The sequence below is a fragment of the Vidua chalybeata genome, chromosome 21 (genome assembly GCF_026979565.1).
Source record: "Vidua chalybeata isolate OUT-0048 chromosome 21, bVidCha1 merged haplotype, whole genome shotgun sequence".
NCBI classification, from domain to species: domain Eukaryota; kingdom Metazoa; phylum Chordata; class Aves; order Passeriformes; family Viduidae; genus Vidua; species Vidua chalybeata.
Window position 1 is genome coordinate 4,273,066 of NC_071550.1, and position 142,741 is coordinate 4,415,806.

General features: G+C 44.9%; 2 protein-coding genes and 1 long non-coding RNA gene across 6 annotated transcripts in view; 2 read left to right on the top strand and 1 right to left on the bottom strand.

Moving 5' to 3' along the window:
• Window positions 1-371: 371 nt before the first annotated feature.
• Window positions 372-46,868, bottom strand: NTNG2 (netrin G2). Of its 2 annotated transcripts, XM_053962379.1 has the most exons (14): window positions 46,652-46,868; window positions 43,016-44,115; window positions 25,452-26,095; window positions 14,467-14,639; window positions 12,782-12,808; window positions 10,785-10,943; window positions 8,616-8,684; window positions 6,685-6,759; window positions 5,654-5,704; window positions 4,913-4,978; window positions 4,377-4,451; window positions 2,675-2,842; window positions 1,742-1,876; window positions 372-1,418 (listed from the first exon to the last, which is right to left on the bottom strand). In XM_053962379.1, exons 2-14 carry the CDS (start codon window positions 43,226-43,228, stop codon window positions 1,195-1,197), a joined length of 2,079 nt encoding a protein of 692 aa, XP_053818354.1. In that variant the 5' UTR covers window positions 43,229-44,115; window positions 46,652-46,868; the 3' UTR covers window positions 372-1,194. The 2 variants fall into 2 exon arrangements, with proteins under 2 accessions (XP_053818354.1, XP_053818353.1); XM_053962378.1 differs by lacking the exons at window positions 4,377-4,451; window positions 4,913-4,978; window positions 5,654-5,704; ... (1 more) ...; window positions 8,616-8,684; window positions 10,785-10,943.
• LOC128798652 (uncharacterized) lies at window positions 18,460-21,584 on the top strand. Its single transcript, XR_008434497.1, has 3 exons — window positions 18,460-18,578; window positions 19,403-19,578; window positions 21,184-21,584. It is a non-coding gene; the product is annotated as an uncharacterized LOC128798652 (long non-coding RNA).
• Window positions 46,869-75,255: 28,387 nt separating the features above from the next.
• MED27 (mediator complex subunit 27) overlaps window positions 75,256-142,741 on the top strand; it is an 83,358-nt gene continuing 15,872 nt past the window's right edge. For 2 of the 3 annotated variants that reach the window (XM_053962319.1, XM_053962320.1), the window contains exons 1-5: window positions 75,256-75,492; window positions 77,979-78,123; window positions 108,014-108,144; window positions 132,112-132,205; window positions 142,212-142,319. In XM_053962319.1, coding sequence (XP_053818294.1) covers window positions 75,287-75,492; window positions 77,979-78,123; window positions 108,014-108,144; window positions 132,112-132,205; window positions 142,212-142,319 — 684 coding nt within the window. In that variant the 5' untranslated portion in view covers window positions 75,256-75,286. The remainder of the gene's footprint in view (window positions 75,493-77,978; window positions 78,124-108,013; window positions 108,145-132,111; window positions 132,206-142,211; window positions 142,320-142,741) is intronic. The other variant, XM_053962321.1, reaches the window with a different exon arrangement.

The following is a 142,741-nucleotide window of genomic DNA, read 5'->3' on the forward strand; positions in this document are numbered from 1 at the left end:
GCTGGAGGGGGCTGCAGTGGGGTTGGGACAGCTGAAATCCCAGTGGAGAAGCATCCCTGCACTAGCCAGCCTTTTCCTGCTGCAGGCTCATTTGGAAATGGCCTTTTCACACAAGACCAGTGCTTAATATATCACTCAGACTTTGCTCATTGTCTACAGTTAGTAGTCTAACCTAGGCTCAGCAAAGTAATTAGGAGAAATAATTAACAGCTCTCAGTGATGAGGCAACCTCTCTCTCCCTCCCCTCTCCCTCACCATGTGGTGCACCTTGGTAGTGACTCAGAAAACACAAGAGGACATTATGAATCCAAAAATAAGTCTTTACCTGTAATTAACTGTGCACACAAAAAGGAAAACGTGGTGATCAAGCAGCCATTAATAGTTGCTTTACTGGAGGAGGATACACCAGAATCAAATGCTCATGGTAAAATGTCCCTTTAGGTCGTGGTTCTGTTATAACATTTAATCCAAACAAAAATAAGTCTCTACCAAAAGAAGTATTTGACCCGTACACCATACGGACATGTGTGGATAAGACACTGCACTCCTCACGTTCCAAATGCCTCACGGCCCCTGTGTTCTCTGTAAGTGCAAGAAAACAAAACCCAGCCATGAAAATACAAAATCAATGCAGCAACTACAGTCGTAGGCAACAGTATGTGCGTGGCCAGGCCAGGCCCGTGGTGGGATGTGGGACTACGCAGCAGGGATGGACCAGAGTCCCCTCTCCCCTCCCTCCTGTCCCCTGCCTGCTGTGTGCTGGGGCTCCTGCAGTTGTCACGACAGGCTCTTCCAAACCAGGACGCTAAGAGGAGGGAAAAATAAAAAACAACACCCCAGCCTATACCAAAGTAAATAAAGTAATCATAAAAAAAAACATCCCTCGGATCGCGGCACTGTCTGCCCGGAGCCCCGGCGGCCCCGGGCCGCGCCGTGCGGAGCGGGACAGTCCCTGCGCGCCCCGCACGGGCTGCACGGTCCCCGTGTCACCGCGCGGGGACACCGGGCCGGCCCCGCGGGCAGGAGCCAGCGCCGGGCTCCCTGCGTACCTCTCTGCTTGGAAAGTGGACCGAAAGACGTTGTGCAAGTCCTTAGCGTGAAGGAAGGCGGAGGAGGCGGTGGGGACGGCCACCCGACACCTCGGTGTCCCCAGGTCCCTCGGGTGACGCCCCGGGCTGGGCTCCCTGTGCAGCCTCAGAGCTCCAGCCAGCCTCGCAGCTGCAGGGCGAGCACCCCCAGGGCCACGGCGGCCAGGCTGCCGCCGGCAGCGGGAGCACCGTCACAGTCCTTTTTGTCCACTTCACACCTGGACTGCTGGCACAGGACGCCCTTGAAGCCCACGGGGCAGATGCAGCGCTGGTTCTGGTAGCAGGTGCCGCCGTTCTGGCACAGCAGGAGCTCGTCATCGCAGACATTGGCTGCAGGGTGACAGGGAGAGGTGCAGGCGTTACCCTGCGGTGTTGAACCCCTTGGCTGCTGCAGGAACTAGATTTTAGCTCCTAGGGCTTAAATCCTCCCGCCCTCCCAGCGCTAGAGCAGTTCCAAGGCCAGCAGAATGCAGTGGAGGAGTGCAAACTCCGTGGCCAAAGCTATAAAGTAATTTTAGATCTGGGAGGAATGGCCGGAATCTGCTCACCCTGCACCCCGAGCGTCATGGGGCACCCAAGCCAACAATGCTGGAGATCCTGCTCCTGTTTGGAGGCATCTCCCAGCTCCCCTGGCCCTGCAGCCGGGTACTCACGGAAGCAGCCCTGTCTCCAGTAGTAGTTGGGCAGGCAGTCGTCGCACTTGGGCCCCGTGGCTCCTTCCCTGCACTCACAGTAGCCGGTCTCGTTGCAGCGGTCGTGCATGGAGCCGATCTGGTTGCAGTTACATTCTGCCCAAAGACAGGGAGGTCAGAGCCTGTCCTGCCTGGGGTTCTGTGCCAGCAGGTCCCTGAGGGAGGGGCTGGGGCTTTGGAGAGGTCTGGAGATGTGCTGTGGAACAGAGCTTAGAGACCAAGGGGCTGGGAGGACACGTTGGCCTAAGAGGCCCCAACAGTGCAAAGAGCCACGGGTGCAAAGGCCACCCCTCTTTGGAGCTGAGCCCTTCCTGGCTGAGCGAGGCATCTGAATTCCATCAGAAAGATTTTTTACTGTGAGGGTGGGGAGGTGCTGGCACAGTTTGCCCAGAGCAGCTGTGGCTGCCCCTGGATCCCTGGAAGAGTCCAAGGCCAGGTTGGACAGGGCTTGGAGCAGCCTGGGCTAGTGGAAGGTGCCCCTGCCCATGCCAGGGCGTGGAACTAGACAGTTTTCAACCCAAACCGTGATTCTAACTTTTAGGCTTTGTTTTCAGGGAAGAGATGCCTTGGCAGGCTGCAGAGACCGTACCAGCTGCCATCCTTGCTGAGCATGCAGGTGGGCAGAGAGGGGCTGAATGCAGCCCACTCACAGAGCGAGGACCTGCTGGGGCCGTGCTCACCTGTGCAGACACTCTGTGCTCACCTATGCAGACATTCCCTGTGCTCACCTATGCAGACATCCTCCATGATCACCTACACAGACACTCTCCCTGCTCACCTGTGCAGCCATTCTGTTCCCACCCATGCAGACACTCTGTGCTCACCCATGCAGACACTCTGTGCTCACCCATGCAGACACTCTGTTCCCACCCATGCAGCCACTCTCCTGCTCACCTATGCAGACATTCTCGTCGTCCAGCTCGGCGGAGCTGTTGCGGTAGAAGCCCAGGCGGCAGTGCTGGCAGTGCTGGCCCCGCGTGTTGTGCTTGCAGCTCACGCAGGTCACCACGTTCAGGAAGTCGATGTAGCTGCAGCGGTTGGAGTGGCCGTAGCACTCGCAGTCTGTGGAGGAGAGGAGGGGACAGCTGGGGACATGGGGATGAAGCGCCTTCCCTCGTGCTGGGAGGGGGAGAGGAGCCACTGTGGAGGAGGGTCCTGCCGGAGGGAATGCCGTGGCCACTGCCAGAGCAGGGCTGGGGTGTGCTGGGCAGGAGGAGTGCACACAGTTCTCCACCAGCATGGGGAGATCGGGCTGGAAATCATCACTCAGAGAGAAAAGCAGGGTCAGGGTCCCTGTAATCTTGAGGTGTGGACAGGCAGGAGCCAGCCCCTTGCAATCCCAGGATGATTTCTTTCAGAAACTGCATAATTATGGGAGCAGGCAGTGGAGGGGAGCCAGATGTTAATTACAGAGCTGCCTTGTTAATGAGCAGAGCCTGGGTTTGGCCCTGGGGAGGCTGCAGGACCTGTGAGGAGCCCTGGCAAAGGCTCTGCCTCGCTGGGGAACAGAGGGGACTGGCCCGTGGGATGGGGCTGGCAGAGGGTGCTCTACTGGAGATGGAGCTGCTGCGTGTCCAGCTAAAACCTCACAGCCTCTCCTTCTCCCCTCTGTATCCCTCCTCAGCCCTTTCCTGTTGTATCTTTCTGTTGTGAAGAGTGCTGGCTCTCAGGTTAAATGTTTAAAATAAGCCTATGCAAGGTGTGGCTTGTGTGGGATCCTTCAACAGCTGGTGGACAGGTTTGAACCAGGGTTTCCTGGCACAGCACAGCCTGCAAAGGCTGCTGGTGGGGTGGGAGATGCCACCATCACTTGGCCAAGTGCTCCCATCCCCAGGGCTGACCTCTCTCAGCTGTGGGCACCTGTTAGAAAACAATCTGTGGGTGAATTTGTAGTCAGGGGGATTGGATTTTGTGCTTCTTGTGTTTGCTTTTTGTTAGCATGACTTGGGATGGTGAGAACCTTGCAGTGTCAGATCCAGGTGCTAGATCTTACCGGGAGTTTATAGATATGTGAGTTTATATAATGAGATGTGCAACTCAGGAGAAAAGGAGGTGACTTGTGGCCCAGCTGGCCTGGTCACGAGGTTCCCAGCCAGCAAGGGCAGGGGATAACATGAGCAGAAACAGTCTCAGCCAGGTCTGAGCTTTCAGAGCCTTGGAGAGAGGTTTGGAACTGGGGCTTTGTTCCAAGCAGAACATTAAACATTGAAGGATGGCGGAGGGATGGCAGGGAAGGCTGTGGGCTGGCATGCACATGCAACTGCAGGAGGAGATGTGATGAATGACATGATGACCAGGGAAAAAGGAGCAGGGCTGAGGTTTCCCCATGGTTCACAGCTGCCTGAGGAGGATCACTCTTGTGATCTCTGTGAAGTAACTTCTGCTTCATCAAGTGATATCCAAAGAATTTCAGCTCAAATAGTGCCTGCTGCAATTCCCAGGTGTTGTTTCAGACTAGGGAAGCACTACTGCACACAGCCAACAGCTAACCACGACTCAGACAGACCCTCCCCACCTTCTCCATGTCTGAGTCTGCAGGACCACATTACCTGAGTGAGGTCAGGGAGCCCTGGAGCACCTCCCTCCCTCCGCTTACCTTTGTATGTTTCAATGGGAGCCACTGGGCCAGCGTTTGGTTTGAGCCGGATGAGTTTTGAGCTCTTTGAGGATGCTTGAGAAAAATCAGAGAACGGCTTTTTCTCACTGCTTAGCACCACCCCGTGTCCTCCCGTGCCACGAGAGCAATGCCGAGCCAAGAGCACCGTGCTGGCAGCACTGGCATCTATTTCTGCAGCAGACACCTGGTAGCTGCTACATTTCTCCTCTTCCCCTCCCCTCCTCAAAGTCTGATGCATGAAACACTCAATGCACAAATAACTCGATGCACAACGCTGCTGCAGGGCTGGGAGCAGCTACTCACACGTGCCCCCTTTGTGGGTGCTTGGTGACGTGGTTTGGGACGAGGATCTACAACTTAACAAAACCATTTTCTACTGGCCACGGAGGTCAGGCCAGCTGGCACCCAAAAATCCGCGATGAGGAGTGCCTCGAAGGTGGCATCTGGCAGGGGTTGCTACAGGGACCTGCAGAGCAGGAGCTGCTCCAGCCTGGCCCTTCCCCAGCAGCACGTACCTGTCTTTTTCTTGTGCTTCTTGCCTGCAGAGTGTGCTGTGCGCCCTGGTTTGCTCTTCAGAGCCGCTACGCCAGAGGATAGAACAGGTCTGAGAGCTGTGCTGGGGAGGGGGCTCCCAGGGCCATGTTTCCCGTGTTTCCTCAGGCTAAAGGGCTGTCCCAGCTGGAACGGGGCTCCCTGGGGGTTGTGCTGCCAGCCAGACCCACACAGAATGCCCCAGCACTGGGGGTAAAGGCCACCAAGCCTGGGGAGGTTTTGCGCTCTGTCGAGCCCGGTGAGGTTGAGCAGCACTGAGGTGCCACGGGGTGTTTGGAACTGGGTTCTGGACCCATTGGATTTTTCGTGGAGCTCATGCCCTTGCAAGTGCTGCTCAGGGAGGCCCTGGGTGGGCATTGCCAGCTCCAGCCACCTGTCTCGGTCACATCCTCACAGTGACAGTGGTGGCAGGAGGTGGCCCTGCTCCCCATGGGCTCAGCCATGGTCAGGGTGCTCCTGCTCCAACACCATCCCTGAAGCTGCTGTGGTACCAGGGCCCTGCTGGTCTCCATGGCTTTCCTTGGCCCCAAACGTCCCAAAAAAGACCTCCCTGGGGCTGGATGAGCAGAGCTGAAGCTGAGCTGGACCCTCTGAGTAGGAGATTGTACAATGGGGGGCGTGCTGAGGACAGCTGGGTGTCCTGGCCTGTGGCCCTGAGGGAGAAACCTGCCCTGTCCCAGCCTGGGGGACAGGCCTGGCCTTACCTCGCATGTTCTCGGGAGGCTCTGGTGGCTTCGGCTTCTGTCCAAGTGCTGCTGTGTTTGGTGGGTCATCACAGGTGGCATCAGAGAGAACATCAGATTTAAAACAGAACCCCCCTGGTTTGCTTAACAGGGTGGCAAAGGGACACTGGAAGCTCTAGGCAGGTGTCTAGGCTGGGCCACTGCAGCTGTATCTGGTTGAGGATGTGCTGAAGCAGGAAGGAGAGACAAAGTCTCCTCAAAGTTAGCATCTGTAAGTGTGAAGAGAAGCAGGAAAAATATTCCTAAGGGGAAGCGTTGGATGGCTGAGTGTTGGCACGTGGTCCTGACACTGCCCAGGCACAGAGAGAAGCCAGATCTGCAGAGCACTGTCAGGGCTGTCAGCACTCCTGGCCCCTTGGTGTAGCTTAGCCCTTGTTACTGCAGCAAAAGCAGCTCTGCCTCTCTGTGAGGCCAGACAGGCCCAGGGTGCCGTGATCTGCACAGGAGGGATGCTAAAGTCTACGCTGGAGTGAGCTACAGGAAACTCGGGTGGGAAATGGGAGCTGAGCACCAGGGCAGCTACCAAAGCGTGTGTGTGGTGGGAACCCTGAGGAGGAGAAGCTTCAGCCTCAACAGGCAGAGAGAAACCTCCCAAGGCTCCCACCTGGAGCACCTCAGGCAGTCACGGGGGAGACTGAGCGAGGAAATGCACTAGAAGGATCTGTGCTCTAAACGACACAGGCCTATCCACTCACAGGGAGATTCTGCTCTACAAACAGGCTCCGGCCTCGGGACATGACAGGATTTCCATGATCCTCTCCGTTCACACCACAGCAACAATCCCTTCTACCACTCACCATCCTCATCTTTCGTGTACAGGACTGAACCCCGAGGCTCAACCCAGCTGCGTGTGGGGCACAGACAAGCCCTGAGCTCTTTGCTGGGCAGGAGGAGGAGAGAGGCATGGAAAACACAGATGCAGAGCTAAAAACTAAAGTATTCTCTGAGCTGGTTCTTGCTGGCAGGACCCAGCTCAGCCCTGTGGCTCCTACCTTGTGCTCCTGGGCCAGCCTTGGCCGGGGGAGAGCCCACCTGAAGTGGGGCAGCCGCTGACAAGCCGGGGTAGTCTTGCAGTGATCAAAGGGAAAATTGTGTTACTGGGGGAGCTGGCATCCCACAAAAAGCCCTGCAGCATTCCCACAGGGAGTCAGAGCCCCAGATCCAACACCCAGCCCTGTGCCACGGGGGTCTTTAGGCAGCAGAACTGTGAGGGGCAGTGTGTGCTGAGCTGCCCTGTGTTCACATCTGAGCCACTGCCCTGCACCCCTCTGCTTCAAAGTAACGGCTGAGGAACAGCACACACACCTGGGATGGAGGCACCAAGCCCTGGTTTCCAATCCCAGCTTCCACGCCCTCCTTCAGGCTCTGCTGTTCCCTCAGAAATACAAATCAAAGAATTTCCAACCACCGCAGAGAAGTTGAACCAGCAAGAAATTTTATAGCTCACTTGTTTGGTTTCCCAGCAAACCCTCACCCCCACTGGCTCCATCCCCCTCCCCTGCTTCTCAATATTGGTAACAATCTTCAGGTTTGCTAGAAAACAAACCAGGGACTAAAAATTTTAAAAGCCATATTATTAATTTCAAGCTCCAGTTGGGTAACATAAGGAGGAGGAGGGAAAAAAAAAATCTCTTGATTCTTGCCAAGTTTCAAAGGACAAACCCGAGTAGGAGAGAAATGTGATTTCCCAGCTTCATCAAGGGGATGATAAACAATACCGAATAAAAAAGAAAAAAAAAAGATTATTTTTTTAATGACAAGCTCTAAGAGAAGGTGATAGACATTGTCCTTTTCAGCTGGAAAGTGGAAACCAATTGATATTAATACGGTGTTAAAGAGAATATGAAAAAAACCCTGTGCAAATTGGCAAGGGTTTAATTAGAGTCACAATAAAAAACAGCCCTGGAGGCATTTTGCTTTTTAGTCATTCACATACACCTCCACTCAATCGCATTTACAGAGCCAAGAAAATTATTAATGCTCATTATCCTGAGAACCTTTCCCTTTGTAGCTCTGGGCCATAAAGGACAGTTTTACAGTTTGGGAGGGGGAGAGAGACACATTTTGCCCCAGACCCACTTCATAAAAATGGGTGGCTCTGATGGATATTGCTGCTCTTGGTGGCCTTCTGAGGAAGTGGAATAAATTGAACCAAGAAGTCACATTTCATAGCAAAAACCACTGGGGCAAACAGCACTGGAGGAGTGGGGGAGCAGCCTGGAAAAGTCCTTCTCAGGGATCCCTTTCCTGCAGGACCTCCCCAAAGCCAGGCTGTCCATGCTCAATTTCTGCTGGAGTTTGTGACCACCCAGCAGGGCTCAGGCTGGTCCTGTTTTTTCCCAGAGGTGAAGTGGCATTGCTGAGACTGCCACGAACCAGAGGGAAGAAAATTGAAGTAGGAAAAGAAAAAATTAAAATGGTAAAGTTTGGGTTTTTTTGGTGTGGTGTTTTTTTTTTTTTCTTATTGGAACATGGGGAAAAAATGTAACAAATGGCAAGGAAGAAGTTGACAGGCTTCAAGGAAGGCTTTGAAATAACACAACTGCAGAAGGCAAAGGAGAATAGCACTTAATTCATCTTCCTAAGGGTAACTGTGATTTCTCTTCCTTCTACCCACTTTGGCAGGTTCCAGTGCCTTCAGACCCCATGCCTTGCCCATGAACTCATCCCTCTCTCCCCTCTCACCGCATGACTGGGCGCACAAAGCATCCTACGAGCACGACCACAGCTCCACCTTGACCACGAAAACACCACGAGCAGCCAAAGGAAGCAGATGTCTAGCAGCTCCATGCATCCCAGAGACAACCCAAATCTAATCTACTCCTCTAGCCTACGTGCCACGCTGCTTCTGCCGAGCTGCTACCCACTGGTGTGCGGAGGCACCGAGGAGAAGGGAAAAACACGTCGGGCTGCCTTTAAATACCTGATTTTTTCTGTGTTTCTGTCATGGGCACAGAGGCAGCAAACTCAGAGGCTGGTCTGGTGATGCTTGCTTATGGTGGGAAGCAGAAATTCAGAGGGCAGAAGACAATTAGAGGATGAAACAGTGTAGGGATGGGGCAGAGCTCTGGCAGGACTGGTTTAAATGTCTGGCTTTAAAGCAAGGAGGGATTTTAAAGCTTCTATAATTCAGAAGGGGGGGTACAACAGAGTATCTCTCTTTGGGATTCTGACCCTGCTTGGGGGCCACCTCCTGCAAATGTGTCCTGCCAGGAGTTCAGGGGGTCACCTCTTTCACAAAGTGTTTCCCTCGAGGCCCAGGTGAATTAGATCTGCAGAACCTTGGGAATGTCATGGTTTTACAGAAATACTTTCTGTTTTGCATGGAGGAGGAGGAGGAAGAACATCTCTGGCCAAAAGCAGATCAGAATTAAGCTGTGCCTTGATTTCCTATTGCTGGTCAAGGACACACAGTGGACCTTTGGCATCAAACCCCTCATGCTGCCCAGGTAAGAGCAGGTCCTTGAGCTGCTGGCTGCCCTCTTCTGTGGAGCAGCCCCTCCAGGGACTGTCACCACTCCCAAGCACACTGTCCTGGGGTGGCACCTGGCTCTGCAGAAGCACAGATGGGGATCTGGACGGGGGTGAGGAGCTCACAGCTCAGGCCTGGCTGTATCAAGCCACAACCTGGCAGCTGGACTGCAATTTATTAATTTTGTCCCTTACCATCAGTTAATGAAAGCATTAGGAGAACATTTTCTCTGCCCAGGAAGCAGGTTTTGGAGAAGGAATAAACCCTGTGATGTCTCTCAGGTCCCTCAGAGCAGCCTGGCAGGAGAGGTTACCCCCAGCACCCCAACTCCCCAGAGACACCGTCCTTGCCTGTGCCAGAGGTGCCACAGAGGCAGAGCACTGCAAATCATACAAGAGACACACCAAGCAGCTACCCACACGAACACAGCAAAAAAAAACCAAAAAAAACCACAGCCCTAAAATGTCACTACAGATGAGCATGGATAAAAATCAGATCAGCCCAAGTGTACTGTGTGGATGCAGATGAGATCACCTGGCCCTGCTGGGGCCGTGGGGATGGGCTGAGCTCCATGCTGGGTGTAGATGAACCTCCTCCTGCACAGGTGCAGCATGGATCTGGGTAAGGAGCTCTTTCTAACAGAGCTGAGCCTTGCACTCTTTTTCCAGGGTCACTCCAACTCCATGGAAGCTGGACCTGAACCCTCGGCTCCCTGATTAACTCCTCAAGCAGGGTACTTCCATGAATATATCTATATTTGCATAAACATGCAATCAAGCTTCCTCATCCCTTTGACTGGCTTCTGGCAGCTCCCCCAGACAGACTGTTACTAACATGCTGTGGGTGTAAAACGTCCTCCTGGGAAATATCAGGCCCTGAAAGCATGGCAAAGGGAGGAATGCGTGTCTAATTCCCCCATGAACAGCTTAAAAAAATGTCCTGCTGTTAAGTTTTATCTGCTCATTTCCAAAAGACAAGGAGAAACGCTGTCTCCTTGTTCACAGGGGGAGGGAAGGAGGAACCCCCAGGAAAAGGACAAAAGTTTTCCTCCACTGGGTGATTTCAGAAATTAGGAATGGATGTTTCTGGCACGTGTGTGAGCTCCAGCCCTGCACGCTCCCCGGCTGCTTGGACAGCAGCCACCTGGGGAATGCTGGAATTCTGCAATAGGAAAACTGCACCTGCAGTACCTCCATGAGTTTGGCCACAGGGATTTGGTGCAGGATTGGGACAACCAGCAAGGACACAGCAAAACCTGTGGGCTGCTCTGAGTCTGGTGGCAAGTGGTGGGAGGTCAGGGATAGAGCAGGATGGGGTACAATTCCCCTCTCCTCACAGAGAAATACGTGGTTTAAATTTATTATGGATCTAAAAACTCTTCATTGCCTTCCTGCCCTGCTTGTCATGGAGCTGTGACAGCATCTCTGGCAGCTGTGCCAGAGACAACAGCAAACCAGGGCTGCCTGGTGAGCTGAAAGTGAGCCAAGTCAGGGTGATTTTTATCCATGTCCCTTTATCATCCTACAGAGCAGAGATCCACGGCTACCAACACAGCAGCTGAAAGAGGAGCCTGGGAGCAGAGTCCTGGCTCCTGAGCGGGGCAGGGAGCACGGCACCCACCTGGCTGGGTGGTGGTGGCTGGTACAGGGGTGCTGCTGGCGGTTGTGGTGGTTGTGGTGGTGGTTGAGGTGGTGGTTGAGGTGATGGTGGTGGTTTTGGCAGTGGTGGTTTTTGCAGTGGTGGTTTTTGCGGTGTTTACTCGCTGCGGTCGCTCGTACGCTGACAAGCAAAGAGAAGAGTTGGGAGGGGAGGCACTTACTGGGGGGGTGGTGGGTTTCCATGCCAGCCTGCACACCCATGAGGCTGCTGCTGCTGGGCTGAACTGGTGACTGATTTCTCAGCGTGGTCACAACTGGGGCACCGGCAGGATTAAGGCTCCATGAGGCTGCCCGCAGCGAGGGCGTGTGTGTGTGTGTGTGAGCAGGGGCTGCAGGCTGGGGCTGTATCAGCTTACTCTGCTGGTGCAGATATTGGCTTAAATACTTACGGCTCGATCATAAACTAATTGCCAATTAGGCTGAAAAGTGGAGATGAAGGCACGTCTGGGCAGGGATGGGGTGAAGAGTGGGCAGGAGGTGCCAAGGAGCCCCCAGGCCAAGCTGTGCTCCCACTGCCCGGTGCCCACGTGCCCAGTTGGGCTCCATGCCCTGCTGCCACCCCTCCCCAAATTACCTGGCACCATCAAAGCCAATCAGGACCATTGGCACCCTTGTTTCCAGTGGCACCCTTCAAATTTCAGGATGGCTGGGGGTCAGCAGAGCCCCCGTGGAGCTGGGCAGGAGCGATCCCACCCCACTGCTCCCCACAACAACCCCGACTAAAATAACACTGGGACACAAATTCCTGCTTAACTTACACCTGCTGCCCTCCTGTCCTTGTTTGTCCCACTGCTTCACGCAGATTATCGTGCTTAATTTCATAATAGCCCTGAGCTAGTTTAAATACTTAATTTAGGTCACTTCTAGTCTCCTATGTGGGTTAAATAATCTCTCCTTAACTGGCCTTGGACATAAATCCCTCCTGTCGTCCTCCTGCACATCACTCCCAGCACCCTCCCGGCTTCCAGGGAAACAAAAGTACTGCTGAGGATGCCAAGCTTTGTAAATGGGAGGGGAAAAAGTTATCAAAATGGTTTTGAAGACAATGGTGAAGAATATTTTGAACTGTTTAAACATTTTTTTTTAATCCTAAATTACTTAAGGGAGACCTTTAATTTTTATTTGAAAATTTCAAGCAATTAACTACTAAAAATCTAAATATGCTTCATTTACCCGGAAAACCTGTCCTTCACTTTTCTATTAGGTGCATTTTTCTTAATTGCATTTGCATTTCCCTGAAACGATTCCTCCTCCAATCCTTCCCACTTGTCTGCAAACCAAAGAACTCATTATTCATTCAGCTCCCTGATTTGTTCCTTCTGGAGGGGCACTCTGCACAACAGCATTCAAACCCAGGCTTCTGCTCACCCAAAACTCCAGGCTCTTTGATATCAAACTACCTCCAGCTTTGTTAAATAAGGAGCCCTCTCCTGCCATCAATCTTGCAGCAGAAATCCCCGCTGAGCTCTGCTTTTGCTGCTGACACCTCACAGACATTTGTTCATATGCATACACGTGTACATACAGATGTACACACACTCTATATGCTTTTTTATTGATAGCCCAAGGTGACCCACACTGGGTTCTACACCAAATAATTCACACCCAGCTCCTTCTCAGAGCAGAATTCTGCAGTACTGGGGGGCTAAGGGGGGGAGTTCACAGCGAGCACTGGTGATTTTGAAGAGTCTTTTTTTATTTCCTTTCCGGCTGCCGTACTAACGAACCTCATGGGGGGAAACCGTGCCAGAGGAAGAGGCAAAATGAGGCTGCTGAAGTCAGAGGAAGAAAATATGAGACTCTTTGACAGGACAGAAAATGAGGCACAATTAGGGAAGACTTATTGCCTGGAAAATGATAATGGATAGAAAATAACCATATTTTTTTTCCTAGTGACATCCACAAAGGATCATGCACCGAGGTGTTAAATGCCAGCATTTCAGTCAGGGTTTTACTTACTGCCAAAGGCTGAGCCTGCAGCTGCACCTGGAAAAAACAAGAGGAAGCCCAGTCACTGGAAGCAGGACACCATCAGAAGATCACACAGACACACAACATGGGACTGAACAGCAGCTAATTAGTGGGGGCTTGCTCACAGGCACATCAGTTTGCTGCTACAGCTTAAAAGCTGCTTTTGTCAAAGCACAGAAACAGCCACACAACACTGTCTGGGCTCCTGGCATCTCAAGCCTTTCACCTGGGGAAGGAAAACCAGCGTGGTCCTTGCTAATGGTTTTTTTCTGTTAATCACTTCCTTGGGCTGCTGTGACAGCCCAGCAGAGGACCAGCACATAGGAGCACTGGGCTAAGGACAAGCTGTAGGGTCTGAACAATCACAGAATCACAGAATGAGCTAGGCTGGGAAAGACCTTTAAGATCATCTAGTCCAACCTATGAGCTAACACCTCCTCATCAACTAAACCATGGCACTGAGTGCCATGTCCAGTCTGTTTTTAAACACGTCCATGGGCCTCCCTGCTGTGGGGGTGAATCATGGAAAGTCTCAGCTCTGTGTGAATACAAAGCACAGTGATGGAAGAGGCAGGACTACCAAGAGCAGAGGGCTTCAGAGAGCTGCCTCTGGGGCAGAGGAAGAGGATGTTGATGTGGGGAGGAGGAAGCAGCAGAGAGAGTTGGGGTGGGGAGGAGGAAGAAGACTGAATGACAGATAGGAAGAAAGATGAATGGGAGAAGGAAGAGCAGAGGAAAAAGAGAAATAGGAAGAGACACAAGGAATGGAGGGGAGGGAAAGAGAGAGAACAGCATGTCTGTCCCTGTCAACACCAGAAACTCTCCCAGGCTCCTTTGAAGCAATGCAGCCGCTTGGTGGGAGCTGACAAGCTCGTTCCCTTTCAAAGAACCTGCTCGTCTACCAGCCCTGGCACACACAAAACATTCCCGTCACGGCCTTCGGAGCCTGAATTTCAGCTTTGATCATCTTAAAGCACATAAATCTTTCAAAAAAATTGGGGGGAGGGAGAGAAAAGATTCTCTTTGGTAATGCTCAAAGCTGCTGCTTGAAAGGCTCGAGTGGCTACTGTGGCTTCGTGACATTTAAACAAGTTTGCTAATGTGGAGTGGACAGGAGCCCAGGAGGAACCTGCCCATCTGTGGTGTCTCCTGCCCCAGTTCCCTGCTCGGAGCGTGGTGGGAATGCATCCTGCATCTCGCCTGCGCGCCGCCGCCGTCACAGCCGTGTTCCAGCAGCACGTGGAGGAGGCCGGGGCTGTGCACGGGGATATCAGCAAGCACAGACAGGATCCAGAGAGCAGCCAGCACTCCTGCAGCTGAGCAGAGCCAGCCCAGAGCCCGTGGGCTGCTGGGCAGCCAGAGCCCTGCCGTGCTGAATAATGCCTTTGTCAAAGGACAATAACTGGCATTGCCCCGAAGCCGTGGTTATATCTTAGCCTGAGGTCATCATCCCCGTTTTTGACCATCATTTAGAGTCACCACTCCTCTGCCAGCAGCCAGCACATCACCTCTGCATCCACCAGATCCTCTTCCATTTCTCTGTGTACCAAGACATGGTAAGAACCCATTTCCCTTTGGGAAGCTGAGCATCCTGCACTGATTCAAGGACAAGATGAGCACTTGCTCCCATCTGTGGGTGCCCAGGGCAGGGCTGGCTCCCTGCAGTTACTTACATGCATTGGGGGACCCGTTGGGGAGAGGCAGGTAGGACCCTGCTCGCCAGGACCTGGAGCGAAAGTTCTTCTTGCACTTGCCACAGTCCTGGCCCGTGGTGTTGTGCTCACACTCACACTGGAGGCTGCCCTCTTTGAAGGTGCACAGGTTGGCATGGAGGTTGCATTTACACCTGGAGGAAGAAGACAGGGAAGAGCTGTCAGGTGTTACCGCTGCTCCTCCTTGCCTCCAGTGTAGTGCTGCAAATGTGCTGAGGCCAGGCTGGTCAGCCCTTCCCTGCTCCTCCTGCAGGTTTTTCTCACTGGACTCAGCAGTTTTCCCCAGCTGCTGGGGTTCAATGTCCACCTCCTCACCCAGGGCAGATCTGCAGCCTCTCGTCCAAGATGAGACACTTCACTCCCACTATCTGACTGAGGAGCACAGACTGTTTAATGGCAAGTCAACATCTGCAGCTGAGACACCAGGAAGGAGTCACTCACACATCAGGCTGTTACAGGCATCTGGGAAATTACCTCAGATGGAGGCTTGGACTTGGAGGCAGTCTCTGGCTTTGGATGGAGGAGCTGGGCTAACCCTGGTGGCACTCAGCCCTTGCCCCCTGTGCACTGTGCCAAAACCAGCAGCATTTTCTCCCGTGGAGTGAGGCTGCCCAGCACAAACCCTCTTCCCTACGTGCAGCACAGCCCCAGCCTGCTGTGACCAAAATAACACAGACAACAAGCCACCACCAGAATCCACCGGCTAGTCCCCGCCTCATCAGAGAAGGCAACAACTAAAAACGCTATTCAGCAATTTGCAGACATTAAGAAACTTTTAATGAGCTGTAGTGCAGTATGCAGGGAATAATTATCTCTGTGCACAATAATTCCTGTTGCTCAGACTCTGGAGGTGACTTGTGCAGAGCTCAGAGCCTGAGCCCATAACTCACATGTGGCTCTGGTGACTCCTGGGCCTGAGCTGAGGCCATCAGACAGAGACTTTGGGGACCAAAACATCTCATTTCATTCCAGACAGCCGATCCCTAGCAGAGCCTGATGGCTTTCCCTGCTTTGTGCAATAATTTACACTCTCAGAAGCAGAAGCATTAGAAAACAGTAATGCTGTGCCTTCTGTGCAGGAGTGGAGATGTCTGATGGGGCAGAGCTTCCTTTTACAGGGCTCAGGAGATGCAGAGCCAAGGGAATGAAACAGAGGGAACATGGCCTGCCTGCTGCTCCTTGTGCTCTGTCTGCACTGGGACAAACAGCCTGGATTAGGCTGGCAGCTGGGAGTCTGGGTGCTGGTGCTGCTCATGCCCCTGCTCCTGGTGCCTCTCCCCTCTCCCTTGGAGCCCCCAGAGAAGCTCCCCAGGCACCTGCCTGACCCGCTGAGGCCGCCTTTGCCGTGCTCTCCTCACGCATGGCTGGATAAGCTGACCTCATGTGTGGTTTCTTTTTTTCCTCTCCCTCCCCTCCCTGTCCTTAATTCTAGCAAACCCCGCTCAGAGGCTAAGCATAAGCTGGATGAACAATCTCTCCCCGTCTTACAGCCCTGCCCTGTGTCTGACCAAGCAGAGGAGGGAATTTTGCAGCCTCTAAAAGGGAGGAAAGAAGAAAACTCTGCCCAGGGAGCAGAGGCAGACGCAGCCAGCACGCTCCACTTTGCGAGCGAGGGCTGGAGATGCCGCGTCACGGCTGAAAGCACCGACAGCCTCCGAGCACTGCAGCCCTGGGACTGAGCCACCAGTCCCACATCCAGGGCAAGGAAGTGCCTTTGGCTGCTGCCTACAGCCAGGGGGGATGCTGGATTTCAGCTGCTGCAGGTCCCCTTTGGCTCTGGGGAGGAAGGGTTTCGGCTGAGCTGTGGCAGAGGCGCTGCCCAGCCCGGGGTGCTGCGGAGCCTGGCTCTGAATTATTCAGCGTCCACACAGCGTGGCCTCCTTCTCTCACTTTAAAATGAGCAGACAGAGCAAAGCAGGCAAAGAGAGTGGGTTAAAGCGGGTTAAAGCAGGTCAAAGCCTCACCACTGCTGCTCTGGGTCCTGCCTGAGCAGAGCAAGAGCTCCGGGAGCTGCAGCTCTCCTCCCTCCTGCTCCGATGGGGGCAAGGGGATGGGGCAGCTCCAGGGCACGGCCTCAGCACCCAGCCTAGGGGGGTTTGGGAGCCCCAGGGGAGTGGGTGCAAGGATGGAAGGGACTGTCACACCCCTTGTTTTCCCTGAAGTTTGGGATGAGGTGGAGGGTGGTGCTTGGCTCCAGTGTTTGACCCTGTGAGTCAGGGACCAGTCACAGTGGGGACACCAGCCCTGGGTGGCCACCACCTGATCCCCGAGGTGGCCTGAGGCAGCCTCGACCGACCCCCTCCACGTGTGGCACATCCTTGCTCCTGGCAGGAGCCAAGCAGACATTTTGGGGTGCTTCTGGCTCCCAGTGCAGGAGGGTGAGACCTGTTCACCATTAATTTGGCTCCAGCTACAAATCCTCCGCCCCACAGAGGGGCCTGGCCTTGCTGAGGCACGGGTGTGTGCAGGAGGCAGATCCTCCACACACACTGCTCCCTTGCTGCTGGGGAGGGCTGGGAGCCCAGCACCAGCTCCTGGGACAGCCCAGCTGCCTCCTGCCCAGTGGGATGGGGACAGGGAGGGATGTCCCCCAGCCAGGTGTGATAGAGCACTGCTTTTCCCAGGGGAGAAGAGCACTTCCTAATTGGTGCAAACTTCCTAATTGGTGTAAACTTCCTAATTGGTGTAAACAAGGAAAATTAAGTCAAGAGGAAACAGAAGCAGGTGCTCACCTTGCCTGCCTGTGCCTGGGTCACTGATTTTTCTCACTGCTAGGCCCTTTGCCACTGTGCAAAAGTTTTGTTATCCGAAGGATCAATTTTACCAGGGAATTGCTTTCTGAATTCGACCTTTGAGGATCATCAATCTAAGCAGGGAACTGTGACCCCAGCAGGCTGACCCCGCAGCACAGCACTTTTCAGCCCAATCAATCAGGCTGCATTATTTAATGGTGAGCAGCTGAGCACCCTCAGCCAGCCCCGTTTTGGGCAGAGGCTTCTGCATCCTGGCCTTCCTGCAGCTCAGGCTCAGTGGATCAGCTTCAACCCTTTCCTCAGGCTCCTGTGCCTCCTCCTCTGGGCCCACAGCCCAAGGACACGCCGATGGTCTGTGCCTGCCTTTCCCCAGCCAAGACTCAGCTGGTGGAGACTGGAGTAAATGGCATTAGCCCAGTCCCCTGGGTGGGAGCTGCTCCTCCTGCTCGCTCTGCTCATCCTCCTCGGCGCCCAGCCATGGCAGGAAGGAGAGGATGAAGGGAAAGGTTAGGAGCTACTTAGCAATGAGGCTTAAAAATCAGCAGCGGGGCAGACACCTGCTCTGTGTCCTGCAGAAGGGAGCTGTGGCCCTGCTCCAGCCCCAGGGCTGCTCCAGCAAAGTGCTGGTTGCAATATGGTCTCTCTGGCTCTGGAGGAGATCTGGGAGTGTTTCTCCTCTCTGGCTCGTGGGTCAAGGCTGTGCTGACTGTGCTGTTTCTCAGTGGGCATTCAGAGGCTGTGTAGGGTCGGCAGTGGTGGGGAGCAGGACCCGCAGCACCCTCAGGCACCAGGGACACCCACCCTGCACCAGGCTGGCAGGAGGTCACAGCACTGCACTTGGCAATCAACAAAAACTGGCTCGCACTGTGCCCAGCAGGAGGGGTCGCAGCAATGTGTCCCCCAGGATGTTCCAGCTTGCACAAAGGGGTATTTATGGGTTTATTTTAGTGTAGGACATCCAGCTTTCCTCAGAGTGGTGCACTGTGGTTCTGATGCTGCCAATGCCTCCACCAGGGAACATCACGGAGCTTGGAACACCAAGGAAAGTTTACAGGAAAGTGTCATTTTTTTTTCCTTTCTTCTTTTCTTTGTGTGTGTGTGTTTTTTTTGTTTGTTTGTTTGTTTGTTTTTGTTTTTTGGTTTTTTTTTTTTTTTTTTTTTTTTTTGGTTGTGGGTTTTTTTTTTTTTTTCAGCCATAAAGAACACTTTTCTGCAATTCTCCATGTCAGCATCCTGGAGGTCACAGCAGTGAGCTGCTGGAGAGGTGTCTGGTGCCAAGCCCACGTGTGAGGGAAGGAGATGGCCACACACAGGAAGGGGGTGAGTGCAGCAAACCTGCAGCAAACCTCCCTCTGTGCTGGGAGTGGGAAAACAGCCTCTTTCCCTGAGCTTTCATTAATAATGACTTTTGAAGTAATTTTAAAAAGCCATCCCAGCCCTTTGTTTTCCTTCCAAGGATTCTCATTTGTTTTAAAAATCCCTTTTCTGCCCTCAACCCCACTTGCAGAGCAGGGAAGTGAGGCAGAGAAAGGCAAAGAGCATCTCCTCATCCCTCTCCCTTCCTGCAGGGATGGGGCAGCTTTGGGGTGCTGCACCCCCTGAGGCCCGATGCAGGAGGAACTGCTGGGTGGGGACCTAGAGAGCTGCTCCATCTCCTCGTGCCTCTTGCCCAGCGCCCATGAGACAGCACTGACTGCCCTGAGCTCCTTAAAAAAGCCCGGACATGGAGCAGCAGAAGGCCACCACCTCCCCTGCACGCTCCTCTCCACGAGGATGCTCTGCATGGCCATAGGGATGCTCTGGAGAGCTGGTCCCATCCTGCTGGGTTCCGAGCCATCACTCTCCTGCCTTTCCCCTCCTGGGCTCGTCTTTGCCGCCCTGCTCCCTTTCTGCTGCTGCTGGTGGCGGGGAGAGGCAGCTCGGGAGAGCCGCTAATGACTGCCGGCCGGAGGAAGGCTTCTCAGAGCTTTCCCCTGAATTGTTTGCTCTCACTGTAATTGATGAGCCTTTAATGAGTCTCACGGGACGATGTGTTTGAAGGGAGCTCTTTCCTCGCCGTCCCCAAGGAAAAGGATGTTTCAACTGATCTGGGCTCTCGGGGAAACATGAATAACTCTTCCCCATCTCTCTATTGTCATCCCCAGCGCTGCTCGCAGCACGCTCCGCTCCGGCAGCTGCCTGGCCATCACTTACCCACTTCTACCTGCTCCTTTGCAACTGTTTTGGCAGCTCAGCAAAAGCAGGGAGCAAATCTTTTGGGCAAAGCATAACGGGTGCTGAGCTTGGATTGTTTCTGGCCCATCTGTGCGTGTGGAAGCAGGTAAATATAGCTGCTAATGGCTGGGCCATGGAGGAAGCACAGTCCCTTTGTGGAGAGCATTTATATCAGGGTTTGCCTTGCTGGGAGGTCGCTCTGGCAGGGGTTTGCTGTTGCCAGTCCTGGAGCAGGGCTCAAGGGATGAAGAAGGCAATGGTGGCTCATCCCAGGAGCAGGGCTGGGAGCTTCCCCAAGCCTGTGTCCACAGGCTGAAGGAGAGGGAAAGCCATTTTAACGTGTTGTTTTTTTCAGCTTGAACCAGGGTGAGAAGCTTCTGGCTTTCACTACTTTGTGCAGAGCCAAAGAACTGAAAAAAACCCTGAGTTAGGTCAGAGGGTTGTGAGTGGGGTGTTTTCCTTGTGGGTTTTTACTTTTGGTTGTGTGGTAGGGACGGGTGAGTCCTCCCAGCAGGAAGGAACCCTCCTCGCTGCCCTCCGAAATGATTTGAGGTTTGGGTTACAAATATGAGACAGTTTAAAAGATGCCAAAGTGGAGAGCACGCTAGCTGGCTGCTCCCATCCGAGAGGCTATTTATTTTAAATAAGTTGACACTCACCAGCTGTCAAGATCCTGCTGACTGGTGGAACATTATTTATATTCAAAGCTGTCTTAAAAAGCAAACACAAAACCAAACTTCCCCATTAGGGGGTCGGCCAGCAGAAGGGAGGAAGGGTGAAGAGGACATCACGTGGATATGTGAACATAAATATTTGCAGAGTAATGTGTATAAATGCTCTTGGTTTTTCTCCTGGAATGCAATAATGCCTGCAATTGAGTTCATTGGCCAAATTGAATTTGGGCTCCTGTAGAAGTCTCTTTATATTAAGTGCTTTAACATACATCACCTTCTCAGTCTATCGATGAAATTCTATTATCCGCTCAGAGCCGGACACAGCTCGGCAACAAAATCGGAGGGGGAATAAAACCCTTCACAAACCGAAGCCAGGAGCAGGTAATAGGACCTTGGGCATCTGTCTCTGGCTATCGACAAAGTGTCAGCAGTGCCTGGGGGAGGGAGGAGCTCTCCGGGTTTCTCGCTCACTCCCTCCCTCCCGCTCAGAGTTTCCTCCCCACCTTGCTGCAGTGGGAGTAGAAACCTTTGCAGGACTCCAGCAAACAGTTGCTGCACATTAACTTAATTTAACTATATGACCAAGAGCAAGGTTTTGCTCAAACTCAAGTTAATTCCAGCCTGGAGGAATGCCAGGGAAGCTCAGCCATCCAGCTCTGGGGGCTGCCCAGCATGGAGGCGAGGACGGGCCGAGGAACACGGCGCTCTGCTGGCACAGACTTGGCTGTCCTTGACACGAGGATGCTGCTGCCTCCTGGGACCCGAGTTCTGTCTGCCAGGAGCTGCAGGGGAAGGAGCAGGGACGGGCACAGGCGGTGCTTGTCCTGGTTTTTGTGGTCATCCCAAAGCTGCCAAGTGTGGGCAGCAGCTGGCTGAGGGCAGCGGGGGCGTTGGGCTTGTTCTTGGGGGATGTTTGGGTGAGCCCGTGGCTATTTTGGAGTGATGCCCCAGCACTGGGACTGGGCAAGCTCAGCTGGGGAAGCCCCTGCTCTCACAGATCAGTCACCCCAGGTCCTGCCTGTTCCCCTTTGGTGCAGGTCCCACCCTGCTCCGCAGGGAGAGATGTTCACCAGCCACCGCACAGAATCTGAGACCCTCAACACGAGACTCTTCCACAGACCAAAGCTTTTCTCCAATTTAAAGACAGCTTTGCTGGAGAAGTCAAGATCAGTTGGAAGGTCTCCCACAACAGAGCCAGAAGAAGGAATGTCCATCCAGGGCAAAGCAGCTCAGGGGCAGCGGGGATGTGCTTTGTGCTGGCACCCCTGGTTCGAGCTGAGCTACAGCCACAGGGGAAGTGCACTGAGCTGCCTTCATTGAGACAAGGAGGCAGTGACCAGGAATTCATTCATCTTTAGCAGCAATGCAGCATCAGTCATCTCCACATCTCAAAACTCACCACAAATGCAGAAAAATACATCCCCTGCATGTGGGTACCACTGACCATTTCCAGCTCCTTTTATTGCAGGAGGTGCTTTTGGGGGTGGCCTTGGTCCTCCAGGTCTGGAGTGCCTGATCCTGGCTGTTGGCACCAGGATAACAGGCTGGCCAAAGCTGTTCTGCTCCACCAGCACAAACTCTCCAAGTCATGTGGAGAGAAAATCCTCCTGGAGAGCATCCATGCATGAGACTGCACTGAGAATGCACCAGGGAAAGGAGCAGGGGAGTGCAAAGGGTCTTTCCCTTCAATTTTTTAGCGTAAGGAAAGCCTAAGAAGAGCAATTGGTGAAGTGAGGAAAGGAAATGCCACTTCAAAACTAGAAACCTCGTCTTGTTGGTGCCTCTTTGGCCTGAGCACAGCCCGAGAGGAGGCTCTGTTCCATGGAGCTGCTCAGTGATGAGGGATGTTCCCTTCTCCTGCCTTCCTCCAGGGACTGCTCATCACCAGCAGGATGGACAGACAGACAGACAATGCATGCACTGGGACAGGGCAGGACAGAGGGGAGAAATCCTAATAACCAGCCTAAAATTGATTCACTTCTGCTCAATCTGATTTCTCCTAACTGGATCCACATGTCCTGGCCACGGCACATTAACTTCAATTACAGCTTATTAATGTCTCCGTGATGGAGCGTGCCCTGCTGAGCACGGCAGTGACTGACGTTCTGAGGGGGAGGAAATTACTCCAGAGAGACCCAGTGTGCAATGGGAGCAGAACCAGTGGCTCTCTCCACAGCCCTGTCAGCCAGGGAAAGCTCATTCACCCGTGCCTGAGCTCACTGCTGCACCGAGGAGAAAATTAAGCAGTGAATAGAGAGATCTGTGGGGAAAAGTCCTTCCACTTCCCTTCCCCACCCTGCCTGGCACACACACAACACACAGACCAAGGGCTTGCTTGTGTCTATTCCTGTCCTGACCCTTCTGCATCTCCAGTTACTCTGCAGATCAATAGGGACAGGATGGAAGAAGAAAGGAGGGGAAAAAATAAGAAAAGAAAAAGATACCAAGAAGACAGAGAGTAAAAATAAACTGTCAGCCATGAACAGAGAGATGGACCTGGCTGAGGCTGTGGGAGGAGGAGATGCAGAGGAGACCCTGAGGGAGCAGCCCACTGTCCCAACACCCAGGAATGAAGCAGTGGCCCCCAGGATTCACCAGATCCTCTGGCCTCCAGGACAAGAGAAGGCAGAAAACTCTTTCCCCTTGTTCCCCATATCCTTTGTTCTCTTCCTGCTTTCCCCAAAAGCTCTGGGAGATCGTGGTGAGGGGTTTTCCTTGGTGTGAAGCTGAGGCATGAAGGATGGGGGCCAGGAGTACGTGGACTGAGGGGATCACAGAAAGCTCTCTGAACCCACCAGGTAAGGCTGCAGCACAAGAAACCGCCTGGGCTCCCGGTCTGCTCTGAGGGCAGGGTGTTTTGCTCTTCCCTTGACCATGAACCCCAGCTGGAAATGAGCTGCCAAGTGCCTCATCACCCTGAGGGCGCTGCCAAAATCCCGGTGTGGTACAGGGACACAGGCAATGCCACACACTGAGGGCACACACTGTGGCCAGGCACAGCTCCTTCAGCCTCTCGGGGCTGCTCACTCTGCTCTCCAGGTGGAATTTTCTGGCTGCGTTTTGCCCTTGACGCCTCATTTCTTCACAATCACCTTCCCTCTTGTTTCCTTGCCTCCTGTAGTGGATCCCTAACACCACCCCAGTTTTATCTAGGCACTTTCCTGCTGTTCCTCCACCATGTCCTGGAAGAGGCAGTGTGTGTCCATCCCCATCCCTGCCCACCCTTCCTCCCCCCTTCTCTGCACCGTGCTCCTGTCAGGCTCACATTGATTTCTCCTCTCTTCCTCTCAATAACCCATCCCTTGTTGAGCCATACACTAGATTTAATTTGGTTTTAGTCCCTGCACTGTAACTGGCTTTGCTTACAGCTGGAATTAGATTGCTTTTCAGTGCAAAAACCAGCTTGCTGGGACTGGAATAATCACAGGAGCACAGTTAATTCACAGGGAGCTTCTCCATCTTACACACCACTTATCCACAGCTCCTCAGCTGCTCACCTTCCCTGCCCTGAACCCATGGGGGATGGAAAAGTCAGCACAGGACAGGCACTGACCTCTTCCCCGTCCAGGATGAGTGTCCCTCTCTCCTGGGAGCCAGCCCAGCAAGCTGGAGCAGTGCAAAGCTGCATCTTACTGTAGCTCAGAACTCGGAGTTTGGGCTGATAAAAGCAGATTTCAGCGTTTTCCCTGTTCCCGGCCAAGGAAAAGCCCTGTCCTGCCGGCGGCGCTGCAGGATGCGCTCAGGGTGTGCTCAGGAGGATGCGGTCGGGCAGTTTTTGGGGAGCGGAGCCAGGAGCGGAGCGGCGGAGCCGGAGCCGCTGCGCTGCAGCAGCCGCGGGCAGGCGGCCACGCCGGCACCGCGCCAGCGCCGGGAGAGGCCGGCAGGGATCAGCCAACAAACCCCAACCTGTCTCGTCTTGGCCCCGGCTAAAAAGCAGCATTGCAGCGTCCACGGGGCGTTCGCAGCCCGGCCATCCCCGCCTCCAGCTGCCCTCGGGGTGGCTGTGGAATTTTGGATGTCTCGTAGAGGTTGTGACTCCTCCAGCCCTGGGTGTGTTTGAAAGGGCTTTTCCTCGCCTTCCCTAGCTGCCTCTTTTCACAGAATTTTTAGGGATTTTCTGTCTTGAACCAACCTCTGTTACTATTAAATGGTATTAAATTTGGCCAGTGAATTCAAAAGCTGATGGGGGGCTGGGGAGGGGGGAGGAGGACAACTGAGAGCAAGGAGCTGGTTTGGGGAGACTCCCACCAGCAGGGCCTCAAGTCCAAAGTACTGAAGCAACAAATCCTGCCCAAGGCAGGCAGGAAAGGTAAGTGGCTCAGAGGAGGAAGGTGTTCATGGGACACCAAGGGTATTTTAACCCAAAATGCCCCCAAACCAGTTGAGTGCTACAGCTGCTCATCCCAGACAGGCACCACACCGTGAGAAAGACCCTCACTGCTGCCTCCTGCCTGCCCTGGCGGGTGGAAAGGGCTCTCCCATCCCTCACTGCAGCTTCCTTCCCCTTGGAGCCTGTTCAAAGCCAGCCTCGGTGGCACCTGCAAACATTTCTACTTGCAAGTCTCAGAAGCAAACCGTTTGGAACCGATACAAACGGCTCCTCTGTCGCTGTGGTGATGCTTGTTAGCATGGGGTGGGTGATGGGGAGATTTTTCCCCTCTCGCCTGTAAGTCTCGCACAAGCTGGATGGGAAATCAGCCATCTCGGCACTTTTCCACCTTACTTTGCTTTTTCAGTTGATGTCATAATGTAACATATGGCATCGTATAGAGAGCTGAAAAACAAAACCCAGGAGAAACAATCCCCCTCCTGCTTCCTCTGCCCCAGATGTGTCAGGGGATTTACCCTTACCCGAAAATCCATCTGCCAGGGCTGGGGCTGCTCAGGGTGTGCAGGACTGACTGGGGATGACCTACCCTGCTTGTACTGGCAGGGAGCTGGAGTTCAGTGGGGTGAGCTTCATTCCACGCCCCATATCTGCCAGCATCACCCCTGAGACATCTGGGCAAAGGCTGGCTGTGTTTGCACAGCCGGGACAGGGGACTGGAGGGAGCTCAGACCCTGAGTGCCCGTCCAAGCCGTGTCCCAGCTCCCCCAGCAGCAGCTGCGGGAGGACACAGCCTTGGAGGTGCCCCAGCCATTCCCTGCAAGGACACATCTGCTGCCCTGCCTGAGGAGAAGGGGTGTGAGAGGGAGAAATGGTTATCTCTTGGTCGGCAGAAACGCTGATGGCTCAGTTTTCCAGCAAGAACCCTCTTCTCATCCCTCCGAGCAGAGACGCCCAAAGAAACCCAGCAGCCGTTACCTGCCGGTGACTTCGATGTTGGAGACGGCGTAGAAGTACTTGTACAAGTTCTCCCTCTGCACGTAGGTGCCCCCCAGGGCGGGCCTCAGCAGCCTCATGCGCAGGTCGGTCACGGTGAAGAAGTCCTTGAGCCCTTTGGCGCTCTCCAGCCGGGTGTACAAGTTGTCCATGTTCTTGAGGTCGGGGCCAGCGAAGATGGCGAAGCGGTCCCGCACCTCAAAGCGGACGGTCTTCTCTTTTTTGGAGCCCGCCCAGCGGGAATACTCCTCGGTGCAGAGGACCCTGTTGGCACTGGTGGTGGAGAGGTCCCGGACCCTCCGTGCTGGCATGCTGAAGGCCTCCATGCAGTCGTCTGCGTAATACTGGTACGGGTGCCAAGTCCTCCCGTTGTCCAGAGACTTCTCCAGCATCATGATGGTGGGGCGCCCGTACTCGAAGGTGATCACGATGTCATCGGTGAGCTCGATGCTCTTGTTCCAGGACAGGGTGATGTTGGCCAGCAGCGGCTCCGGGTACCGGCGCCACGTCACGCTCTGCCAGTAGGTTGCCAGCCCCTCGTCCTCGCTGTCGAACATCAGCTTGGGCGGGTGGGCCAGGTCGGGGTTGGAGGCGTCGCACTCGTCGCTGCACAGGTACGGGTTCTCCTGGAACAACAACAACGGTCACCAGAGGGGAAAGCAAAGCCTGGGCACGGCGTGGGCACGCGGGTTGGGCTGCTTGTGTCAAGCCTTAAGTGCTGGGCTGAGCTGGAGGGTGCCGGGGGCCTGGCTCTGGAGGACGCTGTTTCTGAGAGCGAATTTAAGGCAGAAAGATGCGGCTTTGCCTCAGCTGTAAGAACGGCTGAGCTGTTTCCTTTGAAAGGCCCTTTGGGAAAGGGCTTTTCAATTTGGCACGGGGCGATTTTCATAGAAAGCTCCTTCCCTGAGATGGTCTCTGAGAAACCTGGGTTAAGCTTGGCTGATTTACAAGCCTACAGTAGAAAGCTGTGCTCATCCCTGCTGCCTTGGAGGAACTGAATGGCTAAAACCCTCCAAGCACACCCCTGCCTCCCATGGCTCCTGATTCAGAAAAGGCTGGGACACACCATCCCCCCAGTGCCTCTGAGCACAGCTAGAGGAGAGAAACCCAATTTCTCCAGCTCCAAGCTGGGACAGAAGTGAGCAGTAGCAGAGAGAGCAGAGATTTATGCTCCTGCCCAGAGGGAATGGGGTGGGAAGGCTGGCTCATCCCATCCAGGTGACAGTCTCCACTGCCTCCAGGCCTGAGCAGTGGGAGAGAACATCCAGCCATCCCGTTCTGCCCACAGGTGCCAGTGCACAGCCAGGCTGGTGTGTTTTGCAGGGACAGAAGATCTCTTTAACCTCCACTCCCACACGTGCTGAGCTGCTCTAGGACACAGTGTCAAGGTCACACACCACATGTTGAAGTTTTAGGGGTGGGCAGCTGTGCCAAGGATTTTATTGCTCACTCATATGTTTGTTGAAGCCCAGCATCACTGCCCTGCAGCCTCTGCCTGCAGGAGTGAGCATGTGGGTCACCCCTGCCTTGGGGATGGGGTAGGGCTGTGTTCTACTGGGTACAGACCACAAAAAACTCTGCAACACACTGCAAATCTTTTTTTTGCATATGAAGCATCTCTTTGCTGTCACTTTGCCTCCCTTTCAGAATCAAAATCCAAAGGACTGGGGAGGGAGAGGGACTGGTATGACAGCGGGCTCTGCTGCTGTGGGACCCTGCTCAGGAAGGCAGAGGCACCTGGCAGAGGAGGAGGAGGAGGAGGAGGTGATAAAGCAGCTGGAGCTGCTCAGAGCTGCTGGCTGGAGGTGAGGAGGCTGCTGGGGTGTGAGGTCTGGCTCTCCTGAGCACAGCAGCTTTCAAGGTAAGGCCGAGCTGGGTGCTGTGCTTTGGTTTGTGGGTGCCCTGTGTGTGGTTGGGAGCCATGGGGAGGTGCTGTGTGTGATCAGAGTGTTCCTGCCTGGCCTGGGGGTTTCCTGCAGTGCAAGGGCTGTGCCAGGGTGTGGGGAGCTGATACTGGTACCTGGAGGCTCCAAAAAATGAGCTGCAGGGCTGGATCTGAGCAGGTTGGGTGTGTCTGTGGCTGCTGCAGGTGTGGGAAGAGGCCGCTCCTGTGTCCATGGCTGGCTTTGACCCAGGGAACTGCTGGAGTCTGAGTGCCTGTGAGCTGCTTTTAGGGTGCCCTGGGCACACCCAGACACAGCAGAGGAGGGGATCTGGCTGGTACAAGAGGATGCTCTCGGCTGCAAAGTGGGGCTGTGCTTTGAACCTGGAAACCTCTGAGTAACACAACGTGCTTTGGAAAATCTGGGCTTTGCCACCTCCAGCCAGGCAACCAAGAGTCTTGGAAACTACTTAGAGCTTCTCCACTCCATGTCTGTAAAATGGGCCTTTGGTGCCTCCTCAGAGCTCAGAGATGTGAACTGAAGGCAAGAAACTGTTTGCAAAGTCAGTGGAGGCCACAGCACCCAGGAGCCCTGAAAAACTCCTGAGGACACAAATAATTCTGTGTCTGCAGCAGCATGTGAGCAGCACAGTGTAAATAAGGCAGGAGGCTGCTCTGTCAGCACGGGGAAAACAAAGCAGTGAGTGGCTGCTCTGTAGGTGAGAGCCAGGCTCCTGTGCAGGGGAGGCAGCCCTGGGGACACGAGGGGACTCCTGTAAATACAGCACACGTTGTGTTTGTGTTGGTGTGCACGAGGCTGCCAGGGAAAGCAGCACAGGATAAAACAGGTCAAAACTCAAACTGTTTTCAACCCAGTCTTGCTCTGACACAGCCCTGCCTGGCAGTGAGGCTGCAAATGCTGTGCTGGGGTTTGTTCCTCTGTCACAGCCTTGGCCTGGGCCACGTGTGGCTTTTGCCACCTCTGTGTGTGCTGGAAGGAAGGGCTGGGGCTGGAGCTGCTGAGCCCACCCTGCAGCAGGGAGGTTACTCACAAAAGCGTGCTTGGGTTGATGTTTTAAAATCAAATAGCTGGGTTATTTGTTTGTTTGTTTGTTTGTAGCTGTGATAACTGAACAAGGCAAATCAGTGGAGTGTTCAGGCTTGCTTGGGTGGGTGAGGTCGAGGGGTGAGGGCACCCCACAACCCCCTCCAAGAGGGGGAGATGCCAGCTGGGCTGTGCTGGGGCTCTGAGCCACGCTGGGGGGCCCTCTCCTGCCACAACAAGCTGTTCTGGAGTAGGGATTAAAAAACCCTGAGATATTGACATATTTAATACGCTCCCCTGACTTGTCACGTTCAGAGGAATTGTTTACCTCTGCTAATGAGACACAGCTTCCTGCTGGGGGATGGAGCTGCCTCTCAGCACAGCTTTGCAGTGGTGGCTGAGGGAAAAGGCAGAAAAATCCCCCTCAGCTGAAGTGCTGGGGGCTCTGAGTGTGCTTCCTGTGCTGAGGCAACATATTGTGTTGCAGTATGGTCCTCCTGTCAATGTGGCCATACAGATGGCTTAATATGACAGTCCTGAAAAGACCATCCCAGAGGTCCATTCCTGCCACTTGTCTGAAGGAGGGTGCAGCAGGTGGAAAACTGGCTTGGGATGGCAGCAGGAAACTCTCTGACAAACCTGCCCTGCTGCTCAGTGGCTCTGTCTGAGCAGAGTCAGTGTCTCCGAGCTCTCTCCATGAGCCTTCCTTCCCTTGTGTGCAGCAGGCACAGCCCTTGAGCTGTGTGAGATGAATCTCACTGAGTATTTATTTGCCACTTGAGCTGTCCCCAGCATGGCCACAGTGGCCGCCTCCAGGGCTGCGGATGATGCTCCTGTCAATGCTTTCTCTGGAGTGGCCAAATTAAACAAACAAAGGGCTCTGTGATGAAACCACGAGAAGGAAACATTACCCAGACAAAAGGCTGGCCAGGATGGGAGGCGGGACAGATTTCCCTGGAGCAGTGAGGGAAGCAACCGAGTCTGATCAAGCATGATCCCCCTCCCCATGTCCCGTCTGGAGGAACAGGGCTGGCCAGGCACGTCCCTGGCAGGGTCAGGAGCAGGGAGAAGAGGAGTGAAAGCCCTTCCTGTCTGCCATATGCTCATCCCAAGGAATGGAGGTGCACGATCCCTGCTGGCTCCCGTGTATCCCAACCTGGCAGCGTGCTCAGTTCAGCAGGCAGCACCCCCAGAGATCTCTTTAACCACCCTGATGCTCTGGTGGGGGGGCAAATGGCTCAAGAGGTGCGTGGTTGTAACAGGGCAAACACAAAAATAACCTCCAAGTGACAAGGTGGGGGAGAGCCTCAAAAGCCACCGAGTGAGTCACATCACTACAGCTTCCTCTGCTAAAATGAAGTGTTCCTTTTTGGGGTTAGGTTTATTGAATTGTCCTTCCTCTGTGGGATGCTGGATGCCTTTTCTGCTGGGGGGGGGGAGTGGTTTGGAGTCAGCCAGGAGGGCAGGGGGGAGCGGAAACAGATGGCCACATTTTGGCTGCTCCCTTGGTCCTGGTCAGATCAGATATAGCACTATTGAAACAATTCCAGGTATTATTTTTGAATCTGGTTTCCTCCTCCAAGCCGTGTGTCCTCCAAAGAATCTGTCCAAAGTCTTGAGATATTTAAGTCTTCAATCTAAAAGTCAGGATGCATTAGCCAGGCAAACTTGGTCTCAGTGAGCTTAAAATAAACCAGTTCACTTTGAGTCTCATGCTATTAAATCAGTCGTGAGTGTCCTCACAGCAACTAGACATTGCAGGTTTCAGGCTCTCCAGCTCTTCTGGTTGTGTACTTTTTGGGGTTTTTGCAGCCTTGCTTAGCCCCAGCTCAGTCCAAAAGGGCAAATCTCCAGGGGACAAACTGTGAGAGCCTCGTTGAGGACACGGTGTCCTAAAAAATGGCATCATGGTAAGGTTGTGCCTCTGTGAGCCAAATCATGGAATGGTTTGGGTCGGAAGGGACCATTAAAGGTCATCTAGTCCAACCCCCTGCCATGGGCAAGGACAGCTTGAGCTAGGTCAGGCTGCTCAAAGCCCCATCCAACCTGACCTTGAACGTTTCCACAGATGAGACATCCATCACCTTTGAGGTTTTACCATGCCAGTATTTTATCACACTCTTTATAAAAGCTTTCTTCCCTACAGCTAATCTGAATCTGCTCTCTTTTAGTTTGAAGCCCTTATCCCTTGTCCTAACACTACAACAAGAGCCCTCCCCATCTTTCCTGTAGACCCTCTTCAGATGCTGGGGCTCTGAATCCTCCTTGCTGCTCTCAGTGCTCCATCCCCAGCCTGGAGTGATGCTGGGGGTTGCCCTGATCCAGGTGCCCTCAGGAGGTTCCCATGAGCCCAGTCCTTGAGCTGCAAATGTGTCCCAGCCCCGGTGCCTGCTGACCCAGCCCTTGGGTTTTGCCTCCTCTTGGTGCCTGGAGTCAGTTCTGGGTAGAAATGCTGCAAAAGGGACTTTCTGAAGGTGACAGCAGAGACTTGCTCCTTGAGGAGGAGGATTTCTTAAGAAACAAGATATTGGTCTGACAAAGCAGGATGACAGGAAACCAGCCACAACAAAAGGCCTCAGCTTTAAAAAGCCCAGATGTTTTTTAGGGCTCTTAATGAGCACAAAAGTTGTCTTTTTTTTTTTTTTTTTTTCTAGCAGATTATACCATTTTTAAGCCTCATAGCATAAAATTATATATTTTTGTAGGTGCAATTGCTTGATTAATCATTAGGCTGTTGAATATTTTAAACAAACTAGACATCTGTTGTGAATGGTGAAAGCTGCACAGAAATAAGATTGCAGCTTTTAGATCTCCATGCCAAAGAGAAGCTGGAAAGCAATTGCAACCACAAGCTGGACAGTGAAGAAAAATAATAATAATAATATTAAAGGGAAAAAAACCCAACAAGATTTGAGCAAGGAAAAATGAGTAGATGATGTTTGTACTGCTCAGCCAAGGATTCTCAATCACAGCTCACACCTGATATGATTTATTTAATGGTGTCTTGAGAACTGTCCTGGGCTTCCTTTGCTTTTGGGGATCTCTTCTGGTTATGGAATTGTGTTTAAGCCAAGGCCTCTGCCAAAACCCAGAGCAGCCCGGGACCAGTTGTTTTTAATTACAGTCTGCTAATAAGAGTAATGACAAGGTCTCATCAATTTGGATGAGTTTTGGAAAACAAAACTTTGTACTTTTTTTCAGTTGGAGGTGGGGAGTGGGAATCCTTGGTGCATTATAGGAAGATTTTTATTTAAGGGGAAAAAGTTAAAAGCATGTCTTCAGCACAAAGGTCAGTGCTGCTGTGTGGGTTTCTCCTGGGTACTTTCTTCTGGAGTGTTTTTTTCCCTCTAAGAACTGGCTCCCAAACCCAACCTCAGAGACCTCTCAGACCTTGGGTGTCTCCAGGCTCTCCTGCAAGTTCTGGCACTAGTTGGGACTGGGGGCTGTTTGATAGACCCCCAAAGAGTCTGCAGAGCCAGGAAAAGCAGGTGACAGCACAGGAACCTCCGTCCCTCTTTCTTGTGACCAAGGAAACCTTGGTCTGAACCTCCACCTCCACCCAGGAGGGGACAATTCCCTCTGTAGCCCCCACCCCATCCAGCTGTGATGTTTAAGGAGCTCTCAGGAGCATCCCAAGGCCCTTCTGCTTCCCTTGGGACACCCAAGGCCCATCTGCTTCCCTCAGGACACCTACGATGCTGCCTTTGAACTTCTGCTCAAAGGGCAGCAGAGGAGGTTTGCAAAGTCCCCGCGTTTCCTCGTGCTGCAACTGAGTCCTGAAATTGGTATCAAATTTCCTCCAAATCCTGCAAGAAACAAAGGGATCAGCAAAATCCCCATGTGCAGCTGATCCCTCCTGCCCTGCTCATGTCCCCGCTGTGGAGCGGTGCCACCGCAGGTGTCCTGCAGCCTCCCCTCCCCTGTCTGTCACAGGGAGGGCTGGTGGCCGTGGGACATGGGGGTCCCCAAGCTGCAGAGGGGACCACGGCCAGCCCACTCCATCCCTGCCTGTCCTGTGGATGTTCTGGAACACATTCCTCCCAAAGTTTTCTTTTCCCCTCTCCCCTCCCCTGTCCAGCACCACGTTGGATCCATTGGCTCCACAGGCTGCGGGGTGGAGCTGAAATGACCTTCCCAGCACGTTTCCTTTCCTGATTTACACTCGGCTGAGTGCCCCCAGCTCACGCTGAGATTGAGCTGCGGGGCTTCACTTCCCTTCCATCCCCTGCCCCGGCTTTCCTCACTGCCAGGGCTCCTCAGGGATCTCCGTTCCCTGCTGGCAGGGCTGTGGGTTTGCTCTGGTGCCGGTCAGCACAGGGAAATCACCCGCTGAGCAGGGAAGGTGCCTGACCCAGCTCCAGTGCCAACCGCCCTTAACCTCCCCAGTGGCACAGAGTTCAGCCTATTTTCTGCAACACAAATTTCTGACAAGGGTCACCCTGAGTGATGTGTGTTTTGGGAGACTTCCTTGGCTTTTCTTCCAAGAATCACTCCAGGACGTGATGCTGCTTCCCAAACAGAATTGCATTTACCCAGGAGAAAACACGCGCTCGTCCTAATGACATTTCAGGGTGTTTTCACTCTTGCTGCTCCTGATCTGAGGGTTCAACTGCTCTATCTGGATTTATGACAAGACAAGGTGATTTTATGACCAAAAAATAACATTTGTGAGTAATTAAATCTCATGCTTTAGGGCATAAACCGTAACCTGCCAGTGGCCAAGGTGGGAATCTAAGAGAGCTGGAAGTACTCTCTGACAATTAATTTTCACTCTACTCATGGGCTGGGAGGGATCAGAGGGGTGAAACAACTGTAATTAATTTACAGCGATTATTTCCAACAGCTGGCAAGTGGCATAACTCACTGCAGAGAGGACTGGGAGCACGGAGAGGGATCAGGAGAAATATGAGACCCCTCTTGTGCCAAAGAGCCCCACAAATCCCCTTCCCTGTGAGCCCAGGTGAAGGTCTGTGCCCTCCTCTGAGGAACATGGGAGGACATTGGGATCTGCCTGGCCAGGTCCACTCTTTTTGCACTGATTTCCCTGTCCCCCCAGGTGGGCCATGGGCTTTCCCCAGTGCACAGCTGTGACTTGAACCTGGAGAACATCTCAGGAACAGCTTTGGGATGAAGGGAGAGGTCCCAAATGGGCCCAGCACCACAGCATTGGACTGTGGAGACTCTGGGGAGTCTTTCTTCAAGATGCTATGTTTTCTGCTTTTTTTGTTGTTGTTTTTAAAATACCTCTTTGGCCAAGCTTTATATTTTAGATAAGACAGGAGCTGTCTCCTAAGGTAGAAGATGCAGTTTTCCCATGGGCTGCCTGAGCAGCTGCAGCCCAAGAACCACCTGGGAATGCTCCAGCAAAGCCTTCATCTGCACATCCTCCAGGCATCACTCTCCTCTTCCCAGAGCCCCTCCAAAGGGGCGTTTTGAGGTGGCCCATGTGGGTTGGAAGGTTCTGGCAAGGCACCCGGGTGTTGGTGAGGGATTATTTTGCAGCTTCACCTCTGCAGGGGAAGGGTGGGATGGGATGGGATGGGATGGGATGGGATGGGATGGGATGGGATGGGATGGGATGGGATGGGATGGGATGGGATAGGGTTTGAAGCTCAGGGAGGGCTGGTGAGGTGTTTTGCCCAGTCACGTGTCCTTCCCCTGCCCCCTCCCTCCCCCAGCCATCTGCAAGGGGCTCTTATTAAGGCAGAGACAGCAAAAGGGGAGAAAACCATCCTCACTAACAAGCTGTTTGCTGTTTATGAGCAGGTAAAGGCAGAGCTGGAATGAATTATTAATAGGGTGGAAATGGGGTCCCTCCACAGATCTGCTGCTAATTCTGGCTCAGCCGAATGTCACACCCTCCATCTCCTCCCCGAACGTGGTTTGGGGGATTGATTGCTCCTCCGCTTCCTTCCCCTTCCTGCCGGATCGAGGCTGTCCGAGCACAAGGTCACCCCTGGCCGGGGCGTTAGGACAGGCTTTGCCTGCGTGCGGGGTTCGGGAGAGCGTGAGTCAGCAGAACCAGCCCCGCTGGCTCCGGGTGAGACACCGGGGCGCACTCAGCGAGACATTTTGCTGGTTTGCCTCTTCCCTTTGGCCTGAAGCAGATACTCATTCACCGAGCAGCGCCGCTCGTTCAAGGCTCTCGGGCTCCCTTGGGCCCGTCTCTCCGCCAGAGAAGAGATTCAAGCCCTACTCGTGGCTGCTCTTCCCCTTCCCCCTCCAGCCTGCTCTGAATTCGAGAAGCATCTCGTTCGTATTTCATCCAGGCTCAGCACTGTGCCCTTCTCTCCACCAGCCCTGGGGAGACATCATCATGCCAGACAGGGTGGGTTGGTGGCAGGGCAATGTCCTGTCTCCAGATGGGAAAATTGAGGCAGGGAGGGAATTCAGGAGCAAGTCCGGGCTTCACAAGGCATTGAGAGCTTCACCTTTCTGAGGACTGAGCTCCCCCAGGCACCTGCAGCAGGGCAAAGTAGTGGCTCCCTCACCCAACCTTAACGTGAGGCTCAGGGAAATCTCTGCTCTCATCCCACGTCTGAGCTGGTCTTTGCACTGTGAATGACACAACCTCCGCAAAAGGGTGACATCCAGGCAGGAAGCACCCTTTCCACAAAGGGAGGATCCAGAGGGAGATGCAGCTTGTCATGCACAGGGGCTGACCCAAAGTCACCTGTCCACCCTGGCGACGCAGCCGGCACCGCTCCTGCCCCGACACAAATCCCCTCACGCCCACTCTGGCTGAGCCAGAAACAGAAAATCTGGTTACACGAGGAATTTCAAACTCCAGCCTGAAACCAGCCCAGCCCATGGGTGACCTCTCCAAGAAGGGCCCCAAGCATGCTGTCTGCTGAGTGGCCTGGAAGCAGCACTTCCATTTCCAAAGCCCAGGGAGGGTCTGGCAGCAGGTCTGGATCCCCTGCCCAGCACCCCGTCGATTTGGGGGCGGCACAAGGGTTAACGCCCGGAAAATTCCACTCCTAAGCAGATAATCTCATCTGTGCTGGGTGTACACACACATCACCCACAGCAGCCCGGCCTCCCGTGGAATCATTTTTGAGCAGCTCTTTCTTTGTGAACTGCTAATCCCCCGGTGAGCTGCTCTAACCCCATCCCTCCCGCCGCCCTGGGCTCACCTCCACCCCCACCTCCCTGCTGGGGCTGCACCCCTCAACCTCCCCCTTTGCCAGTGGGGGCTGTGGGGTGACCTGGAGCCCGGGATCATAGGCTGGGATCAGATAAACCAGACATCCCTCAGCTGGCAGCCGTGGGCATGCGTTCAAAAAGCGGCAGATTAATCCCATTGACTGCTTTTTAGCTTGTCTCCAAACTCAGACTTTCTGTACCGTGGACTTGCAAGCTTTGCTCTTCCCAGGGCACTTCCCTGAAGCTTGTTTACAAATTAAGCTGCTTGGATTCCGCCCCATCCCTTCCCTGCCGGATTATTTAGCCCTTGCATCTTGTTACAGAGATGTATTTGTGTCCGCAGCCCCTAGCAGCAGGAGCACAGCAGCAGTGACCTGTGTGCAGGGCTGCGAGTGCATTATTGATTCAGGACTAAGAAATTGCTTAGGAAGTAGGAAAAGTGTCCTGCTCTCTAAAAGCTTGTGCGCCTTGTAAGCTCAATACATGCAGCCTTTGCAGAGAGGCTCGCTACGCCGCTATTAATAATTTATTCTGTAAGAGAGGCCCTGATAGTTTGAATGGGGGAGGGCAGGACGCAGAGCCCGGAGGTGGGAAAGGGGAGGGAGTGGAGGCTCTGCTGTGCCTCTCAAATGGAGGTGCAGATGTTGCCAGAGCCTCTGTGGAGGGGGCACAGCTGGGTGATGGGTAGCCCTGTACCCACGCCAGCCTGTGATCAGGGCTCCTGTGTCTGTCTGCTGCATCAAAGGCTCTGCCTTTGCTGTTGTGGGAAAAGCATTTGGCTGCTTTACGCTCTGTGTCAGGGGAACAATTCAGCAGGTGCCTGTCGGGGGTTTGGATTGAGTTGTGTCAGCCCAAATCGTGTCCTGGCTGTCCCTGAGACCCCGACAGTGATCCTCTCCTTAGACAGGGCTCCCCAAACCTCCTGACTGGCAGCACTACAGAGCTGAAGCAGCTGACTCAGCCAGCAGATGGGGAGTTACAAACCCTTTGGCTGGAGTAGAAACCAGTTGAATCTGCGCTAATTCTCCCTTTGAGACGTGGAGGTGTCGAGGCAGGACTGGACACGGTGGTGGCAGCGTCCCCGTGGAGCTCAGCACCAGGGCCCCACTGCTCTGGGGTCTGCAGCATCTTGGCAGAGGCTGGAGTGGTGGCACCGTGCTGGAGCTGCTCCACGCAGGGGAGCAGAGGGAAAGCTGCTCCCGAGAGGCCCCTGCATGGGTGGGAGCCAGCGGGGATGAGACCCAGCCCGGCGACTCTGCAGCACTGAGCTCCTGGGCCAGCAGCCCCCTGTGGCTGGAGCCTGCCCGGGGACAGCTGACCAATGCAGAAACCCAGCCCTGAGCCAAAAGGCAGAGGTTCCCCCCAGCCTGGCTGCAGGTGGCACTGAGCAGATGTGCAGAGGCACCGGTGCCAAACGGGGCAGGGCAGTGGAGCAGGGCAGGAGCGGGGTCAGTGCTGCAATTGTCCCCTCTGGGTGTGCTGGTGGCCCTGCCTGGGAGAGGGAGGGCGAGTGGGAACCTCATGGGACATGTCTGAGGCTGCAGGGAATGGCTCATCTACCTGGGGTGAAGGCTGGAAGTCCAAATTGCTGTTTGCCAGGGCTTTGCAGGCAGTAGCTTCTCCCCAAAGGCATCTCCAGAATGGTCACCCAGCTGTGCTCTGTGGTTTGGGGAGGAAAAAGCCTCTTTGGGGTTTTCCAACACAGAAACCTGCGCTCTGTGTTGAGCTGCCTGAGTAACTAGGTCAGCCAAAGCTCCACAGCTCAAAAGGCTGATGGTAAAAGGGTGGTTTGGGATCTGAAACTAAGATCTGAAACTTAGAACTGGACTTTCACTCGGGGAAACCACAGCATGGTAGGATAGCACTTGTTCCCACTCAGGCAGGATTTTCTGTAGGGAGAAATCCTTTTAAAGTTTATTGGAAAATCATATCTATGCTATAGAATACAATGCAGATTTTAAAATAAATAAATAGGAAGGATTTCCCTGAATACCTTTGGCTTCAAAATTTGCCTGTGGAAAGCTGTGGTACCTGGAACTGCTCTATGAGTATAAGGGCTGCTGTAAGAACTGCTCTCCCAGCTCTGGCCACACTTGCCAGCAAGTCTTCAGTCCATTCTCTTCTGTTTTTCCCATCTGGACACTGTTCCCTTTGAAGAGCAAAGCTTTTCTTAAGAGTAGTTTACTCTTCCTGAATACTTCTAGGTAGGAGAAAACTTTCTGCTCACTGTACCAATTAAATCTACTTGACAGCTTCATTTTTATCACTGTGTCTTTTCCATCAGCAGTTGGAAATGATCCTTGTTAGGGGAGTAGCATCCCCACTTTACAACAAGATGAATCCCGAACTGGGCATTTAAGGAAATTGTTACAGGCTGTTGAGGGAAAATCCCGTTTGCTCAGCACTCTCTAATTTGAAGCTGAATTGTATTCTCTCATTTTTTTTCTGTGAAGCCTTTCCTTTTAAAACATCAGGATCCTGCTGCACTCTGAAGTAGCCTCAGTGGCAGGAGAAGAGCAGTGTGTAATTTGCTGAGCAGCTGATAATGTACAACCCAAGGGTCTGGCCCCAAGGGCAAGGAGCCACTGATCCTGACTTCAAACAATGTCCTCTGCAGCAACCCTGATGCTGAGGAGTGATTAAGGGTGGGAACAGAACCAAAAGGCTCCAGCTCTTTCTCCCACACTCAAAAGCAGTGCCACGACGGGTGCAAGGGGTGGATTGGGAGATCTTCCTCTGGGTGGAAATGGCAGCAAGTTGTCTTTTCCAGGCTTTCCTCAAAGGAGAGGGGAGCATTTTCCAGGTGTTAATTTAAGGGACTGGAGGCTTCCAGGGGGAAGAGGGGCTGTTAGCACTTTGCAGCTGTGAAAAGGAAGTCACATCTTTCCATCCCTACAGCCCTGCCAGGGGTGTACAGGTGATCTGACAGCACAGAGTGAATTTCTTGTGCTGCTGAATGTTGGCATAAAGGCAAAGTGATCATCCCCAGGGCCATACAGGCTCCACGATGAAGGGCAAAGGGGAGTTCCAACTCCCTCTGCTACAACCAAGGATGGGTTTGCCACCAGCAGTGGGTAGTGCTGATTTATTCAAGGAGGAGGGAGAATATCCGCTTTTCTTGGAAAGGATTTTCCATTGGACTTGTATACAGGCTCTGCTTAGCCCAAGGGGTGTTCTTGAACCCTAGGGCAGTCAAAAGGCTGAGAATAGCTTGTGCTTTGCCCCCTGGTTCTACTCAAAACAAGACAGAACTCTGGTGGGCTGGGAAAGGGCAGTGGGTCTCTGCTCAGGGTACCAAAAGGGATGAATCCATCCTTTAACCACCACAACATGCTGCACCCTTAAAAATGCTTTTGGAAGAGCATTGCTGAAGCAATTCTTTTTTCCTTCTTACTTTAAAAACTTTGGCTTTTCCCTTCTTATTTTAAAAACTTTTGGCTTTTAATCATCCCTAAATCCACAATCCCTTGTTTGCACCTAAACAGGTGTACAAAGATACAGATGAGAAGAGTTGTATGAAATGGGCTAAAAATGCAGGGAAAGGGGTTTCTTAGCCCAAAGGTTTGTCTGCTTTTTCCAATTTTAGCACCCAGTCCACAGGAGAAACAGTCCTTTAGTACAAGACTTATAACCACATGTCATTCAGAAAAGTTTAGCTAAGAATTAAACTAAACATCCAATTTGGCTGCATGTGTAATGAATAAATAAAGCCTTTTCCTTTCATGTACCCGTGCCAAAGTCAACAAGCTCTATTAGCTGATGAAACAATGCTGACGCCAAATAAAAATACCCCTGACCCATCAATATGGGCTGAGAGCTCGGCCCTGAATCAAAGAGTGTTGTCAGAACAAGAAATACTGTCTTGACACCTCTGAGGGGGAGAAAAAACTCCCATTCCTGCAGCAAGGTGGGTTCCCTGTGCTCTCACTGGGATGTCAAGGAGCAGCAAAACCATCCCATAATGACCGTCTGTTATGGACACCTCTCTTTGTTTCTGCTGGAATGATTTGGAAACCCCTTGAGCTGCAAGGAGCTGGGGCTGGGCTTTGGTGTTTGCTTGCTCCCCACTGCACGTCCCGTTGGTGAATTCCCCACAAAACCTGAGGGATTTTCATCCTGTGTGCAAAACGCTGATGCTTGAAAAGGAAACTCCCAAAGGTCCCTGCTCGGTACCAAAGAAATGCTTCAGCATCTCAGAGCCTCTCAACACCTGGGAGCAGCCTGCCAGCTGCGCCACCCTCCTCCTCCTCCTGCCCACGAGGGTGGGAAGGTGAAGGAACACCACATCTCCCCCCTGCCCCATGGGGATGTGCAGCGGGGCCATTTCCCAGCTGGGCCTGCCCTGCAAACCCCTCTCCTTTGAAATCCACGTCCAGCTGCTCTGTGCCATGCCCTGCCTGTGATCTTTGAGGTCTCACCCCTCCCTCGACATCCTTGGTTTAAAAGATCTGTTCCCTATTAGTTTACAGTCACACTTTCCGTTTCATTCAGGCTTTTATTTACTTATCCATCTGTCTTCCTGCTCCCACCATTCCCCCTGCCCTGCCAGGAGGCAAAGTACAATTCATTTTTCAGGTGACCCTGCCAGGAAGGCATTGCCATGAATAAGAACAGGTTCAGAAACTGTGGAAAAAGCAAACCCCTTGACTTTAATAAGCAGCAAAACGCTTCCCAATCAGAAGGAAGCAGCCAGATGTGACCAGAATTGCTATAAACCACAAAGGACAGTCCTCCAAACAATTCCTGCCATCTCTTGAAGCCTCCTCGTGCAGAAGTCTTGTGAGCAGTGCTGGAGCTGTGGCAGGGCAGTGTGTGACCCCGTGGGCTGTGCAGCCTCGCAGGACATGCTCGCTGTCTGACAAGGTCCTGAGTGCCACCAGGACCCTGCTCCTGGCCTGCCCTGCACGGGGATATGGTGCAGCTCATCCCTGTCTGGCTGCCTTGAGCACGGAGGGGTGTTTGTGTGTCTTTAGTTTTGATTGCAGCTGTCTGAGCAGGGCAGGAGCCCCGCTGGGCTGCGCTTAATTCTGAGTAACGCGAGTTTAACTGCACGGACAGTCCCCTGCTGTTTTGAAAGACACCTAAGAAAGCAATACAGTCACCGTAAGAACTTCTCTGCTGGAAAGCCAGGCTCCTATGAGAACCCACCTGTTACAAGGAAATAATTAAAAACCTGAAGAGAAAGGATAACAGGACACCAAAAGGCACCTGAGCAGGTTGGCAGCGAGGAGCTGCCCTGGGTTTGTGTGCGCTGCTGGCCCTCCCCTCCCCGGGGCTCGGAGGCTGTAACGATCCGTGGGCAAAGACATCGATTTTTGCCCAGCACTTCCTTAGTGCAGGGGGAGCAGAACTCGGCTCACATCCTCTGCGGGCCCCGCTCCCTCTCCCTGCACGTCGATAGGTGTCAAGTCACCGCCCAGCACCGGCGATGGAAGGGCCATTTCTTGCTGAGCCCACTTTCCACTGACCATAAGGGGATGCTCAGCAGTAAGTGGCCACGTGCCGTTCTCGGTGACAGAGGCAGTGAAAATGTTCCTTGGTGGCCTCCCAGCCCACACCACTCCAGTCCTAAGGCTGGACTGGAGCCTGGGTCTCTCCTGCAGCCACCCCCTACTCTGTGCACTGGGTGCTGGGTGGGCTCCTTGCTCACCTCAGCCTGGCTGCTCCTCCTCTGCTTCATTTTTATAACTCTTTAGTCCTCTGGAGAGAACAGCACTGAGCTAAGATGGGGGGGGAAAGGGCCATGAATACAGGGGTATTTCACAAACCCATCCCCAAAAAAATCTAAAAGATACCTTGCAGTTTATTATTCCTGTTCTTAGCTCGATTCTTCACCAGGGAATTGCTCAGGGACATTGCCGTGAGTGCTGCTTTCTGTTTTGGGAGGCAAGAGCCGGGCCAGGCTGGGGTGAGGCAGGGACAGGAAGGCAAATCCATGTTTTGCATTTGTGTAGCTCTCATTCACGGCTGTACACGGTGTTTGCAAGTGTTACAGCACATGGCAGGCGTACGCTACAAGGAAATACTGCTGGTGCCCAGAATAGAAAGATTTCAGCTCAGTATTGACTGAATCAAGAGATGCAGGGAGCTGATTGCAGTTTGTGTCTTTTGCTTCCTTGGAGGTCAGTGGAGCTGAAGTCTGGAGCATCCTTAACCAGAGAGGGATTGCAAAGAGCTGCAGTGAGTGTAGTGGGAAGCAATCTGGCGTTCTCCTTTTAATCCTCCTGCAGTCAGTCAGATAAATGGAAATATAGACTGACCCATCAATAGTTAACGGTTTTATTTGCAACCTTGGACTTAATCTTTCTTTTCAAACGATCTTTTAAAAGGAAAAGCTGCTACTTATCTGGAATTAGTGGAAATGTCTTCCCTGGTACTAATGAGAGCCCTCAGGCTGGAGGGAACTGGGTAACTACTGGCAGCATGTTCTGATGATCATAAATGTTTGGCCCCCTCTTGGTGTCACAGGAGCATTTTTCTCTTGGATTTTCAAGAGGTGCCCTGACTGGCTGGGCCCAGAGTGGCAAACTGAGGCATGGGGTAGCACTGGCAATAGAAAATGGGACTCCCTGCACTGATTTGGAGGGAGAACTCCCCTTCTCATTATAATAAAAGAATAACATATTCTTTCAGAAGACACTCCTTGTGTCCGTGGAAACTCAGCCCAGTGGAAACCCTGCCAGCATGGGCTGGCTTGGTGTCTGTCCCTTAAATGTGTGCCTGCACCACTCCCGGGGGACCTTTGGGAGGGGGCATTACTGTTTTGCTCTTTGCTTTGACCCCTGAACTCTTTAACAATGTAAAGCCTTGTGAATTATAAATCAAATGTTCCTGCTGAGCTTTGTGGTGCACGGAATGAAATGCAATGATTAATATTTAAGAGAAAATAAGTTAAAGATTTTAACTACAAGGGCAAATGTCTGTCCACAGAGCCCTTTCATGTGGAGGCTTGAAGAGAGGGAGAAGCACATTTTCAGGAGCTTTAGTGAAGTTTGTGGCTGTCAGACCAACCACCAGAGCTGTGGGTGGGCAGGGGCCAAGCTCCCCTGCCCTGCCCTTCATGACGCCTCGAACTGGGACCATCTGCCCACATCCTATAAAATCCCAGCAGTGCTGGAGCAGCCTTTCGGGATGGGACTGGCGAGCACACCCCACACTTAAGAAGTAGAGGAGCAGCTCAGGTTGTGTGCTTGCAGGGGCAGAGCTTTTCCAAAATCCAGGACTTGCTCAGCCCTCCCTGGCTCCTCCTCGCCCTCCCCTCAGCATGCCAGCCCCCATCCCTGCTGCAGGACTGGCACAGCCCCGGGATGGGCAGGGTGCTCTCTCCCTGCTCTGCACACTGACAGCTCCAGGCAGCGGCCACCGCGGCCACCCTGCCCCAGAATGTCCTTCCAGTGGCACCTGGGCTGGACACTGCCTCCAGCCACCAGCAGAGCCTGTTCTAAGCCAGCAAATAAAGGGGGAAACACTTACATGGGTGCAGAACCTCTCCGGAGGGTCCCCACAAGTGATTCCTGCCGGGTCCACCCGCACGGTCACGTAATCCTTCATCCGCATGGCCTTGGGCTGGCAAGCGTAAAACTCCCATGACGGGCCATCGTCCGTGGTCACCCAGGACTTGCAAATGTCATACTGTCCCATGGCCAGGGGGACGCAGTGCACGAGGAGAGCAGCCAGGTAGAGCATGGCAGCTGCGGCCAAGCGCGGGATCCCTGGGCGAGGGCAGTGCCGAGAGTCCCGAGGAAGGCAGCTACTGGGCTAGGGGTGGCTCTCGGGATCAGCATGGAAACTCCTCATCTAAAAATGCTCCAGTCGAAGGAGATCCAGACAGTAACAGGGATGATCCCACTCTGCACGCTGTATCTGGACGTGGAAAGTTCCTCCTGGCACAGAAGCCAACTTTGCAATTCACTTGATTGGGAAAGTTTTGGCCAGAGTTGCTGATCAGTGGTCAAAAATCTTCCTTAACCTCATTTTTTCCCCTTTTTATTGTACGAAAGGTCTTCCAAATCAGCATGAAAATATCTAGAGGTGACTCCAGTCAATCAATACAAAGATCAAGTTCTGAGTTGCTGATGAAATTTGATAGGAGTAAATTGGAGAGGCCGTGAGATGGTGCTGGATCAGGTTTTCCTCAACCTTCTGGTCTGCTCCAAATGCGTCGCTGTGGGAAGTGCCTTAAACTGTGTCTGCCTTAATAATTGGGGTGTTAGAACATTAGCACATAAAATAAATAGAGCATCTGGTCATCAGTACAACTCTGACAAGAGAGACTGCTTGGAGCTAAAATTCCTTTTTCCCAAAGGACAGTTGTTTCAGCGTGAGCAGGCCGGGTGCCCAGATCCGTGGTGGTCCCAGCAGGTGCTGGGTGGTCACTGGGGTGGCTGGGGCAGGGCTGGCCTTGGCTTCTCCCGCCGAGTCCTGTGCTGGCGGCGAGGATTCCTGTCCAATTCTGCCTTTTGGCAACGGAGCAGCAAGTTCCCAAAGCCTTCAGCTGCAATCCATGGGGCTACCTGAGATCTCCTCTCTCTTTCATGGCCAGGGCAAAGGCAGAGCTCATCAGCACGAGGGACCTGCAAGAAATTGGAAGACAGATTAGGTGGGAGCAAGGGGGGACAGTTGGAGCAAAAAAAGCCAGGGGTCCCTCAGGAGGCAGAGCCCTCAGCTGGGCTTGCCAAGCCACCAGACAGGTTTTTGTAACAGGGAGATATACAACTTTAATAAAAAGCAATCCATAGTAAGATGCTTATGGCTTTTCTGCTGTCTGGGAGAAGGGAAGGAGCGCTGCCCAATTTAAGGTATCTGCTTTGCAACAGCAGCTGGACAACAGGAGCTCTAATGGGTCTTCAAATAATATCAAGAAGAAGCTATGGGTCATTAGAAGATGGGGAATATGCAGACAGAGAAGGGACAGACAGACAAATTGATAGTCCTAAAAAGATAAGCAAATAAATAAGACAGCTGGGGAGACAGATACATTGTCCAGCATCCCTACATATGATTTATCTGAACAATAACATTTAATAAAAAACAATTTAAAGTCCTAATAACATTTAGGTTCACCTAATACAAAGAGCAATGACCTTCCCAGTATTCATTTCAGGTTAGAACAACATTTCTGCAATTTTGTTGTCTTTCCAGTAGAGCTATAAAAATTGTAAGTAATTACAAAACAAAATGACAAAGAACCGAAGCAGGGAGGGGGAAGAAGTCAAACCCTCTCTCAGTATTAGACTCAGGAGGGAGATCTCGTCTGAGAATGTGGGAGGCACATATCCAGAACAGAAATTTACCTTTGGATAATTCCCTTTCTATTTCTTTCCCCAACTTTTCTTTCACAATTGAGGCATATCTGCTTCAACAGCATGCTTAGCATTTCCTTCCTCATGAAGCTCAGTTACTAAAGCTCAGAAACTCCAGGTTAACAGATGCATTGATCCGTGTTCAGGGGCTTCACACCGCTCTGCTACCATCTCCCTTTCCCCCCTTTTTGCTTGAAAGATTGCTGATTGAGATGAATGAGTTCAGAAAAGGGAAGCTGTCCCTCATGCTTCATTGCCAGCTCTCAACGAAGAGCCTGTTATAGCTGCGTTGGACCTGAATAAACTCCCAGAAAAAGAATAGACTGGCTGCTATTTTTATATTATGAGTAAATGTAGTAAAAATAATAAGCCAGTGTGACACAGTGTTTATAAGTCCTACTTACATCAGAGCTGTCTTTTCAGTTATAACAAGTCAGTTCCTAATTATTACATCAAACTGGTCACTGCCAAGTGCCTGATAACAGCGGAGAGTGAGAGACTCTGGTATTGTGTAGAAAACAAGCAGGGTAGTTTTAATGAGGACTCCAGTGCTGTTAAGTTTATGGATCTATTTTCACAGCCTCAACAATTACATCTTGCACTTGAATGGCTGTCAGGGAAAAACCCAGGTAGAAAGGATCTATAATATCTATTAGTGTCTTGTTATGCCGGCTAAATGTCACAGACTCCCAGGGAAGTGAAAATTTGCTGGAAAAAATGTATTTTCTGTCAGTCCATTAGCCAGGCAAGCAGGTTTGGGGTGAGGTCTGCGGCTCAACACCCACTTAGCCAGTCCAGTCCCTTTGCAGAAATAGTTGGAGTGTTGCTCTGGAATGAGCCAACATACTGCAAACGGGGCAGAGAGGCTCCCCAAATTAAAGGTTTCACCCTGCTTGATTTAGTTTAGTTCTTAGAAAATAAATCTTCACCTGATATTATTAAGAAACTGCAGTTCATGGGAACAAATAGAATCAATGCTCTTTGTTCTCTTTGAAGAGTACTCAGCACTCACTGGGGACTGATAGCCGGAGTATTAAAAACACAAAATTAGATTGTGTCTTGACTTAGCTGGCTCCGGGTTTTTTTCTTATTATTGGATTAACACCCTATTGAAATAAAGGGACAACGCTGAGCAACAACTGAGCTGCTCTCGGATTAAGAGCAGAAAGTAAACTCAATGAAGGAGTTTTTCATTTTCTCTCAGAAGTGTTGCTCTCGCCATGAACTCTCCGCTCTCCCCCCGCGCTCACGGAGCGGGAGTTGTTCTCTTTCCCACGCTGAGCATCCCTTCCCCGCGCCCTGGCCAGCGAGGCTGGGGACACGGCGGGGGGACGGGAGCCCGAACCCCGCGATAGCGCTGCGCGGCTCCCAGCTGAAAACCTGGAAATCCCGCTCGCATCCCGCCGCTCTCCCTGATGGATTCGCGGTTCCCGGCAAAACCCGATGCCGCTCCCGCTCCGCCCCATCCTCCCCGCTTTCTTTTACACTAAAAGACTTTGGGGGGGGGGGGGGGGGGCTGCACGGGCTGGGGAGGGAATCGGCGGAGCGGGGGGAGCCGGCGCCTTGGGCTGGGGGAAGCCCCCCGGCTTCCCAAACTCCGAAGCGGGAAGATAAACCCCATCCCGCGGCGGGGAGACGGGGATGTTCCGGGGAGGGGGACAGAGAGCGGGACACCCCAGGAAAGCGTGGGAAGAACTCGGGAGGCGCGGGGGGACACGCAGCGTTCGGGGCTGGGGCAGATGCCGGCGCTGCCCGCCCCCCCCTCCGCCGCCGCTTTCCCCCCATCCCCGGCGCTGCGCGTCCTTACCGGGAGGGAGCTCTGCGGCGCGGGGCTCCCGGCGGAGCAGCGAACTTCGGGGCCGGGGGAACCCCCAAAACACACCCCCCAGCCCTGCCCTGCCCTGCCCTGCCCTGCCCAGCCCAGCCCTGCCCTGCCCAGCGCGGCGGGCAGGCGCTGCGCCGCCGGCCCCCAAGGGCAGATGGCCGGGGGAGCTTTGTGCAATCCCGGCTCCCCTCGCAAGTTAATGCCGAGGCTGAAATCCCTTTTGCTCTCACTTTCAATCACAATCGGAGCTTTTATCTCCGTGCCTGATCCCGGCTGCGTAACTTCCTCTGTGCAGCTTTAGCACACACCATCCCACCGGCGGCAATGGGCTTCTTAAAGGTGCAGGAGGAAATGCAGGGGGGGAGGAGGAGGAGGGAGGGAAAACCACCCGAGGAAGAGGAGGCTGCGAGCGGGAGCCTTCAGCCCCGGCGGCCCCGCGGCTCCCGGTGCAGCATCCACGCCGTCCCGCTGCCCCCGGTTGGATAGCCGGGAATGCCGCTCCTCGGGGCTTCTCTTTTATTTTTTTTTTCCTTTAAGAGCTTAAAAAAAAAAAATTAAATCATGAGCTCATGTTTGCTCGAGAGAGAGAGAGGCAAAAAAAATTTTCTAGTCACGAGGGTTTCCCCACACGTGTAAGTCCTCGCTTGGTGTGCCCTGAATATTTTGGGGAGGCTTCTGCTGGTGAAGATGCTGTAAATGAGGCTGCGTGCGTGTGTGTTGGGGGAAGAGGGGGTGGTTGGAATTAATAGGATAAACAAAGCAGGAACTCGGAGATGGGGAAATCAGATGGCTGGGAAATGCTTGATACTGGTGGGAATGTGCTGTGAGATTTAACCAAGCCAGGTTTTGCTTTGGAGAGGTGGGGGATGGACATGCTGGACTGTAAGGTGTGACAGCACCTTCCAGCACGGGGCTGGAGAAGCAGCTGGGGTTGCTTAGGTCAACTCTGTTGTGTCCATGCTGAGGGGCAGAGGAGACTCCAGCTGTGGAAAAGGTGGATGAAACTGTGGCAGGTAAAGGTCCAAGTTTTCCCTGCACCAGGCAGCTGCTGAAGACAGAACTCCTGAGCAGCGACAGGTTTTTGACACATGGATAAATGACAGTTCATGGATAAACGACAGTTCATTTATGGGGAGGAAATCCAAAGAATCACCACTGCCTCCTATGTGTACAACCACCAAAAAATGCCTGCTCCTTCCTAACCAAGAATTCAATAATTTCTAACTCAGAAAATGCATTGTCCGTCTTACACGTGGTTTCAACCTCATGCTCTCAGTGTTTTGTTATATGGTTTCCTTTGACCCACTGCCCTGAGGTCTCTGGGTGGCCTCTCCCATACAAGAGTCCCTGGAAAACACACGACTCATCCTGCAACCAGACAGAGGTGATTTAGAGCTCTTCTGGGAAACGTTTCCCATATTCTGGAGCATAAGTGAGATTTATGAAATGCTGGCATTGTGTCTTGACTGTGGCCCAGCCTAAACGCGACGCTGATGCACAGGGTGGTCTTTACCTGCAAGGATATCTTTGATTCTGGCTCATTTTCCAGTCCAGGACACGGTCTGATACTTTCGACATGGTAACTTCTTCTGTAAACACTTATTTTACAGCAGCAGTATAGCTTAAGTGAGAAGCACTGGCTGGGAATCCAGAGCTGGCTAATATTCCTGGATTTCACTTTGTGCCTTTAGGTCTGCTCTGTAGTAATGACTCCCCTGGAAATTCCCCACGTCTCACTTATTACTTCTTTATTAGTTATTATGGTACAGTAACAGGATAAAACGGAGTTGGTATTTCATTTTCATTCTCTCTAATAGCCACGGCAAAGACCAAGTGGTGTGCTGATTATTGACATCAGAGTTAAGTGATATGCACGCATCATTAGGTTTCAATTGGAAAGAATAACAGCACAGTGTGAGCTGTCACACTTCTAAACTCCGTGGCATTTAAGGAAAAACCAAAGTCGTTTTTCACAGCCCTGCTAGCTCAAAAGATCACAAGCTGGCAATAATACTTGTACACACACAGGTAAAAGGCGCTAGCTCCAGGCAAAGCACCGGAATTAACCAATGAGCTCAACCCCCCGGAGAGGCTGGCAACAGCTGTGGGGCTTGTCCAAGGTTACACCGCGATTCTGGAGATCCTTGGAGGATGGGAAATCACCCAGCTCCTCGCAGGTCTGGCTCCCAAGGTCCTGATGTGGGAAGGAGAGGGATTGTGCGTGGCACTCACAGACGCGGGAGCCCGAAGGAAGCGGCAAAGCAGCGGCAGTGCCGCTGTCACAGGCTGGAGGCGATGGGGCAAGAGTTGGAGCCATTGTTTCATTTTAGACCATTTGCATTCTTTCACCCAAGCACGTTTTGCAAACACTTAAAGTTGGGTATAGTTTTCTTCTGGACGGAATTTCTTTGGGGAGGAAAAATGGATGTGTTTTTCCTTGAGGGGACATCTCTGCTCCTTCCCTCGTGCCGAGCGCTGCCTCCTCGCACGAGGAGAATGCAGTTGAAAATCAATGGGTCTGCATGGAGATTTAATTACTCCAGCACAGGCAAGGGTGGAGAATAAGGTCCTTAATATTTAATACAGCCTCTGCTCCCAGAGGGATCCCAAGGGCTCAAGGGCCAAATGTAAGCCCATTAAAATCAGGTGTAATTCCACTGACATATGTGGGCTGGTACCTGTTTATACCAGGGCTATATCTGGCTTCCTAAATGGCAAATGGTGCTTTTGACATGCGTGGAAGAAGAGGGAAGTGTTTTCCTGACTTGGGATAATAGAGGATCCACTGGAACAACAGAAGGTAAACGTGACACCTGGCACTCAGCTGAGCTGAGTACGCTGAGAGCGACACAAGATCACTGCCAGAATAATAACCAGGCTTATAAAGGATATTTCATTTGAGGATACCTATTGCTGTATCCCCTATAACAGCAATACATTCTTTTTATGCTCCTTATCTAGCAGTGTGCAGCCAAGGATATCAAAGTGCCTCCTGCAAGTGAGTAAGCATTTTACCAGGTGGGAACACACGGCTTGGAAATGTGCTCCGAGCCCAGGAGCAGGTGAGAGACCCCTTTGTGAGGGGTGATATCTGCCAAGCACAGCTCTACCCAAACCTTGTTCCAGCTTTCTCCAGCCCACCAGGACCTCTGGGGAAAAGTTTGCCAGGAAAAGGGAGGAAGTGTCTTAAAGGTGCTTTTGTTTGGGATGTTACAGATGATGGAGGCAAAGGCTGCTTGAACCTTGCACTTCCAGGGGGGATTTGTCTCATCTCACCGCCCTTGTACTGCCCTTTTGTTCTCAGCAAGCTGAATGTGAAGAAAGCTCCCAGCTTGATCAGGATGGGAAGGTTTGTGCTTCCCAGCTCTTCGTGCTTGGTGCAAAGACAAAATCACGGAGTTTTAGAAGGCAGAGAGGCATAATATTTTGTAGTTAGGAGAAATGCTAGAAAACCCACACAAAGCCTGAGAAACTGAGCTCTGGCACACGCAGGCCAGGAGGGTGGGTGGGGGACATTTATTTCCTGGTGGGTGGGGGAACATTTATTTCCTGGTCCTCCTGCCCAGGCTGCCCTGGCCTCGGGGCAGACCCTGCCCTGCTCCAAGGCACACACAGACCCGGGGAGGAGGAGGGGGAAGAGCCGAATGCTTCAGTCCCTGGAGTACTCCACATTTTTCTTCCTTTGTGAAAGCTACTGGGGAAATGGCAGAGAGCATCTGCTCTGGGAGGGGAGGCTTCCCCGGCTGCCTCCTCCCACCCTCCCGCACAAGACCTCGGGATGCATTTTCTGCAGCTCAGCCGCTTTCGCAGGGCCCTGAGTGAATTTTGCCCTCCCTGATTAGATAACCAAAGGAGCAGTGACTGTACTCTCCAGAGAGAAGATGCTGTCTCTTCCCTGCCAGAAGGACAGCTGGAGGGAGGGTGGGATTTTCAGCATGCAAGCACTTAGCCAGATCAAGGAAATGGGATGCAAAGCATTTGAGGCTAAGAAAGGTTGTTGTGCAGGGAAACATGAGGCTGCTGTTCTGTTCGGGAGATAACGCTTCTCAAAACGCTCCTGCGTGCCAAACTGCAAGCCTTGACTACAGCAGGTCATTGCCTCTTTAAGGAAAACAAGCATGACAAGTCAGAAAAAAACCCATCACTGTCTGAGCTGAAAAACTTTGATCATTTAAATATTATTGATGCGCATTAACCCCAGCAGAGATGGGCTGGGTGATGGGAAGTGCTTCACCTTGACACAGGGAAAATATGTTGCTTTCTGCTGCCTTGTCTTTTGTTTCATATATCAAATAGGAGCCAAGCCAAGCGAATCAGCTCAGGAAGCATTTCAGATGTATTTGATTTTTTGGGGAAGGTAGAGCTTTCTTCATCTTTACCAGCTGTGGGGGTGTAAGCATGGATAAAAACAGGAGGACTGTTTAAAGGAGGGATCTATAATTAACAACCCCTCAGAAGGGGAACTTTCCTTTTAACTTACTATTAAAGTGGAAGTGTTTGGAGAATATACAGTTTTGGCGCTGGGGATCTCCTCTGTATCCTTGGCTGAGCCCTGTGAATTCCTCTAATTCCTGCCTCAGAGAGTGTCTGGCTTTAAAACAACTCCTGCTACCCCTTGGAGGACTCACCTCAATCCCTGGGTGGATTCCCTGCTCAAGGAGGGCAGCAGAGGGAGAGGAGCTCTCTTCCCAGGGCAGGGCTGTGTTCCCCCAGCAGCCCAGAGCCCTGTCCTGGGAGGAGATTCCTTCCACAAAAGCTTTTTCACCTGAGGAAGGAATGTGTCACTTCTAATGGAGCTGACAGCAGCAGGGAGGGGTTTCAGATTAGTGGCTGAAGAACACACTTGTAATGAGTGAAGTAATTGAATAAATGCTGACAATTTGATGTGGAAAATGCATAATCAGCTGGCTGTGGAAGGTTGACTTGTTCTTTTTTCCTTCTTTCCCTAGCACTGGGATAAACACATTCATTCTCTCCCAAGCAGGTGATGTGTTCAGCAGCACAGAACCAGCAGACCCATGCACATGTCCCCCTCCCAGGCACACATGTGCTGATTCCCAGACAACTGACCCAGTTCTGCTAAGATGCTATTAAGAAATACATATGTAATAAATCTCAACTTTTTTCTTGGGTTATGTGCTGGTTGAACACTCCCTTCAGTCATTTGCTGACTCCCAGATCACAATCCCTGTGTCCCTCCTAGAGAAAAAGGTGCCAGTCCTGGGTAGTGACAAATGAGGCCCAGCCCAGGTGGCACCATGAGCTGATCCTGCACTAATAACTGTGATCTCAACTGGCTTTTCAGATCCCAAGCACAGCTAATAAACCGTGGAAGCAAAGAGTAAAGCTGACATAATCCAATGCAGTGACTTTCCCTACCCAACCACCATCTCAGCTCTATGCAGATGGAAGCTCAGTGAATTTCTTGTCATCAAGCCCCCAGTTCTAGCGTGACAATGGGAACAGCATCATCTGTGTCATGTATGTTGGAAGCAATGAATAGAGAGCTGAGCTCACTCATCTATTTGCATATTGAAGATATGGAAAAAACTCCTCTTGCTTACTCTGCTGCCTACTCAAATATCTGTGAATCAAGGAGGAGAATGGGCCCTTTTGTACATCAGATCCCAGTGTCCTTGAATAAAATGATTGCTCAATCCAGCCTTCTGGGATGAGTGTGAGGCTCAGAACCAACTGTGGTGCCAGGAGCTCTCCATTTCTGCAGGGTGGTGGATGAAGGGCCATTCCTGGATTAAGAATGCTCAGCAAGGTGCAAACTCTCATACCACATACTTTGGCTTTGTGTCATCAGGGCACCTTCTCCCCTCCACACACAAACCAGCACCTGCATATCTGGGGCACGGAGGTTTGACCTGCCAGCTGTTGAATAAATCACAGCACACTCCCCCCAGACCATTAGCATGGAAGAGCACACACCCAAGGGAGACAAGCTAAGGTCACGGCAGTGCACGGGAACAATGAGCCACAGAAGCTTCTTCCTTTTGGATGGAGTTGAGAGAGTTGTTTATTAGAGAGAAAGTGGGATAGCAGCACACAGCAGCTCATCCACATCCTGTGGAAGCACTGGGCTATGACTCCATAGCCAAGGCTGAGCTCATGTCTGGGCTTGGCTCTCCCAAACCAGCTCTGGATTAACTTCCTTTTCACTCCAACAACTAGTTTTCCTCGATGTTATATATGTCTTAAGCCGTAGAAGTGAGATCCAGATCAGGCTTTAAGGGATGGCATTTACATGTTTTTTCTTGTGCTTTTGGTATTAATTTCATATGCAGTGGAAAAGTAATATCCTGTCTGTCACTAGAGAGGAAGAGATGTGCGTGCGTGTATACGCACAGTCATTCCTAACTGTTGAGCTTTTTCACTCAAATTTCGTTTTGGGGAAAATTCCTAAATTAAAATGAGAACCAGACGCAGAAACGACAAATGTGAAATACCAATAAGGCCAAAGCACGAGATGTTTTCTCTTGTTTTCGTAACTCGTGGTCTTTGTGTGTAAGAGTGTATTGCATGGCAACTGCATTCACACTTCCCTTTTATTAAAGATCCAAGCAGATGGACCCACTATTAACGTGTATCCCCCAGATTTGCATATTTCATATTCATGCCAAGATGGTACTGAGCTCACATGGGATGAACGAGGCTGATATAAACACAATTGCACCAGATTAATGCAGTGATCAAAGAGTATTGTCCCGGCATCCCCGTTAGGGGATCCAGTTTAATATTAGTTATTAATATTGTTAAACTCCTACTGGAGTCAAATTAAGGTCTTCCAAATACAGTCGGACAGGGCTCTTAGGTACTACAAGTTGATGAATATGTTATGAATTCCTGAGAGAGAGGGCTAAGAAGCAACATTTGCATCTGAGCTGTGAAGAATCCAACGCTGGAAATGTGCAGACCTCGAGCTTTGGTCCAGCCTGCTGTGTAATTAGGACTCGCTTGAAATTCAGATCTTATCCAAGATCTCTATCTGGGTTTCTCAGAATTCAAGTGCAATCACTTCTAGTCAGAAGACAAGCCTATCTGTAATATTTCCTCAAATATTAGGCATTACAAAGTGGTATTCTGGAGCCCAAAATATATTTGATCGCATTGTTCTAGTCCATTAATCAAACACTGCACTGTACATACTAATGGGATCAAACATTAGGAAATATTTATGAATGAGCATTGTTGTGACTGCAAAAATTAAACACAGCAGGTTTTAAATACACAAGATCTCAAAAAGGAAAACTTGATTATCTCCTACGTTTCTGGTGCCAAATTCAGAGTGAATTTTAAGTGAATCTTAGGTAGATTGTGCTTGAGTAATTTATACCTCCTTGCAGCTCTCTTCAGAGTGTAAATTACACCTGCTCCCATCTCTATTGAATTGTCCCAAGGAAATGAGGGAGCACCAGTTTTGGGGAGGGGCTGTGCCCACAATGTGATGGTGCTTGGGGGGTGTAAAGCTCAACCCCAGCTGTGATATCCCTGATTATGTTCTGCCTCTGCAGCTCTCAGTGGAAATAAACCCTTGCTTACCAAAATGAGCAGTAAAGTGATGGTATTTCCACTGCTTCTGGGGGCTGGGTGGAGCCCGGACATGGAAAAGTCCCTGGATTGTGGGAGTTTTGTCCCTCATTTCAAAGGGGACAGAATTTTGCTCACTAGATCCAAAGGCAAGGCATGGCACTGGCACGAGGGAGGCAGTGGCCCCACAAGCTGTGGTTTTGTCAAGGATAAATCATGTCAAACCAATCTAATTTTCCTGTGGCAGGGCAGCAGGTCTCTGAGAGGGGAGGAGCTGCAGCTTGACTGCAGTCAGGCTTTTGACTCTCACTCATGGGGTGCTCCAGGAGCAAGGTGGGGGAATATGGATGGGGAGAAATGCTGTAAGGTACCAAACCAGCTGGGAAACGTGCTGAAAACCATTTGCTGTTTGCTGTCCAAGTGGAAGGATGGCTTGAATATGGTGCTGGAGGGGTCTGTGCAGCTCTGGCATTACTCAATATTTTCATTAGTGACTCGGGTGGTAGAATATGGAGGAGACATATTGCAGCTGTTAACAACACCAAGCTGAGAGGGGCTGTAAGTGCTCTCAGAGAACAAGAGAAAGATTCAAAAATCGTAACAAACTGAAGAAACAGGCTGGAAAGAAGAGATTGATGTTCTACACGGACTGGAGCAAAGATAAATATATTAGAACTATTGAAATGTGTGTCCATAAATGGCTGCACAGGCAGCATTTCTAAGAGAAAGGGACAATACCATGGGTTAGAAATGAACCCTGAGCCAACTGAGGTGCCCTGGTGTGAGCAAAGCAAAGCTAACACTACTGTACATAGAGAGAGTGTGGTGTGGTACATTGGTACATTGCTCCCATCTTTGCTGAGTGTTGGGGAGGAGCAGTTTTGTCATCAGACTTCCAGAGAAATACAGAAAATGAAAAGAACAGTCTAGAAAATAAACCTCCCAAGAGGGGAAGAACTATGGTCCATTGCCTAAGGCTGATGAAGATACAGTAATAATCTCCCCAAATATAAAAGATGCTACAAAAGTAATGAACTGTTGCTCACAGACAGAATTAGTGGGATTAGACTGCAGTAAAAGTAATTTGGGTTAGACTTTGGGGAAAATGTCCATCTATAAGAATAGCTGACACCCAGAATAGACCATCTGAGGAGCCTGTGGAGTTTCCTTTAAAGCCTCCAGGGATGAACAGGTTAGAGAAACTCTCTTGTCAAGACCAATTTAGGCAGGGTTGATCCTACCCTGGGGGAAGGAGATGGACTAGGTGACCTCTCAAGATGACTTTTCCTCTTGTCCCCTGTGGCTCTGTGTTTATTTTGTGTGGCGCTGATATTGCGAGGGCGGAGAGCTTGATTCTGCACATTGGGTAAACATTTTACATTTAAATTGGAAAGTCCTGTTTACTTGTCAGTCCGTCGTTGTTTCAGTTTAAATTTTACTAATTTAAGTTGAACACTGAGTTATAAATTACAGTGATGGGTGTATGAGGGCTGTCTGAGGAGACAGGTACTGAAACCTATTAATCTATCGATCACATTGATTGGAGTGTTTAATTTAGAGTAGCATGTTTCTATTTTTAAATATGTTTTAAAAGACCCTTTTAAAAACAATTTTGTTTTATCGCAGTGCAGGAACTCTCCTTCTCTCTGATAGGTGTGTATCCTTAATCAGGCACAGGGAAAAAAATGATGTTGGCATACAGGGAAGATGCAGGATGAAACCTTTGCTACCACAATGAAAAGAAACCATCAGATTTTAAATGAAGCCAGGCAGTGGTCTGGCTGCCAATTAATGAACACATTATTGCTGAGTGATGGCTTTAGGAAAAAAAAAAAAGTTGCTGAGTTCTCATAATGGTTCTTGCTCCCCTTTCCTCCAAGCCAGTCCATTCACTGAGAGAGGAGCCCCTCCAGCAGTGGATGCAACAGTTCAGGGCCTGGCAATGAATAAGGACCCTGGACTGTAAGGGAGTAATTCCTGTGTAATTCCACAAATTAATTTGGTCAGGACCCGGGGGTTAGCACTAATTTTGCACTAAATACCAGGAGAGCTTTAACGACCGCAAATAGCAAACACTTCAATTTTTTTGCTTCGTCCCATTCGGAAGCCAAAACTGCCAGGTTTACAGTGCCCTCTAGTATCGCTCCGGAGCATTAGCTTCGCTTGGCACCTCCGGAGCTGCCACATCGCAGAGCATCGCTCGCTCTCCGCCGTTTTCCTTCAGCGCTTTTGCAGCGGAGCCGCGGGAGCGGAGCGGGGCCGGCCGGGCTGTGCTCGGCTCTGCTGCAGCCAGCCAAGGTCCTGCCCTTTCGCCTCTTCTAGGAGAAAAAAAAAAAAAAAAAAAAAAAAAAAAAAAAAAAAAGCGTGTGGAGCTCAAAATGCGTGCTCTGCTTAGAGGGCTGCAGTGAGCAGGCTGCTTGGAAGAATATGTTCTTGCCCATGGCAGGGAGCTTGGAAGTAGATGATCATTAAGGTCCTTCCCAACCCAAACCACTCTGTGACTCCTTGTTCAATAGTTTGGGCCAATTTGGCAAAGCGATGTTAATAATAATTTGCCTTGAAAGGGTACTTTGCAGCTGTTGCTGCATAACCACTAACCAGCAAAATGCTGGGCAAGGAGAAGGAAGGACAAGGGAGAAAAACCTGAGTCATATGAAAGCCATTAGACATTAGCCAGGACCACATCCCAGCCAGCTGAGGTCACTTAACACAAGGACTTCTCAGAGCTGCGACCTTCAGCCTTGCACAGATCTCTCTGTGGAACAGATGCAGGAAAATTCCTTGGTGGACCAGTATGTGGCACCTGCTCTAAGAGTGGGCATATTTATAAAGCACCTCTAAAGACTTCCAGCTGCTGGAGCAGCCTTTGGAGCCTCCCTGGTAATACTGACCTGATGCTGTGCAGGATTTCTGCTGCTCTGAGAGGTGCCTTGGGAAAGGTGCCGTTCCCATGGAGGCAGAGGGGAATCTTCAACTCCTGCTTGCCTCCAAACATGCTGTGCCTGCAAGTTCTTCCTCAGAAAACCCTTTTCACAGGAGCTGAACTTGCAGTGATTTGTAAAAAACCTGCCTATATCGTTATTCTAAGAAATCATCCAAGCTCCTGGCAGTGAATGAATTGGTCCAGATGATGCCCCTGGTACATTTTCCTTACAGGGAGAACTATTTAAGCAGTGAACTCCAGCAGGCACAATCGAGCTGGTAGGATGTGGAAGTTATTAAGTTTACATTAACTATGGAAATTTAAGAAGTGAATTGTTAACATCCATCTTCAGATTTTTCATATCGTTTTCTATGGCTGCTGACGAGATTGTCACGGACAAAAACTGGCATAAAATGGATCTCCTTTAATACCCAGCATGACTGTGCCTGCACTTTCCTTGGAAGCACACAGCCAGAGGAGAAAGTTCCCTGTCAGCCTAGACATTGACTTCTGGTTGCTTCAGTTCCTGGGTTACAACTGGAGTCACTCGAGCCACCTTTACCCAATGGCACTGAAGAGATCAAAATCTGGTTAATAGCAACCATTGTTACTTTTTGAGGAGATAATGATTGATTTTGTACTGTGTGTGAGGGTATCACACAAATTAAAAATGGAAATATTATATTAAAAAGTAACCAGTGTGTCTAAAGGACAGGAAGAAGGTAGAAAAACGTTATTAAAATAAAATCACAGTGAAAGTAAGAGGTGTAAAAGATACAGAGGAATCATAAGATAAGGCCATTGGTGTGTATCTAAGGGCTGAACTGAATCTTATTTTTCTTTCTGACTTTCAGAAACCAGCCATTTGAGATATTTTCCCCTCTTTTTTGTATTGTAGGTCTATATGCTACATGCAGGTGGGTTTGTTTTCCATAGTGTCATTCCTAACTGCAGGACACAACAAAGAATGTACGGGGACAACCTGCATCCCAAACAAGCATTGGCCCTCCATACCCCTCAGATTTGTAGCACACTGACAATTTCTGAAGCACAGGTTCTTTTTCATCAAAACATTTCCATGCCCTCTCACAAGCTGTGCATTCAGATACTTACCTTTCATTATTGCCAATGTGATTTCCATGCTTGGTGGCACAAGAATCTGAAATAAGAGTTCTGGAGCCTTTCTGCTTTAAATTCTACTTTCTGCAACTGGTGTGCTAGAAACGAAGGGCTATCTCATTGTATATGCAGTATGTAAGTGGTTTGACAAGGATGTCTCTTTACAGCTCAAGTGTCAGCTCTGGATGGATGGATCAGGGGTCTTGAAAGACACACTACACATCTCTGCATCACTGTTCATAAAAACTTCACCAAGTCTCTCAAATTCCTTGCACAGCAATACAAGCAACTGTCTCGGCTTCTCAAGGGCACTACACCTTTGATAATGAATATATTTAAACAAAAGGGAACAAAAAAAATCCCTACCTTTGCTGAATATGATAGAAAATGCAGCTTTATACTTTCATATTTCATGGGACATGAAGGTTCATCATTTATTGAAAATAAGATGTGGACCTTCAGTAACATCCTGGCTGGATTTTCATTTTCAGAGTGAAATGCCTTTCTGGTAAAATACAAGAAAGTGCTTTTCTCAGACAAAACCTTGTGTTCCAGCTGTGTTGCATTATTCTCCTGACTACTTTCTCCCTTCTGCTGTGCTCTCTGTTATAGCTTATTTTGCCAACTAAGAAACTTCCTTTGCAAATCCATTTTCTCCTTCATATTTAAAAACTATATGGTTCATGTGGGCCAATTTCCATACGCCTTCAGGGACTTTAGATTTACTCTTATTCCTCACCAGCCAAGAGACAAATTAATTTGATTAGAGCTCAACCCTCAAGAGAGAATTTTGAGGGAAGCAGAGTCCAATTAAGGAATACCTGGGGTCAGCTAAGGAGTGAACACCCCTCTAAGGAGTATTTTCTCCCTCTTCCATGAGCTGAACTCGCTGTACATGAGCAACATCTCCAGATCCAGATGTCACAGGACTTCTCCATGCAGCAGGAGGATGAGGTGTGTGCTGCTGGAGAGCTCATGGTCTGCAGTAGCAGGCACGAGGATGAGCTGAGGCAGTTCAACATCAAACCCCAGGCACTCAAGGAAGAGCTTAAAAATGACTCTTGATCCCCATTCCATTGGACAAACAACCAACCAATGCTGTGGACACTGAATGAAGAATAGAGGTGGCAAAGAAGACTTTCTAGCAATAGGGAAAGCAGAATAACTATGATCAGTCTCTGAGGCAGCTCTCTTGCCTGCAGTACCTCTCTGACATCCGAGCTAAATTGTGCCATGGATGCATTCCCTGTGGATGAGGATGAGACCATCTGATCAATGGGCTGCACCCACAGCACCTTGCAAAGTGATATTTGCTGTTCTCACAACTTGCAGGGGTGCTGGGTCAGTGGCTGGAGGACAGATGTCAATGGAAAACGTCTGTGCTGCAAAACATTGTTTGGGTGGCTCAGAAGCTCTGTTTCCTCAGAACAAATATCAGATTAATGCAGGGGGATTTGATTGGAGGCATCACACTCTGGGGGATGTTAGCTGTAAGATAAGATATGGAACTAAAGCCTACTTGTAACACCTACTAGTAATATTTTAACAATTCAGCAACAGCTTTGTAAGGCAGGTTATTAGCTGGACAGGACAAAGGCAATTTCAGCCTGAGTAGCTGAGTTCTCTCACTATGAACGTTGCCCCTGCATTTTTATATCTGTATGGTATTCCTGACTTGATTTCTTGCATGGTGTTTCTATGCATTATTAAACTCCCACTATTTTCCACTCCAGAAATTGCTGCATTTAGATTTAGGTGAAATTTTGGTGGAGAGGTTAATCTGCAAAAATGCTATGTAAGTGCAAAGTATTAATTACTACTTCTGTATTTTTAAGCTCAGAACCGATGGCTGCAGGAATGAAGTTGGGGCACTGGCTCTCTAACTTACTGAATACTCATTCTTTCCCTTTCCCTTACTCTCCCTCTTTTCTCTTTTTCTTCTGGTTTTTTTTGGTTTTTTTGTTTGTTTGTTTTTGTTTTTGTTTTGTTTTTGTTTTTGTTTTTGTTTTTGTTTTTAGTTTTTGCCTAGATGCAATGACCAGATTGTTTGTCCTCTTTCTCATTGTGAATTGTCTCTTAAACACTGAAAGGTGGCCTGGGAGGTTTGTTCAGAAGATTAGCATCTCTTCCCAGAGCTGTCCCCAGCTGTATTCACACTTATAAATCCATGGGAAGGACCCTAAAGAGCAATATAGAACATGATGATGCAACAAGCCAGGAGACACACACACACACACAAAAAGAATAGCCTGCTAAGAGGACAAGGCTAATCAATACTAATAGCAAAGCTGAAGATTTTAAAAGCCTCTCAATGAAGTCAGGCACAATGCTACCAGGCAGTCAATGAAAAATGAAGTGTGCCTGCAGAGAGGCTGGGGGCAGGTCAGAGAGAGAGCAGATGCTGTTTTGGGAGGGTCTTGGCTGGGTCAGTTCCCCTGGATGCCCTCACCCCCAGTAACCCAGCCAGGCTGGTGGACAGAGGGGAGAGCAGTGATGGGCATCCAAACAGAGCCACCACATCAGCCAGTCCAGCTGCAACCAGAGGAGGGTGTGTAAGTCATAGAATCATAGTCACAGAGTGATTTGGGTTGGAAGGGACCTCAAAGATCATCTCATGCCAACCCTCTGCCATGGGCAAGGATACCTTCCACTCCGCCAGGCTGCTCCAACCTGCCCTTGAACACTTCCAGAGCTGGGGCAGCCACAGTTCCTCTGGGCAACCTGTGCCAGGGCTTAACCCCTCACAGGGAAGAACTTCCTCCTAATATCTAATCTAAACCTACTCTCTTCCAGTTTAAAGCCATTCCCCCTTGTCCTACCACCAAATGCCCTTGTCAAAACAGGTGAGAGGACAGAGCATCTCTTTGCCCTGTGCGTCAGCACTGGTGCCTGGCTGTGAGCTGCCTGTGAAGAGGAGGAAGGTTGCTCAGCTGCTGTAGTTCTGCCAGTCCTTGGCCCCTCTACTGAAACTGCTACAAAAGCAGAAAATCACTTCAGCCAGAACTAAAGGCAGCAGCAGTGCTGTGGAGCTGCGCTGGGATCGTTAGGGTGGTTAATATTCAGCAGGCATATTGCTAAAAAGGCAGTGCATGCTAAGGAAAGAAGCAGCAAACCCCAGAGCTGCACACAGGTCCTTCCGGCAGAGACATCAGCAGTGACAATGTTGTTTGTACAACAGACAACTTGTATCCCCTAAGAGCAGACCCACTGCCACGCCACATCTCGCTGAGGTCATGGTTGTGAAAGCAGTCCTGAGTAACACGGGCCATCTGTAAGCCCATGAAATAGTGATTAAATGCTTGTTACTGCTTTACTGGTCCTCAGATGACTTCTCTACTTTGGCACAAAATATTCTGGCCAAGCTCATGATGTGGCTTTGGTCAGGGGTCCAATATAAATGGCACTAACCAGTACCCAAGCCTGCACATCCACATACAGATATACATTTTACAAGAAGTCTCATTTAGTTCATAAATAAAAAAAGACCTTAAGGAACTCTTTCAGAAGGCCCCCAGCTGAAGGGAAAGGCTGTCTGTCATCATGAATGCAAGGTGGCTGTAACAGGAAATTTTCAATGTATATAGAGACTCTGTAGTCAAAAATGTATTATCAGGCAGAAAACCCAAATCCCTGTAAAGGGCCACCTCTTGCTATAATGCAGGTCTTTTCTATAACAGAGTCAGCTCTGATGTAGGACTATTGCTGCACTGCAAGCTGCAGTAAATATTAATGTGTGAAGCTGGATGCCACCTCTATTTCAGGATGGAGGCAAAAGCCTGTCTGATGGAGGATGAGTTGCAGTCCTGCCAGGGAGCTGGTGCATTCCCAGGGCTTTTGGTAAGGAATTTCTTTCTTTGGAGTGATTGGATCCTACATTTCTCTAAAGAATCACCAACCCCTCCATTTTACTCTCTAAGAAAGGCATGAAGTCTGTCTCTGCTTGGGGCTGTGCCTTGGGGGAGTGATATTTGCACTTCATGCTGTGTTCATTGGAAAACTGCCCTCGTGCCAGTCCAGCATTTTGTAATGCAGCCTCCAAGGTCATTCCCTGCCAGGTGATGAGTCTGATGTTAAAAACCCAACATCTACCACCTTGCAAAGAGATTCTGATGTGTACATTGCATTTGTTTCTCACAGTGCAATTACTCCACAATGAAAACTAAATATGTATATAGCTGTGTGCTTTGTCTATATCTTATAAACTAATCCTTTCCTTTTCTTGCCTGCATCATGACAGTGTTTAAATAACTTACCTAAGCAGGTGTCTATGAGTAGTATTACCAGACCAAACATCTGAATGTATACTTGTCCTTAAACATAATATTATTTTAAACATGGGGATATAAATGTAAGTAAATATAATACTAAATATTCATGTTTACCATCCCATGCAACAATAGTTGATTAAATATTTACTAGCCCACTTACCTGTGCTCTTGTGGGCATAGCTGCCTAACTACTTATGCTACAGAGTGTTTTTGTGGTTGATTAAAATGCAGTTGTGTGTACATCTGCAATGTTTGGTTAAACAGCCACTTACAGAAACAAGCAGTGAATGTGACTACTCCTTTTAAAAAAAAAAAAGTTTCTTACTATAGACTCTGCAACATTCATGAAGCTGTTATTAGTGGCATGCTAGGTACCTGAGGAGCAGCAGGTTGGTTTTGAAGTGTTGGGATGCCCACACAGCGTTATTCTGCAAACAAAAACCCCCAGGCATGAGAAGCAGCCTCTGTTTGTAATGAGTCCTGATTATCAGCTTCAGCTCACAGCACAGGGATGAAATAGAACTATTTTCCTTTCACAGAAATGTATGTTTTTGTCCAGGAATGATCCTGTTAGATCAGGAGACAGAAAAGAATTGGAGGAGTATCCCAGTATTTTCTTCAGCAGAAAACGGAACAGCCAGGCAAATGGGAGGGGGATCCCACACTCCCATATCACAGACTGAAGAGGGAAGGGGTTATATACCCCCACTGCAGGAGGATTCAGGCAGCATTTAGTGTTTATTCCATCCTTGTTAAACTTTCTGCTCTCCAGGCAAGCACTGCTGCTGCTGTTCACTCAATATATTCCAGCAGAAGCAATTTGCCTGCAATTAGTCAGCACTGCAACTCAGTTCCTGGGCAATCTCCAGTGGCAGTGAGCACAGCTCCTACTCCCCCTGTTCTCCCTCTAAGCAATTTCTGCACCCTCATGATGCACAACAGAAGATGACCAACCCTACTTTTTGAAAAGTCACTGTAAAAAACTCCTAACAGAAGTAACTGCTTTGGTTCAAGTTTAATGGTAAAAAGTTACTTAAAAACCTTGTTTGTGAAACTCACTGAGAATTAAATTATCTACAGAATTTCAACAGGGATGAGGAAGAAGAGCAAGCTCTTAGATTTTATGGTAGATTCTAAGCAAATAACCTTAAAGGCTAGAGGTTGATGTGGTTGCAATGTCTTTTATTTGAAAGAAATTAGCTCTTCTGGGTCAAAGCTTAACTTCATGGCAGGTCATTATGCTGGAAAACTTCTGGTCAACCACTCCACAACCACGTAGCATCAGCCAGAAGGTCTGAGCAAGGTGAACTTTGTAAGGGAGAAGAGACTGCAATGAACATGGGGGAAAAAAATCTCAAAAGAAAGCCATTAAGTGCTTTTTCATCCTAACTAAGTCCATTGTGAAGGGTGGTTGGGAAAAGGGGTAATATGAGACCTTCTTATTGAAAAAAAAAATATTGATTGTTAGGAATCAATAGCATTAAAAAGCTGTGTCTTAAGCACCAAGCTTTGAAGGCCTCCACAAGCTTTTCCGTTCCCTGTCTATTCTCCTGCCAAAACTTTGATAGATTCAGCCTGCAAACCAGCAAATGCAGAGATTTGATGGTGGCCAATATATATTAAAAAAAATTAAGGTGTCAAGCATGAATTTTATTACATCTGCAATCAGATGTACTTCCTTCAGTCAGCTCATCTGCAATTAAGTCCAGCTGTTCTCAGTGGAAGGGACTCTTCCAAGGAAATTGCTGTAAAATTTAATGGGAGAATTTTCCTTGGTGCTTTGTTGTAAATATTGTTTTCCTAATAGGCTTGTAAAGGGCTTTGCTTTTTCATTCAATAGGCACAAGATCTGTAATTTTTCAGGCATTAGAAAATGAATAGATCAGTGATAGAGCTCATAAAACTTATAGAAAGATTCTCATTGTATAGCAGCAGAAAGAGCTTTAATAACTTGAAGAAGAAGAGGTTTTTGAATTTATTTCTTTTTTGCTCTGCATAGGTTTTGTTTACATATGAAGGGCTATTTTTTAACTGACACATCAGACAGTTTGATCGATATCCCTTATTGGGTTTCTTGTGCCTAGGATTGGGTATGACAGCCAGAGAGGGGCACCAGATTGCAGACTTCAGAGGATGATCCTTCATTTCAACATTGCAGTGTAACATCCCACAAGGACCAAAATATTGCACCACGAACCCACGACACTGCAGTGCTTCCGTTTGCTGTCCCCAAATCCTCTTCAGTCTTTAAGCAAATGACGAATATTACAAACTTTATCTCCTTCTACTGTGTCCAAAGAGCATCCCTTTCCTTTTTACCACTTAGGCAAAGCTTGGATGTGTTTTTCCTCTCTTGCAGCAATCTTTCAGCAACATTTTCAATCTGTGTGCTTCTGTCACTTCAGGAGAACAGTGCCTAAAATAAAACAGTGAGATTTGTAATTATTGGCATTATTTTAAGATGTAATGCTGAAGCATTAAATATAACAAAGTGAAACTATTTTGAGGGGAAATGTTGAGACATGAATGATAGCAAATGGTGTTACCGTGGATTTATTTTCACCCAACCAAAATCAGACTCCTTCTCTAATGATGAAATATGACCTGGCTCGTGCAGAGAGAGTAATTTGTTAATTTGTTCAATGTTGTTCTCTGAGCAGGAAAGCCTTGCAAGAGAAAGAATTCAGAATGGATCTAAGGTGCAGATTATTTTGGGGGACAAAATGAAGCCACTTGTTATTCTTTCAGACACTGATCATATTCTTTCTCTGGCAGCTGTGAATACTGAGGAGAAAACAACTCTGGTCAAAAGCTGCATTATCACTTTTACATTGGTTTGCAATGAAAGAGGTGAAATTATCTATCAACAAAACCCTTCTGCTGAGGCAGTGGAAGTCTTTTTACTAGTACAGTTTATTTGAAGAGCAGGAATGAGCTATACAGTAGGAGAAATATCCTTTTGCTAGTATACCCATATAGCTACCTTGGCAAGTGCTCATGGCTTAGAATCCCATCTCCCATGTCTGCAAATAGCAAGAGTTAGCTGGCACAGTTTGGAACAGTTCTCCAAAATAGTGTAGCAGAGAAAGGTACGGAGGAAATATCTGTTGAACATGTATGTTCCTGTGTGCAGGCTTCAGAACAGACTGATAAACCTGTTCAGAGATGATTAATCAAAAGGGTTTGGATCAGGAAATGACAAGACAGCCAGAGCTGCAGAGGAGTGCAAGATTAGGTCTCTGTAGAAGAAAATCTTTCACAGAAGTGGTTAGAAAACGAACCTCAGAAGCTCCTGATTAACAAGGGAGGAGAGAAGGGCTAGAACATTGTCAAGCTCATACCTGAGGTGCACCTGTATATGTGTTTTATTTGTATAGATTGCTTGGCTTTTGTTAAGTCATTGCCTCCAGAATAGGGTCTGTGATTTTCATCTTGCTGTAGTTCCTGCAGTTGCAATTTTGGGAGTTTTGCTGTTGTCTGAATTAATCTGCTGGCTGTCTCCAGTTCTTTGGGTGCCTCTTTTCCAGCTTATATTTAAAATTTACACCTGATGTATAGGAACTTTAAAGGTATCTGGGTCACATTTCAGCCAGTACCTGAAGGGAAGCAAGCCCAAAAGCACCCTTTAGCTCCATAACAGAGCAGCTGCTGTAGGAAGCTGGAGATCGGGTTCTGCCTGTTCCCAACATTAAATGTCTTTATGGTTTGTGAGTGGTGATCCATCAGGAGGTGCATGACAGCTTCTGGAGAAAGCTTTCTTGGTCTCTGAAGGATTCAAACATTATTCAGCCATCAAATTCACAGCCTCTGTATCAGCATTTACCAATGTATTTGGCTTAAGTGAAGAAGAGCATATATAGAAGTCTGGCTCTGTTTAAAATAGCAGATAGTCTGGGATCCATACTGAACTGTTTGGGAAGATGCAGGTTCTATCTTGCATCTAAATGTTTTGTTGTTTTTTTTTTCCTTCAGCTTCACTCTGTACTCAGAAGATGACCAGAATTAATCTCTGTGTCTTAAGTATAAAAATTGGTCACGGAACTTTGGAGGCTGGAGTGCTCCAAAGTCTCAGGATAATACTTTCCATTCTCTTTGGGCTTCAAAAAGCAGAAAGAATCTTTCCATGATGTGATGGGCATCCTCATGAGAGCACAAGAGAGCATCTTCACCCCAGGAGGTCATGGGAGGTTTGCTTTAGGGACCTGACTGGCAGTTCCTACTTTTCACAAAACATCTGTCCCTCTGGTACCTGAAGTTTTAATTTGCATCCAATGTCTTGAACCCAGCTCTGGAACACCTTGTAGACTGAGCTACATGGGGAAATAGCATTTGTGAGCTGCTCCCTTTGTCCATCAGGAAGTGACATGTGTCTACACACAAGTTATCTTCTAGCAGTCTGTAGAGGGAAATAATTAGACAACCTGAGAATGAAAACCAGACTCCTTGGCACCTCTCTTGCCCGCTCCTTTTGCATTTGTTGCTGCAGTTCTGAAGCACCACAGCCAAGTCCCTGTGCACAGCTCAGCCCCACACAGGATCAATAGCAGAAAAGATAAATCTGTTGGAATTGACTACAGGCTGTTCTGTCACTAAGTGACGATGAAAAATGATCACTACTTGAATACACTGCATTTTTATCTTTAAATCTTTCAATAGAAGCAGTGTCAATAACAGAGCACTAAATAATCTCCAGATAGAAGTAAAATCTTTTTTTTTTTCTTCTTCTATTTTTTTTTAATAAGAGGGAAGATGGATGTCACTTTTTTTGGAGGCCTTAAATACTGAAGTATGGAATTAGATCTGCAAATTCCAGGAAGTGATTGTCTGTTTAGGCAAACTATGTCTCATTTTAGGAAAGACTGGCTGGATTCTGCTTGAAAACATTGCTCAATTCCATATCATCAATGCACCAGGGTAACTCTAAGTGGAATATGCAGAAATAAAATAAATAAGGATTTTTTTTTTTCATGTTCCTTTGGGGATAATATATCTCTCTGAATTGGATACACCTGCCAGAGATGGCCTTTCTTAGCTTTAAAATATGTCTGACCTTTCCCTGAGCTAACTGGATGCAGTTTACCATATTGGCCCAAGCATAAAGCAAAGTCTTTTTTGCATAATAGCCTTTGGAAACAATCCAATCCGCTGTGTATCCACTGCCCACGCCACGCATCCCAACCCTGTGGACACTGTCAGCTGGCACAGAGGTGTGGCAGCGGGCAGGCACCGGCAGCGCACAGTCCTGCGTGTGGCTTTTGGGTTTGCTGCTCTCAATGGGGCAAGACTCAAAAGGGCTGACCCTGCCTGGGGGTGCTGGAAGCTCTGTGGCCCCACTGTGAGGGCATCTGCCCTGGTTCTGTCCTGACAAAAGGAAGCCAGGTTTTTGTTGGAAGCCGGCTTGGTTCCTCATCATCTGGTGCCTCCACTATCTCCAAGTGCTGATGTCCCTTTCATTATGAGACAGCAAGGAACACTCTGCTGCCTTTGACATCAAATTGGTTAACTTTTATTTTCCCCTCATGTAGGATGTTTTCCATAACAGTGTCTAAGTGATTAGAAGATTCAGGGTAAATCCAGTCCAGTGGCAATTTGAGCAGTGTCAGTTGGGTTCTGGTAACATGTTGAGTGCTGCAGTGACTCGGGGATGCTCTGTGCACTTTTTGGATATGTGTGTTCCACCCAAAAGCCCCTCCAGAGGCAATGCTCTCTTGGTTGAAGACTCTGTGAATGGAGCTCTGTTTAGGTGCCCTGCAAATTCCAGAGTAGGATCTTGAAGCAGGCAGCAGTGCTGTAGAAGGGCTTATTGATTAAAAACTCCCTTTGTATGTACACCAAGTTTAGTTCAAGCTGTTTTCCTGAGTAAAGGTCAAGATGAAGTAATGAATTTCTGAAATGCTAAAGTTCTGAATATCCCAGAACATTGCTTTATTCTGCCTGTTTTGTCTGGATATCTGTTAAAAAGTTTGGTTGTCTGTCCTCTTTGATGGGTTGATGAACAATAGTGAGTGTGGAACAGCTTGAAGTAAATACTGGTCCGTGCAGTTGCTAGAACTGCTTGACTCATCTGGAAAACAGCAGGTTTCCATGCCCTCATTCAGCCTCAGGCATACTTGACTATATTTATTTTTGTTGTTGGCCTCCTCTTTTGACAGACAGAGAAGAAAAAGGGCCTGCAAGAAAAGCAGTAAAGAGTAAAAAACCCAACCTTATTGTTTCAGGATGGTTGGTGCTTTAAGGGGAAATCAGCCAAGTTTCATCTGTTAAAAATCCTGCTGAGATTGATTGGTGTATGGAGAGGTGATTATAAAAGCCAGCAAGTAGCTTAATTAGGATGGAGAGTTATGAGAAGTAGCTTGGCTTTTGTGAGAAGTACTGGAGCAAATGACTCTTGGCAAGTGGCTGGTGGAATGGGGAAAGCTAAGCTCAGGAGTTAGAGGATTGCTGCTTGGCATGCTGCATTTGTATTTGAAAGGAATAAAGCTGAGGACTGCCAAACACATGCTCAAATCTGGTTTGTGTCAGGCCTTATTGTCCTGAGATTGCATTTTGCACAAATAATATTTACTAATCAGGGACTTGAGAACTCTCTGAACTTGTCTCAGGGATTTTTACTGTGTCAGGCTTTTTAACGAGCCGGGGGAAAAGCAGCCTTGGCTATTCCAGGCTGCAGGTGAGAGTTTGCTCCTGGCAAGAGGAAATGCCATATACTGTACCATGAATTTCATCATATTTACTCTCTTAACAGTGGGTACAGTGCCATCTAAAACTTTCCTGTGCCTGTGCAATGAAGAGCAAGAGCTCCTGCATGTCTCAAGCAGGTATTGAACGACCATCACGCTCTGAGCTTCCCCTCGCCTGCTGCAAAATCCCTCCGCAAGAACCTGGTAAGGAGGAGAATGGAGCATTATGTATTCAACAAATTCTGCTGACTGCTGCTAGGCAGTGAGGCTGGAATGATTGTGCCAAATCCTGATCTTTCATGATAATGGAAGTGGAATTTTCCCCTAAGCAAGCCAGTATCAGAGAGAAAACCCAGGGGACAAGAGACAGCATTTGAAAATACGGCCTAGGCATTAAAAAAAAAAATCAAAAAATAGGCTTTAACTAGTTAAATTACAGAATACACAAATACCTCAGAATTATGTAAAAGCCTGATCCTGCAGTCTTTGAGTGGGGAAAACAATGTTTAACTGACTCTAATACTGCAGAATCATCAGTATAGACAAGAAGAAACAACTGGGTCATTCTGTCTCAGCCACTTGCATATTGCAGAACTACTTGTCTGTTCTTGCTATTATTTCATCCCTGCTAATGTCTTATTTAACCTGCTCAGGATAGTTGTGATTTTGCAAATATGCAGAATAGATTAAATTTTAACGACATCATTTAAAAATACATATTTATGCAGATTTTTCAAAATGACTGGGATCTGAATGTGTAGGGCAACAGAACACGACTCAAAGCCCAATTTAAAGAAAGTACGTTTTGAGCAGGCATCAACAGATAGACTGAAAAGCAAGGCAAAAGCATAGGGGTTTTTTTTAGATGTTGAGTGGACTAAATGCAATGCGAATTTATCTGCAAACCATCTGTGATTTCTGGTATTTTTTGGTGCCTTCACAGATCTAATTTTAAGCAGTTTTGTAGCCTTTAAATAATGGTACTTTCTTCCCATTCGGTTTTACAGCAGATTCCCCATTTGATCACTGAATGTTTAAAGAAAAGTAACGGAGCTCTCTGCAGATTGCACACATACAGAATAAAACAGCAGCCTTTTTTTTTTTTTTTTTTCAAGTAAAATTTGACATATTTTGGGACAGAATTCCTCATGCATAAAATAACACCATGATATTTTATGGGTATGGTTTACTTTTTGTATTTTGCTTTACACTTCTCATGTAAATTGGGTGCTGGGATAAGGTGTTAAGTTGACATCTCCAAGGAACCAAGTTCCAGAAGCAGCACAACACAACAGCAGGTCTCTTTCAATTTTCTTAAAACTGATATCAAGAGTACCAGTTTCATCAGGCAAGAGGGAATCTAAGAGTCATAGTCCAGCCAGCCCTTGGTGGTTCTGCAGACAAATCTGGATTCTCTGTGTGTCATGGGGACACTTATAACCACAAACTGAAAGAAAACACTGGATTACTGAATAGCCACCTGAAAATTGCAGTTCCTACAGTTACAGAGACCCCCTAAGGGGACAGAGGCCTCCAGATCTGTTTTCCATCCTGCATGATGTGGGAGAAGATCCTTTTGAATGTGAGCCTGGTCGCCTGAGAGCATGAAACAATAGGAAGCTAACTTTATTCATCCCACAGGAAATCTGATGATAACTACATCATTGTCAGCTCAGTTCATTATTTCACTGTTTCTTCTGGCAGCAGTGTTCAGATAAGATTTTTGCTCACTATTGTTGGATATAGTGGGGGATTCAGGGAACAATAGGAAAGAAATAGCACTGAAGAGCAAGTCTCCTCCACATCTGAAAATGTCTTGCCATTCCAGCCTTCTCTAAAGGGAGGCAGGACTCATTCCCTTCTCTTGGCAGAAGCCTCAAACATGAGTCGATAACCCCTCAGCTTCTCTTCTGTTTCAATAATGCATCATGTAGTAAACTCTGTGGCTAACTGAAGACTAAAAACCTGAAAGAAATTAATAGGAATGTAAAAATAGCAAGAACATCTTGCCAATTGCGTTATTGAGCATCACAATTATTTGAACAACAACAACAACAAAATCAGTTTATTATATTTATCTGAAGCGCTGTCAAGAATGTAGCAATGAAGTATAAAGAAATGAAGAGGTTCTGGTGATGAATATCAGTCCAGCTTGCCATAGAATAAATATCAGCATTTATCTCTGTCAGAAGAAGATAAAGATAATTTCTTATGTTATAAGTTATTTCAAATATTGAGCCTTGTTCGGACGTTTTGAGAGAGATTATCTGCACTTGCTTAGAAACCCAATAGTGGCCATTAATTGTCTCTCCTGACAACAAAATTAATTTCTTTTAAATGAGAATGCATTTCTAATTGGACACTTTCTTCCCTAACAAATTGTTTACAGTACCTCTGCAAGGATTCTGAAGTCATCCCTTTGCTTTGATGTTGCTGATTAATTACAACCCACGTGGTTCTTAGAAGCTGCAATTTCAGTAACATACTTTGCTGTGAAATGTTCATCTTAATTACACACTCCCCCAGCCAAGCTTCTTGAGAAGGGAGCTGAACTTCTCTTGCTGCATGTGATGCCAGGCTGGATTGTTACTTTTTACCCCTCCCTTCTCTCCAAGTGAATTCAGAGCTTATGTATGTTCCGAGACTGACAGCACCCAAAATGAAATTCTCTCTTTAGCCACAGAACAGATCCAGACCTGGCAGCTCAGAGCAGCTTTCCCTCTCCCATCTCGTAGTGTCTGCTCGGCATGGAGCAGCACTGATGGGGAGAACTGAGCTGGCTGGAGCATCACTGTGTTAGCACAGGGTTCTGCCACAGCTAATTAGCCAGGATGAGACACAGGGTTAATTAGTGTGGGTGGGATGCTGCACTAAGGGAGCACCTCTCCACATGACACCGAGTTGTGCCATGTGGATATACCCCCTTTGCTTTAAATGTGATATTTTTTTTTGGTGGGAGATCACCAGGTCCTTGAACTTCTGGTGGAGAGAATAAAAGATACCAATTCTGCTGCTTGCTCAGGTGTGGAAACCTGCCCATATCGAGCCACCCAGATAATTTTGCAGGAGCCCACTCAACAGCTGTCAGATAATAAGATTTCTGGATGTGCCAAACATCAGCCGCATTCTTGCTATTATGTTTTATTAATGATTTTAAGGCAAGAAGATTTTTATTGGTACCTTGGAGATATCCTGGTTCCACATATTTTCTCCATAATGCCCCCTTACAATGCACCTATAATGAATATGAAGTGAACATACTGCCTTGGCTTGGGCAAGCTGCCAGTTAAGGAATTTTGCTTAAAAGAAACGAGCAACATCGGCACGGCAATGCCCTCCAAATGAGCACACAAAATGATGCAGCCTTTTCCTTCTTGATGTGGGAAAACAGGAGGAGGAATAACAAGAGGAAAAGGAGCTCCTGCTCTCCTCTTCAGCCATTATCTGTAGGTGTTGAAGCAGTGCCTGCCTTAACTCCCCATGGAGCCAGTGGAGCTCTGAGTGCTCTGAATTGCCTGTTGTCTGTTCAGGAGGACTTGGCTCCTCATTTATGCAAGAAAAAGCAGATCCCTGGAGCAAAAAATTGTGAATGCCCTCCTTTGAGTTTCTAAGGCAAAGCTATGTGGTGCACTTTGTTTTATAGGGGCAAGTTCCAAATGGTTCCTTATATATTTATGGGTTTGTTTTTAGGCCACTGTTTTGTCATTTTAAAAATAGTAAAACAACTGTCAAACCTTTTTTACTGCTCCAGGTAGGATGTGAAATCAGATCTCCTTGCATTTGGGCACCACAATGACAGGGCTCTTGGAAATAATTAAAGTAAGTACAGTATTGACATGTAAGAATATATGTTTTAAAATAGTAACTATTAAATGGAAAAGAATCATCCATTTCCAAGTGATAACACATGAAATAAGTTAAAGACATCTGCAATGTGCATCAAGAGCCTGAACTTTGTATTGGGAAGAAAAAAATAATGTCATGCAGGAATGATCTCTCAACAAGTATTCCCTTATAACACAATATTTTCTTGATGAATCTATTTTAGTCCAAAGAATGGTATTTTATGTTTAAAATAAATAGCATTACAGATCCATAAACAGTTTTGGTTGCTGGTCTGGCTGAGATAGTCCTGTCCTTTCTGCCTCTGGCTGCTTTTCTTTGATTCAGTATTTTTTAACACAAAGAACCATTCCTACCGTGTTCCTGTTTACTTTACTAAGTGTGCTCAGTCTGTTGCTGATTGTTTGAAGCACACTGCTATGTATTTCACTGGCTGTGTAGGCTGAACTCCATTGCTTCAGCCTATATTGCTTCCAGGTTTGTTTTACCCCAGTGCTCAGATAGAACAGCATCCCTAAGCTCAAGAGGAACCGCAGCCCTTTCATTTTCTCATTCTTCATGCTAAGTAATAGGGTTTCACTTTCCAATAGCTCACATGGTGTTCTGAGAACATTTAATTGATTGGATACAATTTTCAGAATCCATCACTTGACAGAAAAGTGTCACTGAGTGGAGGGCGAAGCTTCGCTTCACTTGGCCACTGACACATCAGCTGTTCCTTGTTGTATTCATTTCCATTTTACATACAGAAAAAGAAAGATCACCCATGGCCAAAGAATCTGTGTGGATTTTGCTCACTGAATTTAATTAATACCTTTATGAAAGGGGCTGTTATTTACTTTAGAAGCTGAGAAAACAAAGGACCCATCCCTGTGCTGCAGTTTACTCTGTGTGGAGTGACTATTGGCCTGTGCAGTGCTTCATTTACTTTAGCTCTATTTATTTTAGCTGCATTCTGAGGGTGAAAAGAGCTGACAGTGGCACAGGAAACACAAGCAGCTCCTACAAAATCAAACCAGCACTGCTCAATGCTGTGAAAGCACTCCTGAACTTTGCAGTGATTTGTAAAGGTTGGGTAACGAGGGCCTTGTTTCAGCAGTAATCACAACTGAAATATAGAAACACGGAATCACAGCTGGTTTGGGTTAGAAGGGGCCTTAGAGGTCATCTCATTTCAGCCCCTGCCATGGGCAGGGACACCTTTCACTGCACCAGGTGGCTCCATCACTAAACAGGAACTATAACATGGGACCTGTGCATCTCCAGCCTCCCAGGAGCATCAGGAGGATGGACGTGCTCTTGCCTGCATCATACTCAGTGCAGTTATTGCAGCAGGACTGGGGTCAATGCTTCCCATTCCAAATGGTTTTATTTCTGGTTCTGTGCCTGGGAAACACCCTACAGATCCACAGAACATCCAAGGGAGGGAATAAACCCTACAAGAACCTCATTGTGGTCTGCCGCTTCCACAAGAGGGGAAATGGAGGCGCAGGCACTGATCGCTTCTCTCTGGTGATCGGTGGCAGGACCTGAAGGAATGGTATGGAGCTGAAGGAATGGTATGGAGCTGAAGGAATGGTATGGAGCTGTGTCAGGGAAGGTTTAGATTGGATTTAGGAAAAGGTTTTTTCCCCAGAGGGTGCTGGGCACTGCCCAGGCTCCCCAGGGAATGGGCACAGCCCCAGGGCTGCCAGAGCTCCAGGAGTGTTTGGAGAACAGGGGACATGGCAGGTTGTTGGAGCGTCCATACAGGGCCAGGGGCTGGACTGGATGATCCTCGTGTCCCTTCCAGCTCAGGATACTCTGTGATTCTATGATTCTGTAATTTTGTCATTCTGGGCATCTGGACATGGCACGGGGCGATGTGGTTTAGGGGTTATGGTCGTGGTACTGGGTGGATGGTTAGAATTGATGATTTACAGATTCACAGAACATTCCGAGCTGAAAGGGACACACAAGGATCATCAAGTCCAACTCTCAAGTAAATGACCCACACACGAACCCACAATCTTGGTGCTTTTAGCGCCATGCTCTGTCCAACTGAGCTAATCCCACGATTTTACAGGTCTCTTCCAACCTTGCCGACCCCGCGATTGTTGACGTAGAGCGGCCCAGGAAAAGAAGATAAAAGTTTCTAAAAAAAAAAAACCGCTCCGTGGCGATCAACAGCCAGCCCCCCACACACGCCCGGACTACATTTCCCAGCGTGCACCGCGGCGGCGCGGCGGGGCCGGCGGCGCCGGCCAAGATGGCGGAAGGGGCGCTGAGCCCCGGCGTGAACCTGGAGGCGTTTTCCCAGGCCATCGCCGCCATCCAGGCGCTGCGCTCCAGCGTCACCAGGGTCTTCGACTGCCTCAAGGATGGGATGCGCAACAAGGAGACCCTGGAGGGCCGCGAGAAGGGCTTCGTGGCCGCCTTCCAGGAGAGCCTGCACTCCGTCAGCCGCGACCTGGGGTGAGCAGCGGCCCCGGCGGGGCTACAGGGAGGGGGTCCCGGGGTGTCCTGGCTCCTCTCAGCGCCCCGCGGGGCCGTTTGCACTCCAGGGGAAAGTTTGAGGCAAATAAATGCGAAAATGCTACGTTTTGTTCCCCCCCCCTCCCCCCAGCACTGTGCGCGTTAACCCCTTCGTGGTGTTCTGCTCCAGAGTCTCCAGAGGGTTGAATATGCTCATAATATTTACCTGGTTTTTGTTCTCGTTTTGTTTCCTCGAAGGGCCTGTCGGTGGTATTGCATTGACAAGGTGAGGGTGTTCGGCTGCAGGGGGATTTGTCTCTATACTTGAAGATTTTGTTAAAAATTAAGACACTTTCTAGGTGCAGACTACTCAGTAGCATCTAAGGGGTTCAAGAATGATCGTTTTATTACCAAAACTTGTCAGGCTGGAAAGTTATCCCAGCTGAGCGTAGTTGCTTTGTACCATCAGGTGTGTTTTGTGTGAGCACAGACACCGCTGAGGCTGAAGACGTGGAGGAAAGTTATGGGCAGAAGAGAGAGGCAGGCACACAGTTTCATTCAGCAATTTTGTGTATTTAAATTGCAAACCCCTACACAGACACAGAAACAGAGTACTCCATGTACACTTAGGGACAAGGTTTAGTGGTGGACTTGGCAATGTGAGGTTTATGGTTGGATTTAACAATCATGAAGGTGTTTTCCAGCCTGACTCAGTGATTGTCTGTGTTGATCCCACCACGGAGTTGCTGGGTTTGGCTGTATCCTCCTGGGAGCCATCAGCACTGTCCAGAGAGGTGTCCCCAGGTGCTTGACCACCCCTTCCCAGGACATCTTCTGCTTCAGGGTCTTGTGTGTGAGAATTTCTTTCTTGTAGATTAAGAGGCCTTGCTGATTTTTAGCTGTGTTCATGGTAATGTAATTTGTTACCCACTTCTCTTCTGTTGGGAAAGGTGATGGATAACCCTTCTCATGAATGATGCTGTACCCAGCTCTGGGGATAGGTGTTGTGTCCCTTTGCTTTTTAGTTTTCAAGTTGAGGAGGCCTCACAGTTCAGTGGAAGCTGAGCTGTTCCTTTGGTTATCCTTCTTGCCTGGCTCTGTGGCCTCCTAAAGAGTAACCAGGTATAACCTCAAAAATCTCATTCCCAGACAATAGATAACAACTCAGGAGCTGGACTCGGATCCTTGTGGGTCCCTTCCAACTCAGATTATTTCAAGAACTGGCCTATTCAAGTAGCAAGGGAATACTCCAAGGTGTGCTGAAGTTAATATTACCAATGGATTTTTATGTAGTGAAAATATTGACTGGTATCTCTGTTCAGCAGCTCCTCAGTTATTATGCCTAGTCACGCTTGTTTTATTGTATTCTTCTGTCAAGGAGTATTAAGCAGATTTGCAAGTGTTCACAGCACCAGAGGACTGGAGAGAATGTAGGCCATGAAAACTTCAAGGAATGATGATTAATAAAGGAGAATTTTGTGTTAGTAAAGTCTGGAAGTCTTTTAACTTCCTGTTCCCTGATTGTTGGGAGTTTATTTTTGTAACCTTTCTTAAATGTAAATTGAGATATTTTGGATTTTTCTTTACAAATGTTTTCATAAGCTGCCTTTTGAGTGCTGCATTTAATTTAGTGGAGGTTCTGAAGTTCAGACTTGGGTGTAGCACTGGGCAGTCAGAAGGAAAAGCACTTGATTAGTCATGTCACTTGAAAAACTGCTTTTTATATCTGTGCAAAGTGGCCAGTCTTTCTTCTACAGTTGATTAATGCAAGTTTGAAAAATTGCTTAACTTTTGTTATGATTAAATGTTGTGTTTGACAAATGAGATGTGAAGCAATGATAGATCGTTTCACAGTGAGGGATTTTTTCATGGGAAAATGGTGCTTATTATGCTTCAGTTGAGTATTTTCCACTACAGATATACAAATTGCTCATGGAAATCAGAAGATCCTTCCTTGCCCTGAGAACTTGGAAGGCAGCTACTTGATCAGAGTAATCACAGCCTTTGCAGGATTGTCTCAAGGCTTAGGACTAATGCCAGTTCTTGTGTATATTTATATGAGGACAATGTTAATTTGGAGTTCTCTAATGAAATGATGAGGCATCTGCTTGCTTGGTGGGTCAAAAAATTACTTCTAGTATTGCAGGCAGTGCTGAAGTCAGAATTTTGTTGTTTCTGAGGGGCTGCTTTGCTCAGGAGGTGCCCTGGGCTGTGAACAGGACCTGCCATAGTCTGACTCTTTCAGGTTCTTCTCAAAGACTCTTGACTTGTACTTTCTCTCTGAAGAAGAGCTGAGCTTAACAACCAACAGACTGCTTCAAATTGTTTGGGTAATAAGAGGGATTATGTTTTAAATCAAATTTGGGACATATTTAAAACTCATTTAGCTACTAAAATAGAATTGGTGCGTGCTGCTGTCCCTGGAGGTTTGCACATCTGCGACTCCCAGCTCTGACTCTAAAAAATGCCCTTCTGCTTTCTCCCAGGGAGCTGGAACGTCTGAGCAACCTCGTTGGGAAGCCCTCAGAGAACCACCCCCTGCACAACAGTGGCCTCCTGAGCCTGGACCCTGTGCAGGACAAAACCCCCCTCTACAGCCAGCTCCTCCAGGCCTACAAATGGTCAAACAAGGTAACAGAGCACATCTGTGTGATTTACTTGTGTATTCCCATTGCATTAGCCACACAGCAGACTTCTGAGGGTTTGGGGCTGCCAAAAGGGCTGACTTTTTTTGGAATTGAGGAGCATAATACATACCTAAATGTACTTTCAAGGATAAAATGGTGTTTTAATTAAGAGGAGACTTTTTCTGTGATACCAAGGTGTGCCCTTGGTCTCAAAGGAGGGGTATTAACTCCCAAGCATTTCCACATTTAGCATCTTATGTAGATATAAATTAACAGTATATTGTGTCCTTGCATCTGGCAGCAAACACTGTAGTGGGATATTAGAACAGAGAATCAACAGCTTATGTCACCTCCAAACTATTTCTAGAAAAGAGTCCTCTAGGGAAGTTGTCATCATCAGAAATCTTGAAGCTTTTTCCCTACCATTTTCTGCCCATGGTCTCAAAAGCAGCTTTGTATTCAGCAGCTTTGACATCCCCCGTTTTCATATCATATATATGGCATTGAATTTTAAGTAGTGTAAAAGAAAAAGGCAGATAATACTAATGCAGTCTTTTACATTTAAAAAATTTAATTGTTTTTGCTGAAACAAACTTCTTTCTCAACAGCATAATTCAGTTTCATAAACCTGTATGTTGAATATATGTAGGATTTGGATAGGTATGTTTCCTTTTCTATTCTGAACAATCTACTTGTGGGTCAAAAATGCTCCTTCATCTAATTTTCTTAAGTAAGTAAAAGTGGCATTGCAATTATTGCTGGCCTCTGAGCACTGTTATGTTTCAGATTGCCTGTTCCCATCCTGATTTTTTTGAGAATGCTTATTACTTTTTATAGAAGTATGAAGATGAGTAAGTATTTAAAAGCTTTCTTAAAGTTATGTTTGAAATACTGTAAGCTGTTAAATACAAAAGATGGATTAATTTCTGTTACAATAATTATTAGTAGTAAGTATGTCCAGAGTTGTAGCTTTTAATACCCTTATGCAGGACAGCAGGAGTAAGCAGGAATAATAAATCTGAAAATATTTAGAGCATTAAAAGAAACAGTTCCACTTTAAATTATTTATTATGATACATGAGCCAGGAAGACTTTGAGAGCACACAAATACTTTGTAGGCAAATTCTTGTTATACATTGAGCCAACCATTCTAATATTATTCAGATTTAAGATAGGATTCTGCAATAATGTTTGTAGAAATACCACAATAATATTTGTACAGTAATGGGTCAGAATACAAATATGTGTTAGTATTTTCTAAAATCAGCAGAATTTGGCATTGAGAGAAATTTGGTATGATTGGAAAATGGGGGACAGGAAAGATTTTTAAGTGGAGATTTAGTAATTGAGAAAATATTTCATGTTTGCTTGTGTTCCTTGCTGTTAGCAGCAGATTATTGGCACTGAAGAAAGAATAATTAATTTGCTACTTTCAGCAAAAGCAGAAGTAGGAAAACTTATAAACTTGTAAGGCAGTTAAGTCTTCAGGGATTTAATTACTTCTTTAGGTCATTATTCGAGTAAACTCAGGCAGTAATGAAATAACTTTACAGAGCTGTTCTAATGTAGTTTTTTATTAACTTAGAGTGTTATGGAGCTTTGAAGAGCAATTTTTTGTAATCCTGGATTCTGATTTCAGAAAGCTGGAAGTTTTAGTCTCTTGTGCACTCATACTCACAAGGAAATGTTGCAGGAGAAGAACAGTACCTTTTGTTTTAGCTGTGAAACAGAAGAGACAGAGATAGAAGAAGAGAAAAACACTGGCTGAGTTGCAGGAAATGTGTTGCCTGTGTGAGAGTGTGAGCTGCTGGCTTTACCACCACACATCCTTCTGTTCCTGCTTAATTCTTCATTGCTAAATACACTTCTGGAATAAGAGTTATTTCATTACTTCTTCTGGCTGCCTTCGATTCTTATTATGTGTCTCCTGTTTCCAGCTGCTTCGCAGGGATGGTTTCGAAGTGATGGTCTGTCAATACACTTTAGATCTGCCTGCATTTAATTTTTAATTTGTGACCCCTTTGTGGCTTGCCTGCTTGTATTTTTGATGAGCTGAGATAAGGGCATTTTCCTCTGCCTTTGATTGTTCATGCATTACTGATGGCATGAACAGCCCCATGGCTGCCAGGGGAGGAGACTTCTGGGGCAGTGGTGCCATTCCAGAAGAACATTCACGAAATACAAAGAAAATGAGTGCACAGGCTGTGCTGCCTGTCTCAATGCAGTCTGCTTGTTTTTAAGACATGAGGTGACTGTTAAAAGTGACTTTGAGGACAATAATAAGTAAGGTTGGTAATAACTGGGCTACCTATGAGAAGCAAATGAGTATTCAGTATATCAAAGCACTGTCCTGTGATTCATGAGATACTGAATGTTAGAATAGCTGGTTCTTTCTATTTACAGCTTTGCTTTGATGTTGGGTCCGGCAAATGCCTGATTTTGTTTGGGTCTTGGATGCATGCACAAGTTTTTGGTTTAAGTAGCAGTGCTGGATGTGAAATGGAGTGAAGATCATAGTCACAGACATAAATGGAAAACGCTGTGTTTAAGATGTGAGTGTTGGCATAGGAGATGAGACTAAGCTGACACTGGCTTGGTTTGTTACCATAATTAATACTTGGAGCTGTGCTTGGTTGTGTATTTGGAGAAGACCCTCTTTCAGGTGCAGATTTACTGACCCCTTTGGCTGAGTGCAGTAGAGATGAGTTGCATTTAATTGTGATTTCACAGCTACTTGCCCTGAACCCTTTTTTACTGCTCCTGTGAGTCACAGCACTGGTTCCTCCATTTCTAATTGTAAGTTTACCTGCTTCAGGAGTAAGGAGAAGTCCAGTGGGAAGAATGAAAACTTCCCTTACACAGAAATGTGTTATCTTGGCAGTGTTTGTTATTTATGAGCACCTGCTCTCCTGATATTTACTCATTGTAGTTTATCCAATAGTTTTGCAGATGGTAAAGTTGTCTGTGTAATGGAAGCAGCTGTTTGGGAACACAACAGCTTGTCAAATGCATTAATTGCATACACACACAGCTGTAAAAGAACTTTCCTTTTTCAGGTGTTTAACAGCTCTCACCAAGGCATAACTGAGAAAAACAGGAGGTTTAAGTTTATTTTATTGCAAGTGACAGCTAAGTGGTTTTTCTTCTTTGCTTTAACCTATTTTATGTATCAGTAGAAATCATGGAAGTGAACTACTTTGCTGCCTGTGGGGTGCATGGAGACATGCAGTAGCCTTGGAGCAGTATTTAGGTCTAGTTGATAAATTTCTTTTCCCCTCCTCTTCAATTTTATTTAAGAAAACAAGTTATCTTTATTACAATTGAAGTGCTGTTTCCCAGAAGGATCCATATGTACCCTCTAATGTAATACTGAAGATACAATATTAGATAAGGTAGAAATGAGCTATTATTCTGCAAGGTTAATGCAGAGAGATTATTATGGGTAAGATAGGATGTGTGGAGATAGCAGTAGTTGTTTTCTCATGGACTATCTCTGTTGAGTCATTGCATTTGAATCCTGGGTTTAGTAGTTACATACATCTTGGAAGTTGATTTTTTTGGTTTTGTAATATACTGCTGTGCCTGAGCAGGTGAAATCTGAGATGACAGCAGCAGCCAGGAGGGCTCCTGGTCAGGGTGTGTGTGGTCTGATGCTGCCTGGAGCAGTCAGGACTGGGTCTGCAGAGGCTCTGCCTTACCCCTCATTGCAGCTGCCTGCTTCTTGCATTATCTTGGAATTCAAGGGGAATCACCACAGAGCAGAAGGCATCAGCTAAGCTTAGGTTAAAGGAAGTTTTGAAAGTCACTTTCTAGACTGAAATACTGATTAAGTTGTTTTTTTTTTGTGTGTGTGTGTGTTTTTTTTTTTTTTTAAGAGATATGACCTCAGATTTGTGGTAGATACTGCAAGAACTCTCTTCTCTTGCTCTTCAGGATGCTTCTGTGCCAGGGCCCTTGTGCCACCCTTCCCTGTTCCCAGAGCTGCTTGTTTCCTGCAGGATATGAGACCACCAACTCATGAAAATCAGCTTCCTTTACTAAGCAACTGCCTCAATATTGTTTCTTAATATTTGTTCTCAATATTGGGCGACAAAGAGGTTTTGTAGGGGGAGAAAATACTTGTTGGTGCTGTGATTAATCCAATCTCATACTTCCCCACACATTAAATGTTCCCTGAAGCTTTTGGTGGTGTGGTCACTTGATCCAGCTACAGTAATGCTGTTGGTCAGAGCAGGTGCAGGTTTTTGGAACCCAGGAGTGTCAGCTCATTCTTTGAGGGGTATAAACTTTGGGTTTCCATCTGCAGCTCCAGGGAGGTTATTTATGGCCTGCAGTGTGTACTTGCTCATCCTTTGCCCTTGGTAAAGTGTTCCATGCCCTCGCCCTGTGGGTGCCTGAGGCAGTGCCTGTTAAGGGGTTTCCACTGGAACAGAAAACAGTGTATTTCATGTCCACTGAGCAAGGAAAATGCTTTTTTGGGCAGGTTTCCCTTCTCTTGCTGGAATGCTGTTTAGTAGTTCATGCCTTACACTAGAGCTTTAACCACTGTACAGGTTTTTTGCTTGTTTGTTTAGGTGAAGGGTGTGTGCAGAATGGATCAACTCCCAAACCAACGCTCCAGAATTACTTTCAGCCAGTGAAGGAAGGCTGTGTTTGTTGGAGAGCAGCAAACTCAGTCTCCCTGCATTACTGAGTGACAGCAGCATCAGCTGAGTTCACTTGCTCAAGTAAAAATAGTCTTCTGCAAGTCATCTTTCCTTCTCCCCCTTCCTTTGCAGTGAAGGGCTTGTGTTCAGATCTTCAAATAATTTTAACAGCAGTAGAAGTGGGGAAATTGAGAGCAGTTGTAGTCTTGAACAGGTGATGTTATTTCAAATGTTTTCCTTGACTTTTAACTTCACTGAAGTGCAGTGTTGCATCCCCTGCTGTTTTCAGAGTTGTGTTTATCCATGTGCTTTACTCCAGTTCCAACTCTTCTTGAACCCATGTGTGGGGGTGTGTGAGGGGTGGTGGTATTGTTTTATCTTCATGAGATGCTGCTTACAACACGTGATAACCGTGTGTTTGGGAAGGCTGGTTCTACTGCTTCAAGCAGGAAGCAAAAAATCAACTATTCTGACTTTGTAACTTTTTGGGGAAGTAGGGTTTCTATAAAATGATTTAACTTACTTATCTGGGAAAAGATTATTTTGGCAACTTGGATAAACTTTACAATATCTGTGCATTATAAGTTTTCTAAGTGAACAAAGCTGGTCAGGAGTCATCATAAATTTATTTGAAAGTAATATGCTGGGAATTACAAAATGAAAAAAGTTACTGTTGATCTGCATGTGGAAATAGGCTAAAAATGTTTGGATTTAAATTTGTTGCTTCATAGCTTCCTCTTATTTTTACATAAATTTAAAATCGAACTGTTAAGATTACCATTAATGAGTTAAAATGATTTTCTGTCACATGACTGAAGAGAAAAGGTATAGATAGGTTTTGTTTATTAAATTATTTTGATATGTTCCCTGATAAATTATTTGTATGAATTGTGTTTATTGTAAGGCACAAAAAAAAAATCAATAGAGCATGTAGAGAAAGACCAGACTTGTTACAGCTGCACTTGGTAGCTTAGTATTGATTAGACACAAATACTGAGTTTAATGACAATAAATGACATTAAATGTTAACCATGATAGTAGAGAAGCACTGCAGAACAGGAAAAAAAATCACCTTATCTTGATTGGAAAGGGACATGTTCATTCCAAGGAACATTCATTTTGAATTTTGGGTGTGCTCAAAGATTGTGACTTCATTGTAGTTTTACAGTAGCATGGACAATGTAACTGGATTATTGTGTTGGCACTTTTTGGGAATTTCAGGCAGGTGGCCAAAACGTCCTTTCAAGACTTTTTTCCCTACAAAAATGCAGCATTATTATATTGTGACATCCTGTTACGTGTTGATCCACAGATTCTGGTGGAATCTGATTTGTAAGAGCAGAATCAGAGCTTCCTAGAGGGGGCTGCATTGGGAGCCCCAGCTATGGGCTCCTTTCCTGTGCAGATCAGCCACAGGAATTTGTATTCCTGTCCCTGGAGAAATGAATGGCACAGACTGGTGGGTTTTGTACACTGGACACAAAATAGGAGCTGGGCCACTTGGATTCTATTCCTGCTTTTCTCACTAATTATTGTAACCTTGAACAGGACACACTAATTTTTACTGTGCCTCATTTTTGGTGCAGTTAAAAGAAGATAATATCACTTAACCTACTTCTTGGGACAGTTTCTAGTCTAAATGTGTCTCAAGTGCATTGGGTTCTTTGGACAGAAATGTTTTGTAGGTGCCAAGTATTATATAGCCAGTGAGTAATGTTGTTTGCCTGGCAGTCTGGAAGAATGTCCTTTATGGGCTTTTAATTTTGTGTGTTTTCGGGCAAATATCTGGTGAAATGCCCTTGCTGTTCAGAATTACATTAATGTTCTGGTTTTTCCTTTTTTTTTTTAGTATGACTGGGAAACAGGTGGTTACCTCTGTGCTTCCAACTGCTGCAGTTATTAATTACTGCTCAGTTGTCTGCCTGGAGAATACTGACTTTTCTTATTGCAGGGTTGATTTTAGTGAGAGGCCATGGCAGAGATGGCAAATTCAGGTAGTGTGGAAATTAGCCTTGATATTATAATGATGGGAGAGGAAAAGCACTGCAAAAGCTGTGCTGAGGAAGAAATTGTTTGTACCAAAATGTAATTTCAGTAGCCCATGTGTGCTTTACTGGAGAAGGAAAAAGGTGGGACATGAAATTTTTCTGAGGGTCTTTGAGCTCTGCATTGATAGTTTAAAAAAAGAAAGTGGATATAGTGAGAGGAGAAAATGGTGAAAACCATAAGGAAAACAGGGAAGCTTATAATAATAGCAACAGCAAAGGGAGAATCACCAGCTGCAGCTTGTTAGCCAGGGTTTGTTTTCCCTGGAGATCCTGCCTAAAGCAGTGTCTGGGGCATTAGAGATGGGTAACAACAGTTTTGTCTTCTCTTTGGAAATGCATCTTCCCTCCTCAGCTGTGAGTTCTTGGAATCTTCAGCTCTTGGGCTCTCTGTTGCTTTGCCTTTGGTTTTAATGTTGGTTTCTGACAAAAGTTCAAGCCAGGGCTATTGTAACTATTTTATTGTTAGGTATAAAAGTGGTTTTGATGCCTAATAATGTGACTGAAAGGAAATGAAAATTGCCAATGTGTTTTTTTCATTGCACTGTGGAAAGTTATCATGGCAGGTGAGAATTTCCTGCATATGTTGACTTGTGCTACTAGGGAAGTTAGTTGAATTTATTTGACATTTTAGTAGACTGAGGTTACCCTGTTACTTCAGGAAGAGAAGAGTTATGAGGAGTAACTTGTTGCTTTAAAAATGAGAAATAATTAGCCTTTGGTTCTGACTTCTTTTTGCTGCATAGTTTGAATGTTTTATATCTGTGATCTTCCCAGAGTTATCATAGTAATAATTCACACCAGGATGCTGTTGTGAAGTCAGGTTATGTGTCCAAACAGAATTGCTGTTCTTACTGTTTTTTTTTTTTTAGAATATTTTGTTTCAAATCTGAAGCAGCCTGAGAGCAATGTTATGGTGTTTTTCTATTGTTATGCCTAGTGTTTGTTATTATTCAACAGTATTTTTCTAGGCTCTGATCAAAATAATGCTGTAAGCAGTACCAGTCTCACTTTTCCTAATTATGGGAAGTGATCTATCAATAACACACTGTTATAAATCACAGCCCCCTTGTCAGCTGGTGGGAATTATTTAATGCTTTGCAACACCTTTATTTGCTAATGAGTGGGTTTTTTTTCCCTGTTTCTTTGATAAGTATTAATGTCCTAGCTGTTAGCCTATTTCAGGATGGAAATGATTGATGTGGCTCTGTTTTAACCAAAACACTTCTGCCTACTCCTAGTTCTTCCTCCTCGAACTCCTTCTTTCTCTCTGCAAGAACTCCTCATACATTTCATGCCGGATGGCTCAAATATGTAATTTATAAGGCAGTGATCACTTTCCCTTTCTAAATTGTGTATCATGGTCATCAAACTGAATTAAAACTGCCTTGTTTTGTATTGAGTTTGAATGCAGCTAAGCCAGGCACAGACAGAAATGTGGCTTGGGTAACTCACAGTACAGCCACCAGAGCAGCAGAAAAGGCTTTACTTGCAGAATCTGAGCAATACAGCAAAGTATAACTGGAAATCTATGTTGTCTGGGGATTAACTGATGATTATGCAGGACTGCAGAATAAGAGCAGCTTTGAGAGAAAGCCTCAGACCCTGCATGCCTTTGAATTTCCAGTTTTTTTCTGCCTCAGCTCTCCATTCTCTGGCTCAGACTGACTCGCTGCTGGTGAACAAGCCTGATCATCTCGTGGATGGTGCCACCATGAAAACACAAAGAATGTTTTCAAAAACTCAATGTCCTTTCTCGCTTTCTTTGAGGCAAATTAAAGATGTTTGTAAAGCATTCGCTGACCTTCATATGAAGGGCATTCAAGGAATATGAACACTAATATAAAATAACTGATGCAGGTGATAAAAATCCCACAGGTATTCTTCCTATGGAAAAGATGTTTTGTAGCTTCTAGAGGAAATCAAATAAAATGGAAAATATAATGATGTCACCCTGTTGCTCTCTACTTTTGTTGTTGTCAGGTCTTTTATTGTGACTGTTATTTGGGTTTTTTAATGCAGAAATGTATCTGTATTCTTCGAGTTCTCTTTTGAAGTTACTGAAGTTGTCCCCCCCCAGACATTTCACAGTGGATTTATTTGTTTGAATTGCATATAAACAATGCTCAGTTCGTCCCCATTGTATCTTAATCTCATGCTGTTGATAATTGGGTAACAAAACATGGAGATGGGTTAACAGCTAATAAAATTGAGAGTAGTCTGTGTGAGGAACTGTGTAAGCATCTAATCAAAACTGCATTTCTGACCACTGGTTGCTGCTTTGTGAAAATGTGCATTTGGCAAAAAGGTGCAAGCAGTTTTTAGTTCAGCAGGAGCCAATACTGAGCTGCTGATGTTGAAGGTGTGTAAAGCAGAGGGTCTGTGGTGACCCTCAAAATCCCTTGTCTCCTGAGGTCGATGCAGACTGGTTTTTATTTTCCTGGGAGGGAAGAGTAATCCTGCCCTGGACCCAGGGTGGTGTGGCAGCTGGAGAATGTGAATAAGAAATGACAGACCATTACTGGATGAGAGCTGTAGGCTGTTTAACTCTGTGCCTCTCAGGCTTCTTGAGTAGTTCCAGAACCATGTCTTGGCTCTCCTGGAGTCTCAGTGGTGCCATGGTTGGGCTGGTTTGGGGGTTGGTGGGAAAATAGAGAAGAGATCAGAATATGATCATTACTCACATTGCTTCACTCCCAACTCCATTTGCTGCTGGTGTATTTTCTTGGTATGAGCTAGCATTTAAATCTACTAGAGCTGTCAAATCCTGAAGTTCTGGAAATAAAGACACTTATCAGTACATGTTATCATGTCCTTTGCTGATACAAGATTAGCCCAAGCATTTATAGCAGTTCATTTAATCTAATTTTAAAGTGCCTGAATGTAATGATTCTTGCAGAAGAAACAAAAAAAACATGAATAAATCTTTTAACCACTGACACTTGTTCAGTTACAGTGTATGTGGAAAAAGCTGTCCTCTGAATTAATAAAAGAAGATTTAATGAAAGCTGATTGATTGTACCAGGTACTAGTCTTTCACATTTTTTGATCTTTTCAGAGAAAGATCAAAAGTTTCTGTATCCTGAGCAGCAGTTATCTTGTTGTGCTCTTTTGTGAAGTTCTTGGCTTGGTGTGAAGCATTCAGTCATGCTTTAGAGCTGCACTGAGTGTGCTGAAAACTTAAGCCCTCAAGTTAAAATGCCTAAATCTGGACTGGGTGAGCAATCTGAGAGGAGAAATAGCACATGGCTGCAGTTGCATGATTGCCTGCTCTTCTAGAGAGTTAAAAATGCATTTCTTGGGGTGTAATTTTTTTATATGCTCATGAATTTGCTTGTTCTTAGATACCTCTTCTTCAAAAGCTCATCTGCTGACAAGCTGACAGTAATAACAAATATCCTTATTAGATAGAATTAGCATGAATCATCATTATGAGAAGTAATGACCATGGTGAAATGCTAAGAGTATTTTCAAGATTACCTCAGACTTGGTTGGCAAGCAGGGTATAATGGCTACATCTTACAGCACGTAATAAAATCACAGAGGTCTTTGATGTTCAGAGTTGTGCTTTGGAACAATTAGTTCTATTCAAAACCAGTGGAGTCTTGATTAATTTGGATGTTGCATCTGGATTCTCTAAGCTCCTGTAGCTGGTAGTGGCAGAGTACTAAAGGTGCTCTGTGTGCTGCATGGGCCATTAGACACAAAGGAATTGCATCTTGATGTGACATTTTACAGTATATTCTAAAATAGATGTATTTACTTCTCATTACATTAAACTGCTATTCCTAGGGAAATCAATATTGAAAATACCCACTAAAAGCCTCCCAGGATCTGCAAGCATGCACAAAAAGGAGCTGGATGCATGTGCTATTACCCACAAGTGGTGGGTTAAAGTGAATTATTTTAATCTTTTCGTGTCAACATCAATTCAGTATATTTTCCTTATTGCACCAGCCTGTTACTGCTACGGAAAATACAGAGAATGTGGACTGGAGCAGCAAGAGTCCTCAGGTGTCTTTAAACTGTTTTAAGCTGCCCATGGTTTGAAAATATTCAAGAATCTGTGATATGAGCTGTTTGACATTTTTCCTATTCCAAATGCTCAAAGGAATAAATCTACATAAAGAGTGTTAAAATGAGAGAGTCTTTGCGACAGTGTCTGGATCTCAGAATGTTACTTTATTTCTCTTTTGGCTGACCACCATGATAAAACAGCTGAATCAAATACGTTCTTTTATGTATAAAATATATTTTTTGGGTTTTGACAGCTTGTTTCCAGTTTTAGTCTAATTCAGTTTGAAACAGCTGTTCCTGATCTCTGCAAAACAGTTTTCTGATGGAAATCATGACATTCTCAACTACTGCAGCATTACTGGGCTCTGCCTCATTTCAGATGGTGGCTTTTCTTTATGGAAAAAGAATTCCTCATTCAGAGAAAATGTCACTTTTGTATCAAATAAGCTGCAGTTAAAAAGATAATGGCTTCCTCCTCCCTCCGAGGTTATCCCTCAGTGAGGGTGGATATATGTTTCTCTTTTGAGAAAAAACATCCCTGTGTGTTTTACCATTAGTTAGATTTTTATTCTAATGTTCCCTGCCCTACCCATCTGCTTTCAGTTGGGTTCTATTTAGAGTCTTCTCTGCAGTTGTCTCTGCACTAAGACTTAACAAGTTCTCTGCTTTGCCGTCTGCTTCAGTTTTACTCTGGAGTCAAATCTTGTATTTTCAGAATTTTCAGTGTAGCATTTTCAGTTTCCTCGGTGCCATCTTTTTTTTTTTTTTCCTCTTTTTTTTTTTTTTTTTTGGCTGTGCTATTTGATGCTTCTTCCAAAGCTGTTTGTAGAAATTGCATAGATCACAGAGCTGATCAAGTCTGTAAGCTCTTTTGTGCCTGATAAAGCACCAGCTAACCTTTCATTTCCAATTTTCTGGTTCTTTTGGACACTCTGCATGTAATATGGAGTGAAGTTAATAACTTTCAGCTTAGAAGAACTTGCTGTGTAGTTGACTCTGTGAACATGAGTGTGTGATGTGGACTTCCCAGAACACTTCTGATGGGGACGATGAAGATTTTGGGAGCAGCAGCGTTGCCAAGTTTGTCATGGGACTGGAGAGATCCATCCTCCTCTCTCCTCTGGCTTTAGCTTGCTGGATGAGTTTTCATGAGTGTCTTTGTTGTGCATGTCTTTTTCCATCTGTAAAATATCTAACTATAAAATAAGGGTTGTGCTACCGAGTGAGTGCTCAGAGAAATCTGAGGGAGATGCTGCACATGAGCAGGATCCCTGATGTTGCTGGTCCTCACTCCAAGCCCACTATGGACAAACACCATCCTGAAGTCTCTTTTGGGTCCTTTTTTTTAAAAAAAAAGGACAATTTATCAGCTGAAATAAAACTCTCACCCAACACAACAGGAAAGCTTTAAAGCTTTACTTCCTAAAGAGCTGTTAAATATGTTTTCCGTTCCAAATTCAATGTTTTGCCTGGCAAATACTTTGGAGTGTTTGTAGTTTTCTGTGTATTTATTTTTTTCCCACAGTCTAAAAAAGCAGACTTGGGGCTGCATTAGGATTAAGTGAGATTAGAAGCATCTTCTTCCCATCCCTCTTGTGTACCTCGTATGGATACATCCTAATTGTATTGATATTGCATTCATCCTGCAAGAATCTAAGACCTTTAGTGTCTGCTGATGCTGCAGTTTTGATGATGTGTTTTTCTTGCAAGCAAAATCAATTCAGACAAATCTTGGTAACTTTTACAACAAAACAAAATGACAATGCCAGGCAGGCATGGGAGGTTTTTTAAGCATGGGCACGCTCTTAGATCACACACGGGGTTGTTCCAGCAGAATCGATTGGTTGATCTACTAGATTTAAAGGTCAACTGTAATCACATTTCAGGAAGATTGAAGAAGATATAAAATTGCTACTGTGCTTTTCTGGGTCACATACCTGCTTGTGGTGCTCTTTGCTTTTCCCCTGTACATCTTCATTTACTCAGCCAGAGCATCAATACAGAAAGGGCACAAGTCAATGTGCTCGCTTTCTGCTGTCGATGAGGGAGCTACTTAGTTGTTATTTCCTCTAAGCCAATACTTTCCCTCTGGAAGAGCTGAAGCAGAGAGGAGTTCACTGCACCCAACAGATTTGGAAGGAGCAAATCTCTCTTGCAGGGAAAAGCTGTGAGGAGAGCTGCAGTCTGGCTGTCTTGTTAGATAATCCATGCAATTGCTTGAGCTGATGCATCCCAGGGGTGATTCTGTCCCTTCAAAGAGCAGCACAGGTGCAGAGAGTCAGCATAACCCCCTTTCATGTGTGGGACCTTCAAAAGAACTTCTCTTTACTCCTGTTTTATGCTGCACTTGGTTTTGTACAGATGTCCATAGAGACCAGGCAGCTTTGGAATATTCTGGTTTGTAAATATGGTGTTTCAAAGTGGTATTTCCGTGTAACAGGCAACAATATCTGCACACACAGGTGAATAAATTTGGAATATTCTGGTTTGTAAATATGGTGTTTCAAAGTGGTATTTCCGTGTAACAGGCAACAATATCTGCATACACAGGTGAATAAATTTCCTGTTAATTTTTTGCAAGAGCCCAAATGAAATGACTGTGTTGCCATAGAAGGTTGCATGAATTAAAAGCAGCCGGAACATGGAATATTCACCTGCTTAGATAAAATTAATTTTCCTTGCAAAGTAAGAGAGTCTTGAAATGGAAAAGGTGTTGATGGGGGGAAAGAGATTTAATTTAGGTTGATAAACCAAAACACATTACTGTTCAAGTTTGTTCCCTCATGTACCATATTCTTGCTGTATCAATTTGATAGGACTTTATTAATGAAATTTTGCTCTTTTCCTGTACTGATAAACTTGTGTGGATCTTCCATGGAATAACAGAGGAGAAGAAGTTTAAAATGGAATAAACTTCAATGGCATGAGAGCTGTTCCTAAATCAGAGAGTACAGTATTGCAGATTCTTTTAGCTAAATCTTCAGACAAATTTCAAAGTAACTTTATGGAGGTTTTTTTTGTGGCTAGTAAATGCATATCTGCTAATGGTCAGGCTATGAAAAGGGTTTTATTGTGTTAACAGAACATGGAAAGATTATTCTTGTTAAGAGTCAATTCCTTCAGAAGATCTGTTGTAGGTCATGTTAGCTGTTTTACAAAGGTTATTTGTAGTAGAACTCAGGGAGCCTCAGTGAACTCAGAGAGTACTGTCCTTAGTGCATTTTCATATGTGCTAACTTGCAAAATGTAGTAATTCCCAGATGGATGGAAATCAGGGTCTGTGGCTTTTCTCTAAGCATCCATGACCTGCTTTTAAAGCAGACATGGACATACAGCAGTGTCTGAAGGCTCTGCTTGAGTGGGCTGAGGAGGCATTTATTGTGCATTTATTTAAGGTGCCCTTTTTCAGAGATTCTTGCTCTGCTGGCTGCCTAAATTCAGTCTGTGTTTTGCTTTGTCAGCCACTGTGAAGTCTGGAAAACTAATGTCTCATGTTCACTACCATCTTATGGTAAAGATGGAAAGGGTTTTTTCCCTGAATAAATAATGGACCAGGGAAAGTTTTCAGAGGCTTGCATGATCAAACTGGAATAGCAGCACATCTTTTGTGGTTTTCTCAGTGGCTGATGAAGTCAAACGTGCTTGGCTGAATGATTTGGGTTTTTTTTTTGCAAGTTGCTTAAATCTATATTTTTTAACCTTTGTTGATGTTTGTCTTCATTAAAAGGGTACTTAGGGAAACAATGAATCTTGTAAAGGGCAGAAGTAGTTTAAGAAGGGTACTGCAAATGCACTTATTAATTTCATGACTGAAGTTGGATGTCATCCTGACCAGTAGGTTAGAAAGATTTTTGCAGGAACTTCAGAGAGGTTGAGAACAAGAATCTGTGACATGTTCATGATGTTTTCAGGCTACAAGGAATTGTCAGGTTATAAAAGAATGCTTCTGTGTGAAAGGAAGTTTGCAAAGTCAGAAAAACCTGTCAGTAGGATTGTTAGTGTCATGTAAACTTTATGCCTTTTTCTCTTCTTGTTTTTCCTTCAAATCACAGGGCTTTATATCCCTTCTTTCTTCAGTTTGGTAATTGTAGCAGCAGATGCTGCTTGGAATTGAAACAGTTTAATATAAGATCCATCAGTTGCCAGAATAAAATACCCATTAGAAAAGGAAAAGAATAATCCCTTTATTATCAAGAGTACTTGAACAAAGGTGTTTAATCAATCTTAATATTTGCTTTTTTGAGAAGAGCAATGCCAGCGGCTGCAGTCCTGGCAGGAGGATGCTGGGACTGTACACTGCAGGTTCTGTTCTAATTCTTGTACAATGTCTCAGGCTTAAGTCTGGAAAAAGAGAAATACATCTGAAAGCATCTTCCTTAAAAAGAACATGCTTTGATTTTCTATTTGATTATTACTTTAAAGGACAATAACATTTGGTTACTCCCTGAGAGTGATGATAAACTTGTGCTTTTGAGTTTTACAAACCTACCCCAAGTTCAGGCAGTTGTGTGCTCATGCTGAATTCTAAACCATTTGTAAAACTGTGTGCAGAGGCCTTTTACCAACATCAGCAACTGTGTCAGTGGGTTTTGATTTAAGAAAAATAATAGACATATTCTATAGTAAAACACTCGTTTTGGTGGATTTTTTTTTAAATTAAAACAATCCCGTAGGTGAAACAGGAATATGTCAGCATAATCCGTAGCTGAATAGCATCACCTGTCATGGTGTGCAAGGCAAGATGATATTTTCTCTGCTAAATCCAGCTACTGAGCTTGCCCTTTAAACAACCTGATTTATCACAGGAAACTTGCAGAGGAAGAAGGATCTAATGCTTGGCTTTAAATTGAGGCTTTCACCTGTGCTCTGGTTCCATAGTGAGTATATATTTATTTTAAGAGGTTCTTACGGTCAAAGAGTTTATAATGTTTTGGCCTTTCTGAAAAGTTTTGTGCTAGATTTTTAGCTTATTTTAAGTCCTTGCATAACTGGTGTATTGCTTAGTCACGATGGCCTTGAAATGCAATACTTAAAAAAAAATTAGTCTGAGGTCCTTACGCATTTGTCAAGAACTCCTTCGCCCTCTCTTCCTGTGTTGATGTGTTTGTTGATGTGTTCCCTGCCATTGCCTCTGGGTTTGTCCTCAAGGCTCAAACAGGGCCATTTCCATTTGGAACCAGCTTCTTGTCTCCTCCAGCATGGAGTTGGAAACTTCCTTTGGCAAATTTTGGTTTTGTTCCATGTAAATAAGTCTGCCAGAAAGAAAAGCAAACCCTAAATCCCCCTCAGCTTGGTAATGCTGCCCGGTGCAGTCTGTGCCATCTCCATGGTTTTGAGCCTTCATTATGCAGTTTGCACTCCACACACTTTTATTTAAAGCAGAGCTAAAAGTAGAACTAAATAGCTGACGTTCAGAGACGTTTGGTGTGATGCAGAATTCCTGGGAGGGGGCCGGGACAGGAAGAGGAGCGCTGCTCCTGCCGGGTGGATGGAGCTCATTTATTTGCACAGAACTGTCTATGCAGGACTCTTGGAAAAACTCTGAAGGAGCCCACGCTTCATCATGGAATATAGGCCAACTGTAATAAGAACTTCTGTTTTCTTCTACTCTCGTTTACTTTTCTTTTGTTTTATCCTCTGAAATGATGGAATTCACTTTGCTGTGGCTGTTACAGCCAGGCAAACTACTGCTGCTGAGCTATTGCAGCATCCCTGTGCTGACTGCTTTTCATGGAGCCATCTCCATATTGCAGAGCCATCTGTTTTCCTTACTGTCCAGGCATTGGGCTCAGTAGTATAAATTACTGACTGCTCCTCAGCTTTCAATTGTTCCTGTTTGTTCAGCGTGCCGCCAGCAAGGCTTCAGCTCTCCAGCATTTTTAAGTTTTTCTTGCTCTTTTATGTTTTTGTGAACGCCTCAGGCAAAAACTATAGTTGAGTGAATTGTCAGTTGTTCATGTTGCTGAATTATTGGCTTGATAAAAAACTATGTGAGGTAGGTAGGTAGTGTCCTCATTAAAAAAGATCTTGTAGCTGGAGAAGTGATGGAAACAAGTTCAAAAATCATCATTTGTGAGAAGCAGTGTCTGGCTCCCCCACCGCCCCAGTTTCCTTAAATGCACACCAGTTTGTCATATTGCTGGTGCTATGAGCTCATACAGAAAGATCCTTTTTGGTTGTGTAAGTGCATGCACTGCTGAAGAGTTGAGAATACTTTTAGAAAACTTAATGCTGGATTTATTATCTCATGTCTACTTCCAAATTGTATTTGTAATGGAAAATTCCAACTGTTACTGTAAGTCGCGTCAGGGTTTTTTAAAATGCAGTTTCCTTGTCTGTTTTCAAGACCAAAAGATACAAGTTCGGGTTTTGTTTTCCTTTTTCTTATATGTATGATGCATTTTTACATTCCCACTTGCAGTGGTTCTCCACTGTTCTGCACCCACAATACTGCAGTGATGGGCACTGTGCTGTGCTCAGCTCCAGTTTGCTTCTGGCCAGCTCAGAACTGTTGGAGAAGGAGTTACTTTGGTTTCTGAGGTGAGGAAAAGAAGAATAAGTGAGAATATAAGGTATTTTGTGGCTGTTCAGAACTGGCAAGCTTTGGAAAGTGGCAGACCAGATATATGGGATGCATTGAGGTTTTTATGGGAAGCAGTCAGTAGGATGAGTTTGAGACCAGTGCACAATAGGGTGATGCTGAAATTTTGGTACCACACAAGCTTTGTAGGGAGGCCAGTGCTGTTTCCCAGAGCCAGCTGGACTTTCTGGAATTACCCAGTTGAGGGATGGGTGTGAACAGCTGTGAACTGGGTGATGCAGGTGCAGGGAAGGAGAATCCCCTCACTGGCTCTTTCAAGAGATTAAGGAATATTGTGATGATTTTTTTTTTTTTTCATTTTCCTGCCTTTCATTTTTTCTTGGTACTGGGGAACATTCAGAAACAAAAAAGGCAAGTAGTGTTCATTTCTTCTGCAGGGGCTTGTAGGCAGCGTGGCCTTCAGCAGAGATGGGTGAAGTAATTAAAACTATCACTGATAGTTGTTTATCTTGGGAGTGAGGGAGAAAACACAGCCTTAGTTGAATGAAGCATTGTAGAAGTATTTTCTATTCAAATCCAGTGTTATTCCCTCGCTAGTTGTGCTCTGGTCATTAGTGCTTTTAATTTACCTTCCAGTGAATGTGCCAGATGAGCCACTGTGTGCAGCCACATTTCTGTTTATTTTTCTGATGATGGCCATCTGAAGCAATAGATTGATGTCTGCAATTTTTACTTCATTAGTAATGAAGTCCACAAAGCAGTGAGAGAAATGTCTGTTTACTTGGTGTCTTGAACTGAGGTACTGATAAACTGCTGGGCTTTGATCTGGTAGGATTTTCATAGTGATTATCAGGATACAGAAATAAGGTATGTCCAGATTTAAATGAGGATCTGAAATGTCTGTGGGCTAGATGGCCAACATTTAAGTGGTAATTGGATTGTTGAAGAGTGCCTGCAAGACAGCCAGTGCATGGAAAATCAAATATATGTTGGTGTCCTTTGAAATCCATGAAAAATAATAATTTCTATTTTCCTGTAGCTTTAACTGTGTCCCACAGCAACATAAAAACAGCTCAATCTCCAAGTCTTAAAACCCTGTGATAACACCAGTGCAAATTTCTAGCTAAATAACGAATCCCTAATGTTTGTAATTTCCAGAAAGCATTTTCCTGATTCTGTAGTGGCAGTCAGTGTTAGGAATCCTGTAGGGCTTGTGTGGGTGGGGACATTTTTTGCTCAGTACAGTGACAACTGCAAGTCTGGTCTTCAGAAACCTGGGTTTGGCCCTGAGTATGATTCTCCTTCCCCTCTGTTCCTATTTTGAGCCCAGTAAAAAGTAGCATATGTTTTCTTGCATCAGCTACGTCGCTGTTACCTTGTGAGGCATGACAAGGTCATGTGTTTGTATGGCAAAAGCAGAGATCTCAAATTGTCTTTGAGCTGTCTTAGAACTGCTTTTTTCTTGTGATATATTAAAGATTTCCATGATGTACATGGTTAAATTTTGATTCATGTAGGTATGCATGTGTTGATGCTACAGTGCTGCTCCTGAAATTGGTACTGTTATATTATTAATATTGCAGATCATGCCAAGGAGGTGTCTTGCATTTAATACAGAACATAAGAAGGTTTGCCTACCCCATATGAAAATCTCAAATTGGAACTGAAGATGCTATAAAAATTTAAAAGGAACAAGGTCAGCCTGAAAATTGCATATCTTAAAAAGCAGAAAATCATCTATTTTTAACAGCAGATTTCCTTACCTGTTAGTACCTTTACTAATAGCATTTTCAGTTATTAACACTTGAAAATTGTTTTAAGCATCATTTTAATTGTAAAATTACCTAGTTACCATTTGTCCAGTGCTCATTAATATGGGGTTTTCTGGTTGAGAGATGTGAGAACTGAGCCAGAAGCATTTGAATTCCTGTGCTCCTTCTGTATGATCAAACAAGTCAATTTATTCCACTCATGAAAAAAAAGATAATGGAGGGGTCACCTGCTTTTTACCAACATCTGCTGAGGGGGGAAAGTGGGTAAGAGGGTTCTTCATTATAGCAAACAAAACAAACCAAAAAAATCAGTAATTGAAAATAAAAGTTTAACAAATTTGGATTGCTGCTGAGGTGTGGATGGTTTAAACACCTGTGGTCATTAAACATGGGAAGAATTGGAGAGGCGTACTCTTGAGACCTGCCTTCCTTGGAATTGAAAGTTCAGTAACTTTCAATTTTTTTAACTTGATTGCAGAGAATATCTGGCAGGATGTGCTTTATTTCCAATTAGTGGCTGGTCCAGACAGAAAGTTACAATGAACTGCTCCAGACTAATTCTTTATTTCAAGTGATAGAAGTGGGGATAGAGATTCCAACCTTGCCACGACCTGGCTGAAAGCCTCCTCTGGCTGCTTCAAAGACTTGCTCAGCACCTGCCTGCAGTCATTATCTATGGAAACTCTACTACAAATATAGTAAGTATGTAGTAAAAACATTTAGTGTTCTTAAAAATCTGAGATTCCTCAGATCCACACCCAGCATGAGTGGAATAAGAATTGTGAAGGTAAATTTAACAGTATTTGTAAAGGAGCAGGATAAAGCAGGAAAATATGGTAGAAGGCATCTGAGAGGAGAAGTGTGGGCATTGTGTGAGATCCTGCAAATAACATTCTGTGCATGAAAACGGTGCTGAGTAACTGCCTCTTCATCCATGAGATCCTGCAGGCTGTGGTAATTTGAGGTCTGGAAAGAAGCACATAATGAAAGTCTGAATCCTTAGCACAGGCAGACTGATTCAGATTGCACAGGCATTATGAAGCATTTCCTAGTTACGGAATTCTTCATTTGTAACCTTAATTTTAATGGAACTTTTTTAGCATACCTAAAAATACATGAAAAATACTACTGTTCTCCTCAAATACACAATGTTTCTTGGGTCAGCACAAAACCTCCCATCTCCCTGTAAAACGGTGTGTTGTAAATCCCTAAATAAATACAATAAACAGCTTTTGGAGAGGATATCTTCCTTTTGGTTCCAGTGAGAGAGGAGTAAATAAAGTAATTGATGTGCCCTGTTAGCTGTTGAGCAAGTTTCATGTCCAAGTTTCGTGTGGTGTCTTTCCTTTGGCGTGCAGAGAGAAGCAGAGGATTTCAGCACCTCGCCCACAGCATCCACCTCCTGACAGCAAAACTTGTCAATAGAGAAGCATTCAGCACTTCATTATTTCTACAACCTGAGCGCATTTGCAAATTAATTGATGTGTGGGAGGAAAGGCATCTGCTATTGTAGAAGCCCTTAACTGTTGCAGCAAAACTAGAAATAAACTGCTTAGCTGTATGAGCTGATATGCTGTTGCAGGTGTTGGAGCCTCTAAAGTGGATCTTGTAATTTTTTCTTGTTGTTTTTGATATTTTAAAAAACCCAAACAACCCAAACACAAACTTCTCACTGAATTGTGACCATGGAAACACCAGCACAGTAAAGGTAATACCTTGTATACTTCTATATGGTTACTAGGAAGTAGTTTCATGTTTCTTGCTGGCTCAGCACCAAAAAAGGGTTTTAATTAGGCCTGTAATGAATGACTGGGAGCGTTTTAAAGGCTATTAATCTTGTGGTGTAATTGAGTTAATTATAATATCATTATAAGCTCCCATGAAAATAGGATGAAGTGTATTCCATTTGTTTTACTCTTTAAGTTATTTCTGAGGTCCCTCAGCTTCATCTCAAACGCTCCCACTGCAAGTCTCCAACAGAGAAAACTGTAAAAACATTTCATGTGTCATTGCACCAAACCTTCTGTTGTGCATCATCCCAGTCCCAGGCTCTCTGAGCTGCCCCTTTTCTGTAGCTGCAGGTATCTCCTTGCAGTGCAGAATGTCTTTCATTTGCATTTCCCAGAGTAGTATTTCCTTGTTTTTCTGCTTTCCTATCAGTAACTCACCCGAGTGTGGCAGATGAGAGTAAGAATATGTGCTCTATTTTCAGAAATAAAGATTACAGCAGCTTCCGAACTGTTACTCTTTGTGCTGTGGCAAAAAAATGTGTAGCAAAAGAGGTGTTTTTTTGCAAAGCATATGGCTCTTCACTCGTTGAGACTGCTGTAAGTTTGGGATTTGGTTGTAAAACATCTCTGTGCTTTTTGCACTCTCTAGTCAGAGTGTGACATCTCCAACAGATGGACACATAAACTTTCCATAATCCACTTCTTTCCTTTCAGAAGAGGAGATGAGATTCTCATCTGTAAAAGTTGTTGAGGAAAGCCTTATCTGTTGAAATCCGTTGTGTGCGTGGATGTGGGGATGTGAAGATGTGATGGACACACAGCTCAGCACTGGAGCTCCTGCTGTTTCTGGGGCTGGCTGGCTGCAGTGAGGTCAGCCCTGCTTTTGTGCCTCAAACCTCCTTAGGGCATTTGCCAGGGAGGTTCAGGTTGGACATGAGGAAGGATTTCTCCACAGAAAGGCTGCTCAGGCATTGGAAGGGGCTGGCCAGGAAGGTGAAGTCACCATCCCTGGACATGGCACTCAGTGCTCTGGTCTAGTTGTCACCAGATTTGGCTGATAACACCATCCTGTTTGCTTTTTGCAACCCTGCATTATCAGGATTGTCTTGGTTTAATGGTTTTAAATCCTGCAATCAGGAGTTTCCAACTTTTACCCTGCTGGGATGGTAGAACTACCTTTTTTCTTTCCGGAACTTTGCTGGTCGCACTTTTATGTTTTCCACCCTCTTGACTATTACGGATTTTGTAAATAGTTTAGAAATGCCAGCTTGTGATGTATGGGCCTCTTTAACATTTCTTTGATTTATGTGCACTATGCTGAAAAAAAGCAGAGGAAGCATATTATTCTGGAAAAGAATGTTGCCAGTCTTCCATTTTTTCAGTCTTAGTTAAAAGCTACACTTTTATCAATCAAACCTGATAGATTCTTTTTGCATTCCCAAAAACATTCATAACTTAACTCTTTGATGTCTAAAGAAATAATTTGTCTAAGACTTTTATAAATGTCTACTTATTTTTTGGATGTCTAACTTGAAATACCTTTTAATCTGATTTTTCAGAAGTTCCAGGCACCTCTGGTGATTCCAGGATTTGTCTCTGTAAAAGTCTTCTGTGTTACATGTGAAGGATGAGAGTTAAAAGCTCTTATTCAAACTAGTGGTAACAGTGACCTTTAATTTAAGATTTGCTCTTATTTGTGGATGAATATTTTCTGTGGGTTACTTCATAGTGTCTGGAAAAGGTGGATAAATTAATCTGGTCAGGAATATTCTGCAGCTACAGTAGGAATGTTCTTATAGGGGAATAGGCCTCGTGCATTCTGTTCCAGAAGTCTCCAGCTTCAAGCTTTAATTGCTTGTCGCTGGCGGGCTGGAAATCAGCATCCCCTGCAGCCTTGCTTCAGGATGCCTGCTGGATGTAAAGAAAGATATTAGCAAAAGTAACCATTTAAGGAAGAGTTAGCTCCTAATTTGGCAACTTCAGCTCAGTTTAAGCAATATTCCTTCAGCCCCTTCTGCTGGTACAGCAGGGTGCTCACCTGGAGCAGAAGAGAGTGGTGATGTCTGGTGTAGCTTGGCAGAGCCTTGGGATGGACTGTGGAGTTGTGATCTTCCAATTTTCCCTTCAGGAAAGCCACAGGACACTGAGGAAAGCCAGGTTTCCTGTGCTGGCAGGAGACCCTTCAGCTGGGCTGTGGTCAGACCCTCAGTATGGGTATCTGCCTAAAGTCTAAAGATACTGTGCATTTTAATTATTGTGCAAGTCACCAAAGCTAAGGAAAGGCATTTAAGAGAGGTTAAAATAATTAAATCTAATGAGTTAGGGAAAGAATAAATCAGCAGCACAAGTACTGGGTGTTGTTATTACTGTTCCACTGCTTACCCACTAATGGATTTCCCTCATCTCTGCTTTGACTGCTTGTCTCCCCTTTGTTGATTGTGCACTGTACTGGTTGGATTTACATAACCTGCACCATGTAGACGTTTTATTGAAGAGTATTAATTTCTTGATTTATCTGCAAAGCGCTTTGTTTGCAGTAGTAAAGGCCACCCTCAGAGCTGCAAATCATGGCATGGTGCTGGACAGTTTTGGGGAGTGTTTCTGTACCTGATTGCAGCCCTTTATTCTGCCATTTGAGCTTTATCTTCCCCATTTCTTGTCTAAGCACCTGAGCAGCCCCTGCCACAGAGGCAGCAGGTCATTCTTCATACTGACACAGCTGCCACCTGAGCCCCTGACACTAAAGATTTAGTCTAGGGCTTTAGAAAATACTAATTTTAGCAGGAGAGCAGTGTCTCCAGAGTTCTGGTGGCTGCTCAAGGGAGCACGGAGCTCTGGGGGAAGGTACTAATTGTGTCCTTATTTTGCAGTTTAATGATGACTTTCCCCTGCTACAGATTATTTGTCCTGTACAAAGATAATGCTTCTGTCAAAAAGGAATTAGGATTTTCTGTCAGATATTGATCATGTGCACTTCTTGGGTCTTTAGACTTTAATGAAGTCCATTAAAGGAGCACACAATTGTGAATACACCCCACAGAGTGACACTGAGACCATTTACCTATTCTGGACAACCTCTGTACCAAGCACCTGCCTTCAGCTCAGGGTTACTTAAAAATTCTGCTGTTTGTTACTGCACCTGGTTTTGTTTTGTCATTTAGATGCAGAACACAATGTAATAATTCTACTTTGCTTTTTGTAATTCTGTTATGTGTTGATGTTCTAGCTGCATATACAATGAAATAAATGCCAGTCCATTTAGTTATCTTTCAGTAAATATGTATGTTCAAACCTTTCAAAATGCCTGGAGGTATAAACATTTTAAGCATAAAATACAGTTATTCTTCTAAAGAGTACATAAAGTAGCTTGTAACCCCAGATTATGATTACTCTGCCTCTTTATCCATTTCAAACACTAGATCCCTTTAAGATTCAGCCTGGTGGCTGTGTAGTGTCCCTTTGTGATGAAATTATCCAAAAAGCAAGAATATGTCACTTCTGTAACTATTAAATGGATTCCAGAACATTTTTTTTTAAAACATGGAGGAGAAGTAGTGGCTTTTGCAGAGACTTTGAACAGTGCAGGTCATTTTATTGGCAGCAAGGATGCAGAAGCTGAAGTTTTGACCAATTCCTTGAAGAAAGAGGCATGGGATTTGCTATCTCTGCATGGTTAAAAGCCAAAGACTTGCAAGCAGTATTGGAGTGAGGGAACATTGATCAGCAGAACTTCTGTGTTTTCGAAAGAAGAGTATGGGAAGAACACACTTTGAGGCTGAAATCTGACACTAATTAAAAGAGCACTCTCAGCAAAAATAGGAATCCAGAGACAATGGAATAAAACCTGTAGCAAAGACAAGGCATTAAAAGAAACAGGGATGTGTATCAATGCATTTCCTACTATTGTGTCATTATATATATAAATAAATAAAATTGTCTCAGCTTATTTTGAACTCCCTAGGTCAGGGAGGGAGGGAGGAGAGAGGTCTAAGAGAGAAGCCCTGTGCAGGGCTGATATTTCCAGCCTGTTCCATATCCCACTTTATTGACCTAGCATCTCACAGCCTGGGCATGAGAGAGGACACTAAGAGAAGTGTGAGCTCATAATTGTCACATTTTAGTCAGATCAGGGTGTTTGGCAAAAGGGGTAATAACCTTTCCACAGGGATTTAAAAAAGAATGGGATGGGAGCAGCCTTTGTTCCTCTCATGGATAGGTGTTTCTTGCTTAAATATTCTTGTAAACTGGAAAGTGCTTGGAGGGAATAAATGCTTAAAAAAAATAGAATAAAGTGTCCTAATTAAATAGTAAAATAGAATAAAGACACGCTGTCTAGTTTTTCTATTAATTGAAAAGCCTGCAGCCCAGCTCGACAAGAGGAAAACCAATGAGTAAAGAAATTGGAGACTCTCCTTTTGGCTTATTGATGCTGTTTTGGTCAAGTCAAGAATTCAGCTGTCCTAAAATGATCAAACGTTGTTCAGAGAAAAAGAGAATTTCCAAACAGGCCTCATTATCTAAAAAAAAGCTTAAAAATATCAATTAAGGTAGTATAATTTCTCTCTTGCCTATTTTAGTTTGCAGAGATGAAACTGTGGGAGTGTCCTGCTTCCTTGCTCGTTGCTCTTTTCAAAAGAACAAGTAGAGTTTTATCATAATAAACAAATCCCTTTTCATCTGCAAGGGGAAGTTGTTTAATGATGAGGGGCAGAGCACTGTGCATCCTAAAGGAGGCAAATGTGCATCACCAGGATTACATGAACTCAGAAAATGCCACAGTATCTGCTCTCTAAAAGGCATTCCTTGGAGGAATGTAAACTTTACATTACCTGGATCTAAGAAAACGTTTTTCTGTTCTTGTATATGATCACTAAGTATTTACATAAGAATGGAAGAAATAATAGGGTAATGTGATTACAAAGAAAATAATTTTTCTGATTTCACTTTTTGAAGTGTTGGTGCTTAGAAAGCTTTAATTAATGGCAAAATGGTAAACGTCATGTGCAGCTGTAGCTGATGTGATCAGTTGCTAATGCTCCAAGTGATTGCTCTTTTCTTTTTTTCCCTGATTTTTACCTTCTTTCAGCCGGTTTTTGCAACTTGGGATGGCCTTGTCAGTAAGTGCAGTGTACTCACTTGTTTGGGCAGCAGTCAGCACATGCCAAATCTCCAGCCCATGAATTATGTAAACTAAAGACCTCTAGACCCAGCTTGATTCTAATGATGAAGCTTTAGTTTTTAAAGTTTTAAATGAGCCCTGTGCCCGTGTTTGTGGTTTCATAACATTCACTGCAAAGTAACCCTACAGGCTAAGATGGAAACCTGTCACAACTGGTGATATGGTCAGTGCTTTTCAGCTGAGCAAGGAGGCCTTTTCTGCAGGGTTCTGGCTGTAGCAAAACTTTTCTGTCTGCTCAAAATCTCAAAGATCATCTGCACAAGACAGGATTTTTTGGGGGATGGGGAGGTCCTTTTTGGTTATTTTCATTGTTTTAGGAGATGTGTTACCTTATTTCTGGTAAGAAGAGTCACTGGGATACAGTAAGGAAAAGATGTTATGTGATTAACTTCTTTAAAAAGATAATGCTTCCAGTGCTAAATCAGATCTGTAATTCTTTAATACACCTTGGTTTTGTTTAAATAGTTCCTGTGAAAGCCAAAGACATCTTATGTAGATGAAGAAATTGTCCCCCTTACAATTACAGCTGTGAGAAAAGTGACTCCCAAGTGCTTTCGCTGTTGATGCTTTTCCCTTAGTGAGGAAGATGAAGAGATAATAATAATAATAATATAATAATAATATAGGAATAGTTTTCATATACTCAGGAACACTGAAAATGTGAAATATTAGTGATAGCATTTTGTTCTAGAAAATCTAGCCATGTGGCCATTAACATAGAAAAATAATAAATCTTAAAAAATAATGTAAAGTAATCCAAGTTCTGTTTTTATTTAGCTTCATGTAAAGTTTTTGTATGTATTGAAGTGTTACTTTCAGTACCTTTCCTACATTCCTAAGAAGACTCACTTTTGATTTTAAAATGGAGAATTCACACATCTACTTGGAACTGCAGTTTTAAGAAAAATATCAGCTATCATGAGATTCATCATAAACCTGTACAAGTTGGCACTGAGATATATCCTGGCTGCTAAATGCTGTAAATTGATTTTTGTTGTTGCTGGTTTTGATTTCTTGGTTTTCTGAAATAGATTTTCTGTTTCATCTGCATGTATTGGGGAAAATGGATCGATCTTATTGATATTATACAGAAAAATATTTCATTAGGGAAAGCTTAGCCTCACACAAGACAGGTGGAACTCCCCAAAGCTGAAAACACGGATGCTTGCAGTAGTGATGGGGAATTCCTTTGCAGCTGATAGGGGAATGATTGGCACGACTGCCTAGTGCTGCAGCAGTGCCCATTTCAGTGAGTATTCACCATTGTGCTGGTGGAACTGGGCACAGGTGTCAGGAGCAGAGGGAGGTTGTTGGGAATGTTGTTGGGAATGCCCTGGGCAGGGCAGGTTTGACCATCAGCAATTCTGCGATTTTTGGCCGTGGTGTCTCAGACCCCCCAGAGGTGCTGGAACACAACAGCTCTGCTGGTCCAGCCCAGGGCTCTGTCACTCCCTGTCCATCTCCAGCTGTAGCACGTGCCCACAACCTTCTCCCCAATGTTCCTGCAGCCGCCAGCATTCCCTGGATTCAGGACTCCTTGAGCTCCATGCAGTTTCTGTATGTTCATTAACCCCAAAAAGGATTTGTGTCCCATGAGCTCATCTGAGCCTCCCTGCATGAGCCTTTTAGCACCCACGACATCCTCTGACAGTGCATTTCAGCACTTTTCCCTAAAGTGGAGAGAATGTGTTTGGAAATGGCATTCTCTTGTTAGTAAGCAAAAATTTGGGGGGGGATGTTGGTGTGTTTTTAGCTGACGTTTCTCTCATGGTTGATGCTGGCAGACAAAGGTGTTTATTTTGTAAAGGAAAAGGGAACTGAATGGCACCTGCATTATCCATCAGACCATGAATCTCCTGGCCATAGTTCTGATACCTGTGGTCCTGCTTTGGCACTATTTTCAGTCTTGCTTCTGCTCCTCAGAAAAAATGATTAAGAAACAATTTCCTGATCCCTTCAGTGAACACCCCCTGTCCCCAAAAAGGAGAGCACTCTGTGCAGTACAGTGTGTGATGCTTTAATAATGTATAAATCAAGCTGGACAGAAGCTGCCTGTCAGTTTTATTAACTTTGACCTTTTCTCCCATTATAGAGATGGTTTGGTAAATATTTAATGGCCCTTACAGGTTTTGACAGTTGGACCTGCATTCCTAAGAGCAAAGGTAGATTAAGAGGAAATAATTATAATTAATAAAAATAACTTAATCACTTTGGAGTCAGCCTTGAAGGATAAAATTTTGGTTTAGAGTCTATTTCTTTTTTATTCTTTTTGTAGTTTTATGGTTGTTTTTTTAATGCCTAACCACTAAATGTCACTAGCTGGAGGTTATTAAATGTTTTTAAGAGGTTACCTTTAAAATCCATCTCTGATTAGTACCAGTGATTACCTCCACTTCTGAGCAAGTGTCCAAATAATGTTGTTTACCTGAAATACCTTCAAAGGGCACATCAGTGGATGATGTCACCAACACGAAAAGATGCAGGAAGGAAAAGGAAAGGCATATTCCTGGAGTCAATGGGCTCTTCTGCCAGAGCTGTCTTTGCCTTTAATTCCCTGCATATTGCACTCCCTGCACATTCAGGTAGTGAAGATTGAAAACTAAGCCCCTGACACTGAAACATTGCCTTTCAAACATGGACCCTCCATCGCTCTCATTGATTTTTTTTCATTTCAGAAAACTGTCGGAGAAAAACAAATTTGAGCAAAATCCATTGGCTGGGGCAGTAAAATCCCCCCCTTCCCTGGCAGAGCAGAGCTCTCTTCCCATTAGGAATGTGATGTGTCTTCATGTTGTGCCACGGCTGGGCTCACGTGGCAAAGCAGCCAAGGGAAGCAGGAGCATGTTAGAAATCCTCCTGGATGTGCTGGGCAGTGACACCTGAGTCCAAGTGGCTCAGGGATGGCTCCCCTCCTGTTCACAGGTGGCTTTGAAAATACCATTGCAAGCTTTGCTTCCCTCCTTTTCACTCAGCCCCTGTAGAACAGCTTGGTCTAAGACCACTTCATTTTCTGAACATTTTTAAATCATACTTTCCTGATCATAACCCATTTTTTTATGTGCAGACCATGGGGTTAGAGGAGTTAACATGTGAAACAATTCATCTTTTTCAGAACAAATCTTCAGACAATGTAATGAACACATAGATCCAGGTACTGGAATGATGCAGGAAACCGCATTTGTCTGACAATGAATCTTCCTCCCCCTTCCAGTTCAAAAATGGGGAACTCAGAGTGTAATTGAAAGTGTTCAGAGGAGAACTTGTTGCACTTGGAGGTGGTTGCAGAACAGGCAGAGCCCTCTAGCTGTTCTTAAATGCGAGAGCTGTGGGAGTGCACTCAAAATCCTGCCGATTCATGTTGTGTCCTTCAAAAATTTGTCTTTTATTGGCAAGGAAAAGAGAAGTTTTGAGGAGAAAGCTACTAAATGTGAATTGTTCTGCAGTGCGATGGAGATGTGTGAGCAGGTATTTTAAAATAAAGATTTTTCTTTACAGTGATAGAAACTCCTTTGCAAATGTTTTGTGGTTTTATGTTTAAGAAGCAAAAGATGAGTGTTATTTCTAAAAAGCTGGTTTATATTGTGAAAGGGTTGCATCTGTCTTCCTCTTACCTTCTTCCTAGAGTGAGAATGTTTAGTCCCTAGAGAGGAGAAACAGTTTCAATGTTTAAAAGCAAGCCCAAGTTTCAAGAGAGTTAGACTTGAGAGGAAGTCCTTGATTCATCATCTTCCTTGCCCTAATGCATAACTTGCTCCTCAGACCCATTTCACAGCAGACTTTTTCCATGTGCTTTGTCCCTTTTGTCTTCCACCAAACCATATACCCGAAATACCACTGATATTCCTGACTGGCTGTAATTTGAATCAGGTGCCACAGGTAGCAGAGGTGTGATACAGACAGAGTACTGCAGTGGTGTGTATTTTAATATATATATATATATATATATGTGTTTTTTCTTATCCAGTTGCAGTACCATGCTGGGCTGGCATCTGGCCTTTTGAATCAGCAGTCTCTGAAACGTTCGGCCAACCAGATGGGAGTCTCTGCAAAGCGCAGACCAAAAGCCCAGCCAACAACTCTTGTCCTGCCTCCTCAGTAAGTAATGGAATATTTGGAAGAGTTTCCGTGATGGGGGGGGTGGAATATTTCTTAATAACTTACTGGTTTTTGGGTTTAATTTTCAATCATCATAATAAGCGACCTCGTGCTTGCATTTTTGTACTGTACACGCTCTCTTTGTAGCAGGTCATTAAAAAACTTTTTGCAACACGAGCTTGTCATTGAGGAATGATGTTCACCTGATTGTTATTACTTGGAGCTTCAAGCAGGACTTTTCTGAAGGTCCTGAAAGACTGAAGCCAAAAAGTCTTTGGTGTGAGTACTTTCTCGGCAAACGTCTGTTCCAAGTCCATCTGTTCACCATATGTTAATTTTTCATCGGATCTAAACCTCTTTTACAGGTGACAAGCAATTATGAGGACACTTAGAAACTGTTTGAGGACAGAGAGTATCAACACTTTAAGCAGCGTGTATGTAAAGATGCCAGAAACACAGAGATGTGCACAACGAAGCTTATAAATTAATAAACCTGAAATATATTTAGTTACATGTACAAAAATGATTATTATGTAGAAAATGAAGTGCTAAGCAATTGTTCATTGTGCTGAGCATCCTTGTAGTTTGTGGAAACTGCCTGCATTTTTTCACAAAACAAGAGTCACTGATGTATAAACACTGTGCTACCAAAAACCTTTCTTAAAGGAAATGTGAAAAAAATCAGAGTCTATAGAGCTGTTCCTTTGTATATTAACTTTGAAGTGCTGGTAATTAAAGAATCCATAAAATGTTCTATTGTTTTACCAATATATCAGGCAATGGAGAATGGTTTGAAGGGGGCTCCAGCAGTAGTTTGAAAACCAGATGTTGTTTCTCTGGTATCTTGTGACAAACTGGCTGGTTAGTTTTCCTTCTTTGTTGGGGTATCTGGAGCTTCAAATGGACTTCCTTCTCCAGGAAGTCTATAGGAGTGCTGGTATATCAGTTAACACGGTTTTTTCAGAAGTCTTAAAGTATTTTGGTGGGTTTTTTTTTTGTTTTATTTCTTAATCATGGCCTCTCTAGTTACTAGAAATACGTATAAAGAGCTAACTTGTGCTTTTGCATAGAAAAATCTGTTCCTAACAGTTGCAGCTGTATAAATCTTAATGTGAGGTACATAATCTATAGATTTAAAAGTATTATATATCGTGTTATCTCTAGATGATTTTCCTTCAGTGGTGCATTTACCTAAGATCTGCAGATAGACTGAAATTTCAGTGTGGTAGCTAAACTTTAGGCAGTAGTTGAATTATGTTTCAGTATCTTATTACCACTTCCAGCATTATTCACAGGGAAATGTGTTTCTGCTGAGCTGGCCCTTTATCTGTCACTGGTTGCCTCCTCTCTGGCTTCTCTTTGACCTTTCCATATTTGTTCTTCTTTGCTATCTCAGTGTCTTAAGAGAATAATAGTGATATTAAGGCAAATCAAATACCTGTTGGGCTCAGTATCTTGTTTCCAGCGCAGGACAGAAGCAGATTATGAAAAGACTTATTGAAATAGGCTTATGAAAAGTATTTAGGGAAAAAAAAAAAAAAAAGTGTGACAAATGGATTTTAATATCTTGATTTTGCTGTACTTTCATGCAAATAGTGATGAATCATGGAGTGGGTTTTTTTTTTCTCTTCATTCTTTATAAAATGCAAAAGAAGAAAACATCCAGATGCAAAACTACAGATCTCCTTGAAAGGGCATCCTGCATCCTAATATTTCCATGGCAATTCAAGGATTTTTTTTTTTTTTTTTAGCTTTATTAATTCATCAAGAAAGGGATAACTATTTCTTGGTCTATTTTTGCTTTGATGTATGTTATTAAAATTAAGTTCAGTGACAAGTCATTGGGCTGAGTAACAATGAGTCAAGTGTTTATTAGATGTTGTTCAGAGCAGCTATATTATCTTGAGCTTTTCTTAAACAGAAGTAGTTGAAAGCAGCTGTATGCCAAAATGTCATTTCAGGAGAGGAGGTTGGAGTGAATATCAACACTGCAGTAAATCCTTTTTGCCAGCAAAGGACTGCAGGAAACACTTGCTCAGGAGGTATCAGAGGTGATGATTTGGGCAAAGAATCTCTTAAAACAAAATTATTCTTATGCAGATTTTGCACATGGCTAGTTTACTAGTAAACATGTCTGTATTTGAGTTACAGGTATTATTAGAGGGCAGGTTACTATCTGTTTATTTATGATCCTGTTCCTTGAAGAAACTGCATGAGTAACTTTTGCCATTGCACTTCACGTTCTCCGTGGCAGTGGTGCAAGCTGAGCAGTTTTTGTGTTCATCCAGGTCTTTGATCTGTGCTGCTGGGGTGAGACTTGGGTTGTATTCCACAAACTAAAAATTCCCAAATGGTGTTTTGTCTCATAAAAGGAGTGATACAGCAGAAAAATCAAGTTTTGTTCAGTTCACTCTTCACTTGAGCCTTCAGTCTCTATCCCTGCTCTGCTTTTCTTTCCCCTCCAAAATGCCTTTTTTTTTTTTTTAAGAAATCAATCAAACAAAGCAAACCCAAGCCAGTCTTGGAGGCTCAGCCATCTCTTCCTATTTTATGCTTGCAGAAGGAGCTGGAGAAAGGGTTTTGGTGATGGCAAAAGTGATTCTTGGCAGGTCCTCACACTTTTTCCTCCCCAGCCTTAGGCTGCATTGTGCTGTGGTTTGCAGGTGAGAGCCTCTAGTTCTTCACTAGTAAATATCTGAAACAGCAGCAATGTTAAATCCGGAAGGTGGTTTTGAAAATGGAAGTTCTCTGCCCTATGCAACTGCAATGAGGAAAATCTGCATTTTCTCCCTGTTTATCTGAGGACTTGTAAGGCTGCTGAGCAGTTTTGAAGAGAGGCCTTTTGGCGTTGGGTTTTGCTTTTCAGTATTGGTTTTCCCTGGATCTAAAAGCGCAGAAAGGAAGACTGGATTGATGTGTGTCTCATTCCCAGCCAAATGATCTGTGTGAGAAAATGACTAACTGCTGGCTGCTTTCTCTGCCTGCTTTGTCCCTCCTTCTGTCTTCTATTAACAAGACATCTCCCTGTACGTGCTAATGGATGCGTTCCCTCACATGCCTCTCAGCTGGCTGCGGGTTCCTTCCTTCTGTTAAGGAATCTCAAGGCAGTGTTTGCTGAAGTGCTGAGAGCTGTCAGCTCCTCTGAGTGCCTGGGGAAGTGTCTGTGTCTTCCAGCCCTGCTGAAAACCAGGGTGGCTGCTCCTGCTTGGGAATCAATAAATAAAGACAATGGCGTAGCTTTTCTTTCCCTCTTGAAATGTAGTAATTGGTGCAGTTAATTAATCTGGTATTATTATGCTTGGCACTAGATGTCAAAAGCAGATGTGCAGTTAGGAAGTTGTCTCTGAGACCCTGAGGCAGCAGAATTCTCTGGGGGAGTGCTGAGAGCAGGGAGTCCACAGGGGAATTCCTGCTGCTGGACCACCCTGCTGGGATCCCAGGGAATCTGGTTTGTCATTGTCCAGCTGGAAAACAGCAGCAGTGAGCCACTGTGAGCTGGGGAAGGAAGAAAAGAGGAAGCCCAGGATGCTGTCTGTATTCTTGCAGCAGAGTTCAGTGGCACACACAAGAGTCAGTCAGTTTTAATGGGAATTTTTAGGGGTCTCAGTTGGAAACCCTGTGATTTTGATAGCTCTGTTGTGTGGGGCTTTCTCAGTGCTCCCAGATTGATCATCTGTCTTCTCTGTCTGGAAGAAAATTGCCAGAACAAGAACTTGATCACCACAGAAGGTACTGAGACTCTTGCCCTTTATGGTGCCTTTTAGGGTCATTTGTTGTCACTTTGTGGTTTTGGAGAAATAAGTACACTATAAACAATAAAGAAGTGGAAGTCTTGTTCTTGTTTGACAACTTCAGGCTCAATGAGCAGAGAGGTTTGAGTTAAAGAGAGTCCACTTTCTTTGTTTTAAGGCTCTTCAACTTGTCTTGTGAATCTCTTGTGGTCTGATGTATGCCCTAACTTGACAGTGAAAATACTGTAATAGATTGAGTAAAAATCTCTGTAAATTTGTACTCTATTGCTAGGAGCACACCAGAAAAATTACTTTTTTTTTTTTTTTTTTTTTTTAATAAAGGAAAAGACAGTGCTGCTCATGAAACTGTTGTAGATGAATGAGCAAAAAAAAAATCAGTGGAGATGACTTTTCTTTTAGGAGATAACAAGGACCTGAGGATATAGAGACTCTGGATATGCAGTTTGTTTCTGCTCATTGTTCTGGGTGAGATGGAGGAGGTCTCTGATCTGTTTTCTACACCTCAGAATTCATTTGGATGATTCTTCTAGAGAAGAAGGATATATTCAAAAGAAGTCCATACTTTCTGCATCCTTTGGAACTGCATTAGCTACTCCACTCACTGCATAGTGAGTGGATTCCATAAAAAGTTAATTTCCTGGCTGATTTCAGCAGGTATTTGTTCATCTGGATTTGGAAAAGAACTGTGCAGATATCCCAAACTCTGTGTTTATTGGAGCTTGATTCAATACCAGCATACTCAAAGTGTTGTTCTGTCACAGCATTAATGTCTCACCTGTTTAATGGTTCTGTCATATAATTACTACTGAGAGATTCCATTGGCTTTGGTCAAGAGCTTTCTTCAGGATACTGAAAGTGACTTTTAATGAAAGATTTAGTATTAAATAAAAAAAGTTGCTGTTTATAACATAGATAGATAGATAGATAGATATAGATATATATATAAAACTATACACCCAGTCATCAGATGTGCCAGAATATATTCTTTGGAATTTAATGTGTATAATTTATCATTTTTGCATTATAGAAAAATCCTGAGCCCTTTGCCAAGAGGTTTTTTTGTTTTTTTTGGAGGAAAGCGTTTTTCAGCATTTTGTTTTATAAACAGCATCTAATTGCTTCCTAAGTTCAGGGATTTTCAGTATGTAAGAAAGAGGCAGGTTTTCCTAAAGGTAATGCAAAATATACTTAAGCCAATAAATGTTTGTAAGTTCTGTAATTTTTAAGAGAACTTGTTTAAATTACGCTGTGTTAGTCCTTTCCAACCCAAATTCTGTGATGAATCTGATTCAGTTCAGTGTGACACCAGGTGTAGGGGTGGGGTTATTTAACAGCCAGTGTTGTTACTGCAATAATTCAGCCTCAGGGCTCCAAGCTTTGGGTGGAGTTTTTCCTGGAGTGTTCAAGAGTAGAAGAGTGAAGTGTGTGGCTGTATTTCCTGTTTTGAGAAAAGTCATCAGAAGTTCTTTGTGCAGTTCTGAAATTCTTCTTTGCCTGTACTGGCAAAGCTGCATTAAGTATCAATATTCATTAAATACCACGGAGATGATAATGTAATAAAGCAATAATCCTCAGACCCACATCTGTACTTCTCTCCAGAAGAGCTGAGGTTGAGAATATAATTAAAGATTAAAACTCTGTTTGCATTCTGGAACATGGAGATACCTTTTTGTACATGATGGGGAATTGTATTAATAAGGAAGAGATCAGTTTCCAATAACTTTCAAGACTGGGAGCTCATTTCATATCCCTGTTCATGTTTAAGTTTCTCACAGAATTCTTTAGCTTGATTTTAGCCAGACAGTGCAACAGGAACTGTAAAAGAACATGTTGCTGAAACATGTGACCCTTTTGCTCCACAAATTAATCCCCCTTTTATATGAAAGGAAAAGAAGATTAAAAATTAGTTCTTTATATTGTAAGACAGTAATATTTACAAGAATAAGTTTAATTACTTTGCAGCTGTGTACCATGTCAATCGAACATTAATTTTAGTATTTGATGTCCTGTGCACAGTTTGAATCACATAACTGTGCTGTTTTCTTTTTATTTAGAGTAAATTGTTGAACTCCTGTTGCAGAGCTCTGTTGTGAAGCTGTTTCAGTGGGAGTTGCAGTGTATTGCCATTTACCCCTGACTGCTGTGCTGATTTCAGTGTGTTCAGGGGTTGTGGAGCACTGGGATCCCAGAGCTGGGGAAGCATCTCCCTTGACTGATCCCATCTGTGTGACAAATGATCAGGGCCAGTTCCAGGGTGATGACACATCATTAACCTGTCCTGAGCTGAGTGTTCCCAGGGAACAGCCCTTGGGTGGGTGTTGCATGGTCCCTTCTGGATTTCAGGTGTGGCACGAGTGAGTTAGCCAGTCCTTGTCATTTGGATGAGAGATGATTCTAAGCTTTTAAAGACAGATATTTTTCCTTCCCAGTTGCCCATGTCAGCAGCAGGGACAAATGTTCCAGAGCTTTATGACTGGATGCTATTGTCCTGCTGCTTTGGGTGTGTTTTGTGTAAATGTGATGAGGGGGAAAGAGTCTGCTGTTAAATGGAATGGCAATCTGTGTCAGTTATGTGGTATTTGCTGTTGAGCACACAGTTTAATCTAGCTGGAAAGAAAAAACTCCACAGTAAAGTTCTGATTCATGAAGGGCTTCATTAGGCAACTCCAGTGAGATCAAATCCAGTAACATAGCAGGGATAGAACAGTGGTCATCTCACTACTTGTAGCCAAAGGTACCGTACCAAACTCTGCTCCAAAAAAGAGAGAAGAGGGTAATCCAGTTGAAATTTAATTTCAGTGTAACAGGTAAATTTTAAAATAGATGTCCTTAAATTGTCTGATTTCTCTGTTTTCAGTGCTTTTCACTTGGGTTATGTATCATGTTGACTTCGGGACTTTACAGATGCTTTGTAACTTATGTAGATGCCAAAGATAAAGAACATGAGCTTTGCTGCTCTGTGCATCTTTAGAAAAACAATTATTTTAAACATTTTAATCTTGATTTAATCTTCTAATATGTTGATATATCTGACAGCAGGGGTTTCTGCAGTAATCTTCTTTGTTTTGTTATGCCAAATCAGTGTTTTTTTTTTTTTTTTTGGCTGCAGTTATATGCTGTATTTAATTTCATTCCATTAAGTACTATACAGCTGCATGTTTTCTTACAAAGTAATTACAAAAAACCAGCAGGCATTGATCAACATAGATTGTCCAAAGGAAATACTTTGACTAAAACTAAATGTTCCTTATGATATTCATTAACTGGAGAATAATTTCTATCCATATAATACAAAAGGATCTTGGATGTTGCTTTATCCCTAGTAAATTACTGAAATATGCATTAAAGAATCACAGATTGGTTTGGGTGGGAAGGGACCTTAAAGCTGATTCCATTCCACCCCTGCCATGGGCAGGGACACCTTCCTCTATCCCAGGGTGCTCCAAGCCCTGTCCAACCTGGCCTTGGAAACTTCAGGGATCCAGGGGCAGCCACAGCTGCTCTGGGCAGGAAACATTGGTTAGGAGATAAAACTTCACAGTGTATTTTAACATGGAGGAAAAATCTATTCTATTTATTCACTTTTCAACACCTCTTACAACCAAGTACTGTGGAAAGAGAGTGCATGCAATTAAGATTCACAATTCCTTTACTGTGTATGGAGCTTTTTGTGCAAGTGTGTTGTGAGCCACTGTGGACTGATGTGATGAGCTCTGTGCACATGCCTGTCAAGGAGACATGAGCCAAAAAGCACCTGGGGCTGGTGCCTGTTGATATTTTGTTGTCATATTCCACAAATAATCCCCCATACAGGATTGCTGTGTGATGTGGAGCCCCGTGTGACCGAGCACAGCAATTTGAAATCATTCCCATCTACTTTGGGGATGATTAACTGGAATGCTCTGTTAGGGAAGTGAAAAAGATGAATCTTTTTGGAGACTCTGGACCATGTTGCAGTGTTGATCTGCTGTTTCCAAAACCTGAACAGATCCAGAGCAGAAGACCCTTAGCGAGTTTGGAATTACTGGGGACCTCAGCTCTGTTGTAAAAGAGCAAATTTCTGACTCTTTGATGTATGTTTGCCTTAAAGGTAATGTTTGTGTGAGAACTGTGCCATTAAAAGGTGGCAATTAATTAAAAGTTGTTCCACAGTCCCAACCATTAGAAGATGCCCTTGCAGCGTTTAGAGCTGAACATTAATATTGCACTGTAGGGAATCCCTGTACTTGCAGTAAAAAATAAAGTCAAGGATGAAGATTTTAATGTGTAATTAAAGACTGCAAATACTAGTTTAACTGCTTGTTTCTGTGTCAAAGAAAAGTTAAAAAGAACACAAACTACATGTGGTTGAACTAATTAAGACAATGAAGAACAAACGAGATAAGAGAGGAAATTTGTAGGAACCTAATAATGATATCAAAGCTTTTGCTAAAGCTGTGATTTTATAATAAGATTGCTTTAAACTCCCCCATTTCTGGTTTTTTTAGCTTTGCTATTTGAGGGATGGGGCTTCGAGGTTGCTTTACTGCAGCAGACAGTCAGTCTGAAAAGAATAAATTAAAACTGCCTCTTGCCAAATTCAAAAATATATTACAGCAACTGCATTGGCTGTATATTCCCTTGTCAGAGATGAGGAGCAGGAGGAGCAGAGCTGGAATAAGGTGGAATGAAAAGGTCTTTATATTTTGGTGGCTTAGCCAGATCTGCTTTATTGTATAATTGTATTGTATAAGGTGGTATAAGCCCATTGTGAATGTATTAATTAATAACTTTATTTCTGCATCTCTACAAAATAACCTTTGTCTATCTGAGAGGAAAACTAAACAACTACACTGGGAGGGGGGATAAAAGTGCTTTCAAATGGGACCCCTGTACCCTTGAGGAGAAGGAAGCTCTAGGTGTGTATCACAGTAAGAGACTTCAAAAATGCAAATCTTACCTGGAAATAAAGACAATTAAAGTAGTTTCAGCAGTAACTCTATGAAGGGGATTTTCCCCAGTGATGAACTGCACCATGGAGGTGTCCTGGGAGCTCAGGGGGCTGTTCCTGTCCCTGGGACCATGGTGGTGCCAGGCTCTGGCCGTGCTCCTGACCACATGCAGGGTCTGAGAGGGTGCCTGGCTGTCCTTTCTAACTACAGAGGAGAACTGCTTTGCTCTGCTTTCTTTACCTGCTGTTAAAAATAACTGTTATTACTTTTTAATTTCACTTTAGGGCATTCTCTGGGTATTCATGTGTTTACAAGGAGTCCTATGGATGGGTTAAATTAAAAAAGCTTGGGGAAGCAAATTCCAGCTGATGACTTCATAGTTTTCTCCTCTAAATATAATCTTCACTTAAAATGATTTGAAGTATTTTGGTACACTTATTTTCTAGTCCCATTTTCCCAGCACACAGTAGGAAAAAATAAATAAAATGGAGCCATTAGAAGTTTCACTTGGTGAAGTGACTCAGTTTTCATCTCTTTATAGATGCTGCTTTACCGTTATTTCCATTCTTGATGGGTTAATTTTGGAAGGCATTTGCTCTGTGCTGTGTAGGTTTTACCTACACGGGAGTAACACCATCCTTTCAATTCCACTGATGCTACTCAGCAGTATGTGGATGTTATTGTGAAAAGAAGTGTATTAATAGTGTGATGCACATTGCTAACTGACATACATTCACCTCATTATTTGTGTATTTACCTGATTCTTACCTTTGCATGGGTAACACAGGGAGAAAAACTGCACAGGGAAGACCTTGTTAACATTGGAAACTTGGACTGACTTTTTTCTGTGGCTGCACACCGTGTCTTTATTGTCTGTGAGTCATGGCCAGGGGAATCCTGTAGTAAGCTCTCTAATTTTAGCAACCAAAAGCACCTCCATGCAGCAAGTTTTGCATTGAAATTAAATTTATGCTTTAGTGTTGCTCAAGATTGTTCTTTGAAACTCAGTTTTGGGAAAGAAAGTTTGGCACAGAATTGGTGGTAAAGTAATGAGTCACGTATTTAACGTTTGCTGAGCTTACCTGGAATGAAATGAAATAAAAATTGTATTCTGTGTATGATCATTATGCTCCACTGTTGCTTGTAATGCTTTGACTCCATCCCTCACCAAATATGATTGTGGAATAGTGTTCAGCCTTTTCATTCTGTGCTATGTGTATTTGAAAACACTTAAAGATACAGTTCTTAAACAAGTTCTTGCAGAGCAAATACTGTTTTGTTGAGTTGTTCTGTGCCTCAGTTTCCCCATGGGAATGGTGGGAATTTTATCAGCTGTGCAGGAATGCTGGGAGCGAATGGAGCAAGAAGGCATTAAGCACAAAGCAGATGCCTTCATTCAAGGAGAGAGTCTGGACTTCCACCTTTTATTTTTGCTTGTTCAAGACCAGGTAATGTTTTTAAAAATCCAGAGTCTGGGAATGACACGTTGTGAGGAATGAAGGAATGACCAGATAATTCCTACTTGCAAGGCCTGATAGGAAGCTCTGAGTATCCACTGCCAGCAATTGTTGTGATAAATGAGTGGTGATGTATTATCCTGTATCCTTTGTGTTCTTGCCTTTAGGTGCTCATTTCAGTGATGGAAGGCAAAGTGCCAGCACATGAAATCATTCCACACAAGCCTGGCTGGAGCCTGTCAGTCTGTGTCAAGCTGCCTAAACTTCTGTGGCCTCAAATTGTTGAACTCTTTTGCTGATTGTTGTATTCAGTGTTTGGTATTAAAATCAAATGTGCTCTAGGAGTGGCAAAAACATACCCTACGGTTTTGATGTGTGTTAAGTCAGAATGTAATAGCTGTGTCCAAAATAGCCCTGTAAAGCTGAGCTCCCCTGAAGCCAAACCCAGGCTTTTCTACTTCCCTGTTTTACATGCAGAACCTTCTTTCATTTTGGTTTTTGCATTTTGACAGTTGCTCAGCAAAGATGATGCCTTTGCTCATGACAGATTTGTGTGTGCCATGTAGACAGGTCTTGAAAAGAGCTGAGCCCTCTTTTTGTGAACCTTTGAGAAGGACGGTTTGAGGGCAGTGCCTGATGGAAGGAGAAAACAGATTATTTTTGAAGAAACTACACTAAGTAATAATGTAGATTATAGTAGCCTGCTCAAAAATCCCACAGTGAGAAGCTGAGTTAATTGAAAGGAGTGCTACAAGGAAGAGTGCTTGGCATTTAAAGTAACAGTTGCATGGTTTTTTAAAAATCTGAAATTTGGCTTTAAAACAGTTTCTATGTGGATGCTTCCATGATCTTTTCTAGTTTGAAAGTTGCTCTTCATTTAGACAAAAGGTTCCTTCTTCAACAACCTGATTTTACAGCATAGCAGATGATAAGCAAATTCAATGCTTTCTAATCTTAGGTATTCCTAGGGAAGTGAAATGGATTCCTTGACATGACAGAGCAATGGTGGCTCCTGTATCCCTCTTGTAAAATGAGCTTGTGGACAGAAAATACCAGGTTGAACTATTTTAACATGTGATTATACTTTTAAAATTAAAATTTATTTTCAGAGCAAAGATAGCAACTTTAACACCACAGACAGAAAATCAATTATAATTTTTGCTAGTACAACTGAAATATTATCTGCTGCTACTAATTTCTTTTTGTTGTTCCACAATCGCTGTCTTCCCTCAGTTTTTTATTAAGTCATCAATAGAGATAGAGATTCTGATATTGTAGCCTGAGTGTTGTAATATCCTTCTTTCTGTCCTGCTCTTTTGCATCTCTCAGCAGTGCCAAGATTGAATCATCTCTTTCTGTGCTGGTATGTATTAAAGCCAGTTAATTTTTGGTGTCTTAGGCATCACCCTCCACCAGAAGCCTCTTAATGCCAGTGAACAGTTTGCTTTTGCATTAACTGCTTTGTTAAAGTGTCAGTAAATAAATACTGGATCTTAAAGGTCTGCATTTTGCAAATCTCTCACATTTTGCTGAAATCCTCAAGATATCTTAAAATGCTGGTGGGAAGAAGGTGCACAGAGAACCTGGTTATTGGATGGTCCTTAGATTTTCAGCTTGTTTCAAATATTTCTTTATCTCTTAATCTGCTTTGGTTTGTTTCTGAGAGTTTCAAGGATGAAGTTGTTTTCTCTCACATAAGGTCTTGCCACTGTTGACTCCTGGTGTTTTGAGATCCTAAATAAATAGTTCATTCCTGTCTCCTGAGTGTGAAGGAGAGGATGTACTGAGAACAGTTCAGCTCTGAGTGAGCAGAGCCTCTCCAGGGTCAGGGAGCACAGACTGCTGTAATACTGGGTAATGTTTGTACACACATGTCCTTTGGGGTTTTTTTAGAACTTTGAAAAGAATAAAATGAGAGATTTGGGGTTTTTTTTCCCCATGTTTGTTTTTATTTTGCTGTGGCTTACTTCTCACCACTTAACTCAGCTGGTGGGATGGGGTGCAGGACATCAGTCAGAGCAGGGAAGTTCTCAGTGGTGGTTGTAATTTAATTTGTTTTGTTCTCATTTAAGCATTCTCATCCAGCTTCCCCATCATCTTTTTCAGAGTAGTTGTGCACTGTTTATCTCATTGTGTCTTTTGCCAAATTGCCAAAGGAGGCAAGTATTTTGTCTCCTTTTTAAAAATGCCTATGGAGTAATCTTAAGAATGGGTACCATTAGATGAATGCCAATGTAGTTTATGTTTTGAATCTACAGGAAACTTGATGGCAATTAAGCAAAAAAGTGAAAATAATTACATGGTGAAAGAAAAATCAAATACAGAAATGCACATCTGTCCACTGAGAAGTGAATGCAAAGTGAGCATGGCTGGGGAGCTCCCTTAAAACATCTGCAAATTCACTGATGTTTGGGAGTGTAACTGCAGGAAGGTCTGTGCAGCCAGTAGCTACCACTGGGTAATATTTTATCTGTTTCTGTAGGGTGTCAGTTTCAACTGGTTGACTCACAGTAGCTATGTGGGAGCTAATTAATCATATAATTTGCTGTCATGTTACTGGGTGAACCTGTATCCTGGTAGCAGCATGAATTTGAGATAATGGTTTCCTAATGATTGAAACAGCCCTAATAGCTCTGGCCCTCGTGCTTGCCTCCCAACGTTCCTCTGGTGGCTTTTAGAAAAATCTTTGATGTGAGGTTACCCTTAATGAACGTTCTGTCTGCTAATACAGGTAGAGTTTGCAGCTGTGTGGATCAGATACAGCTGAGCCTCTTTCTCTTCTTTATCCTGTATATTTTTAATTAAAACAGCATATTAACAATAATGCGTTGATGTATAATGTACACGTATTCAGTATCAATCTGTTCTGTAGGTTTTACTCTGTCATGAAAAAAATTTGGGTTGTTTTGTTGGGTTTTTCTAATTTTTAATGGGGTATGGGTTTTCAGACCTTTTCCTAGGAAATTATAGAGCTCTGTATTGGGTGGAATACTTTAGGTTTACCCAGAGAGTTTTTAATCAGAAAATTATTGAAGTCTTTCACAAGAAACCTTTAATCATGGACACTATAATTGTATAATGTAAACAGTTCCCTTCAAGAAAAGGAAAAATAGAAACAGGGAGTTTAAAACAGAAATTTAAAAAAGTAACCTTGCTTTAAAAGACACTGTCATTTATCTCCATATTTAAAATTGTGTGTGTGTGCAGGGAATGTCTTTAGTCAGTGTAAAAATCTAATTAAATCTTCTCATGGCAGTGATTCAGAGCTGACCCTCTCTTCATTGGAGCATCTTATTAGAATAATAAACCACTCCCTGCTGAGAGCCACTGGCATTGACAGACAGGCCAGACACTGGGGCTGCTGATCAGAAAGGGTTCAGCAGGCTCATGTTGTCTGCAGGGTTTGTAGGAAATGTTTTATTGGCCCTTCTCTAGCAGCACTTTTGAGATGTTTGGCAGAGTACAAACCCTGGCTCTTGACCAAGTACAGACCCAGGGACAGGTGGATTATTTTGTACCACTCAGTCACATTACAGTGGACAGGCTTTAGTTTCCCTTTGTTTTTAAATAAAAGACTGTGGATGCACAGACTGTCTTTTTTTTTTTTTTTTAAATCTGTATCTGTTTACTATTAGAAATTATCTGACAACTTGGAATTTCTTTACTTCGAATAACCAACTTGACATGCCTTAAAGGAATTTGCTCTTCACAAGTTTTGAGCTCGATATTCATGAAGAGGATTGGGAAATGTATTTGGAACTAAGCTAGGCAGTGTTAATGATAATGTTTGTGCTTCATTCCTTGGATTTCACTTGGGCACTTGCCTCTCTTAGTCTGCCTACATAAACACAATCATATTATTTTTTAGTAGGCTGAGCTTCTCTCCCAGGTTGCACCAGACGTGGTAATTTTGCAGGACTTATTCTACTTCAAATATATTTGGCATTAATGCTAGCTTAGGTTTTATTTTTTAGGGAAGCTCTGCAGGTGATGTCAAGCAATGCAGATACAGGACTACACTTCTGAATTTCAGTATTTCTTACTCTGGCACTTGGCTTTAGTCCAGCTCTCAGCCCCATGAAAGACTTCAAACTCCAGCTCAGAGGCTCCAACGTTTCAAAAGCCTCAGTGAACTTAAAACCTGTGTGATCTCTGCTGGGGCTGCACATGATCCTTGTGTGAGTGGAAATAACAAATGAGAGGGAATCTGATTACAGGAGTGGGGAAATGGCCAGAAAGGCGCAGTGAATTTCTGCTGTCACTTTGCTGCCATGTCTGCACTGTGCTCACCAAGCCCAGGAGTTAGAGCCATGATGAGCCCTTTCCTTTAACCAACTTTCCTGTTCAAGGAGAGTTTTTCTCAGAGAGTTTCCCCAAGGGAATTCGCCCTCCTCCCCCACGTTGACTTTCAGCGGAAGCCACGCAATTAATTTCCATAAGCCCTATAAAAAATCTCAACCTAAGGAACAGCTTGTCATGCTGGAGGAAGAAGTGATGAAAGCATATTTTTTAAAAAATAGTGTTTTGAAGGGCTTGTCTCTCCTAAATGTTTGTACTGGGAGAGTCTTGAGTTTATAAATGCCTAATTGTTCTTGTTATCTCCAGTTTTTCTACTGAAGTGTGAAGATGACCTTGAAGGAGTCCTTTGATAAACCTCTGAGTTGTAAGATAGATTTTTATCTCTGTAGTATCACAGGCAGATCGAAGTACTTGGTCAGATCATAATTCTGAAGAGCTAAAAAACAGGACTAATTATGAAATTCCCTCAAGAAAACTTAAAGTAAGTGATCACAAAAGTTGAAATGGGTAAAAGCTTGTGTAGTAAATTGCAGTGGGCTGTGCAACATTTATATCTCATCTTTTCTGATTTTTTTCTTCACCTTTGCTTCCCTCTTAATTACAGAAGAACATGTTGATCTTAAGGATCCTTAAAGGTTGATATCAAGTATCTTAAGTACCCTTAGAACTAATGATATTAGGACTTGCCTGTTTCTACCACAATTTATAATTTTAACAAAAGCTCTAGACCTTGAAGTGGATGATTTTTTTGGAGTGGCTGTTTGAACTCTACTGATGAGGCCTAAAATTTGAGTCTTCACTTGCTAATTCTGTGTAATTTTAGTCCCGTGTATGAAATGGTCTGCTCTGCTCTCCTGTTTTGATATATTGGCTATTCTCCAGAGGGTTAGATCCCTAATCTTCCCTTCCTCCCAGCCTCTGGAGTTTGTGATGCCTTCACTGAGTTCAGGGAGTTGATGTGCCTAAGAGAAGTGATCACTAGGATCTCTTCCTGCCAGCAGTGCCTGTCATGGTCAAGCCCAGTGTGTGAAAAGGTCTAACTGGGCACAGCATCCTCTGTTTCCTGTTCATCACTCACTGCACCCAAAGGTAAAATCTTGCTGCTTCCCATAAGTATAGAATAAATAATAGGTATCATGCATCATCTGTTGGTGTTCATAAAAGGAGGTAAGTACTGTAATTTCTGCTCTGTTGAGGGAGAAATAAAGCACAAAGAAAGAGAGTGAGAGGGCTTTGCTGTTGCAGTAAATCTTAAGTAGCAGAGCTGAAAATAACAGGTTATAAAATAATGAATTCTAGCTTGAGAAGGCTGAACTCAAGTTCAGTGACAGTGTGGAGTGATGCATGGTGTCAGGGTCCCATCAGGTGGTCAGTGCACAAAGTGGGACCTTTCCCAGATGGGAAACAGCCCCACTCACTTCCCTTGGCAATCTGGCTGGGCAAGAAACCGTCCCAGCCCGTCACGTTTCCTCGAGACAGGACTGAACTCTGTGCCTTCTTTGAGGCCCTTGTCAAAGCAGTGTCTGGTGTTTAGTGGGATCAGCATCAGCTGAACCCCCTGTCCCTCCCTGCAGGACTGGGAGTGCAGGAGAGGGGGCTTCACCTCCCAGCACTGACCCAGCAGCCCCAGGTGAACCCCGAGAGGGTGGGGGCATTATCCAGCTTTGGAACACCGTGGGGGACAGCTCTGTGTGTGTGCAAACATTTGTTTTCCTTTTTAAAGTTGGCTTGAGTTTCTCCTGAGGAATTCTGACACAGCTCTGCTGTATGGAAATGGGTGTGCACGTGCAGATTTAGGTTGATGTGAGGGGCACAAATTTCCTGAAAAGTTAGGAATAATTCAAGAATCATCTTTGTAGATAAACACTAATGTAATAATTCTGATTCTTACCCAGGCCCCTGAAAATTACTTTTAGCATTTGTTGTTAATAATAGCAATATAATTATTGTTGTTGTACAACATCATGTTCCATGAAGTGGAAATATAAACAGTGCATTTATGCTGTGGAGTTTTGGTTCTGAAATTATTTTACCACTGATGCTAATGGTTAAGGGAGGGCTGGTTTTCCTCTCAAGGTGTGTATAAAGGAGTTAATGCTTTTCTATTTCATAAAGCACAGACCAGTGCAGGCTCAGGCAGGATCCTGGTGATGACTGTAAAGTAGATGCATGCTTGTTTTGTTAACCAGTTTTCACACATTCTAATACCCATACTCCTCTCATGATTACTGCTGTGAATTAAAGGCATTTTGAAGAGCATACCACATAAGTACAAAGAAAGCTATTTCAATACTATAATAAAATAGCCCTGGGAATTGGACTGCAAGGTCTCTATTTGTAACTTAAAGTTTTCCTTATTAAAGTTGTGCTTTTTAAGGTGGTGCACTGGAGTTCAGCGTTGTGAAGAGATGTCTTTTTGCTCTGTATTAAAAAACAAAATATGCACTGACAACGTGTGCTTTCAGAGTGCGTTACAGAGCTGTTTGTTCATATTTAATGTAAATGTGCAGATGTCCAGAGAGTATTTAATTCAGCAGGTTTGCATTCCAGAGGCTTTCAGGAGGAGAACCTGTGTTCAATTGTGCCATCACTGTCAGCTCAGACCTTTGAGGACGTTCCAGGCAGGTCTGCACCACGTCACGTAGCAATGGACTCACTGAAGAATTCAGAATTGTGTTTGCTGTATAAACAATGCCGCTTAAGTAACAGCATTTTACCATAAACCAATATTTTATTGTTGTAATAGAACGACCCCAGTGTGCAGCATTCCTGGCCCATGATGTGTAGTGCCAGCAGGGATTGTACTGGCACACCGTGCGTGCAGCCTCACAGGGAGTTGAATCATGAAACTGGTTTAGATTTAAACCAATACTTCTTTTTTTTTTTTTTTTTTTTTCAAGCCAGCTCAGTTGTGAGCTCCAGCTCCTCCAGCACAGCACAGCTGAGGGGGCTGAATGCTGTGCAGGAGGGGATGTGTCAGTGCCTTATGGCACTATTGCTGCTGAAGCCTGAAAATTGTTGAATCACAGCCTCAGGTTTCTAAATGTCTTTGTAAATCCAGCCCTTAATACACTCTGTCTTGGCTTTTGGAGAGCTGTCCAAATGATTCCACATGTGTCCTCAAGTGCTGTACCAGGTTTGGCCTTTTGTGAGTGAGAAGTGCAGATGGTGAGTGTTAGATACAGCTCTGTGTGCATATGCTTTTGCAGCAGACCACCCTGTGTTTATATGTAAACACTGCTAGACTATTTAAGCACATAACTTAATCTTTTGCATCCACTCAGTAATAAAGCATAATTCCTCTACGACCAAAATAGCAAAGTTGAAAACAGGAGGATTTTTAAGAATCAATGGAAGTCTGCCTTCTCTCAGGTTTGGATCTTTCAGTGCTTCCACTCCTCTGAAGGTGGAGTGGAGTGGGGTTGCACAAAAATTTTACCAAATTTGTTCCTTAGGACCTTCGTTCAAGGTGTCTTAGCAGATAAATTCCTTGCAGCCCACAGATCCTGACTTCTTCCCACACCTGTGGATTCATACTGCCAAGATTCTCCAGTGCTGAAACTCCCTCCTGCTCATCCTGTGGTTTAGCCCCAAGCCTGAAGAACTGTGCACAACTCAGATTTGCTCCTTCTGCCCTCACCTCACCTCCTGGTACTTAGAAGTCAGTTAGTTATTTGAAAGAACGTTTTTCCTTTCTGATGTGTCACGAATAAAGATTTTACAGCGGGAACAGAGGCATTGCAGGAGTAGCAGAGACCAAGTCAATGTGCAGATGAGAAGGGAAGAGAAAGATGAGCCAAGAGGATCCTGGCTGGAATCTTCCACCACGAGAAACTTGGAAATTGGGTGAGAAGAGAGAGGAAACTGCTGAAGCAGTTTGTTCAGAAAGGACAAGAGGACGGTGTTAACAACTGTATGAGAAAACAGCCTGGCAGGGAAACTCATAGCTGGAGGAGAAGTTGCTCAAAACAAGAGAATTTAGTACCGGAGCCAGGAAACCGTGAGCGTTTTATAGAGGCTCTGCAGAAGTGAAAAGCAGGAGCCTGGGTTAACAATAATAATAAAAAAAAATCTACAGAACCTGTAGAATTTGGGAGAGGAGGCAGAGACTTCCAGGATTGTTGTACAGATGTCAGGGATGGTGCCAGCTGTCTAATTTAGTCTTGAGACGTGAAGTCGCTTTCTCAGCGTGAGTGGTGTTGAATTTCTTTTCACGCTCTTCATTGCCTATCCAAGCAGGAAGTGTCATCTCACCAGAGCTGGCAGAGGTCACTGTTTTAATAACTGTTGTTAATTGATGCTTCTGAAAAGCCTTCTATCAACTTGAATTTGCTACCTGCAGAGACTTGCCTAGCAGGTAGCTGAATCAAATTAAAACTTAAATTCCATGATGAATAAATCACACTAGAACTGTGGTTAGCCTGTATGTGTTAAAATATACTATTTCTCCAGTCAGGCTGCCTGAAAACTATTAAATCTCTTTATAAGTCTATAATATTTTAAATTCTGCTGCTGCTGAAGTCTTTAAGTTGTATGTTGAGTCTTGATTCTGCCAAAAATAGCTGTTCTGTAGGTCTTGAAATGAGTGCAGGCAAACGCTGTCCCCCGGTGCCTCCATCAACCAACCCAACATGTGCAGCAGGGCCAGCTCATGCTTCTGAAATATCACACATGTGAAAAGAAATTATGAACTGGGTTGAAAATATTAACTGAAAGCCAAAAAAAAAAATTTAAAATCTGTGAGCAAGTAAATACTGTGCTAGTAAGTGAGAGGATGTGTGGAGAGTTTCCCCTGTTGCTCTCCAAAATATCATGAATCCAGATTTGACAGAATTGTAGAGTTTATTTTTGTCTTATGTGTGATGTTTTCTGCTAAGTGTATAGGAAATATTAACTTCTTTCATGTTACAAATGTGTATTTTTACTCCCTTTCTCTTTATCTCCATCTTCCCAAGATCACTTAGCAAAATTTTCTGTCTTCCAAAAGAAAATTATTAATAATACCTATATTTCTAATTTTTGAATTGTTGTATTGGGTGGAAAAAATGAACAGCATGCAAGTGAAACACTGTGTGGGAAAAATGCTATTTAAGTCTTGTCTAAGCTGTTAAACATCACACTAACACTGGATTGCTGGATCTAATCCAGTAAAAATTAAAAAAAAAATAAAAAGAGAGGTCACATTAGAGAGCGAAGCCATCTGTCCAGTGTGGAATTGAAAGGCATTTCTAATGAATTACTTTCCTATATTGCTGTCTTTTGGGGGGCCTTTATGTGAATCAAAGAGATGGTACAAGACCATTTATCTACAAAAATGGTTCCTGAATTATTTCTACATTGTCAACCTGATGTTTTAGCATGAAACTTCTCAGTGAGGGTTTTGCATAGATAATTAGGCCTTTCTAAACAGTATTTTCTAACTGGCTTCAAAGGTGTCTTCTGCATGTCCCAGGCATTGTTTCTCTAATAGGGACTAAAGGATTTTTGTGTACACTTCCTGCCAAAATGGCAGAGAGTTTTTTAAACTAATATCTCTATTACTTTATTCTAGTTTTGGTTTCTCTGCATGTTCATAACAACACTTCATTTGAAGTGTAATATTTTGAATTCATTTTAGTCATTGCTGATGTTCATGAAGTAGATTTGTTTTGACTTTTGTAGTATTAATCTGGCACGTTTGTGGAAAAAATAACTCTTCTGCATTAAGATAAAAATACCGATTTATAGTGTTGACAGCCTTTGAGAGCATCTGATGGACTGGCTGGCTCTGCACATTCAGATCCAAACCCCTGAATGATAATATTAGCATTTTATAAGTAAAGATTTTGTATCTAAAATTGAATTTTAATACCTCCTGAAATAGCATGAACCTGTGTCATGAAGGAAAGAAGAAGAAAAAATGGGAGGGGAAAGTTGGTACAAACCTGCTGTTGAAGATGTTTTAAAAATTTCCTCCCAGACCAATAAAATTACACTGGGGAAATTGTTTAGTACTTGATGAGATTGAATGAGGTGAAGATCTGTTGGTTGAGTCTGTTGTTCTTTTCTGAGTAGGATGTTCTGGGATCTGGATTAGGATGCACATACGGATCTGGATTAGGGTGCAGGTGTTGATGAAGTTACTTAAAGCCTTTTTAAATAGAATGAGACTAACTCAGGATGTTGCAATGAGAAGTTGTTAAATGTTTTTGAGACCTAGGATAGTTCATAATATGAAATTCTGTCTATAAAGAGTTAAAATTCTGTGCTAAAAAAAGGAGATTATTTGGTACAGTCTTTTGCAGCCTGGCTTCAGACCTTTTTGAACCACCTTTGCATCCCAGAGAAGCAATAGGGAATTTGTCTAGACACTCTCTTCAGCCCTTTGTAGGTGGAACAATGCCTGTTCTAGGACATGAAATTTCAGCTTATATTTAATTCTGAGAATTCCATTAATTTCTGAAGATGAAAATAAGCCAAATGTCTGAACAAACCTATTGCCATTTGCTTTTCCCCGCTTTGTGTTATTTCATCTGGGTTTGTAAATGCTCGTTCCAACCATCATCTTTTGTATGTAGGAGAAAACTGGGATGTGCAAAGGACGTCAGAAGTTAGAAGTGCTTGTTGGCAAAGTAAGATTAGACTTTTCTCCATCCTCAAGTGCTTTGCTTCTCTGAGACTGGGCAAGAGGTTCTGTAACATAAATAGGAACTATCGTATTTTTGAGCTAAAACTGGACAGAGATGTGTAAATTTTGTAAGTGCTTATTTTGGCAGTAAATGTATGTATTTCAGTTCTACAAAATAAGTTCCAGACAGCAGCTTTTTCTCTGACCCTCTTTCCAAACAGCCTCAGGAGTGCACTTTATCTCTTCTTTAACGTGTTCCTCAGCTTTCTCTGAAGTCATCACCAGTTACACTTTTACATTACTTCACTGCACCTGATTTCTCATTGTCCATCCTTTCACATGATATTTTACCAGATGTCCTCTCAGAAGGGCAAATCTATGGAATTTTGCCTTAGATAAGGTTGTTTGTTATTTCGTATTTGATACAATACACAATTCAGTCAGGCTAATTGAGTAATTATATATGTATTTTTGGAAGAACCTTTGTTCTGCTGAGTGCTCAGGAAAGCCTTGATGACTACTTGAAAAAAGGCATAGAGGCAAAAAACATCAATGCTCTTTTCTCCTGTTGGTCTGGGATCTTTGCTGACATCCCATTGATTGAGAAGAGAAGGAAAAGGCTCCCTGTGTGATGGTCCTGACAGAGCTGCCAGAGTGAAATAGCACATTCCTGGAGCACGTGGTTTTCATTTTCCTTCTTCTGTCAACTGATCTGTGAAAAGTGGGACAAAATTAACAGGCATCTAAGCCCAAAAAGTCATAGTAACTCACCTTTAAGTGCTTTCAGCAGGTGGTTAATGCAAATTAGGAGATTTCTGGTTTTCTGTATGGGTGATTTCATTTAAAGGGAAGGTTCCACAACCCTGTGAATTCCCTGTTCTGCCTTACACTGCTCATGTAGTACAAGGTGACAGTTGGGTTTGAGTCAGATTTTAAGCCTCATGGTCAAGACAATTTTACATTTAAAAATAATCTTATCTAAGAAAGACTTTGAATAATTGATTACCTCCAGCCAGCCTGCATCCCATTTTCAAAGGATGAGTGTACATGTCCACTGGGATTTTCAGAAGGACGTAAGCAGATTAAGTGCCCACGTCCAACTGTTGTTCACATGATTTAAAATTGCTTGAATTTTCCTTCCTTAATGCATTGACTATGCCAGTGTCTTGTTTTCTACAACTTCTTATTTTCTTTGTTTTAATTTCTTATTTGCTACAGCTTGGCAAATTGGAAAACTTAAGCTATGCAAAAATCTGCATCACGACATGTTCAGAACCACAGAATCTCTCCTTGCCCATACCACAGCCAGTCATCCCTGGTCCCCCACGTGCAAGAGATTAATTTATTTGCAGAGCCTGCAGTAACAGCATTTATGAAGCAGTATAAACTCTCCTGCTGTATGAAATCAGTCTGGGATTCTGCAGTGTTTGAAATGAGCTGGGTTTGTGCTGTCCATGCGTAGTTGGTTTCTCCTGGAGCAGTGTGTGATGTGCCTCCTCTTTCCCAGTGCTGAGGAAGTTCTTGGCTTCTGGGTGTTTTTGGCTTTTCTTATCAGCAGCAAGTGTTAATGAGTCATTGCAGTGAATGGGGGAACTTTGTTCTGCACAATGACAAGTGTGGATTAAGGTTTTTGTGCAAAATTGTCATAACTCATTTCGTTCTTTGGTTACTTTTAAAAGCTGACTTTACCAGCTGAGGAGGTGTAGTTTTCCTGATTTGATTTTATTTTTTCTGATTGTTTTAATCCTTTGCAAAGTAGCAATTGGAGCATAGCACCTCATTGATGTTCAGGAGGTTTTAGCACTAACATTAGAAATTAATTACTTTGAAGAGCAGGAATTCAACATTTTTTTTGCCTTTGTTTAAGCAGATTAAAGGGGAATAATTAGCTTTTTTTTTCTCTTTTTTTTTTTTTTTTTTTTTGAGTTTTACTCTTAAACTAACTCAGGCAACCAATTTTTCCAAAGTCTTTTTTTTTCAGAGCACGTATGTGGTTTAGCATGAAAACAGTTTTATTTACTAATTCATTCATGAATCTAGTTGAGTTGCAGAGTTTGTAAATGGGGACAGATCAGTGCACAGATGATACAGACTGACCTGGGAATTCTGCTAAAGCAAATATTTGGATTTTAATGTGTCCAGAGGAGTGGCTGAAGTGGCATGTCCATGGCTTGGGGTGATGTGTCCTGAGAAACAAGGTCTCTGTAAGGCTATTTTCAGTGTTAATAGAGGTCAGTTTTTAATTTGGTCCCAGGGAACAGGACAGTTCGTGCCAGCTCACCTTGGCCTGCAGAAACAGGGATTACACCCAGCAGAAAGGATGTTGTTTTACCTTCGTGTTTGATTGCTCCAGAGAAACATCTGGAATTTACCAACCAATTTCAGAGTCACCAGTGCATGAAATAAATTGGAAAGATTCAGGGGGAAAAAAAAACCCTAAGAATCATCCGAAGACTTTGATAAAACCTTTATCTGTTAAGTTTATCAAAGAGAGAGTAAGGACATGACAGCCTGTGAATTCCTACACTGGAAGAGTAATTGTTATCGTGTGCCCTTCAACCTACAGGAGAAAGTATAGAAATACAATGGCAGGAGTTTGAGGCTGACAGATTTGGACTAAAATTTAAGAGAGTGCATATTTTTAAGGGCAGAGTAATTGATTTTCAAAACAACTTGCAGAGAATTTTGGTTTGTTTCCTCTTATCAATAACTTTTCGAATTATTGCTTGCATGCGGTTTTGAAAAATACGCAGGTATCAGAAATTGATTCAGGGAAGTCCCATGAACAGGGTTAAAAAGGGTAAATTTTAAAATTATAATTCCTAAAAAGGATAAATGCTTTTTAAAACCATAGTTTTTAATAATCTGAGTGTGTGAGAGAGAGCCCTTGTGTTAATGCTGCTGTTTGGTTCGGTTGGTAGATACGTGGATGATGTGATCAGTCGGATTGATAGGATGTTCCCTGAAATGTCCATCCAGCTCTCCCGGCCAAATGGAACCTCTGCAATGCTTCTGGTAAGCTGAAACATTGAATCTCTTGAGTTGAATTACTGTCCCAAAAATGCCGGTTATTAAAGATGTTTTTTCCCCAGAAACACATCATTCTTCATTTGCCACAGCAATGCAGCATCTTTCTTGCTCTTAGGCAAATAAGTGATAAAAATAATTTCCCCTTTAAGCAGAAGATCTATTGCTTTATTGTTAAATGTGATTGTAGAAATATGAGCACAAAACTCAAATATTCACTGTGGTTTTTGGCAGACTTGGCAATGAGTGAATTTTAATCATGATAATTAAGAAGGAAGAGAATGTTGTGAAGAAGAAAAGAAGAAGGAAACCAATATGATTTAAATTTGTTCACATTGCTCTTGGGTCAGTGAATTTCTATTATATGATGAAGTTAAGAATTTGCCTTTGAAGTAATTGAGCAGTAAAGGCTGGATTTGAGATAAACAAGTCCAATACATTTGACTTATTTCTGCCTGACCAAGCAAGATTTCATTGCAGAGGAAGCTATTGTTCACATCCATTTTTACAGGCAGCTGTTGTGCTTACAGCAAAAGTCTTCAGAGCTCTAAGACTTTAAGTGGAAGAGGAGTCCATGGTGTGGCAGCTGGATGCTGATTTCCTTCTAGGGAAAGGCAGAAGTCACATATTTTGCCAAATTTTAAATAAAACTAGAAAATACACCACATACATAGATGAAGCACTGAGGCCAGTTCAGTCTTTTCCATCTCATATTTCTCATGGAAATTTCCTTATAGCAACTATTGCTGTGATTATTTTTAATGTTTAAGTATTTTAATTGTATTTAGTTTTAATTAATCAACTGTCTAACATCTCATTATTAACTTTCTTTGAATAGCCACAAATTCACAAGAGATTAACTGAGTCAGAGGTTAAAATAAACAGCTGGCATTAAAACATTTAATCTGCAATTGTTGGATTCACCAAGTGGAAAAATATATTCCAGAAAAGAATGGAATTCATCAGTGCAGTCTTAAGAAGTTATAAGTCTTAGAAGTTTTTGCATTTCCTCTTAAGCTGACTTTGTGTTTTATCTATTTTGCTGTAAAAAAAATGTCTGGTTTTGCTTCCCTACTTTGAAACACTTTCCATTCTCTTGGAGCCCTTCTTTGCATACTGAAGTGCCTTCCACTTTGGGTGGCTTTTTGAGGTGGTCAGGAAGTAGATGATGTTTTTCAAGACCAGGCACCATTTGGAAATAAGGTAAATTATCTTGGATGTGACTGCCAAGGAGCAAGGTTGGGTGGTAACTAAAGGAAGTGCCTTTCACCAGCAGCAGTAACAGAGTGAATTCCATGTGGCAGTTGCTCTCTAAATCAAGGACATTTTTGTTTCTACAAGATCCCAGCCCCATGTTGAACCAGTGGTGTGCATATTTTCCTTGGATCAGAGATCAAAAAGATTGTTTTTAAAGTATTTTTGTGCGTGATTGTGTGATGGGTTTATCATTTTTGCTTTTAGCCAGGTTTTCCCTCTTCCCCATCTGTCTCAGTTGATGTTGCCAATATGGCACTTTCCATCTGGCCCTGACTGCTGCAAAAGCTTTTGCTGTTTTCAGCCACAGATCCTTCAGTGGAAAAGGTGCTGAGGGATGGGCAGTGTGAAGAGCACCTCCCCCAGAAGGAGGGAGGTTTCTTCAGCACTTGTGATTTCTCACTCTGAACTTAGCCCAAGTTACATCTGGAGCTGCTCCCCTGCAGCAGTGGGGTTTACCTCAGTGCCAAAGGCTCCACATAACGCTCATTTTATCTAAATATTTCACAGCCAAACTGTTTGCCCAGAGATAATTAACTAACTGTAGAATCTCAACCATGCTCATCCTTGGACTGTTCATAGCACACCTGGTATCTTGGGAAGGTCCTTGATGCAAAGGTCTAGTTTTTATAGCATCTTTAAATACAGTCATTCCATCCCCATGCATTCATCTTCAAAAGCACTGGTAAGCACTACACATATCTTAAAAATGTGTAAACAGTTGAAGGGAGATGGGGAAGAAGGAGAAAGGGGGTCTGGGAGACTCTTTGAAACTCAAGAAATGTTGAGGCCTTTGCCAAATAAATTACCTTTAGGAAGAAGACCCAAGAGAGAAAGTTTCAGCCCCAGACTCTACAACTTCATGTGCACATGGAAATCTGTTTATGTCCTTAGCTGTAGAGGTGGGACTTGCACCACTAAGATTCATCTGGTGGTTCAAGAAGATGTCTTTCTCTTCAAGAAGAACAAGGAGCTGCCGGAGAGGGGCCTGCGGAGGATTTGCAGCCAGAGCATTTGCGGCTGGAGCGTCTCTCCGATGAGGAGACACTGCGGAGCTGGGCCGGGTTAGTCTGGAGAAGGGAAGGCTGAGAGGGGATCTCTGCAATCCATGTCAGGATCTCCAAGAGGTGTCAAGTCAGTGCCAAACTCTCTTGAGTGGTGCCCAGTGACAGGAGAAGGAGTTACAGCCATAAACTAAAAGACACCACAAAAAGTTTCACTTCAGCGTGAGGAAGAACCCTGAGATGAGCTCCCTTGGTTAGGGCGTGGTGCCAGTGATGCCAGCTTTGTGGGTTTGATCTCTTTGTGGGCCATTCACGTAAGAGTTGGACCCAGTGATCCTTGTGGGTCCCTTCCAACTCAGAATATTCTGTGATAAACTTCTTTCCATGGAGGGTGGCAGAGCTCTGGAAGAGGAACCCAGGGAGGGCGTGGAGTCTCCTTCTCTGGAGACATTCCAAATCCACCTGGGTGTGTGTTCCTGTGTCACCTGCTCCAGCTGACCCTGCCTTGGGCAGAGGGTTGGATTTCCAGAAGTCCTTTCCAACCCCAACAATTCTGGAATTCTGTAATAATTAGGAGCTGTGTGAGCCTGTTGGTCAAACTGCTGGTGAGTAACCCTCGTGCTCAGCTGGGCTCTCCCTGACCAGAAGCTGCAAACTCCTGTGAGAAAAATGAACTGCTGCCTCCAGACAATGAGGAGGTTTTTTATGCTTTAGATTTATACACAGCAATTGTACCTCATTAGTCTGGATTTATGCTACACAGGCCAAACACATAAATAATTGAAACCTTTCAGAGCTGTGTGAGATCCTCAGCCGATTTTAAAAGCAGTTTATTGTGGCATTTCAAGGTGCTGTTTAATCCCAGTCTTCACCAGTGATTTTTCAATTAATCTTTTAATAGCACTATGTATAAAATAGACTAAACATAGAATTATATCAGCTCTAATAACTGAGTAACGCAAAATTAATTTCCAGCAGCAGCACAGGGAACTGTGGACTCCTTAAGGTTTTTGTGAGATTTTGTTGGTCAAATGCCAGGAATTGTAAATAGATAAACCTTATCTTGTGTATTAAGAAAACATTAACTAATTTTAATGAATGAAAATACCTACTTTTTTTTCCTTGAATGATTAATCATATTCCTAGATACTTTATTTTTCCTACTGTAATAATCAAATTATTTTGTGATTGTTTCACATACCTTGTTTCTGTTATCAAAATTCAGAATATTTTTTGTGTGAAACAAATCCTGTGTACAGTTTACTCATTAATAACAGAAAGATTGTAGAAGGCAGTAAACTTCAGCCCTGCTTTTCCAGCTGAGAAATCTGAGTTCCTTACCATCCTTACCCAGCCAGTCCTACTCAGGGAAGAAGCTTATTTTCTTATGTATATGTGAGAACTACTTTGTCTTTAAATTCTTTTTATCCTCAATATTTGTAAAGAACTACTAGAGAAATTACAAGCACTGGGTAAATATTTTTGCAGATAATGGGACTGTTTTCTGTAATTTGTGTTTCTAAAGCATAATGATATGTATAAGTAACTTCCAAACTTCTGCCAAACTCAGGTCAGAAATCATGATTTTTTCCTTTCCAGGTTATCTTACAAATTTTTGCTTTTAAATTAATTTTTATAAATTTATACTGCTGCCTAGATTTTTAATAGATCTGTCATATAAAAAATATGAAGCAAGTTTTTATAGAGTTTTATTCATTCTCCTTAAAACCAGACACATTTGCATTTGAACTTTCAGATCTTGTTCCCAGCATTTGCAGCAGTCTGATTGTGTGGCAGTGGGTTGTATTAATTGCAAATAGGCCAGACATCTGTTCCCTCAAATGGAATAATTCCTTGTGTCTCATTGTTGTTTATTTTACATAAAACCATTATTATTTTTATTGGGAAAATGGATGCTGAAATTTATTATTTGCCCCTTTCCCACCAGACTGATTTCTGTGCATGAGACCTTGATGTTGGAGAACTGGGAGGAGTGAGGGGAGGAATTTGCAAAGTGATTTGAAATCGGTATCGATGTTGTATTGATTGGAAACAATTCAGTGCTGTTATTTCCAAAACAATTTCATATTTCCAGAGTGCTTTGCAGTGTAAACCTTCCTTCTTCTGTTGGGTGGTTTATCAGGAAAGCAGGCACAGGATGAAAGCAGGCAGGTTCATGGGAGGGTGGTCACGTTTGGTGGCTTGGGCAGCTGATTTTTAAGCCTGTAGGATGAATATTCATTTAGGGATTTACTGCCTTGGAAACAGTAGCTTGATGTTGGTGTTTAAGGGAACTCTTGGGATGGTGTTGAAGGAATCACTCCTGAGCTCACAGTGGGACTCGTTACTGCAGTGGCTCCACAGTTTGTGCCTTAAGATGGAGAACCAGCATTTAAAAAGCATTAAAACCAGCATTTAAAGGACATTAAGTCAGGGTTTGAGGTGACATGGGCAGGGGAAGGATGTCTTGAATTAACAAAGTACCTGAGCAGGGGTTGGCATGTAAATTGGAAAGTGTTCTCTGCTTGTCTAATGAAGAATGAGGAAGATGTGGAAGAGTCCTTTCCATTGGGAAAAGGGAACAAGAATAGAAAAAAAGTAGAGAAAGACTTGTGAGAAATGTCCTCAGCTTTGCTCCCTCCACAGGATTACTGTGCCCAAAGCTCTCAGGTGTGTATTGATATTCCCATAGATGTACACTGTGGAAGGTCAGACATATTTTCATCCTTGTAAAATTCCTGGCGTGCTTTAATTTAGAAAGGAAAAAAGAGACAAAATCCATTTCACGTTCTGTAACAATGCTGGATTGGTGTGAGTGTTCCCTAAGTGTGACTGGCCACTGGCAAAGTCTGTCCTTGAACCTTTGAACAATATTCCTGTGCCAGTTTTTTTGCCTTATTAAGAAAATAGGGAATGTTAGTGAGGGAGAAGAGCCAGCTCATCCTTCATATGGTGGAAGCATTTAAAGTCCTTCATTTATGTTGACTTTTTATCAGGCACTATTGCAATTAGGTTAGACTAATGAAAGGTAAATTCCAGCCCTTGCATAAAAAAAGAAATCCTTGTAAAAAACCTAATTAGTATGTTTGTTTATTTAGACTCTAATGGCTTAATTGCATCTTATCTTGCTATTTACAAATAGGCATCATTAAAGAATAATGAGCATGTGAGGGAAAACGCAGCCATACCAACAGCAGATGAGACATAAAAAATGAGAGGAAAAAAACCTACTTGAAAGTCTGTGTGTTGGCTTTTTTTTTTTTTTTAACTTTATTTTTAATGCAAAACCTTTTTTTTCCCAGCATATTTAAATACAATTTTCATGCATTGTACTGATTAGTAAGAAGGATCTGCGAGTGGGAGGCTGAGTTTATGGCTGGTTCCATGGCAAGGAGCAGGTGTCTGGCCTTTTGCTGGAAATCTGTAGCTTGGTTACATCTCTGGTTGGATGTTGCCTTATTTCTGAGGTGAATAAAAACCACACACACACACTTGTGCTCCTTTTTATAGAAGCGGGGAGGTGCCCATGTTAACTGAAAATAATGTTTTCTTTCTTTTAGCTCTGCATTGCAGAGCATCTGCAGCTCAAATCAGCAGCAAATTCCCTGGAATGCTGAGGGGAAATCTGCAGCTTTGGGAATTTTTCATTTCAAAAAGTATGGGAGCTTGGTGTTGTCAGCATACATTTTCCTGATATCAAACTTAAATAAATTTTAAGAAAGAACATTTGTTAATGTGTTGTTTAAATGGTTCATAAAAGGGCTTTTCACTTGATATTAGTTTCAGTGAGGAGGCAAAATTAAAGGGGGGGATTTCAAACTGTTTCCTCCAGGCAGAGTTCTGGCATGGTAAATTAATTTTGATCCTTTTCATTTTGTAAACTCATGTGGACCCTGATTTTGACTTACTTGGAAAGATACTTTCTTCTTTTATAGTAGTTTTAATTGGTGTTAAATGGGGACTTTTTTTAGCAGTCTTACAAGAAATTATCTAAATCATTCTCCCTGATTATTCTGTTTCCCCCTCTCCCTTTCTTGGCATACTGTGTCTGTCAGATGCTCCTTGAGATTTATCTTGGTGATAGACAAAATATTTTTAAAACTGGGATATTTCAAGAAGATTTTTATTTTGTATGTCTTTGTCAGAAAAGCTGCATAATATTGCAGATTTCAATCAGCTGCCTGTCCTACCTTCTTCTCGGGCTTGCCATTTTAGGAAGCAGGGGATTTATGAATAACTTAACTGTCTGAATTTAGTATACTTTAGTTAAAAGGAAGTTAGAAGTATGTTGTTATTACACAGCCCAAAACAGAAGCTACAGAAGTATTTAACTTGCAACTGTTCCATTTTCAGCTCACAGAACTGTGGGGCATATTTTTTCATTCATATTAATTGAATTTTAAAGTGACCTTGTACATGTATTGATTTGAATTAAAATTTTCTACATCAAGGACGAGTTGGCATATATCCTTCAGGCAAAATATTAAAAAGCCAAGTGCTGTCTTAACAGGATATCGACAGGAGAAGTTGAAATTTAATAGGAAAACTTGGCTTAGAAGGGAAATTGTTGCCATTTTGTCACAATTGAAAGGTATCTTTTCTGAACAAGGAAGGAAATTTTTCTTAGTTGGTACCTGTGGAAATGCAGGGACATTTCAGTGCCCATTAAATAGGGACCATCTGGGTGAGTCTGGACCTCCAGGAGAGATCTGCACTTTTGGAGCTTGGAGTAGAACTATCAAATTACTGGTTTACCAAAGCCATCAGTGTTTTATTACCTTCTTTCAGGTGATCTGTAGGGACACAGCTGTATGACTTCAAGTGTAAATTATGTTCCATACATAGATCTGTCCTGAACACGGCCTCCAAGTAGCCAAGTTGAGCAGGGATTGGGATAAAATGGTCTGCTGAAAAACATGATCTCTAAAATACAGCAGAGTTGAACAAAAAACATCAAGCCCTGGAAATAGTTATGAATCTTGATTACTGGAGGAAAAAATAAAGGCTATTGCATTTGCTGTGTGCAGTATGGAATGTGTTTCACCCTGAAAATAGCTGTGGAGCAGAGTTCTGGCTTCCACGTCTCACAGCATCCTCCAGTCTGGTGACAGGCTGTTGTTCATTCTTTGTACTACTACCCTCATTCTTTCAGTGCTTTTAAAACCATGAACTGTAATTTCTCTGAGCTACTCTTTTACAAAATCCCTGCTTCTGTCAGACTTAACTAATGATACAGTCCTACAGAAATCATCTCAATGTCTGGATCTCTCTTCCAGCCAGAGTAAAATCTGCAGGAGTCCCTTGTCAAAACAAGAGTGGTACAAAAGAGGGAAGTTTTTTGTTTCAGTTCTAGAGCACTGTAAGAGCTAATTCAGACAACCCAGCACCAACCCAGCCAAAGTTTGGATTTTCAGGGTGCCTGGGTGCCCCCTGTAAAGGGGGGGTGCAGCTGTAGGACCTTTCTCAGGGAGCTCACTGAGGTACCCAGCTAGAGCTGGGTTTCCACAGCTCCTGACACATGTGGGAGACAGGAATTTTGAATTTCTCTGGTCAGGCAAGTGGATGATCAAGGTCCTGTCTTGGACATTGTGCAGGAAGTGACATATCAGTGCTGGGATGGATTCTGGAGGTGGGGAGTGAACCACTGGAAGGGTATGAAGTCAGATCACCTGGAAGAGGGCAGGGAGCTAATTTGTGCAGGTAAATCATGTGGGGAGGAGGTTTGAGGCCAGCAGTGAGTTCATTCCAGCGAGCTGGACTGCCCCACACAGGAATTTTCACCGTATTATGTTCCACTGTTCACTGGAGGATTTTCAGGAACAACCCACATAGGCTTCAGATCAGCCTCAGATTTATTTCTACCTGGCAGCAATGGGAGGTGCTGTGAATGCACAATGGAAAGAGAAAGAGGAAAGAAAGGAGCATCAACTAAAGTGTGTGAAGGCAATGGGGATAGGAAATATTATACAGAAAGCTGGGTCTGGGTGTTTGTAGAGCAGCCTTATCCTTCTTCCATTAAGATTTCTTTTTCTTTAAAATGTCTTCTTTTCCTCCTTTTAGTTTTATTATGTATGGTTGATGCCTAGTGTGAAGTTATAAATAAGAGTCCGTTCTCTCAGCAGACCAATATCCCACTGAAGTGCCAGTTTTAATAAAGCAGAAAAATAAATTGAAAACTGTTAACTCTTAATGTGCTGGCAACTTCTCTCAAAGTTTATTCATTTCCTCCTCTTAACAATTATGACAAAACTGTGATTCCAGTGGATGATCAGCATCGTAGCTTGGGCACCTCTGGGTAATGACTTTGCATTTCTAACTTAATTAATACAGTGCCAGGTGCTGAAATAACTCTGCCAATTTTCTGTATATGAGGACCAACTAGATCTTGTTTAAGAGTACCCTGGCAAGATATTCACTTTTTTTTTCTTCAGAAATTACCCAATCTTCTGACCCACTTTTTTATGTTCTTGCAGCATTATGCCTGGCAGCCTGTCTGCTTGATGGCTGTCATTGTCTTCCCTTCTTGTTCCCCTGTCTTTTCTCTTGCTGTGAACTTGTCCTGCCCTGTTCTGACTTTTCCCTGCTGGAGTTCTCCCTGTCCCATGCCAAAGGGACGGGTTCTGTCTGTCTGTGGCTCTGTCCTGCTCTGTACTGATTAAATCAGCTCAGGTTGGGGCTGCTGGTGTTGGAACAAGGTGATGGGCAGCAGTCATTAACAGAAGTTACAAAGGAATAACATCCAACAGATCAATAAAGGTGCATATTGACTGATTTCTTTAGGTGTGGATTTGTCTGCTGAGGTCAGCAGTAAAAACACATTTGTTTTAGTGGGTGTTAATCTATACAGGATGAAATGTTGGAACACTGGCAGAAAATGAGCTGCTGCCGATTGGGAAATAGTGAAATGAACTAATTGTTTCTTTTTTATCTCAGTTTTATGCTTTTGTGGGTGAGGAAAAACTCTCTAATAATCTGTGCATAACAAAATACAAAGATGAGATTCTTGTTAGACACACATCTTAACTGTATTGAAGTACAACTTCATCTTTGAAATGTAAATTGATTTTTAGATTAAAATGCCTTCATTATTGCATTTTTGTCAATAATATAATTTAGGCTTGTTTCTGTTGTTATACTCTGACTGACCTTCTATATTTTCCATTATACTAGTTTTATTTTTTGCACTTTAACACTTTCACAGAAGGAAATTAAACCTTTGAAAATGTAACATTTTTACTTTAAGCTGTAGTTTCCTTTGAAATAATTTTACATTTTTATTGGACAGAAAATGTTTTCCATTAAACTCATGGTATGCTTTTACAAGCCAGCATTAGGAGAGTCCGATTCTTCTTTCAGATTGTTTTTCTCTAAGTGGCCTTATATTGGAGAATATCAAATTCATCGAAAATAATCACATTTGCCCATTGTTTTTGACAAGTTATTGAGTTGTGGTGTTAATAAAATGGAGAGAATTGCTTGGCAGTGTCACGTCTGCACAAGGGAATTCTGTGAACTCATACATTTTCAGTTGCAAATGAATGTTTGCTTGTTCTGCACTTTATAGTATCTCTCCTCCTCATAACACACCCCGCTTTTAGATCTTGTATTTTGGTCTCTCTATAAAATATTGAAAACTGAAATTGCATCAACTTAAGCTGTTAACTCGATGGTGTTATGAATTCAGACACCATCAGCTCGCCCTCAGCTCGCTCGTGTCCTTGTGCTGCTCTTGCCAGGTTACCTTGGGGAAGGTGTTAAAGGTGATCGTGGTGATGCGCAGCCTCTTCATTGACCGCACCATCGTCAAGGGCTACAACGAGAACGTCTACACCGAGGATGGCAAGGTGGGTCATGGCCTCTCCAGCAGCACTGCAGTTCATTTCCATCTGCTTGCATGGCAGAAAACTGGGATCCCACTGCAGGCACACCGGAAACGTAAAACTGGCAAAAGACTAAGGATGTCTGCAGAATGTTCCAGTTTAAATTTGTCTTGCTTCGCTTGGGTTTTGCATCCCCAAATCTCTTGAGTTCTTTCTAAGCTCTGAAGCCTTTGCTTGAATTTCTGATTTATCACCTTATACCCCGGTTGCTGTGTTTGTAGTGTCTGCTGAGAAAACGTTTTTGCAATGTACCAGCACATCAACAGCCCAAGGTTCAGCTTTTGCTCTTCTGAGAGCCATTGAGAAATCTTGGGCTGGTTTTTTTTGGCTTGATAAACACAACAGAGAGGATCATTGGTAGGTGCTCCTCAAGAATTTGCTTGCCA

Excerpts from the sequence above, each read along its gene's own strand:
- NTNG2 (XM_053962379.1), bottom strand. The coding sequence starts at position 43,228 with ATGCTCTACCTGGCTGCTCTCCTCGTGCACTGCGTCCCCCTGGCCATG. Across the intron at positions 4,979-5,653 it reads GCCTCCCGAGAACATGCGAG|CGGCTCTGAAGAGCAAACCA; the intron begins GTAAGGCCAGGC and ends CCTCTGGCGTAG. Across the intron at positions 4,452-4,912 it reads GAAGCACAAGAAAAAGACAG|CATCCTCAAAGAGCTCAAAA; the intron begins GTACGTGCTGCT and ends ATTTTTCTCAAG.